Source organism: Eubalaena glacialis, chromosome 7 (genome assembly GCF_028564815.1).
Source record: "Eubalaena glacialis isolate mEubGla1 chromosome 7, mEubGla1.1.hap2.+ XY, whole genome shotgun sequence".
Taxonomy (NCBI): domain Eukaryota; kingdom Metazoa; phylum Chordata; class Mammalia; order Artiodactyla; family Balaenidae; genus Eubalaena; species Eubalaena glacialis.
Genome location: NC_083722.1, coordinates 10,246,977 through 10,349,427, shown reverse-complemented (window position 1 = coordinate 10,349,427; position 102,451 = coordinate 10,246,977). Strand labels below are relative to the sequence as shown.

The following is a 102,451-nucleotide window of genomic DNA, read 5'->3' as shown; positions in this document are numbered from 1 at the left end:
GTGGGGCGGGGAACGAGCCGGGCGTGTTCTGGGCCCGGGCGCAGCGCGCACCCCGAGCCCGCGGCGGCGGGGGCGGGGGCGGCGCGCGGCGGCCAATGGCGCGCGGCGCTGCGGCGGGGGCGGGGCAGGAACCCCCGGCCGCTGACAGCCAAACTCGCCAACTCCGCCCTCCCGCGGGATCCCGGAGCCCTAGCCTGCACCCGGGCCCAGGCCGCCCGAGCCGCGCGGCGAGCGAACATGGCAGCAGAATGAGAAGGCTGGCCCCAGGTCGTGGCCGCCGCCGCCGCGCTGCAGCTCCAGACCCACGCCCGGCGCCCTCCGAGCCTCCAGCTTAGCCGGCCTCCTGCTGGCCGCCGGTGCATTTCATTCGGAGCAGCGGGCGGGGAGGAAGGGGACCCCCGCAGCCCGGCCGGTCCGGGTTCTGGCAGTGTGTCGAGGCTCCTGCGTGCGACTCGCAGGCTGCGGAAACGACGCGGGGGAGAGCCGGTCCCGGCTGCGGCGGCGCGGGCGCGGGGATGAGCCGGCCATGGAGCGACCTCGGCGGGGCGCACGCAGCCGGCCCGCGCTGCGGCGGGGACGCCGCCTGAGCCCGGGCTCCGCGGGGCTTCGGGGCCTCGGGCGCTCCGGGGGGGGTCCCTGCCGCCGCCTCCGGGAAGGACGGGAACCCCGCGTGGCGGACACTGCAGTAGTCACCGTACTGAGGCGCCCGAGCCTGCTCCGCCTGCGGCTCGGTGCGCTCTGGGCACCCGGGCTCCTGGCTCGGTGCACGGCGGCTGGCGCGCCGCGGCGAGCCGGCTGCGGGACTGGCTAGAGGGCTGTGCGTGCGCGTGTTCGACCGGAGATCCGAGCTAAAGCAGAACCAGGCGGGCCGGAGCAGCCATGCTTCCCGGGGTGGGCGTGTTCGGCACCAGCCTCACGGCCCGTGTCATCATCCCGCTGCTGAAAGACGAGGGCTTCGCGGTGAAGGCGCTCTGGGGCCGCACGCAGGAGGAAGCGGAGGAGCTGGCCAAGGAGATGAGCGTCCCCTTCTACACCAGCCGCATTGACGAGGTGCTGCTGCATCAGGACGTGGACTTGGTGTGCATCAACCTGCCGCCACCCCTCACCAGGCAGATCGCAGTCAAGACCCTGGGTGAGCGACCCCTCCCCCTCCCCCACCCCATCCCCAGCCTCGCTCCTTTCATCCCCTGCTGCTTTTCTCCTCTCGCCCTCTCTTCATGCCGGAAGCTTACATGGCATCTACGCCGACCCGGGCACCTGAGATCCCACATCCCACTCGGAGCTTTCTCCTTCCTCATCCCTGGCCTTCCCCACACCTACGCTTCCCCACCACCTGGGCGCGCTTTCACACGCGCGTGGCGCCCAGGCTGCAGGAGGCGGCGTGTGTTCCGGGGAAGTAGACCAGGCTGAGGAAAGTCTTAAGATTGGGGACGGGCTGCTCTGAAGGAGACAAAACTAAGTCGCCGGCTGAGTGTGCAGTGCCCGAGTGTGTGCGTGCGTGCGTGCGCGCCTGCGAGAGGCGAGTGCGCGCCCAGGAACGCCGGAATAAAGGGCCCACACGTGTCTCGGGTTTTCCTGGGGACGATCGACTGCCTGACCGTAAGCAGCTGTGGCGCCCTGCTAGGATAGTTTCTTTCTTCCTGCTGGGAGTTAGTTTAGTGGGAGATTATAGAGATGTGACAATTAGCTGGAATTATTTCCTCTTCGCTGAAAGCAAGGATGGTGAGAGTGGTTGGATGGGGGCGGGGGATCTATTAGGACGTCTTCGTGGCGGGCGGGATGGTGGTCATAGGATAGTAAAGACTAATTTGATAAAAGCAGAGGGAGTTAACTTTCGAGTGCGGCAGCCCAAGAATTGTCTTCCGCGCAGATTTGGAGTAGGATCTTAGAATTTTAGGGGATGAGAGCAGTAGTTCCAGAGGCACGGATGCTTTGTGTGGGGAAAGGCCCCATGCTGCCAGTTTCACGTGGAAGCATGCAATAGTCCCACCTTAATTCCCCGCAGGAATAGTTCCTAGGCCTGGTGACAGGCAGGTTGGGGGTGAGCTTACCAGCCTTCACCGTCGGGTTCCCCCACCTAACCCAGGCCGACTGGACCATCTCAGAGCAGAGTATCAGAGTCCCTGCCGTGCCCAGAGGAAGAAGTGCATGTTTTGTCCATCAGCGGTCCTCACACGAACCAGGAAGGCTGCTCACTCCTTAGGTCCCCAGAAAATGTTATTGCCCACCCTTGAAAGTTGGAATTTTTTGTTGGCCAGGAAAGAGACAAAGCTTAGAAGGCAAAAGAGTTAGAAGGCAAGAACTGGGAAGGAACAGAAACCAAGGGTAATTTATGCAATCTTGGAAAGAATGTTTTATTTTTAAGGACAGGCATGGATTTAGGGTAGGTGACATGTACATATATTTTAATTCTATCTTCCGAGAACTATGACCAGGATGTAGAACTCTTTCCCCCTAGAAAACCACTTGCATCAGGCCATTCTGTTGTTGACTCGGATGGGACATCGGACAGATTCCTAAGGAGACCGTCCAAGGCTGTCCGTTTTCATGTTAATTTTATTAAGCTTCTGACCTTTGTTGCCTGTTTTCTTTGGCCTTGAATGGAATGTCATTAGGTTCTGGCCAATATTTCTCTTCTGTTTGATCGAATATATACGTTGGGTAGCTTACCTCTGTGCTCACAGTGGATCTGTGCATATTCAGTAGATGATCACCATCTTATAGCATAAATCTGTGAGGGCAATTCATGTAAGACGGGTCCATCTTGAGCCCCGTCTCTGCTAGAGGGCTTACGACCTATCACATCAGAAAGACCTTGTTGTCACATTCACCCCCCCACCCCAGCACAGCCCTCCAGGTCAGACCCGCAGAGCAGCCCTAGAGCATGTCTCCTGGAGGGTGGCAATTTGGGAAACAAGGATGTTCCTGTTTTCTGACCATCTCTGGTACTTGAACCATGAAAGCATTTGGGGGCTCTGGCTTTGGGGGAGGTGGCACAAATTATACATTTCTGGATACTTCTTCTGTTCCTATTTTCAGAAACCCCTATGATTTTTTTTTTTTCCTTGACAAGACTGAGGTGGGTTACCGTTTCAAAACCAAGTGTCAGAGGCGTAAGAAATAGCCTTGGTTTAATCATCATGACTGAGGAATAGGGGTTTGTTCATATTTTCATGCTAAGTCTTGGGCTTTGTAATTTTTTTTTAATTCCTGATTTCACAGGTGATCAGACTACCTGATTCTGAGGTAGTCTCTGCTTGTAGGAAATGTGGAGGCTTTGGATTTAGATGTGGCTGGACCGTAGGCTGTTCCAGGCTTCATCTTCAGTGGAAAATCCCCAAACATGGCTCTTCTTCCCATTGTACCTGCGAGTACCCGGTGGGGCGGTCATCTTGGTGTGCTGTGCTGTCACAGTTAGAGGTTCAACACATACGACACAGGAAGTGAAAAACCCCAAACAGTTATTGGGCCGGTCTGGCCGTTGGAGGTTTGTAGATATTAGTGGTTGCCTGGAATTGAAACAAGCCAACCTTGACTAGTCCTGGCCTCATCGTCTTGTCCTTCTTTGAGTTGCTTGCCCAGCAGTGGTGAGAGATCTGTGGCCCTGGATCCATACTGGTCATGGGCCTGTCGAGGTGAGAGGCTGTGACCAGTATGGAGGCATAAAACTTGCAGTCAATTGAATCACAACACCCTCCTTTGATTTCTAAAAATTTCCTTGAAATCCCTTCCTAAGCGAACTAGGCATTTCTCTGTTGGAGAGACTTTTCTGCAATGTATAATTTCTACATCCAGGGCTGCCTCTTGTTATGTACCTACTGTGTGCAACGTGGTAAGTGCTCTATATGAAATGTTTCATTTCTTTTTTTTTTCTTTTTTTATAAATTTATTTATTTATTTATTTTTGCTGCGTTGGGTCTTTGTTTCTGTGCGAGGGCTTTCTCTAGTTGCGGCGAGCGGGAGCCACTCTTCATCGCGGTGCGCGGGCCTCTCACTATCGCGGCCTCTCTTGTTGCGGAGCACAGGCTCCAGACGCGCAGGCTCAGTAGTTGTGGCTCACGGGCCTAGTTGCTCCGCGGCATGTGGGATCTTCCCAGACCAGGGCTCGAACCCGTGTCCCCTGCATTGACAGGCAGATTCTCAGCCACTGCGCCACCAGGGAAGCCCAAATGTTTCATTTCTTGACTAAAATAATCCTCTAAGGTAGCTGTTTGCCCCATCTTACAGATGAGGCTGGAGTTGAATTGCTCAAGGACGTGTGTCTCCCCCCAAGTCATTGCTTCCTCTCCCATCCCCTAAACTTGCTCCTTTGCCTCACTTCCTTCTCTCAGAGAGTGGCAGCCTAGGTGAGATGGTTGGAGGGATCCTTTGTTTGTGTCTACTTCACTCATGGAATCAGTTCCCAAATCTGGTTGATGCCAACCCCTCATCCCTCTTGTATCTGTTCCCTCTTCTGCATCATTGCTTCCTCCATAGAAGGAGCTAGGCCCTGACTGCATCTGAATTAGGCTTCAGTCTGCCCCTCGCCACCCTTGCCTCTATCCACCTTCCACTCTGCTGCCAGAATTACTTTGAAGGACTGCAAACCTGATCACATTACTGCTCCCCCATTTCATCATTTCTAGGAAAAGCCCCAGCTTCTTGGCATGACCGGCAAGACCTGGCCTCTGACGAGCCTGCCCAGCCTCATGTCCTGCTGGTGGTTCTGGAACCCTATGCACTTCAGCTAAACCAAACTGCAGGTGTTTCCTGGAAAGGCCCTTGTTCCTTCATGTGTCCATGCCTCTGTCAGGAATACCCTTCTGCCTCGTGTGTGTGATAGATGCCTGTTCATCCAGCCTCAGCCCCAGTGGTACCTCCTCCCGGAATCCTTCCCCTTCCTCAATCCCGCCCCCCCCATACCCTTCTTTGGTCTCAGCACTGCGTGCCTCCATCTTTTCTTGCACTTACTTTAATGCATTTGCTTAAAAAGTAGATTTTATTTAGTTATTATAAATAGGTTATAGATTCACGTGGTACAAGTTTCAAGTGCTCTAACACACTTGAAATAGTACACAGTGAAGAGGAAGTGTTCCCCAGCCCCATACTTCAACTGGAGGCAATCACGGTTATAAGGTTTTTGTCTCCTTTTGATGACTTTTCTAAGTATGGACTGGTGAATATGTGTGTTGAGAATTTGAAAAATATTTTTCACACAATTAGTAACATCTTATACTTACTGTTATATACTTTGCTTTCATCATGCAACAATATGATCTTGAAAATTTGTGTATATATACACATAGATGTATATTCAAAACTCAGAATGTAGAAGTGTCCTTGCTCCTATTTTTGGCTGCGTAGTATTTCACTGTATGGGATAAACCAAAATTTACTTAAACAGTTCCCTATTATTCAACATTTAGGTTGTTTCCAACCTTTTGTTTTTGTTTTATTTTACTTTTTTATACAACAGGTTCTTATTAGTTATCTATTTTTACATATTAGTGTATATATGTCAATCCCAATCTCCCAGTTCATCCCACCACGTCCCCTCCCCCTTTCCCCGCTTGGTGTCCATACATTTGTTCTCTACATCCGTGTCTCTATTTCTGCCTTGCAAACCGGTTCATCTGTACCATTTTTCTAGATTCCACATATATGCGTTAATATACGGTATTTGTTTCTCTCTTTCTGACTTACTTCACTCTGTATGACAGCCTCTAGGTCCATCCACGTCTCTACAGATGACCTGATTTTGTTCCTTTTTGTGGCTGAGTAATATTCCATTGTATATATGTACCACATCTTCTTTATCCATTCGTCTGTCGATGGGCATTTAGGTTGCTTCCATGACCTGGCTATTGTAAATAGTGCTGCAATGAACATTGGGGTGCATGTGTCTTTTTGAATTATGGTTTTCTCTGGGTATATGCTCAGTAGGGGGATTGCTGAGTCATATGGTAATTCTGTTTTTAGTTTTTTAAGGAACCTCCAGACTGTTCTCCATAGGGGCTGTATCAATTTACATTCCCACCAACAGTGCAAGAGGGTTCCCTTTTCCCCACGCCCCCTCCAGCATTTATTGTTTGTAGATTTTCTGATGATGGCCATTCTAACTGTGTGAGGTGATACCTCATTGTAATTTTGATATGCATTTCTCTAATAATTACCGACGTTGAGCAGCTTTTCATTTGCCTCTTGGCCATCTGTATGTCTTCTTTGAAGAAATGTCTATTTAGGTCTTCTGCCCATTTTTTGACTGGGTTGTTTTTTTTTTTAATATTGAGCTGCATGAGCTGTTTATATATTTTGGAGATTAATCCTTTGTCCATTGATTCGTTTGCAAATATTTTCTCCTGTTTCCAACCTTTTGCTTATACAAACTTGTAATGAATAATCATTTTGCACACACGCTAGTGTGGTTGTAGAATGACTGCGTGAACTCTTTATCACAGTTGGTGATAATCTCTTTCATTTGTTTGCTTGTTCTTCTCTTTGTTATTTGTCTCCCCAGTTAGAATGTAAGTTCTTTGAGGGGGTAGAGCCTTTGTCTGCTTGGCTCACCCAGTTGCCTTATCTCCCCTAGACAGTGCCAGGCACTGAGTCACCTCATAGGCACACTATAAATATTTCTTTTTTTTTTTCTTTTTTTTTTTTTAATAAATACATTTATTTTATTTTTGACTGCATTGGGTCTTCGTTGCTGCACGTGGGCTTTCTCTAGTTGCGGCGAGTGGGGGCTACTCTTCATTGCAGTGCGCAGGCTTCTCATTGCGGTGGCTTCTCGTTGCGGAGCATGGTCTCTAGGCGCGCGGGCTTCAGTAGTTGTGGCACGTGGGCTCAGTATTGTGGCTCGTGGGCTCTAGAGCACGGGCTCAGTAGTTGTGGCACATGGGCTTAGTTGCTCCGCGGCATGTGGGATCTTCCCGGACCAGGGCTCGAACCCGTGTCCCCTGCATTGGCAGGCAGATTCTTAACCACTGTGCCACCAGGGAAGCCCTATAAATATTTCTTGAATGCCAAATGAATGCTTTTCATAGAATGAATGAATGCTTGGCTTATCAAGAGGATGTGTCAATCAATACAGAACATTTTTGTCCTGCATGCAATAGCACGGTACCTCTCGAACTTTAATTTGCAGTTGCATTACCTGGGGATCTTGTCAAAATGCAGATTCCAGGGTGGGACCCGAGATTCAGAATTTCCATCCAGCTCCCGGGTGGTTTAGATGCTGCCGCAGCCAGACACAGAGACGTGATGGCTCTCTGCCTTTGGGAAAAGAAGACATCCACGGCCTTGAGTCGTTCACCTGGCAGGGGAGCTGTGTTAAAATACCTGTTGCCTTTGTGTGTCATGTGGCGACATCTGTTTTCTTGGTCCCTGCCCTGGTTTTTGGAGATGGTAGTGCAGGCTCCCTTGGGAGAGTCTCTCTGGGGGACGGATGGCGCTTTGGGGATAGTGAATAAGGCTGCAGAGTTTCAGTGAGCCTTGACCTTGCTGCACACTGATCTTGCCCCAGCTTATTTGGCATCATTAGCTGCAGACCGGGAGTGCTATGTCCTTTTCTGCCCTACTTCACAGTGTCAGCAAATTGCTCAAGGTTGAGGAGGGCTGCTGGGACAGGCCTGAGAGAGCGGGAAGGAAACGGGGCCGCACTGGTCATGGTTGCCACACTAGCAGAGATAGGGCTGCAGATAACGAAATGGTGTATTTGGACTTGACAGTCACCCTCTGAAACTCCAGCAAACCCTGCATTTCCTGTTCTTCCTTCAAGTCTGTTCTCGATCTATGCCTGTCTGAAGACTGTAGTAAATGTGATTGCATTTTTCTCCGAGTTTCCGCCCCTGAACGTGGAGAGAAATGATTTCGGTCTACTGATTTGGTTTAGAGTTGAGGAAGCTCTGGGGCATTATGTAAATGAAAGAAATGACTCTATTTACTGTTAGGAAAAGTCAAGCATCACCAGCCTCATTTTATCTAATTGAAATTAGGCTCGGGTGAGTGATTATTTTGTTGATGGTATCTGGTTTTGCAAACGTACAATTCTGCAGAAGTTTATATTGGAGAAGGGAGAAGCCAAATGAAGAAGTTGGACATTTTGATACCTGACACTGGGAAAGAACAACACAAAAAGTGAAAGTAAATAGCAATGGTTTAAGGGTTTCATTGAGAAAGTCATGTACAAGCAATTAGTTCTATATTTTGATTCAGGGAAATCATGGTCCAGCAAAGACAATCATGATTTAAGATGTGGTGATACACAAAACTAACTGGGAAAATTTGGCAGTTTACAACTGTATGGCTTTGGGAGAGGTAATGTCCTTCCTGAGCCTCATTTTTTTTCATCAATAAAATGGAGCTAAAGATACTATCATATAGAGTTGATATGACAGTTAAAATGAGGGGGATACATAAAGACCTAGTCCATGGCCCCCCTTTAGTTGTCTGCATAGACTCAATAAAGGTTAGTTCAGCTTCTTTGCACTGTGGTCAGTTATTTAGCCTATTCCAAATGGTGCTTCTGAAGATTTATTTTCCCTCATTTTTCTGATGAGACGATTCCTTTCTGCTAGACTCAGAAAATACAGTTAAAAGTTTTTTTTTATTTTAAAAAGGGAATATGCATAAGCCAAGCTTCAGGTGCTGTCTTGGCTGAAAATCTAGTACTTGCTTCCCAGATACGTGATCTAGAAAGCGCTGATGGTGTTACCAGGAACTCACTGTCCTCCTGTGAAGCTTTATCATCACCGTGGGAAGGATGCAGGGCTGTCACATGGAACTCGGGGCCGGGATGTAGCTGGGTCTCAGTAGTACCTGGAAACCATGAGCTCCTGGAATGTTACCATTTTGCGTTCTGCTCCTGTCCATGTGTCGCCCTCGTCACCCATCCCTCTTCAGAGCAGCCTCCTCTGCTTCCTGGGCTCGTGTGATGGGCAGAACACTGTCCGCATGTAGCTCCCAAACAGAAATATTACTGGTTCAGCCACCTGAAAAGTGCAGTCCTCGCCTTGCTCCCCACCCCAGGTGTCCCTGCTTGTGCCTGATGCCATCTCCCGGCTCAGTCTTTTTGGAGATTCTCTCGCAATGTGGGGGACCACTCTCCTGGAGGGCAGTGGGGGTGGAGGGGTTGAGTGGTCATTCTGAGCTGGGCCACACTCCACAAAGGTGCTGATTATGAGAACATAGACGTGGGTGAAGACTTTACAGATGTAGACATTTCTTGATTATGTAGGTTCCTTGTCTACTTTGTGAAATACACATTTGGCATTTTGCTGCTCTTCTAATGACCGTAGTAAAACAGCAGAGAGAAAAATATATGTCATGATGAGATGATGCCAACCTTGTTAGGATTATTAAATTTAGGGTGTGCATATGTTGAAAGTCGGTGATGGGAGAGCAGATAAACGTGACCGACTCCATGGAGTTTAATGGCCGTCTGTAGGTTTGCAAGCCTTATTGAGTGCCACCTCCTGTGTGGCATGTGCCAGCAGAGGACCACCCGGAGACAGAGACTCTTTGAGTTCAAGTATTAGCTTAGGACCTCTAAGGAGCCAGGAAAGACTGAGGTCCCGGCGGAAGAAGGATTTCTGCTTTCAGGCTGCTTTCCTGCTGGAAACTGCCACGTCAGCTCTTCCCGGGTCTCCAGCCTGCTGGCCTGTCCTGCAAATTGCCAGTCCCCATCATGGCATGAGCCCCATCATGGCATGAGCCAATTCCTTAAAAATAAACCCCACCCCCCCTCTCTATGTATACATATCCTATTGGTTCTATTTCTCTGGAGAATCCTGACGAGTACAGATTTTGGCTGGATCAAGGCCACCTGGCCAGGCAAGCTGGGCCGTGAGACACCTGGCAGACGTGTCACACAGACGTGGGCTTGGAGAGACTTGTTGGTGGAGAAGCAGCTCTGGGGAGCTCAGCTGATGGGTGTGGGCCCCTAGGAGAGCACTCACTGAACATTGTTCTCTAAGCCAGGAGACCTGGGGGGTGGGGGGTTCTTTTTATTTCAGACTCAAGCCAAAGGGAATGTTGGGAAGAGACTTAGCCACATTCACCGCTGAGAGCCACGCTGACCCCTCGCCCTGATGGTTCTACACCTGTCAACAGGGCTTTGGGGGAGCTCGTCTCTCAGGTTTGGGCCAGTCTGGGATGCCTTGGGGTTTAGACTTTCCTTGAGAATTGTTAATGAGTATGAAAGAACTTGGAAAAATGACTTTACATTAAAATGACATGAATTGTTTTTTAAATTTCCAATTTCCAACTATAATAGCCCTTAGGGTATTGAGATGCTCTTGTAGTTAGCATAATATCCATAAACTGAAACTGTAGTTTTGAAGCCCAAAATTAAGTTGGTTTGCAGCTTTAGCATTGCTTTTTAAAAAAACAAAAAAAACAAAAAAAACAGCTTAATTGAGATATGCTTTATATATCGTAAATTCACCCACTGTAAGTGATTTCATGATTTTTAGTAAACTTATATGATTGTGAAAGTATCACCACAAAAAGTTTTAGAATACTTCCAACATCTCTGAAAGTTTCCTCATGCTTGTTTTTGGCCAATCCCTGTTCTCCTAGCCCCAGGCAACCACTGACCTGCTTTTTGTTTCTAACATTTTGCCTTTCCTAGCAATTTCATATAAATGGAGTCATAGAATATGTAGTCTTTTAAGTCTGGCTTCTTTCACCTAGCCTGTTTTCGATGTTCGTCTGTGTTGTTGCATGTATCAGAAGTTTATTCTTTTTTTATTGCCAAGTGATATTCCATTGTATGGATAGAACACATTTTGTTTATCCATTCACCATTCAATGGGTATTTGTATTGTTTCCAGTTTTTAGCTATTGTGAATAATGCTGCTGTGAACATTTGCATACAAGTCTTTTGTAGACCCATGTTTTCATTTCTTTTGAACAGATATCTAGGAGTGAAATTGATGGGTTATATAGTATATATATTTAATTTTTTAAGAAACTGCCAAACTTTTCCAAAGCAGCTGTACCACTTTATATTCCTACTGGCTAGGTAGGGAATTCTAATTTCTCTACATCATCACCCACACTTGATATTGTCAGTCTTCCTGCTTATAGCCATTATAGATAGTGCATAGGGGTATCTCATTATGATTTTGATTTGCGTTTCCTAATGACTAATAATGTCGGGCACCTTTTCATGTGCTTATTAGCCAGTCATATATCTTCCTTGGTGAAATGTCTATTCAAATCTCTTGACCATTTTTAAATTGGGTTGTTTGTCATCTTGTTACTGAGTTAGAAGCAATGGTTTTACGATTTTGTTATGTTGTTAAGTTAGGGGTAGGTTTTTGGTGGGTTTTAAAGACTTCTATTTTTGATTTTGGAACTAGATACAGCTGAACTAATTCCCCAACCCAAGTGAAATTAGCTTTGCCAAATAGTCATTGAAATGGTTCACTATTTAAAAGAGCGAGACAATCATGTGAGTGGATGTTGACGACTAGCGCTCTCGCGTTGCCCTGGGCCCTGATGAGATACAGAACACCCTTTGAGGGACATTCCCAATTTGAAGATTTTTCAGAAGTGCTCTAGGACCTTTCACTTACTTATTTTGTCCAGTGTCTGGAGAGTATTTCTCTCTCTCTTTTTTTTTTTTTCTTCATTTATTTTTCTTTAATGGCCTTTAAAGATATGGCCTTTGTTCTTGAGAGAAAATAAGCGTACGCAAGCACACAGCAATGCAACAAAACATATGATTAAGTACAGTATGAGTCGTTATACTGCAATGGCAGGAAGTGTTTGCTTAAGGCAGTTGAGTAACCCCAAAATATCAGTATTAGATTAAGGGTTGGCTACCCGGGTAGCTTGACAGTGCCAGTCTGTAAAAGGGTGCTAGAACAAAGGGGAAAAGTAGAGAAAATGTTTGAACAGAATTCTCTTCATAAAAAGTGCTGTGTGGATGGAATGGGAGATGCAACAGAGTGAGACTTGGAAGGGGCTTCCTCTAATAGGGGGTGAAGTATTGCCATGTTGTCCTCTAGAAGGGCTGGCCCAGGTTCACTGATGAGCTTTTGGTTTGATGAGGGAGGAGCTTGAGTTTGAGGTTAGAGCTAAAATGCACAGCGCCTGTGAGAAAAGGCCACACTGGTCCCCAGCGCCCGTCCCCTCAGGCAGCCTGGGTCCCTGAGGAGGTGGCCTTGCAGATAATGGATGTTGCCTGAGAGCTGAGGACAGAGGAATTCCTGAGGGCTGAAGGGTTTGGGAAGAACCTTTGGAGGAGGTGGGGCCCAAGAAGCGGGGGTGGGGGGGGGGGCCGGGGAGGGGTCGGATTTAAATAACTGAAAGGGAGTTGTAGGAGCCTCTGTGATGTAAAATCCTCTTCAGGGAACCACCTGGCCCTGTAGCAGCACTCTGAGGAAAAATTATGTTTCCTGTAGTCGACCACTATAGGTCGTGCTCAGGTTCTGGTTTTGTGCTGTGTCGGATGGTGGGTGTCTTTCTGTTACAGGGTCGAGGCCCCCGTGGTCCAAGGGGCAAGGCGGGCTGGGGCTGGGAGTCACTGTGTGAGAAGGGATGAAGGACTCTCCTTGGAGAAGGACACTCAGTGCATGAGAGGTGGACGTGCTTGGCAGCATTAGGAGGCGAGAGCTCGTGGAGATGATGACTGGGAAGCTTCGGCAGAGGAATCTGTTGCGTGGGAGATGGTTTTAGGGAGCGGCCCCGGTGGTGGGATGTATAGTTAGTTCTTGACTTGGGACCCAGAGTCAGTTAACAGGGCCTTGCTAGGTGAGTGCGCTGGCTAGGCTCTCAAAAGATCCCCACCCGTGACACTCTGCGTATTCATTGCTGTATTTCATAAGGAAAAGTTCTTTCCTTTTCCAGGTTTCCAAAAAAAAGTTGAATTTGGTGTCATCTGTAGAGAGTAAAGTGAGGTATCCAGATGCTTTTGTCATCAGGGGAAAAGTTGACTAGTTTTAAGAGGCTGCCCCGTCCTATGGCCTGGCGTTGAGTCTTGGCCTTGCCACATTCTACGTGGCTGGGAGTCCTCCACTTAACTCTCCTGAGCCTCTGTTTCTTTATGTGTAAAACAGAGATAATAAACATGCCTAACTCAGAAGGTTGTAGACATAAACAGGGATTTGTTTAAAGTGAGTGCTCAAAAAACATGGGAATCCTGCTTAATCACGACTTATTATGGTGAGCTACCGTCCATTCATTCTTCCCTTGAACAGATCTTCATTGAGCACCAGCTGTATACCAGGCACTCTCTAGATCTATGCTTTGCAATACAGTAGTGACTAACCATACATGGCTCTATGAATTTACATAAATTAAAACTAAATAAAAGAAAGAATCCGGGTCCTCAGTTGCCCTAGCCACATTTCAAGTGCTCGAAAACCACATGTGGCTGGCTGGAGGCTACCATATTGGACACTGCAGCATAGAACGTTTCCATCATTGTAGAAACTTCTATTGGACAGCCCTCATCCCTAGGCTGGGGGTTCGGCTGTGAACAAAGCAGCCATTTATGCTTGATGTAAACAGGGAGTTTTGAGAAATCCAAACTTTTGGGTGTGTTTCCTTTTTTTCCAGGATTGGGATGCTAGGGAGTCCATAGTGTGGGTTATTGGAGTCTCATAAGTAATTAGTGGATGTTTAATGACGTGTAGGTACCACTTTCCCTATTTATTAGTAAGGACTCTTATTAATAAGAAGGAGAAGTGCTGTGGAAAGCCTCCTAAAATCCCCTTTAAATGTCGGGAATGCACAACCAGATAAGTGACACTATGCCCCACCTTGGGGTCCTCCCAGGGGCTTTGGGTAGCAGGTGGCACAGATGAGGCTGAGTGATGCCAGGTCAGGAATGCAGCTTCTCTCGCTGGAGATGCTTCCTTAGCCTCTCAGCAACCCCCTGAGGTTTTCCTTGCTTTTGGCCAATGTAGAGCCCAAAGCGCGGAGAAGCCAAAGGACTTAGAGTCTGCACCTGGGGGTAGTGGGGGAAGGGACTAGATCCAGGCCCCTTAATCCCGAGAGAACCCAAGAGGACACTTCCTGCCGGTTCTGGGGCCTGGGCATGGGGGAGAATACCGCCTGCCTCCCCTCTCCACGGCCAACACTCTGCAGCTCTGGGGGAAATGAACGTTCTGACTCAATTCCTCCTCTCCCCGCTCCCTCCGTCCTCCCTTCCTGTGAGGGGAAAGGCTACACGGGCACTCAAGCATGAAGCCTCAGCGAATAGGTAATTACTATTTTGGTAATTATTATTGCTTTTTTTCCCCTTCAAGTCCCATTAACTTTGTGAAAGCAATACCCATCTGTGTGAGTGTTCCTTAGGGAATCGGGTCTGTGAAATTCCAGCTAATTGGAGCTTGGAGGGAGCGGTGAGTGCCTTTGTGAGGGTGTGAGCACACACATGCCTCCCACAGAATGTATCTTGACTGAAGGCAAGGGCAACATCAGGATTTTAGAAGACTTGTCATTTAAATTTGTCACTGGCAGCGCTCTCATCTCCTACAAGACTATGAATAATCGAAAGTGGGTGGTGGAAAGTGAGATTTTTTTTCTCTGCTCTGTCTCTCCTCCTTTTCCAATAGAGCTGGGGCACCAGAGGAGAAAAAAGCAGCAGGTGTAAACATTTTGGGGAAAAAGAAACCAATGCCACACGATTCTGCTTGTTTGAACTTTTGTTCCTTCCAGCACCACCCACATGGGACATTTGTGTACACGGCACAGTGTTGCTCTCAGGGAGTCCTGGGGACAGGTTTAGAGCCCCTGGGGACATAGCCTGTGTGACTTAGTATGCACAGCCGTTCACATCGAGGGCACAGAGGCAGCCCGGCTTTCCCCGCGAGGCCTGTGGGTACCACAATGCCGCGTTTGTCTGTGGACCTGAGACGTAGCCACGGGTGCTGACCCCAGTGCAGTGGGCCGCCGTCCACAGCCTGCCCATGGGGGAGTTCCACGGGGATTGTGCACCCAAGCACCTGGCATTTGCTTTTCTCCTTTCCAGCCCCTGTGACCCAGGATGACACGGCCAGGTGTGCTCATCACCTCCAGGTGCTGGGGGAGCCAGTGGGATTGCAGGGGTCACACCCTCCAACAGGGGTTCCCTGAGTGGGTATTTATCAGTTTTCAAACTAGTTCAACACTTGTATTCACAATCCATTTATTAAGTGCCTACAATGTGTGTGGCATTATTCTTGGTCATTGGGGGTGAGAAGAGGTCAAAGACACATAAGATATGATAACTATTCTGAAAAGAGCTTATAATCTATCTAGAACCTACCCATCCCTTTTGGAATGAGAAGAGGAACTGACATTCTACTGAGTACTTCATACCAGGTCCGGAGTCAGGCACACGTGTCACCTCATTCCCACCTCACAACCAAGCTTCATGGTGGGCATTTAGCATCTCCATCTTACAAGTGAGAAGTTTAATTGGAGAGAGGTTAAATGTCACAGTCATTGATTCTAGGACACATTTTTGTTTTCACACTTCAACATCTAAAATAGGGACCTGACTTATAATCGATGTCAGGTCGTAGTTTAATTGGCAGTGGCTTTTCTTTCTTGGTAGTAAGTCAAATCATCATAGGTCTTGGCAGTGGTGGCTTAGATTCTGTGAAACAGGGTATTTTGTCAGGTTCACCCAGCTAAGGAGAAGTGGAATCAGAGTTCGACGTAGGACTGCCTGACTCCAAAGCTTGTGTTTTTTCCAGCACAATATGCTGCAAAATCCGTGCGCCATATGCACAAAGTCCGTGGGGCTTTCGCAGACGTAGTATGAAAAGGGGGAAATGGTGACTAAATTGGAGCTCACGTCATCTATTCCATCACTGTGGGGACAGTAGCTGGGGAACTGCACGTGTCAAACAGGATGTTGAGAGATTGAGAAAATGTCTCATTGTCTTCCCTTCTCTACTGATTATAACTCATTGTTGAAAGAGGCCAAAAATAAATGGCAAACTCTTGTGTGGACAAGGTGGAAACAGGAGCGAGGTAGTCCTACCTCGGTTCCGTGTGTTCTGGGCTGAGGGCCATGTTTTCACCTGCAGGGACCCATGGGGGATGTGACTAATGGTCGCAGGCACAGCGGCCTCTTTAGTGTCCTGGAGAACCCTGATAGGAGACTCAGGCCAGCTCCCTCCCCTGCATGGGAAGTCCCCAAGCGCGGGCCTGGGCGTGTGTATTGTTGTCACACTGCCCTCTGGTCAGCTCACTCAGGTATGAAGGGAGGGCTGTGGAATTCCACAGCTGACCTGGATTCAGCAAGCAGTGCCAAGGACCGGGGCAGGGGGAGAAACAGCCAATGCGGCTGCCGCAGTTTGCAAGTCGTAGGCTTGGCCTGCGTGGCCCCGTCTGCTTAAACGAGTCTGGTCTCACGATGGGCTTCGACCAAGTCATTCTCCTGAGCAGCTGGTGTGAAAAGCAGGCAGATAGAAGGGAGATGGGCCGGTGATTTGGTGTCTCATGGGAGGCTGTGTGGAATGGGGGACAGAGACCCCCATGTGACATGCCTTGGAGGGACCGATCCCCTAACACCCAAGGGAAACTGAGTCTCAGAGGAGTTGACTGGCAGCTTGGTGTCCACACAGCTAATCGTTGACAGCTGAGTCAGGACGGAAGCCGGGTCCCTAGAGCCTGTTCTTTTCACCTTCTCAGACATTTAATCACTCGGCCTGTGTTTCCCCAACAGTGAAAAAAATGGGAGGTTGACTTCTGGGAAGCTCTCCTGAGGAAATAACCTCGAATAATAACGATGAAAACACGTGCACACACAATAGTGTTCAGTGAAGTCTTATTTACGTTATGAAACACTAGAAACAAACATAAATGTTCCACAGTAGGGAAGCAGTTAGGTAAATATGGTAAATATAGCTGATTAAATACTAAATAGCCATTGGAATCATGTGTAGGAAAACTGTAGCAATATGGGGAATTTTTATGATGTAAATGGTAGGTAAAGAAAAAGGATACAGAAGTATTTGTATATGATGATGATAGCCTTGTTTAAAACACACAGGCCCAGAAAATTAAAGCCTGGTAGGTAATCAGCCAAAATCCTAACGATGGTTATCTTGGGGCTGTGGGATTATGGATTTTTATTTCTTCTCTAGATTTTCAGTTTTCAAAAATATAGTCTTAATGGAAAAAATACATTGATTTCTTTTTTTTTTCAATAGAAAGAGACAGTAGCATGGGAAAAAATGTTTGGTTGGAATGACCCTCCAGTTCTTATATTCTGAGATCCCTTGAATCTGGGACAGCTGTCTCCAGGCACGTGCAGACGTTTGTGATGTGTAAAAATTAGTCCAGCATTGGCTGAAGGGGAAAGGCAGTCTTCCAGGGAGTGGAAGTGGATGTATGAAGGTATAGAAGCTCTGCTGTTGTTGATAATTGGAAGTGACAACCTGGGGAGAAGCCATAGGCTGTTGGTTCTAGGGTGATTTATTTGTAATTCTAACCTTGTGCAGCCAAAGGCCAAACGCTGCTGGAAAGAGCTGGGGCAGCCCCATCCTTTTCTGCTGCCTCCTGACTTTGCCCCGGGGTGGGAAGTGAAGCTCTTCTTGGCTTCAGCCCTCCAAAGAAATACAGGGATGGTGCAGTGGAAATATTTCCAGTTTTCACTTACCCTTTTCTCTGCAGGAAATTTTCGCTTTAGCCAAACCGGTGCTGGTGTAGCCGGTGAGCAGCTTCAGAACCATTGTTCAGGGAAACGCGTCACCGTCTTCTGGAACTCCTTCCTGGGCTTTGGTGGGGATGTGGTGCAGCCAGAGGGTGTTGGCCTGGGGGCCTGGACAGGCCATTCTTATCCAGACAGCACAATTAATTAGCTGTGACCTTGGGTGAGTGACCTCACCTCTCTAGACTTTTCATTACCTTCACTGTAAAATGCAGACGACGGAGTCAAGTTTATAAGAGTTCCCACCTGGTAGATCTATTTCAACAACTCGCTTTAAAAGCATGGCACTGATTGGGCAAAGTGATTTGGTTTGGTAAATATTTTTAAGTGCTGTTTCATTACTACCACTGTCATGGTTGATTACTCTGACCTGTTGTTTTTTAATCTGTTACACAAATTCACACAGCTCTCCTTTATACCAGGAAGATAAAGTTTCCCTTTATCTGCAAGAGAGATGTGTTCTGGGGGCAAAGTGGCCCGACTGGTGTGGCTTGGTGAGAAGGCTGTTAGCCTAAGTTGTGTGCGCACCTCTGTGTGTGTGTGTGTGTGTGTGCGCACGCACACCCGCCTGTGTGCATTGTGCCCTCGATGGTGTGGGTTTCTTTTTTTTCCTTTAGTATCACTGCTGAGAGCACATCTGTAGGGGTAGCTGCTACTGCCAGCTGTCAAGCTAGTAATTCAGCGGGTTTGGTGTGATTTCTGGGCACAAGTGTATCAGCGCACTAGGTTGGGTTAGCTTTGTCTGCAGGTGCCTCGTGAAGCAGATCGTCCTCCACGGCACTGAGGGAAGATGTAGTTTTGCCCAAGAAGAACTACTGCGTTGTCAGCAGCAGATCAAAGGCATATTCCCTCCAAGCAACTCCAGGCCAGAGCTTGTTCTGGGGACAGTTTATAGCAGGCGGTTATAGAGAATGTCCCCCTGTCATTAGTGAGCAATCGTCTGGGTGCAGCCACTTGTCACGCTGGTGTCCGCCCTAGACGGGTGCCCTCTGCACCTTAGTCACCCTTCCTAAAAGGTAGAGCACGTGATGGGAATAAACTGAGTGGAAAACCTGGTGTTACTGATCATAACCCTGGCAGAGGAATTAGTGGGCTTCCCCTGGTCGGCGTAAAGATAAGCACAGAGAGGGTTTGAAAGGAAAATAACTCTGTTTACTCCTCCCATCTTTTCTTCCTGTTATCTCCCAACTCAGATGAAAAATCTGTGCCATATGGGAACACTAAGCAGTGCAATAATATCGTCTTGTACCTTCCACAGGAATTATGTAAGCAAAGAATCAGGGGCCGGGGGAAGATAAAGGCGCCAGTAGAGGCAGGATCTGTGTCTACGTAGGACATTTTTGGGTCACCCTAGACCAGGGTGACTCCATCTTTCCCAGCATTGATTTTACACTTGGTTTCAATGTTTGACAGTCATTAAAAATGGGAAGGGTTCCTGAGATCCAGCCTAAACTGAGTGGTTCTTTGTGTTCATAGAGGATCCCGCTGGTTCCTCTTTACAGAGGAGCTGCTTGGCATCATGACACTGTCTCGCGTCCGCTGGGCGTTGGATGATCCAGGTTTCGTTTTAAATTTGCTGACAGTGCATATGGATCTTTTTCTCTTTCCTTTACGTTTTTAGGGAGACAGGAAACCTTGCAGGGGGGCCGGTTCCTGATGCTAACTCACTTTGCAGCCTGACTGTCTCTTGACTTTTCCGGTCTCAATTCCTCTTATAAAATGAGGGGTTTGATGAAAAGATGCTCAACGTCACTAATTATTAGAGAAATGCAAATCAAAACTACAATGAGGTATCACCTCACACCAGTTAGAATGGGCATCATCAGAAAATCTACAAACAACAAATGCTGGAGAGGGTGTGGAGAAAAGGGAACCCTCTTACACTGTTGGTGAGAATGTAAATTGATACAGCCACTATGAAGAACAATATGGAGGTTCCTTAAAAAACTAAAAATAGAATTACCATATGACTCAGCAATCCCACTACTGGGCATATACCCAGAGAACACCGTAATTCAAAAAGACACATGCACCCCAATGTTCATTGCAGCACTATTTACAATAGCCAGGTAATGGAAGCAACCTAAATGCCCATTGACAGACGAATGGATAAAGAAGTTGTGGTACATATATACAATGGAATATTACTCAGCCATAAAAAGGAACGAAATTGAGTCATTTGTTGAGACGTGGATGGATCTAGAGACTGTCATACAGAGTGAAGTAAGTCAGAAAGAGAAAAACAAATATCGTACATTAACACATGTATGTGGAACCTAGAAAAATGGTACAAATGAACCGGTTTGTAGGGCAGAAGTTGAGACACAGATGTAGAGAACAAACGTATGGACACCAAGGGGGGAAAACCGCGGTGGGGTGGGGATGGTGGTGTGCTGAATTGGGCGATTGGGATTGACATGTATACACTGATGTGTATAAAATTGATGACTGATTAAAAAAAAAAAAGAAATGTAAAAAAAAAAAAAAATGAGGGGTTTGTTTTATATGATGGTTCTCAAGCTTGGCTACACAGTAGGAACCCCTGGGAAGGTTTTCAGCATCCTGGGTGCCCAGCCTGCATCCCAGACCAATTACATCAGAGCCTCTGATGGTAGCAATTGATATTTTTAAAAGCTCCTCAAAGTTATGGAGCTTTGTTTAAAACAGGGCTTCTCGAACTTTAATGTGATATGAACCACCTGAGCATCTTGTTAAAATGGCAGATTCTGGTTCCCTAGGTCTGGGATGGGGATTCTGCATTTCTGACAAGTTTCCAGGGGATGCTGATGCCGCTGGTTCATGGACCAAGCTTTGAATAACAGGATTTAGATTCTAAATCTTAACGATGGTACAAGGCTAGTTAAGAATTATGTTTGCAAAAATGTGCATAAGGAGCGTACTACAGAAATGAGCACAGAAGCAGCAGCAATTATGTTGGCAGAGGAAATCAGGGGTTGCTGCACAGAGGAGGTGGCATTTGAGAGAATGCCTTGAACAATGAGGAGGGTTTTTTCTTTGGGGCAGAATATTGAGTGTGTATTAGTTCGGGAAACTTCTCTTTCTCCAGAGAAACAGACCAACAGGATGTGTGTTCGTGTGTTTGTGTGTTTGTATGCGGTTGCCCCTTGAACAACGTGAGGGTTAGGGGTGCCAACTCTCCGCAGAGTTGAAAATCTGCATGTAACATATAGTCGGCCCCCCATCTCCACGGTTCCTCTGTATCTGCAGCCTGCATGGATTCAACCAACCGTGGATTGTGTAGGACTGTAGTATTTACTATTGAAAAAAATCTGCATGTAAGTGCACCCACGCAGTTCAAACCTGTATTGATCAAGGGTCAACTGTATGTGTGTATATATATGTGTGTGTGTGTGTGTGTGTGTGTGTGTGTATGTACGTATATGAATGAGAGAGAGAGAAAGATTTAAGAAATTGGTTTATGCAATTGTAGACACTGGCAAGTCTGAAACCTGCAGGGCAGGACAGCAGACTGGAGACCCAGAGAAGAGCCAGTTTTGCAGTTCAAATCTGAAGGCCATCTGCTGGCAAAATTCCCTCTTCTTAAGGGGAGATCAGTCTTTTTCTAGGAAGGGTCTTCAACTGATTAGATGAGGCCCACCCACGTTATGGAGAATAATGCACTTAGAGTCTGCTGATTTAAATGTTAATCTCATCTAAAAAATACTTTTCACAGAAACATCTAGAATAATGTTTGCTCAAATATCTGGGTATCCTTTCCTAGCCAAGTTGATGCATAAAATTAACCACCTCAACGAGGGAAAGGGTATTCTAGTTTCTTTTGGCCTCTGTGAACAACAGAACTACAGCTGGAGTGGGAGGACTGTGTGGTCCAAGGGAGCAAGAATGATTTCTGGGCATTTCTTAATCTTTGCTGTTGATGATCTGACAGTTCTTTGTTCGGCTGTAAATGTAGCAGAGCCGGACTTCACAAGCCACAGAACCGGCGTCGGCTTGGCTGTGGGTCTGTCTGCCCACCCTGCCCTCTGCCCCTGCCCGTGTGTGGGCCCTGGAGCCCAGACAAGTGCCTGGGCCTTTCAACGTCTTGGCTCAGTGCCCAGGGGAAATGGATTAATAGGGAAGAGCACACAGGGTAAATCAGGTCTGGAGGAAAACTCATGTGTGACGCTCTGGAGCAGACACTCGACCTCACTCTCTCGTGATTTGAGTCATCCAGAAAAGGGGAAGGTGAGTGGGGATAAAAGCACCCAAATATCTACGAACAAGGAGCATGCTCTGGTGCAGAGGGTCTAACTTTTTCTGACACTGACCACAGGAAGAAATATATTTTACATCGTGGCCCAGTAGATATAAAACTATAAATATATTGATATGCAGAACATACATGTGCTTGTGTGTGTATGTAAATAAAATGGAATCAAATTGAAAAAATTTTATCACCTGGCACTTCCCCTTGTGTCATTAGCACATGATATTGACATGATATTTTCTATTCTCTGCTCTTGCATTAAGAAGAAAAGCTGGTCTGTCCCACTGACCCAGTTTCACAGTGCTTAATGGATGCATACCTGCGGTGAAAGTGAGACCCAAACCCTGGTGGAGTGGAAAGAACTTGGGGAGTCTCGTGATCGGAAGGGGTGCTGTCCAGTAGAACTTTCTGTGCTGACGGAAACATTCAGTTCTGCGCTGTCCAATGCGGAAGCCACTGGCCCCATGTGGCTATTGTGTACATGAGATGCAGCCAGTGCAAACGAGGAACTGAATTTTACATTTTATTCCATTTTAATAAATTGAAAAAGTCTCCGCCAGTGGCTGGTGGCTCCAGTGGTGGACAGCCCAGATCTGGGGGACTGCCCTGCCCCTGCTTCTAACTAGCTCTATGGCAGTGAGCGCCTACCCTTACCACACCCCTGGGACACCCACACCCACAGGCTGGCCAGCTCCACCTCTCTGGAGTCCTGGTGGTCAGGAAAGCCAGGCTAGATGCTGACTTGGGGCACGTAGTTAATTAAGTGCCCTGCCGGGTGTTACAGATAACGTGCTTTGCATTTTTAAATGGTCCTTAAGAAACCTTTCCCTTCTTCCCTTTCAGTTGCTTAATTGCTCACCTGTGTGACTTGGCAGTTTGAAAAGAGAGATGCTTTCTGCTTAATGAAATCTTAGCAGCCCATCTTCACCGACTTGCTGGGCTCCGGGTGGCATTTGCGACCTGAACACGAGGTGCTTTTCTTCCATTGGTTGGTTGCTTGGCTTTCTTCTCGAGTGGAGGAAACCTCTCCCCGGACAGGTGTAACGGCCCAAAGCAAGACGACTGTGGGAATTGGGGTGCAGAGCTTAACCATCAGGCTGCGTTCTTTTTTGTTGTATGTGGTTTGCAAAGCTAGTGATTACAGTTGAGGTTTGGTGGACAGAATTTGTTTAAATTCAAGCAGCTGGGATTGGAAAAGACCCTTTACTTCACTGACCTCAGGGCACTGCTAGAAAAGATTAAGGGACCTGGGAAAGGATGGGAGGATGTCTTCCTCACTCTCCAAAAAGTTCCCGTAATTAGGAGTCAACCTTGACTGAGGTGGGGCTTGGCAGGGCACCTAAGTCAGCTTATTTTACTTTGCAGAAAGCAGTTTCTTCTCCCAGGCAGGTTCCCCCACAGTTGACCAGACTGAAGGTGAGCTGAGCGAGCAGCTCAAGCCTGTTGCTCTGTGTTGAGCCCGGATTTGAGCTGAGATGTTCTGCCAGTGCATTTCGGCTCCGATGGGAGGGTCAAAAGAGGGACAGAAATTCTAGGAAGAGCCCTAACTCGTGACATTCAGAAACTGGGATCAAAAGAACCAGCCCCTGATTGGAATTACATGGTGCAGGCTGCTAGGAGCGTTCGTCTTGTTTACTTGTTGTTTTCTCTGTGGATAAGGTAATGAGAGGAGTTTTAAAAGGGTGCAGTGATAGCAGTGAAGATGAGCTATATCAAATGCCACTACACATAAATGCATCCCTTTTTGTTAAAAGTACAATATTTGTCGTGTGCCAGGCATCTCACTTAATTCTTACCACCACATTCTGAGGAAGTGACGGTCTTCATTTATAGATGGAGAAACAGAGAGGTTAAGTAACTTGCCCAAGGTTACACAGCTAGGAATTGGCAGACTCAGAACCCAGATCTGCTGCTGGGGCTTTAAGCTTCAGGCCTGACGGGCGGAAGGTGGCCTGCTGTGCCCTAGAACATTGATGACTCACTGCACCGTGCATGATACACGCAGATGGTGCATGAGGCACACGATGGCGTCCTTGGTGACCAGCACGCCGGGAGCTGGGAATGCCAGTCCTCCACTTGTTGGCTTTCTTGGTGGAGACCGAGCCTGGCTCGTGTGTTCTCTGGGAAGAGCTGAGTCTGGGGCGAGGTGGAGCGATGGAGCAGGAGCCTTCTTTCTCTCTGAAGGCGGAGGGAGGGCTCATGGTGAAGGAGAGAGTGTACCTCATGCATACCAGATAAAGGGGGAAACAGCAGCACACCCCTGGCAGATTCAGCCGACAGGAAGCAGCTGCCGAAGGACGAATGGCAGCGCGAGGGCAGAGTGGCACCGCCCTGCCCTGGAGGGTGGAAGGTGTGAGCTGACAGTGGATGGAGAAACACGAGGGGGATGCGGCTTTGGGTCATTAGCCCACCGAGGATGCGCTGGAGGAATCACAGCTGTTGTGGCTGACTCAGGAGACCCGGGACGTTTCAGATGGCATCGTGGTGAGGGTCTGTGCAGGGCTGGGCCTGTGGGTCCAGATGCTTCCTGCCCCCTCTGAACTGGGGCACCCTCCCTCCTCCCAGCTGCTCCGGCTTAGTGACACTAAGAGATGCCAGCCAGGGGGGCAGGGGACTGCCCGTCATCATCGCCACGGGAGCAGCATTGATGGGCTGGGGGGGCCCACCATGTACAAGACACTCGGCCAGTGGCTGCAGGGGAGACCCAGAACGTGATGAGATGGAGACCCTGCTAACAAAGAATCAAGTTGGGAGATCAAAAATAGACATTATACAGCAACAGAACAGAAGAAACCAGAACAAAACAGAAACTGTCAGAGTCGAAATTTGAACCTGCCATTTGGCCTCTTAGGTTGCTCTGCTGAGCTGTCTGTCAACTTTAAGCATGACAAGTTCAAGGTGACCCGCTGTGCCTCAGGTATTTGTGACTCACTGTATACCTTTGGCATCCCTGGAACCCGTAGACATGGGCGTCGCTGGTGCCCACCACCCAGAGGTGGGAAACAGAAACCTAAGGCAGATTCTGGGGCCGGCCAGAGGAGTGATGGAATTCTCTTTTTCTCTCCAAAAACTCTCCATCCAATACCGGCCATCTGTGGCCTCGGGGGAGGCCCACTGGAATTACTCAAGTTGGGCTCAGCAACGACTCAGCGATGGTTTATTTCGAATCTGTTGGAAGCAGAGTGAGTTGGGGTCCCTGCCCCCAAAGAACTCTCAGTCCCTCGGCTTGTAGGATGGGATAGGCTGCTGGGAAGGAGTGAAATCATCCCTTTGAACCACTGACCCCAGTGTGACCTCCAGGAATCGTGTCTGGAACCTCTGCTGTTGCCTGGATAGAAAATGCTTCTTGCTTTCCACTGAAGGTCGTCATGGAAGGAGCCCAAGCGAACGATGTAAGAGCACTGAGGACAGAGCCAGTGAAAGCTCTGTGTTCATTTTTCTCACGAGAACAGGCCAGCGGCCACTTCCAAAGAACATAAGTTATGGAGTGCAGTTTAGAACTATGTTGAGGTTGTCTTGCTTACTCTGAATCACATCCAGCTGCAGGCATTTGTTACAGATGGTTGCTAACACTTAGTGGGAAATACCTGCTCTCCATCAATAATCAATAATGTTCTTGGCATAGGAGAAGTATCAAGTGTAATGTTATCGAGATACAGGCTCTAGTCCCAGCTCTGTCATTCCCCGGGCATGTGACTTTTTTTTTTCTGCATCAGTTTCTCAAAGTGTTTCTGAGGATCCTGGGTTGGGGGTGGACGAGGGGCTTGTGAGAAATGGAGACCCTTGGCCCCTACCCTGCTGTAATGGGGACTGGCGGATGGGAGGGCCGAGTTCCTTGGTTGGCTCTTTGCTGGTGGCAGGTTCTTAATCACCATCTCCGAACATTGACTGAGCACCTGCTACCTGTCGGGCATAGTTTTACATGCGGTAGAACTTTCTAGAGACCGTTCTCCATTTTAGGCTCGGGAAAATTACGGGAATTCCAGGTCACCTCTCACATCCCTAGTAGGTGCCCATTTGCTTCTGGCAAGTCTGACTCAGGATCCATGGGAGGGAGCATGTTGTGGGAAGTGAAGCCCCCCTTGGTCTTTCCCACTTTACCATTCGGGCAGCTGTGTGTTTGGTCTGCACAGCTGTGTGCTGTAGGCGGTGTTGCCCCTCTGCCTCGTGGTTGTGTTGGAAAGACCCATCTTTGATTTTGCCATGTGGGTCACTGAAGTCACCTATTAGTCATGGGAACAGGGAGGAGTGGGAAGGTTCCCCCATGTGTCAGCAGGCCGAGTACCCTGCACGGTGCTCCCCAAACTCCTTGGCTCGGGTCCCCCAGGGGAGGGGGAGGGGCAGAGCTCAGCACCTTCTGCTGGGACAGTCAAGTCTCTTTGAGGTCTCTTGTCCTTAAAATTCATGGGAACTTTTCATTCTATTCAGTAGTGTCCTGGTGATTGTCTGAATATGAAAGCTTTTATTCCCAGGAGGCCACCATATGCCTGTGGTGTGTGTGGGGGGAGGGGTAGGGGAGGGATGCAGGCACGGGACCTCACATTCTGTTCAGGATTCATCATGGGCAGCAAGAGAGCCATTGCGCTCTTTCTACATATTTATTTCGAGTCTTGCTTATTCTAGAAAGGATGAGAGGTGGCTGCAGTATGTCGTTTAAAAGTTACCGTGTATTTAAATGGGCAAAAGAACGTGGAATCAGCCTCCTCTGTTATGGCACTATTCATTACAGTTTTTTAAAAGCTAAAGCATCCTATAAGAAGCCTCGCTTCCTCTTGACCCTTTGGGATCTTGCTGCGAGGCAGGGTGGTTGCACTTTGGGCCACCCCTGACACCCCTGTCTGTTGTGGCATGAGGGCCTCCCCGGGCTGAGCCAGGGGAGTCCCCAGCCTTCAGTCCTGCTGTGCCCAGATCTCGCCTGACATTGCTTTAGGAGTAAGCAGTAGTCAGGCTAGAAGAACGGTCCTACGGGACTCGCGTGGAGTTTGTTTGGCAATGCCGTCCGCAGAGGGCTGATCGGGCAGACGTTACACCCTGACCAACCGGGGGATCAGGTGAGGGTGCTTGGGGTAGTCAGCCTTCCTTCCCCCTTAGGGCAGGTTCCAGCGGGAGGGTGTACAGACACAGATGCGCAGGAAGGCTGTGGGGCACTTTGACCTTCTGTGTTCTTCCTGATCTAATGTGGCTCTTTGTGGGGGTATCTGTGCTGAGTGTGGCCGAGACGTTTCTCTTCTGCACGGGCTTCCTTGGTTCAAACAGGAGGCGAGGCGGCCCGCGCAGGGCACTGCTGATGGGCAGTTAGCAGGGCCTCTGGTTTGCTCCTGTTTTGGCTTAAGGATAGCCCTTTGCCTGCAATTTCAGAAGTTTCCACGTCAATCTGTGGTGCGGTGTCCTGAGGGTTTTCCCTTTAGAAATAACACGTGTTTGCATCTCGGGCGTTTCTACAACCAAATTCAGACCAGAGACAAGGTTGCTTTCCCACACACGGCAGCCCCCCGGCCTGGGACGATGCCCCACGGCTTCTGTGAGCTGGGCCTGGCTTCCTGCTCAGGAAACAAAACCCCGATGGGCGTCTGGAATTACCAAGGTGATTTAACGATAGGAACTTCTGAAAGAACTAACCCTCAGCGTAAAACTCAGTCCAGATGAGGTCAGAAACCTGACCCCCTGGGTACCTCTCGGGGTGTACCCGCTCACTACCAAGCTTCCAGAATGCCTAAGGAGGCACGTGCTTCAGCTTGGATGCTGGCAGGGGCCTGGGGGGAAAGCGGGGGGGATGTGTGTGTGCGGAACCCCTGTGTGACGGGCACACGTGCACAGAGATTCAGATCAGAGGGCCTCAGATGACTAAACCATAAACTCTAGCGGGAGCCACAGTATCAGATGGTATAAAATCTCACCCAAGTGCATTTATGATCTACTTGAGGTTTTTCATATCGGGGCAGCCGATAGGAGGTTTACTGTGAGTGACAGCCAGAGGATGAAGCCAGGTCCTGAGGTCTGAGGTACCCCTCTCGCTCTTCCCCAGCACTGCTCTGGTGTCCTATGTCGGGGGCCACCTCTGTCTCCCTGCAGCCCCCAGAGGGCCTGGGAGGCATTGGCATCCGTCCCCAGCTGTCAGCTGTCACCTCTGAATCACCACAGGCTGCAGTCTGTGGGAGGTGGAGAGCTCAGCAGTGGCCTTGCACAGCGGAGAGGGAAGTGCTGCTTTGCGGGGGTGATGTGGGTGTGACAGCACGTGTGCTCCTGGAAGGGGGCACGTGTGCTACTACTCATTCCAGGGAGCCAGTGGGTAGCATGGAAATATCTTCTCTTGGTTTCTTTTTGGTTGGTTTTATTTTTATTTATTTATTTTTTGAATTAGGATTTTTATTTTTATTTTTTTAACATCTTTATTGGAGTATAATTGCTTTACAATGGTGTGTTAGTTTCTGCTTTATAACAAAGTGAATCAGTTATACATATACATATGTTCCCATATCTCTTCCCTCTTGCATCTCCCTCCCTCCCACCCTCCCTATCCCACCCCTCTAGGGGGTCACAAAGCACCGAGCTGATCTCCCTGTGCTATGTGGCTGCTTCCCACTAGTTATCTATTTTACATTTGGTAGTGTATATATGTCCATGACACTCTCTCACCCTGTCACATCTCACCCCTCCCCCTCCCCATATCCTCAAGTCCATTCTCTAGTAGGTCTGTGTCTTCATTCCCGTCTTGCCTCTAGGTTCTTCATGACCTTTTTTTTTCCTTAGATTCCATATATATGTGTTAGCATACTGTATTTCTTTTTCTCTTTCTGACTTACTTCACTCTGTATGACAGACTCTAGGTCCATCCACCTCACTGCAAATAACTCAATTTCATTTCTTTTTATGGCTGAATGATATTCCATTGTATATATGTGCCACATCTTCTTTATCCATTCATCTGTCGATGGACACTTAGGTTGCTTCCATGTCCTGGCTATTGTAAATAGAGCTGCAATGAACATTGTGGTACATGACTCTTTTTGAATTATGGTTTTCTCAGGGTATATGTCCAGTAGTGGGAATGCTGGGTCGTATGGTAGTTCTATTTTTAGTTTTTTAAGGAACCTCCATACTGTTCTCCATAGTGGCTGTATCAATTTACATTCCCACCAACAGTGCAAGAGGGTTCCCTTTTCTCCACACCCTCTCCAGCATCTATTGTTTGTAGATTTTTTGATGATGGCCATTCTGACTGGTGTGAGGTGATACCTCATTGTGGTTTTGATTTGCATTTCTCTAATGATTAGTGATGTTGAGCGTCCTTTCATGTGTTTGTTGGCAATCTGTATATCTTCTTTGGAGAAATGTCTATTTAGGTCTTCTGCCCATTTTTGGATTGGGTTGTTTGTTTTTTTAAAACTGAAAGGCCAGGAAGTAGGATTAGGGGATGTGCCCGTGAGCAAGAAGCCCTGCTAGCATCCAGCGTCTCTCGCTCTCCGGTCCCACAATCATGAGTCACTGTGTCAGTCACTTTGTTACCGCAGGACTATCCCTGAGAAGGAGACGTCAGCCTTGCTGACTCCAGCCTCCTCCTTTTATTAGCTTGATGGGCTTCTATTAGTTTCCTGAGCCTGCCCTAACACGGTACCACCAACTGGGCGTCTTAAACAACAGCAATTAATTTTCTCACAGTCCTGGAGGCGGGAACGCTGAGACTAAGGTGTTGGCAGGGCTGGTTCCTTCTGGGGCCCCGGGAGGGAGGATCCATTCCAGGCCTCTCCCCCAGCTTCTGGGGGGTTGCTGGCCATCCTTGTCATTCCTTGGCTTGTAGAGCATCCCACGTTCAATGGTGTTCTCCCTGCATGTGTGTCTCTGTGTCTAAATGTCCCCCGTTTTACCAGGACACTAGTCATGTTGGACTAGGGCCCATTCAATTACCCCATTTTAACCTGATGGTCTGCGAAGACCTCCTTTTCCAATAAAGTCACCTTCACAGGTACAGGGGGTTGGGACTTCAACATCTTTTGCTGGGGAGGGGGAACACAGTTCAACCCATAAGAGGGGCAGAAGGGGTTTTGTGCTCACCTTACACGAGAGGCCACGGGAGTGTGAGTTATGGGGTCTGATGGCCTGGGATTGAAAGCTGCCACTAAGTAGCTGTGTGTCTTTGGGCAAGTTGTTGCCTTGTTTCCATACAGTAAATTGGGCAAATTAGAAAAAGATGGTTGACGGATCAAATAAGTTAATACACATAAAGTTCTTTAAACAACACATGGCACATTTAGCTCTCACTTATGTAAGTCGCTTCTGCTATTACCTCTACTATTCACTTGCTTGTTTAAAGTTATGAGCCTTTTGTGTTACTGAAGATGCTTTCAAAAGGGTGAATTGAAAGAGTTACGGATGTTAGCACCTGAATTTCTAGATTCATACATCTTCAAATGACGAAGTAATTGTCCCCTCCAGGGAATTTGCTAGGATCCATTGTGCTTTGAATACTGAAAAAAATTTGTCTTTGAAACTAGGTTTATTCACTTAACAAACATTTATTCAAGCCTTGCTATGCACAGAATACTTTGCTATGTGCTAAGGTGGATTTAAAAAAAAAAAATGACTAAGGTGCTGTCTCTGGGTTTTCAGGAGCTTGCAGCCGGTGAGAGAGACATAAAGCAAGGCATTCAGGCAGCAACGGACGTCCTGCCTGGAGCTGCACCCGGATTAACCCGTGTAATCTGTACAGTGATCTGATGAAGTGGATACAGGGCTACGGTCCCCAATTCTCCATTCTGGGGGAAAAAGAACAAAACCAAAACCCTCAACTCTGAAAATTGAATTTTTTCCTTGCTTTGGTGCAAACTCATTCGATTACAGTACCTGAGCTGAGCTGCTGTGAGGCAATTTGTTGTTTAATTATTTTCCCACATCACGTGAACATTCACACATTTCTCTACAGGAAAGCATGGGGGTGATATGTAACATCCAGCAGACGCACCGTATTACCTTTTTAAAACCTGGAATCTGGGGCCAGAGATTTTGGAAAAGGGCTGGTGGGCCTGTACAACTAGACATGTTACGGACAAGGAACGCTGCGGTTAAACTGTGTGGTCAGGGCTCAAGCTTCGAAGGGATGGAGTCGGCCTTGAGAGCCACACGGCCTGGCTCCAGGGCCCTGAGCTGGGTCACGCGTGATGCTGAGGTGGAGGGTCAGGACTGGGGAAGTGCTGAGGGCTAACGTCTGACCCGATGGGCCCTGCCGTCCCCGGCCCCCATCTCTAGACTCCTTTCGTCTGGAACATTCCCACAGGCTTTCTTTATCATAGTGAAGAAGTGAACTCTGCAAGCTTGGGTCAGCTGTTGCTGCCCATATTCCTTCAGCCTGCGTTGCTTGCAGGTCCCAGAAGCAGCTCCGGGAGCAGGCCTGCAGGGGCCAGGCTGGGTGGGGTGTGCTTCGGGTACACAGTGTCTCCCGGAGCCCCAGACGGAGCTGTGGCTCAGCCTTGGGGAGGGGTCCAACCAGGGGCCTAGGAACCAGGGAGCTTGCTTGTTTCCCATCGGAGCTGCTTTCTGTACCGTTGACTTTTCCTGTTTCCCAATCTGCACGTTAGAAAGCAGCTGCCGCCACCCAAACCTGCCTTTATTCCTCGTCCATTTAAGACAGTAGGCAGGCAGAGCTAGTCTCTTCAATCCTACTCACATCCCGATGTGTCTGCTTCCCTTCTGTGTGTGAGAATGAAGAATGGGGGAGGTGGGGTCTGTTTAAGAAAACACAGCACGTAGGCGCCCTCCCTCCAGGTGGATTTGATCTGGGATTATTATCAACGACGTTGGGGGACCATCTCCCTGACCTTGGTCCTTACTGCTCGGGTCTGATGCCGTCTGTTCTGTTGCTGATTTCTGCTGCTTTGGGATGACAGTCCCACCCGTTCACTTGAGGCCAAGGGGAGCTGCTTGGCCTTGGCCACCCTTGACCCCCAAGCTCCTGGCTTCAAATTGAGCGGCCTCTGGAGCTGTCACACCACCACTGCTTGGAGGGCTTTGCTGATGAAGTTTCGAGACACCTGCCGGCGGGCCCCATGTTGGTGTGGGTGCCCTGGGCTTGAGCTGCGTGCTCCGTGGCCTCTTGTTCACCAGGACTGAACTGCTAGGCACCCCTCCCAGACCTCACCAGGCCTGGTCACACAACCAGGCCGCTCCCTGGGCTCAGGCCTCCACATTGCCCATCTGTTTCTCGCCTTGTAGGCCCATGGGTCATGGCTGAGGGCCATGGATCAGGGCCGGCTCAGTGTCAGAGGCCGGGAGAGTCTGGCAGAGGAAGAAAGGCTTTCAAATGCAGACTTATTCTGGGCAAGTCACTTACCCTCCCTAAGGGTCTCTCTCCTCATCTGTATCCTGAGGGGAATGAACCAATGTTCTTTCAGGGCCCTTCTTGTTCTGAGAAATTCTGTGATGTCCATCAGGGACTCTGGCAGGAGTTGCCAAGGCTGCACAAAGAACGGACATGACAGCTGATGGAGAGAAAGGCATGCACGTGGAAGCGGGCTAGCCCTCAGGTGAGAGCCACGCTAACGCCAAGGCTGGCAGGAGGAGCCCAGGCAGCTGTGGTCTGGGATTCACGTACCTCGGCCTGAGTCTCAGTTTACTCGCTACGCAGGCCTGAGTCTGCTCGGCTTAGAAAGGCCGGCTCGCAAGGCTGACCCTTGGCCGGTGTCTGGGAGCTTGACTGGTAAACAGTTCCCTACGCTGATATAAAACTTTCCCTAAGGAATAATCGTGGTGCACTCTGCCTGTTTGTGCAAACAGTATGGTTTGTACTGAACACCAGCTTTCCTTCTGGGAGTCTGGAATGTTGGCACGTGCCAGGTAGAGGGTGCCTCTGTGGCCAGCCCCCAATAAAACCCTGGACACTGAGCCTCTGATGGGTTTCCCTGCCTGTGGTCACCGTTCGCTGCTGGAGGAATTAAGTGCATCCTGTGACACTCCACAGGGAGAGGACTTTTGGAAACTTGTGCCCGGTTCCCCCAGACTTCACCCCATGTGCCTTTTCTTTTTGCTGGTTTTGCATCGTATTCGTTCACTGTAGATGTGGGTATAACTATATGCTGAGTTCTGGGAATCTTCCTACCAATTCACCTCTTTCCAAGCCTGGGGGCGGCCTTGGGGACTCCCATACTCATGGACTTTAAAGTGACTGAAAACAAGTAAAGACAAGCCCGACACTGCAGTGTAGCCCCCAGTGCTAACTCATGGCACACCGGTTCCGGGTTCCTCTACCTGCTCTAAGAGGAGCTACAGCTTAGTTAAAATCTGTAAATATTGCCTCCTTAGCACTAAGGTCCCCTCCAGCCACATGGAGAATCCAGATGTTGCACTGTCCATTGAGAGGCCAGATCATGCGTGGTCCAGGTGTAAAACATCAGCCAGGACCTCTTGGCTCAGCTTGACATTCCAGGATAAGGAGGGAATTTTCTGAAACAGGATTTGGCTGGCATGCCGGCTTATCAGGGCAACTCTGGCAGCAAGATTCTTCATCAAATGAGGTTATAGATTCTCTAGAGCCAAGTCAGGAAAGCCAGTTAGTCTGATACGTTAGGGAAAATTCATGGATGGGGGAAAGATCATTGGAGAGGAAATGCAAGGTCTTAACCTTAGCATATTTAGACTGTTTGTGTGAACTTTGAGTAGAAACCACATTGCTTTTCCTGAATGCTTTAGGAAAGCATTCTGTTTAGAATAGAGTTCTGTTCTGGGGAAGTCAAGTCTTGCACTCTTAATGGCAAGAACTGTGAGTCTGTAAGCAAATGGAGGAGAGTATGAACTCTTGTGTTTGGCTGTCATATCTTTCATGGACCTTGAGAACCCAAATCACGGATTTTATTCTCTAAGCAGCTCTCTTTTCTGCTTGCAGGTAGCCTGGGTTGCCTGGGTGGTTGAGTATTTGGCTCTCTAAGGGCAGAAGATCACTCTACCACATTTCATATTCCAGCATTTAAAATTAGCCCCTGCTTCAGAGATGCTTTTGGCCTGGTCTCTAGAGGCAGAGTTGGAAGTCAGCAGCTGTAGGAACAGAGCATCTCAGGAGGCGCTCCAGGCCTCCACCCACTGGAGCGTGGTGGCTAGAAGCATGGCTGTCGGAAGCAGTACTTAGAGTCTGTAAATCCCCTGGCAGTTCAGTGGGGTGAGACACTGACTTTACCCGCATGTGGCATAAGCACATTTCTCCTTATCCTTAGAAGAGCGGATTCAAGGCATTGAATCATGCAAAAAGCTGCTGCCAATGACATGCGAGGAGTAGGCAGATCTTCTGCTTCTCTTGGCTTTGATGAGGAAGTCTGAGTGTTGCTATGGCATTTGGAAACTTTCATTTTCTTTTCAAAATTGTTCACATGATCCCTATTTGGTGGAAGACCAACAACAACACCCTTTCCTTGGGGCTAAAATGACAAAATGACAAAAAAGGCAACTGTTGGCCAGTGCTTTTATTGAGCATCTCCTTTGAGCAGAGAACACGCTATGCCACGTGCCTGACAGGGCTGGGGATGGGCACCGGGAAGACCAGCCTTCTCCTCTCCCTTCCAGGGCTTCCCTTTGGGCTGGGTAAGGGGGTAGCCCTGCAGCTCCTACCATTACCTGGGAGGAATGATTGATGGGCACTTGCAAAGCAGAAGTATAAATGAATGGAAAATACGTGTGTACATGAGCACATTCCCTTACATAGGATGGCTTGTAGCCAGAGTCAGGCGTGGCCAACTAGAGATGTTATTAAGAAAGAGGTTTTCGAAGGAATCGTTAAAGCCAGACATTTATTCAGAACCATCTCCTTTTTCCTGCCAGGCCAGCTGCCTCTAATCCCTTCCCTGGCTCTGTTCAGGGCACCACGAGGCCCCCCAGGCTCACACACCTGAGGCTTGGAAGTCATTCTAGCTATCCCTCTCCCCCATCCCCACAAATCCTACCGATCACCCCAGATTTTACCCCCTCTCCTCCTCATTGCTGCCTGTGCTGCCCCAGTTCAGGCCCTCAGCATCATCTTGTTCCCCGAGTTTTTATTTGGAATTCATTTCAAGCTTACAGAAAGGTTGTGAGAATAATAGTGCAAAGAAGAGCATCGACCCTTCACCCAGATTCACCGACTGTTAACATTTATCCCTTTTGTGTTCTCTTGCTTGAGCTCTCTTTCTCTCTGCACAGACACCCACCCCTCTCATCTTTTTTTTAACCATTTAAGGATAAGTTGCATACATCATGGCCCTTAACTTCCTAAATACTTCAGTGTGTATTTCCTAAGAACTGGGGTGTTCTCTTACGTAACCACAATACATTTATCAACTTCAGTGACTTTAATTATTGATACCATGCTTTAATCTACCTTCCATATTCCAGTTCTGCCAGCTGACCTGATAATGTCTTCTATGGCATTTCCTCCTCTACACAGGATCCAGTCTAGGGTCAGGCACTGTATTGGGTGGTCATGTCTCTTTAGCCAATGTCAATGCCAATGTCTGGAACATGGTCAGGCCTTTCTTTTATGATATGATATTTCAGAAGAATACGGTTTTTTCTTCTTCTTTTTTTTTTTTTTAAATAGAATGTCCCTCATTTGAGGTTTATCTGGGTCTCCTCATGGTTAAATTCAGGTTACACATTCTCAGCAGGATCACGTCTGGAGACGCATGATGCCCGTCTGCCCAGCGCTGGCGGTGTTAGTTTTGATCACCTGGTAAAGGCATGCCCGATTTCTCTTCTGTGTGTGACTACTTTTTCCCACTGCAACTGAGAAGTGATCCGGGGGAGACTCTTGAAGACCATTTGGCTCACCATCAGCATTTCTCCCGGGATCCCACATCCATCAATGGTGTGGACCTCATCCAGTCTGTGTTATGATGGCGGCAAAATGATGATTTTCTGACTCCAGCATTACTGTCATCTTTTGCCTGGATCAATGAAATAGACAGACGCCCTCCTGACGGGCAGCCCTGCCTTTATTCTCACTCATTCACCCCTTGTCTGCTCTGGTTCCATCACTCCCATGTGTAAGTGCTTCCAATGGCTTCTCTGACCCTCAGGGTAATCCTCAAGCCCTCCTTAGCCCTCTGTACCGCTTCCTCTTCACCTCCTCCTCACTCGCCTTGTCCTTTATCATCTAGGAGTACTCGGCTTGTGATGTTGCCTCAAATGTGTGCTGGGTTATTACTGTTATTTGCTTTCTTGACCAGAATGCCTTTTTCCTGATGACTTTGACTGGCAAACCCCTATGCACTCTTCAAAACCCAGCTGGGTTTCCCCTCTGGGAGGCCTTCTCTTACACCTTCCCCTTCTCCTCCAAGGCTCAGGTAAGTTTCTCTCCTCTGGGCTCTGTCATAGCACTTATCACAGTGCTCTCCCATCCACTCTCCATCACCTCCCAAACCTGATTCCTCAGGTCTTATTTATTTTTGGAGTCTCAGAGCCATAGTCAGTACCTGACATGGAGGAGGCACTTCATAAATGTGTCTTGTAATAACGAATCTTTAGGATAGGGTTGGAGCATTTCTCAAACATACTGGACCAGAGGATTCATCCTTTCTCTTTTTAATATACATATATATATACACACACACACATATACATATATATATCTCCACATATATTAAATATATTTTGTCTTTTATTTTTTAAAGCACTTCATTGACTTATGACTAACATGTAAAAATCTGTAATATTAATGTATACAACTCGATGAGTTTGGGGATAACTATATACCTGTGGAAGGATTCTCTTTTTGCAGAACATTTTTAAAAGCTGGTGTTCCATAAAACCCCCAATACTTCAGAATGTGACCTTATTTGGAAATAGGGTCACCCAGTTAAAATGAGGTCATTCAGTGGCCCCTAATCTAGTATGACTGGTGTCCTTATAAAAAGAGGAACTTTGGAAACACGTACACAGGGAGAGCATCATGTGAGATAAAGGCAGAGATCGGGGGGATATATCTGTAAGCCGAGGAAGGCCAGCAGTTGCCCACAAACCCCCAGAAGCCCAGGGAGACGCAGGGGACAGATCCTCCGTCACGGCCCTCGGAAGGAACCAGCTTCGTTAATATCTTGGTCTCTGACTTCCAGCCTCCAGAACCGTGAGACAGTACATTTCTGTCATTTGAGTCACCCCAGTGTGTAGTACTTTGTGGTGGCAACCCTAGCAAACGCATACACCCTCCAACCTGAATCTTTGATCTTTTGTAGTGATGGTGAAAGAGTGGTTTGTTTACTTTTAACATCCAGGAAGGCATAGAGGTTCCAAAAGCATCCCTTAAACACTCCCTTTCTGATTAGCAAATTTTTGCCAAAAAATTTTGACACCTAGTGTGGATGGACCCAGAATTTGGGATGCCACCTCTGCTTTGGGCCCCTAGGAGTAGGGGTCTGGTGAGGAAAAGGGCTGGTCAAAAGAGGAAAAGCTCAAATGTGTACCTCCAGCCTCTAAAAGCCCTTTTCACCATCAGCAGACCAGTTAGTGGGATCACGTTGGCCTCTTCCTCTTTCTTAGGACCCCCAATCCTTGCAAGGCTTGCTGTAACTGGCTGCCACCTGCATAGCTGTGTTTGGGGGAGTGGATGCAGCCTGCACATGTGATTCACGGCCAATCTCAGGGGCGTGTCTGCTGACACTGCTTGAGAACATCACTCTGGGATTAACAAGTGGCCACAACAGGCCTGGTTTGATCGTTGCCTGTCATTCACACTCTCCCAGCTTCGTCCTCCTCCTCTCCTGGGGCTGCGCACCCAGACTCTTCTTTTTGAGTGGTTTTTCCAGAAGGAAGGTCCTCCCCACACTGTTGCCCCCAGTTTAGAGATCAAGGCTACCAGGTGATACAACTAATCACCCTACCAGTGGTCCTCAGAGTTCTAACAAATACAGCCTCTATTTTGATGCTTTAGCCTCCTTCTCCTGGGGCGGCCTGGGAGTGCTGGTTTTTAGGATTCAATTTTGGGAGTCATAGGTGAACAGATCTCTGTTTGGAGGTTTTAAAGATGATTTGACATAAATCCTGTTTAATGATATGGATACTTCAAAAGCCTGTCCCCTGCTGTGTCACAGTCCCCAGAGCTGTGGCTTCGTTAACTTTCCGTTCTTGGCCTCATCATTATGCTAGGAATGGGGCTGTGCTTGGTAGCAAAGTGGGCAAAGTGGGAGGTTCAAACTCCAGCATGGTGGCTTGTGGTCCCCTCTCCCTCTGCTAGTCTTTTTTGGTCTGCCAGCAATTGAACAGACATTCTCCAACCTTCCCTCTGCCACCCTGTACATTTCTTTTAGTCAAGGCTGCCATACTTGGCTGGGTCCTTGGCGTGATGCTGTATTAAGAGATCAGACCTCACTGTGGTGTCCAGCCCGAGAGGCTTAGGATGGCCACAGGTGGGACGTGTGGACCGTGCAACCCAGCAGGACGGGCTGTGCCACGCGTGGCCTAAGGCTACTGGCCTCTTAAAGATGAGATGTGTACTTTATTACGTTGGTGCATCCTCTGAGCTGCGGCATTAGGATGTCTCGTATTGAGTACATCTCTTGATTTCCAAGGAATAAGGGAGAAAGCTTTCTTTTGAAAGCAAGCTTGTTAGGAAGAACAGAGATGCCGGACCCAGCTGTCATTCCTGCTGGTTCTGTGGGCGGAGGAATCTTCTCTCCGCTTCAGACTGTGGTTTTGAGAGGATAGAATCCAGGCATTGCCAAAGGACAAGATCTGCTTGTCTTTGCCTTTGAAAAATGTCAAGCAAGTGTTTGTTTTCCTAAATCATTTGCATTCTATGGTTAATCTGATAGGAAAGGTGGGTTTGGAGCTGCTCCTTTTAGATTACTATGATCAAATAGGAGATTATGATCAGGCGGTCTTGGATCTCATTGAAATGCATATTAGCTCCTCAATATTCACATATGAATATAAGAAGTGGTGCTCCATGAACATCAGGAAATCTGGCCCTTTATAGAGACAGGAGTTATGAAGGATCCGCAGGCTTGGATGGCTGCCAGCCGTCGCCTTTACCAGAATTCTGCTTCCCTCCCCGATCTTCCTCCACTTCACCTTCTGCCAGAGGCTGAACTGCTTCTTTGCCTGTTTAGTGCCCTCGCTGTGTGCGTAAGACAGGATGTCACTGCATTACTGGTGATAAACGTGCTGTTCTAGGAGGACTGTTACTTGTATTATTAATTTAGTTACCTTTTGGGGGGTTCACTCAATAATCAGAGTGATTTTTATAGTGGAGCTGAGAAGATTCAAAGATAAATTCTTTGCACAAAGTATGAAATTGAAGAGAACTCTAAATTCAAGTATTTGCCCCTTTGCCCTTGGGTTAAGTGTGTGTCTGTGGGATGTGTCCGTGATGAGGGCTGCATTTCATTTGAAAGAGACCTATCGTTTGCAGTCGTCTCAGATTTGTGGTTTTCCAGGAAGCTTTTCACCAAAAGTCCCACCAGTTCAGAAACAAGGGAGGTCAAAACACGTAGGGGTGTGGTGGCAGCACGCCTGTGAGCGGACACAGGAGGAGAGGAGATGCCCGCGCTGGCGCCTGTGGACCTGCAGAGCTGGCGGGGGTCTCAGTACATAAGGAAATGAGGGCCCCGAGAGTCCTTAGGTCTTAGGTCGCTTGCCTGAGGTCACAGCTGGTTAAAAACCACAATGGTCGTGAGATAAGCCTCCTGGCTTCTCAGCCCAGTAGAGTCTGTGACACCGTGGACTTGGCCAGTTCTCCATGAACAGGGCACAGCATGTGAACCCAGGGATGGGCAGTATTGGTCTGGGCTACAGACGCATGCCCGCTCACCTGTCTGTCCTAGGAGCTGACATCAAACGTGTTGCTCTGTAATGTTGAGGGCGCCACTGTGGGCACATCGCTGCCCTCGCCTCTGTAGGGAGGGCTCTGGGAGGAGAACTTAATGCTAAATGCTTATCATGCAATGATATCAACATTGGCTGTCGTGGATCGCAATGGTCTGATTACTTTCTGATTAGCTGATGCAGTAATCAGTGTCCTGGGCCAAACCGTATTCTTTTTATTCCTGTCCATCTGAAAACCCAAAGGTTTGCAGGGGTTCCCGTCTGTCACATGGGGAGGAGCCGTAGAGAGGAGAAAAGAGGAGAGAGTGTTTCAAGAGCAGGGCAGACATACACCCGGGCCATTTCGACAAAGCTGAAGCTTTTTTGGAAGATAACAGCATAAGCACTTATTTTAAAGTATTTAAAGGGCTCTTTATTTCTTAAAACGAACCAGGGCTGTTTGGGTAATAACCCAAGGACTATTTACATAGAACGCTGTTCTCTGATTTAATAGGAAACAGGTCTGGTTTTGATTTTTGAAAACATTTGTTGGTAAAATTGCTGCCAGGAGACCAAGCCAGTCCGGGGATGGGAGGAAGTCTGAAGTCTTGGTTTTCTAGAAATGAGGAGAGCTGCCCAGGGGCAGCTCTGAGAGCAGACGTCGAAGACTGATTGAATACAGTCCAGGAGGTGGGCACGGTTCACAGAGAACTTGTGCTAACCCTTCAATTGAAAGACCTGAAACGGCATGGAAGACCTGGACAGCCTGGAATGGTGGAGTTGGTCTTGTTTGGATTTCCTGTAACAATTATTACTGATTGCTAGCACCTAATGGTCTTCATTTCACCATGGAGCGTCGTCTAGGTAAGCAGTTAGGATTGCAGGCTCTGGAATTGGAGAGACTTGGGTTCGTATCCTGCCTCCTCTGCTTACTCACCCTGGTGCTGTGGTTCTCAATCTTGACTGCACGTTCAAATCGCCCAGGGAGCTCTTAAAACTCTGGATGCCCAGGCTGCATCCTAGAGCAGGTGTATAAGCATCTCTGGGAGTGGAAAACAGGCGTGGGTATTTTTTAAAGTATTCGCCCTCTCCCCCCCATCATGGATAACTGTGTTGAGAACCACGGCTCAAGTAAGACCGTGGAGAAGTTTACTAGCTCAGTAGCTGTGTTTCCTTGCCTGTGAAGTGGGGATAACGTTATCTAACATATATGGTTCCTGGGAAGATAAAAAGAGAGAACACACGCAAGCCAGGTGCTGAGCCCAGCGCCCAGGACGTAGTCAGAGCTCAGTAAAGGACAGCCTACATCACTAGCTCAGCTGTTCTCCTTGCAAAGAGAACTCTTGAAATGCAGATGTGACACTTCTCACATCCACAAAGGAAGGCTCGGATGACAGGTCTTGCACTTATTTGAGACAGACAGACAGGCGTGCTCTAAGTTGCGCGTCGGAGCCCCTCCGGGTTAGGTCTGCACGGGGTGGCCGTGCTGCTGTGGTCTCACTTTCTCAGACCTGCAGGCACACCAAGTCCATTGGAAATCACAGAAACACACGCTCTTCTTTTATCCTCAGTTGTTTATGCTCTCCTCTCCTCTGCCTCGGCATTGCGATGGCTGCTTAAAAACCAATCCTGCGATGTGCTTGACCAGCAGCAGTCTCCAGAAAGCCAAATGTGCGGAAAGTTTGGGTCCTATATCTCAAATCTTCTGCCTGGCACATCTGGAACAGTTAATTCCCAAGTACTAGGACTGCAGGGATGGATGTCTCTAGAAGTCAAGAATCCAAATCAGCCTCTGTTTCTGTGATGTTGTTCTCACTCACTGATAGAAAATCACATCTACTTGTGTGATGTACTTATTTCTACTTAAGTAGAAATTCCATGTACTTATGGAATAAGTACTTATTTCTACTTAAGTAGAAATTCCATCTACTTATGGAATATTAATCTGGGTCTTTATCACCTCCATAAGTATTAATTATAAAATCAATACATCATGTCTGGGTTAATTCTGCTCTCAGAACATGACCAGCTCCTGCCTTCACCTTAGTACTGGCTCTGACACAGATTCACTGGTTCAGGGGGTTTGACTGGCACCTGCGTGGTGCTGGGGTGTGTATGGGATGCTGCAGAGCCGAGGGCTCCCTCCTCAAGTGAAATAGAGTGGACAACACGTCAGTGAGGCCATGAGGAGTGTGGAGAGCGTGGGCTTCAGGCCTCAGGAAGTCTGGGTAAGGATCCTAGGTCAGAACTGAGCCACCGAGACTCAGTTTCTTCATCTGTAAAATGGTGACCGTGGTGCCCATATTGCAGGACGGCAGGTGATACAGATTAGAAACTATATGAATTATATATGTCAGGTCCATAATAAATGCTCAGTAGTGTAGGCAAATCTATTAATATTATATATAATAAATATATATTTCATATATTTTGTTCTAATATATTATAATATATATTACTCATTGCAACAAGTCATACATGTTTTTACATTTAAATTTATTATTTCCTATTCATTTTTGAGAAGATGTAATTTTATATTCATAGGTGGCACTGAATTTTCTCAGAGGCTTGTGAGCTGGTCTCGGGTGGTTACAAGATATAGTAAAAGTCCACGTGTGATTGCAAGCGGTTTTCCTTGGGAAGAAGGTTATTGCATCCTAGTTCCTCAACATTTTCGCTGCCTCGCCTTCATGTTGAAATGAACTTTCTTTTCTGCCCCTCCTTATGGAAACACTATGTGCGCAGTTTCTTTATCCTGGGCTTTAATGGAACGGGCACAATGTTGGGCAGGGGTGGGGAGTTGCAGGGGTGTCCGGCACTGGGAGGTCAGTACTGCATCTACAAAATTCCACTTTGGATGGAGGTGAAAGCTCAACTCATGCCCTTTGAGTTGATAGCCCATCAATATTTTCCTGATTTACAGATGGAGAAAATAAAGCCACAGAATGGTGATGTGCCCAGCAATTCAGCAATGGTAATCAAAGTTAAAAACATGCCCACCCTTCACCCCTACCATTCCACTTCTGGGGATTTATTTAGCTATATTAGCATAATTATTTATTGCAGCATTATAATATTGAATAACTAGAAACACCCTAGAAAGTTACTTTAAGGAACTTTTTTTGTACCTGCTAATAACTCAAGAAGTGAGGGGTGGGGGGGAGGGGTAGCGACCAGCATTCCAGGCAGAGGGAACAGCATGTGCAAAGGTAACTTTCTCATGATGCAAGGAGAAGATTTATAGCACCCTTAGCACAACCATCGTTTTACAAATCAAAATTACATTCTCCAAGGGCCATCTGTTCCTCTACGTTCAAGTTTAGTCCTTGGTTTTCTTTACCAGCACCGTCCTCCCAGGTAGGTAAATAGAGATTGTAGCCCAAGGCTGCAGGCCCCCAGCCCCTTAGATGAACAGGGAGGGTGGTCATGAGTGTAGCGCAGCACGTGCTTGGAGGTGCCCCAGAGGGAAAGCCCTAGAAAGGGGCAGCTCTGAGGTTGCCCTGGGGGGTGTTTGGTTGGAGACGTGTGCCCCTCCCTCAGGATGTGTGTGTTTATACAGTGACCTTTTGCTGTTACGAGGGGCCTGTTGAAGTGAATCAGATGCTGGTGAACGTGCGGCAAATCCTCCAGGCCTCTGGATTTCCGGCCACACTTTGCCTTGTTTGTTTGCTTCTGGTACTTCTGCTGCGCACTGGCCTCCAGCTCGCTCTTCCGAGAACCCACTGCACTTCCCTCCGCCCCGTCTTAAGGAATCCCGTCCCGCTCCATCTGCCTAGCTGATTCCCACTGGTCTTTTAAGGTTTGGCTTGAACATCGCCTCTCTGGGGGATGCTGACTCCTCCCTTTTCTCCCCCAAGCTGAGTTGGGCATTGGACTCCTGTGTTTCCATGGTGCCCTGCACTTGCCCTGCACGATTCTGTGAGGCCGGCTGCCTGTGACTTCCATGCTCTCCCAGGACGTGGTACTTCTCAGGGCTGCACATGCTTCCTCTTGGCGTTCAAGGCCTGGAGTGGCCATACAAGAAGGCTCCAAGGATGCTTGTGAGTGAATGGTCTGCAGACAAGCAGCTTTAGGAACCAGAGCAGCTGATGCTCTGCGGACTGGAGGGACCCGTACGACTCTAAGGGAGGCATCTCTTCTCTGCTGACCCTCGAGGGAGGGTGAGAAGGAAGCCACAGGCACCTGGGTGAAGGCGGTGGAAATGCACTGAAGACAGAGAGAAGGTGATGTGCGGTGGAGCTGGGGGGAGAGAAGTGTAGGCACGGTGTGAAAACTCCCCTGTGGGCTTCCCCCCGTGGAGGCCCTCCAGTAGGTCAGCCCAGGTCTCCGACTGGGGGAGATTTCATCCCCAGGGAACATTTGGCAGTGTCTGGGGACAGTTTTGGTTGTCCCAGCTGAGGAGGTTGACTAGTTAAGTGGACCGTGGCTTAGCCACATGTTGATTATGTGGACTCGGGCCAGGTGAGTAAGTGTTAAATGTTTCTAGTTAACTTGTCCATCTGACCAATGCTGTTGTACAGGGAGTGTTTTATGACCAGAGATCCTGAGAGGAAGTGGGTTTGGGGGCACATGGCTGCTTTGTTCATTGAAGCTTTCTGCCTCTCTCATTATGAGGACCCAGGTTTGGTGGGATAAATGGTTAGAGGGTGGGATGAGGGAGATGCATAGGAGGCACAGCCTGCAAATCCTCTGTGCTGCCCACTCCCGAAACAACCATGGCGGCTCGGTCCCATCGTGAACAGGCCTTTGACAGGAGTGGATGCACAAGGGGGACTGTGTAGGAGGGTGTCCTGATAAGAGGAAGGTGCTATGGTTGTGCCCCACCAGAATTCTTATGTTGAAGCCCTAACCGCCATTGTGATGGTATTTGGAGATGGGCCCTTTGGGAGGTAATCAGGTTGAGATAGGCCATTAAGGTGGGGCCCCACGATGGGATTAGTGCCCTTCAAAGAAGAGACAGGAGAGGGATGATCTCTCTCCCCTATGTGAGGATGTAGGGAGAAGGCAGCCATCTGCAAACCAGGAAGAGGGGCCTCACCAGGAACCCGACCATGCTGGCACCCTAATCTCAGACTTTCAGCCTCCAGAACTGTGAGAAAATAAATGTTTGTCATTTAAGCTACCCAGTGTATGGTTTCTTATAGTAGCAGCCCAAACTGACAGAAGGTGAAAGGACTGGATGGGGACACTTTATGACCCTGCCTTCCCTGAGTTCCCCTTTGGCAGAAGTGTCATTGTGGACATGGAAATAGGAGTTCTGCCTTGTCTCCCTCATCTGTTTTCTTCCCAAGATTCTTATTTCTTTTGGACAACATTCAGCCAGGATGAAACCTGGTTACCCGTTGTGTGGCGCTGGCTGTCTTCTGTTTCTGGACTGATCATTGTGGTTGCATCTGTAGCTTGCTGTTTTGACACTGGCTGCTCAGGGTGGGTTCTGAAGCCATCGGGTGTGCAGGGGGGCTTGGCTGGGGCTGAGTCAGTGAGGGGTGAGGAGCCTCTCTTCCTTGAGCTACGTTAAGGGAGCAGAGAGAGGATGCTACTGGGGGAAACAACTTTTGTCTTGGTGATTGTGAATATTGAGTGTGGAGAGAGCTGCTCTTTCCATGAAATCTGCTATTGGAAGCACAGATTCTGAATGATCAACTGTTTCTGGCAAGCTCTGGGTTTTGAAGGCAGGCAAAAGGGAGGTGGAACCTGGGGGAAAGGAGTTTAATTAGAGGTTCTTAGCTGGCAACGTTCCATACTTGGTGGCAACCTCGGAACGAAATATAAATGGTCATTCAAGTTTGTATTGAGATGCTGGGTTATTGCTTGGGGATGTTCCCCATTATTAATGATATGCTTTATTCTTAAGATGCAGTTTGCATATTGCTACTTAGAGTAGGGTCGTATGGAGAAAAGAGTGACTGCAGGGTCTTCTGGTACCACAAGAAAAGTGCCACCAAGCTTTGTGGTTAAAAGGCATGTGGCCCTATTGGTGTGGGTGGGAATCGCCTGGAAGGAGGGCTCTTTCTGCGTAGGACTGGGATTCGGGAAGTCTGGAGTTGAGGCTGGGCAGGTCCATTCACCATGTGGTTTAGAGGTCTGGCAGCCCACGAGAAGGCAGGAGATGAGGTTAGGACATGTGACTTTAAAGAAAGAGTACAGAGGACGTGAAGGTCTGAACAAGCAACGTGAAAGTGCAGCTGTTCAAGGTGGGGTCGGACCGTGCTCTTCTTGAGTCGTAGGAGGATGTGAGCAGAAATGTGGAAAGAAAAGGAGGTCTGGCCAAGGGAACTTGGAAAAACTGCTTCAAGTTTCTGAGCCTCAGTTTCCTCTTCCTTGGCTAGACTGGTGAAGATTGGAAACCATGACCAAATAGCCTCACCACAGAGTTTGGTCCTCCCACCATTGTCACCACCGTCACCACCCCTGGGAACTGAAGGTGTCAGTTCCCTTCTCCAGCTCACTTTCCTTCGTGGAGTAGTTTTTCACACAGTGATTCAAAACAAGCAGTGCAAAACCCAACTGCCCCAGTTCAGTCCCAACTCCATCACTTAGTGGTTTGACCTTAGGCGAATGTCTTAGCCTCTTTCTCTATGCTTCAGCTTCCTTAAGTATATAAGTTGGGTTGTGAATATCAAACAGGTAAAGCGTATACAAGGTTTTAGCACAATGACCAGAAGTTAAGGTTTGAAAACGTTGGAAATTGAGACTCCTTAGGGTGGGGGTATCCTGATGGGAGGGAGGGGTCCTGCTGGAGAGGCAGGAGAAGGTGGGAGGGTGGCGTTTGGTAGCCATCCTGGAAGGAGGAGGTGGAGGTGGGGCGAGCACTCCTGAGACTGGCAAGTGCCCCTGGTTTCTGCCGTCTGGAGGTTGTGCTGGAGGCTGCAAGGCTGATGGGCACAAGGACCACTCCTTCCCCACCTGCTGCCCCATCAATCCTGCAGCAGGTGGGCTCCAAGAGCTCCTTTCATTTCCTTTCATTACTGGTGTCCTCTCTATTGTTCACCGTTTGCCAGTCTCCCTGGGAGCCCTGTATAGGAGCATTGGGAATACGGATAACAATGCAGATAACAACTTGGCAAATCCCTTCCCTATGCTTGTTCTTGAAGGTCACCATCCCATACTGTGGTTCCCATTCCTTTCAGAATAAACTTATTTTGGTCTGTTACTAAATCCCAGACAGGGCTGTTGGAGTGTGGTGGGCTGGAAAGAGGACCAGGCTGCTGACTGGGGTATTGGGATTTTGGTCCCAACTTGGCTATGTATTAGCTCCGTAAATTTGTGTTTTCTGGAATCCGATTTCTCATCTGTAGAAGGAGGGTTTGGGTTGGATGATTTTTCAAGCCAACTCTAAACTCTAATAAGCTGTATGGGTTCTTGAAAGCTTGCCTTTTATGACAGAGCTTCTCCAGGAAGCAGCCTTCTCTGTTGCATCTCCCCATGGAAAGGTCAGCTCTTCTTCCTCGTCTCCCCTTGCCTTACTGTTGCCCTGAGCAGGATTGAGAATTCATCTGTTGTCTGGGGTCAGGGGCCTCACTTGTTCTCTCTCTGTTCAATAGGAATGATAATGAGGTGGGCTCTGCCAGGGTTGCTGGGAAGACTGAATGAATAGCATGTAATATGTCCAGCATCGTACCAGGCTTCGTAAATATTTGTAGAGTAAATAAGTGAATGAATGAATATAAAGTGAGTGATGGTCTAGTTCAGTGTTTCCCAAACTTTTTTGATGTGAGATAGATGTAGGAGCTACATTTTATATTGCAACTCAATGATTCTGCTTCTCTGTTGCTGCATAATGAGTCACCCCAAAATCTAGCAGCTTGAAACAATAGCAGTCATATATTTAGCTCTTGAATCTGTAATTTGGGCAGGGTTGGTAGGGAAGCTCATCTCTGCTCTACACTGATCATCTGGGTGGCTCTAAAGATGGCGAGAGGCTAGAGTCGGCTGAAGGCTCATTTACTCATTTGTCTGGTAACTGACATGGCTCTTCACTGGGATCTCAGCTGGGCTGTTGGCACAAACACCTGTGTGCGGCTTGGGCTTCCTCACAGCATGGTGGCTGAATTCCAAAAGTGAGCATCCAGAGAGAGCGTGAGTCATCTGGAAGCCGTATCGCCTTTTATAATCGACCCTTGGAAGTCACATAGCATCACTTCCACTGCATTTTTTTTTTTCTCATTGCGCCAGTTACAAAAACTAACCCAAATCTAAGGGAAGGGTCATAGATTCTACCGCTGCATCAGGAAGTGACAAGATTCTAGAGGAATATGTGAGATCATAAATACTGCAATCACGTTTGAAAAATACAATTTGCCACACCAATATATACATGGCTATGTATATCTAATATAGGTATAATAGCATATTCATATAGTAACATGTATATTACATACATATAATACGTGAATATATAAAATGAACTTATTACACAGGATAGCACTCTATTTTCTGTTCTATTCGTTTAAGAAAGATGCTCTTTACCAACCCACTCAGTCAATTTCACGACACACTATTGTGTTGTGCCCTGGTCTGGTTCTTCCAGAAACTCCTGGGCAGAGAGCTGTTTCTAAGAAGCCCAGTGTCTGAATTATGCCCAGGGTCCCCAGGTACCACCAAAGTTTCTGGCCAAGCTTTTTGTATCAGCAGTACCTGAGTGACTCCAAGATCTTGACCAGCAGGAAACACATACTTTTCTGCCTGTGAGGATCATGGAACTCACCCCTCATAGTCTCTGAAATCTTCCTCCTTTGAATCAAATAGGCAATGGGGCAGTTTTTGAAACAGCAACAACTGGCGGAATGTCCTGGCTGATGGTATGTGAAGGAACCAGCTCCCGAATGTAGCCACCCTTTCGTGTTGGGGCCACTCAGCCCTTTGACAGTGCCGTGCGTGGTGCGCGGGGACCAGCTCTGCCCTGCAGCCTGTTGTGTCGCTTCCCAGCCCAGGCAGCCAAGGCCGGTGACTGGGAGGTGGGGTGTGTCTGGCCAGAGCCTTGCATCCTGCGTGGAGGTACCTCTGCCTTTCTCTCTTTCCTGGAATGAACAGATCCCCCACCCGCCTTGATTTCTTCTGGGTCTTTCTCTGCGTTTCATTTGTGAGGCACCCTGGAGCACACCTTTGTAGGTTCATGGCTGGGCTCATGTTGTTAGGATCTTGCCTGGGTTTCTAGCGAGCTAGCATCCCATGTTCAGGCACTTTGGTACTAATTAAGAGACTTATTTCCACTTTCTGGATGATCAAAAAGATGGATGTCTCACAAGGTACTTGTGAACCAGGTCAAAGACAAAGCAGGCAGTAAGCTGGACATGGTGGGGCCCCTGGTGGACCTTCTTTAGTAACTGAGTAATCGGAAAGTCCTCTGCTCCCGATGGGAGATGGCGGGCACACTGTCAGCTTAGAGCTGGGCTGTGGTGTCACAAGAGGCAAGCATCAAAGAGCAGGTAATGGAGAGTAGGAGGAGGCCTGGGGATTCCGTCACAGAAGGTTCTCGGTGCTTCAGTTGGACGCAAAGAGAGAACTCTCTTCTCAGCTTCATGATTTAAACACTTGAGCCTTTATTTTTTTTCTTTTCTTTTTCTTGAAGCCGTCTTTAACGTGCCGGGTGTGACAGGCAGGGGGAAGTAAAAAGCCGGCGCCGTCTCCCTGGGTGCTGGAGATGAGAAGGTGACAGGAAAATGACAACGTCAAGTTTGTGTCTCCACTGCTGGCCATGGGCTTCTGCGGCACCTCCTCCCCCTCTGCTTTCGCACGCTCCCCACTTCCTCCCCAGCCCCCGGTTTTCACACCGCTCAGTGACGAGTGTCACCCTGGACCAGGGCTCACGTTGTGTCACAAGAGGCACCAAGACCAGCGCAAGGACGTTCAGCCCGGCTTGCGAGCCAGAGGAGGGACCAGCCGTCTACAGACGCCGGAAGTGGGCTGCTTTCCTTTTTCTAACGCCAAGAAGAAAAGGGAGTTCAGCGCTGACACGTGGTTGACAGAAGGGGCATTTTGTTTCCACCTGGATCTCCTGTCGGTATGGTGCCCGGGATTCCCAGGCCCGCATGTGTCTGAATGTTGATCGTGTTGCTGTAGGTTTGTACGCTGCCAGGCTTCCGTGATCTGGCCGGCCGGGAGCTGTCATCAGCTTCCCATCAGGGACTGGTCATTGCTCTCTTTGGGCGGAGTTGACCTCAGAGTTTAGTGGTCCCTTCCCATGCTTAGGGGCTGCAGTGTCCTGAGGCTCATCTGGTGTCCAGTGACCTGCCAAAGACGGAGAGGTGCCCATTGGAGCCCCCGGCATGCCCGAGGTGCACCATCCAAGGGCACTCCCGGCCCAGCACAGGTGGTGGCATCAACCCTCCTTTATTATCGAACATGATGGTGGTGTCTGTGAAAGGCAGGAGCTCAGACCTGTGTCAATTGATGTCCCAAAGACATCAGAGGAGTTGGCTAAGAAACAGTACTTTTAAAAATTGTGTTTTTAACTCTTGCTAGTTCCCTCAGGTCTGTTCTCTCCCTTGAGTCTCCCAGTTGGTAATTTGGATTTTTGCACAGTTATTGGATCTTCTGACGGCCAAGGGCCCTCCCCGCCCTGCCCCCGGCACGCAGGCCCATTTTCTCTTCCAAGGCTTGAGGTGAAGACCCACGGCCTGGGTCCTGGGCAGACTCTGCAAAATGTAGTGTCAAGATGATTAAGGCAAACTGGAAAAACTCACTGTGCTGTGAGTTCTGTGGGTTCCCACAACACACGACGTCAGGGCCATTTCCAGCTTGCTTGTGGTTTCAAACACTGCTTTCCCAGGGTTTTGCTCACCACAAGCGCACAAAGTAAATATTGTTCTTGTCCTGCTTTGCAGAGGAGAAACCTGAGGCCCAGAGACAGTAAATAACCTGCCCCAAGACACAGGGAATGAAAGAAATTGCTGAACTTGAACCCCAGCCTCTGGCTCCAGAGCCATGTTCTCTCCCAGCGGACTCGGCTGCCATCCCCAGAGCAGGAGAAAGCTGCCGAGAACTTGCCGCCTTTGGTAGGGGGCTCTCTGCCCTCTGCTCTAGCTTAGTTCCGGTCCCCACCTGGCTTGTAAGGTGCTGAGTTGTCCCTTGCCCGGGGTCTGCCGTGTCCATCTACCCAGAGTTCTGGGGAGCTGCTCTCCTGCCTGCTCCAGGCTCTCATGACGTGCCCTCCTTGGGTGCCTGTAGGACACCAGCAAGGTGCTCATTCAGCATCCCAGGGGCAGAAGGCAACTTCCCAAGCTTTGAAGGAGCAGGCAGTGCCCCTGGGACCTTGGCAGCTTCAGGAGGCCGCAGGAGGGGTGGCAGTCATTTTACTGGGAGTTGGCAGGTCTGTGTCTCACCCCCAGTTAGAGCTCCCACCCCACCTTGTCACCCAGAGGACACAGTAAGGGCTGGGGGAGGATGGACCCGAGGTTGTTTGTGGGACATCGAGCCCCATCCTTGGCTGTTTCTGTGGCTTCCTGCTGCTTGTGTCTTCTGCCTTGTAGGAGCAGGCAGGCTGGACCTGAGGCCTGTCTTGTTGTATGTGGCCTTCTCGGCCCAGAACCCTCACGTAGGAGGCGCAGTGGAGGCAGGTAGGAGGGAGAGAGCTGGAGACCCAGCCTCAGCCTGACTCACCTGCTTCCCCCATCGGATGGCACCCATCAAACTTGGTGACAGGTACCTGTGCCCACAGCTATGTGAGCGGGACGGCTCAGACCCTTTTCCTCTTTTCTGGGAAGAAGTGGTGAACATGGCTGTCATTTTCGGCTTAATTTCTAGAAGAATCACATGGAGCCTACTTCTGGTTGGCTTTGTCTTGGCAGAGGCCAGGGTGGGAGCGCTCAGGCCATGTGTACTGGTCAGGAAGATGCATGGAGTGGAGACCTGGAAGCTTTCAGACCTGAATGAGGACTGTGACCCCAGTTTCTGTCTCTGAGTAGCCCCACAAGCTCACAATCTTCAGATGGTTTTTATTCATTTTGAACTTTTCTCCCAGAATTTTTTTGTGGTAAAATATACATAACATGAAAGTTACCATCTCAACCATTTTAAGTGTACAGTTCAGTGGTATGTATGTATGTATTTATTTATTTATTTTTGGCTGTGTTGGGTCTTCGTTGCTGCGCGCGGGCTTTCTCTAGTTGCGGCGAGCGGGGGCTACTCTTCGTTGTGGTGTGCGGGCTTCTCATTGCGGTGGCTTCTCTTGTTGCAGAGCATGGGCTCTAGGTGCGTGGGCATCAGTAGTTGCAGCACGCAGGCTCAGTAGTTGTGGCTTGCAGGCTCAGTAGTTGTGGCGCACGGGCTTAGTTGCTCCGCGGCACGTGGGATCTTCCCGGACCTGGGCTCGAACCCGTGTCCCCTGCATTGGCAGGCGGATTCTTAACCACTGTACCACCAGGGAAGTCCTCAGTGGTATGTAATACGTTCATAATGTTGTGCAACCATCACCACCATCCGTCTCCAGAACTTCATCTTGTAAAACTGAAACTCTGCCCCTATTAAACAAAAACTCTCCATTTCCCTCTCCCTCCAGCCCCTGGCAACTACCAGTCTACTTTATGATTTGGACTACTCTAAGTACCACATGTAAGTGGAATTATATAATGTTTGTCCTTTTGTGACTGGCTTATTTCACTTAGCATGATGCCCTCCAGGTTCCTCCATGAGGATAACTCATATTGTAGCATGTGTCAGAATTCCATCTCTTTTTAAGGCTGAATAATATTTTATTGTGTGTGTGTGTGTGTGTGTGTATGTATCACATTTTCTTTATCCATTCATCCGTTAATGGGTATTTAGGTTGCTTGCACCTCTTGGCTATTGTGAACAATGCTGCAATGAACATGGGTATGCAGATATCTCTTCAAGATCTGGTTTTCAGTAATTTGGGATATATACCCAGGAGTGGATCAGGTGGGTTTTTGAGCCATTTTCTGCTCCTCTGAATCCTATCTTAGCTCAGGTCTGGTAGAACATGGGCCTTAGAGTCGTGGCCAAGAGCCACGCCCCTGGGGTCAGACTGCCTGCATTTAAAGCCTGACTCTACCTCTTACTAGTTCTGGGGCCTTTGGCAAGTGACTTAATCTTTCCGACCTCAGTTTTCTCATCTGTAAAACGGTGACAATGGTAGTATCTAACTCAGAGGGTTGTGATGAGGATTAAATGTGTTAATATGTATGAAGTCCCAAGAATGCTGCTTGGTTTGGGGTAAATAACGTAAGTTTTAGAGCTGCTACAGCTATTATTATAATTACTACTGTTATTAATATTATAATCTTTATATGAATGCGCTCACAGGTAGTTCCCTAGATTGGATGGTTAGGTCCAAAACATTTAAGAAAGAAAAGAAGACCTTTGTAAAATTTCAAAATGATGCAGAAATATGAAAGGAAGACATTTTTTAAAGCCCTCTGCATTAATCAAGGGTGATCACAATTTTTTTTTGTATTTCCTTCTATACATTTTTATGTTTTCAGTTTTATTTTTGTTTGTTTTTTACAAAATTGTGATTATACTGCTTTTATAATGTTCTCATTAACCATATGTGGTGGGCATTTTCTTATGGTTGGGAGTGTCCTTTGAAACCTGATTTTAATGGTACTATGATATTCCACCATTCAGATGACATAATGTATTAAGTTTTCTCTTTTGTTCACATCCAAATATATCCCGTATGTACTGGATAGGGTGTTAGGTTTGAAAGGGAAGCCCTTGACATCTGGCTTCTCTGGGTAATGAGGATTTAAGATGAACATTGATGCCATCGTTGTCATCATCATTGTCAACATCATCTTCCTGATGTTTGCAAAATCTGTTACAGAATTGAGCACACTCAGGACCCATGGATCCAAGTTATGTGAGGGCAGCTTTCAGCCCAGTGTAGAGACAGAACTTTTGACAGTTGGTTCACAACTCAGCCATGGAGGGGCAACTCTCTGAGCCCATTGCCACTGTAATTATTTAAGCAAAGGGTGAATGACCGTCTGCTGGGGACATTCCTGCTTTGGGTGGGAGGTAGGTCGTAAAGGATCTCCGAGGAAGGAGCCATCTCTGAGATACTTACAGAAGGTCCTTCACGTGAGGCAGTGGAACGGAGCGGGAAGAGAACGCATCCTGGACCCAAGTGGCTCCAGTCCCAGCTCTGCTGTTTACTTATTGAATAACATTGGCACCTTCAGCATCCTCCTCTGTATGGTAAAGTGGGTCTGGCTGCCTTGTCAGGGAGACATGCGACGCTTACAAGAAGCAACTGGACTAGTGCTTTGCACACAACAGGTTCTCAGTAAAGGAACCTGGCCTCTTAGGAGTGTCACTGTCACCGTGTGTGAATTTCAGGTGTTGACGGGAATATGTTCTCAATGAAACACTGAGATTTATGTCACTTTCTGTCTGCCAGGTACTATGCTGGGCTCTTTAGATTTACTCTCAGATATAATGCTGTCTGGGGTTTCCTTCCATTATTTTCTTTTGGAAGTGAAACAGACTTTCAAAGGCGTTCTCTTGGTTGGTTTTCAAGTCTGTTTTCAGTAGATCAGCTGTGACGGGTATCGTGGCCCCTCAGACACCACTTCTGTGTGAGAATCACATCTGTTCCCACGCATGTGCTTCATCTGGGAGGATCTGCATTTAAAAGGGCATTAGATGTAGAGGAAATAGCCAGCTAAAGCAAACTGGATGTAAACTAGTTCCCTGGGTAAAACCGCTAGTCACACACATTCACACAATTTACCCGGCTAGCTGAATGTCCAGAATTGTCAAACGGGGGGGAGGCGTTCCCACTAAGAGAAAAATTCTTGCTAAGAATCCTCGGACTCTGGTTCCCTGTAGCTTTCAGGAAAGCCTTTGTTTAAACAAAGGAACCAGCCCACTGGTATCTGGGTGAACACATGCTTCCTACTGAGATGGAAATGATCTGCATCAAAAGGAAGGTGGGTTTCTTTATTCTGTCTTTTTCTGTGTTCACATCCACCTGAAACAGCTAGTGACTTACTTGCGAAGGGTCACAGTGTAGGTGTGGAAGCACGTCTGCTTTTTGGGAAGTGTCTTCTTCTGTCCCGTGGGGGCATTATTTAAACCAAGTCCCGAGCAAGTGGGGAAGCGGGAGGATGAAGGAGGGGATGTATTGGGTGGGGGACTGGGGTTGGAGCTGTGGAGGGCATGGCATGGGGACGCTAAGCATCACTTGGTGATCTTCAGCATCCTCCTCTGTGGGCGGCGGGGGGGGGGGATCTCTTAAGTCCCCTCCAGCCGTGGCCTTCTCCGCACCTGCTGTCTTTTACTCTTCGGAGCATCTAGCTGGGTGGTATGAGTTCCATGGGCCTCTGGTTCCACCTGGGGTTTTCACAGCATCACAAACCATAAAAGTGAACTTCCTGTTCTTTTTGTTGTCATTAGAACCTAAGGACTGAATCGCAGCCTTAACTGCAGAAGGGTATGATTAGAGGAAAGGGAGATCATGTGCGTGTGTATATGTGTGCATATGTGTGCATTGTGTATTCACATGTCTGTGTGTGTATGTTTGCAAGTGTGTGATTGTCACGTAGGTGAGTAGGTCTGTGTGTGTGAGTGTGTATGTTCCTGTATTGTGTATATAGAGAGGTGAAGGAGAGGGGTCCCAACCAGTCCCTAGTTTCCTGAAAGCCTACTGAGTTGTGTTCTTCCTTCCTTAGAACTATTTCTCCTCGAAGGAAGTATAGCTTATCATTTCAGATTTTGCCCCTTGGTGCTCCCCAGAGGAAGAAACCAGTCATTGATGTATCCATCACAGGTTGCTGTGTCTGTTTGATTGATGGCCCTGGAGAAAGGCTGTACTTGCCCAGCAAACCTTCTGGACTCTCACTGGGGAACCTCCTTAGACAGGAAGGGCTTCTGACCCAATAACCTACATAGTCCCTCCTGTGACATTCATCTCAGTGAAAGCACAAAACGTGATAGATGCTAAAAATGCTGATTGAATTACAGAATGGTGGTTTTTTTTTTTCCCCCACCTGCCTCTCAGAGGGAAAGCTGAAAAAGACTGATAAAGCAGCAGTTCAGGTAGAAGGAACAGAGCTTGTGGGTGGCATAGCCTTTTGTGCAGTTGTCAAATACAGGGCTTGGGGTGGTAGGAAAAGATAGATGGGGCTTTTCTGAAAATACAGGTGGATAGACAGTCTCCTGCTGAAGGGTAATTGTCTATTTTTCTTTTCCTTAGATTTTTATAGGCATGTGACTATACAACAGGGGGAAAAAAGCTTAAAAAAGTATCCATCCTACAGTGTACCACACTTTCTTTAATTACTCAAAATAGAATGTTATATCTACTCCTTACGGAGCACTCACTGTGTGACAGGCACTGGGCTAAGAATTTTTGTTTTGTTTTTATGGTTTTTAAAAAAATTTTTATTTTATATTGGAGTATCATTGATTAACAATGTTGTGTTAGTTTCAGGTACAGCAAAGTAGTTCAGTTGTACATAAACATGTATCTATTCTTTTTAAAATTCTTTTCCCATTAGGTTATTACAGAATATTGAGCAGAGTTTCCTGTTGGGCTAAGAATTTTACATGCATTATCAGTCTTATTTTGAGATATTTAGGTTGTTTCCAGCTTTTTCCTATTATCGTGCTGAGATGAATATCTTTGCAAGGAACTTTTTGCCTGATTTGTGACATCCTGTTTAGAGTGAATTCTTCTAAACACCATTACTGAGCATGGAATTTAAAACAACCACTCTTAAAACACATTGCAGCATAGCTTTAGTGCCATGTCACGCTCCCACACAGAGGAGGGCGGCCCCTGCCTACTTCTTCCTAGACTTGGAAAATCACTCCTTTGTTGAAGTAGAGGCATCAGCCAGCTGCATAAATAGAAGCCCCAGAAGTTAAGATAGACACCTGACCAAGTTTATTCCAGAGACTTAGAAAAAAAGACAGCAGCTCTTTTATTGCGTTTCCATGTGATACAAATTAGAGGCATCGTATCGGAAAGAGAAAACACATACCTTTGTCCTCACAGAGTTGGGATGTTTGCAGGAGGGCTCTGGGGTCGTCTTGGTTTATGGCAGCTTCTGGCTGTCCTCTGCTTTTCTCTGCTTCTCTTAACTTCCTCTGCTTTCCGCACATAAGTTAGCTGTGTCTCAGAACGAGATGGGATGGGATCTTCCGCAGAGAGATGCCTCAGAGTCGGGGCTGTGCTTGAGATCTGAGCCCCGGGTGGCCCTCTCCCTCTGGGAAGTCGTCGGCTGACCCCGCTCCCTCAGCCTCTCTGCCAGGCCTCCCTGCAGCGTGCCCTGAGGCTTGGTTGTCACTCTTCAAAAGCAGGGCTACGTGGACAGATGGAAGGGTATATATTCAGAAACAAATCTATACGTACAAAGAAACCAGAGAGTCCAACTGGCCTTGGGTTTTCCAGCGGAAGTGGTGTTTTCTCCATCCAGACCAAGTTTAAAGGCGTGGGTTCAGTTCCACGCAAAGCAACAAGTATGTATTAAGTTCCTTCTGTGTGCCTGCTGTTGACCCAGACAGGAAAGCAAACAGACAGACCGAGTCCTGCCCACATGGTGCTCAGAGCTTCCAGTGCAGGGAAGAGAAACACCGAAGGAGTGACTGCAGCCCCGCAGCTGGGGTGAGTGCATTGTCCAGGAGCAGAGTCGGGAGGGGACAGAGAGGGATGGGGCAGGTAGGGATGCGGGAGGAGCTGGCTCCCCTCAGGTGGCCAGAGAAGGGTCCTCTGACGTTTGAGTAGAGATGTTTAGGAAGCGAGACGGGTGACTATCTGGGGACATTCACAGGTTGGATGCCCCGGGTGGAGGGGCAGCCAGCTCAAAGGGGCTGGAGCGAGTTTGACGTGTTCTGTGACGGGGGAGGCCAGGGGACCATGAGGAGGTGAGCAGGGGGAGAGTCGGGGGGGCAGGCACCGTGGACGCTCGGGAAGCCACAGCGAGGACTCAGATTCTGTGTTAGATGTACTGCAAAGCCACCGGAGTGTTGGTAGCAGGATGACGATGTGACCTGATGTTCTGCTTCCCACGGCTGGCTCTGGCTCTGGCTCTGGCTCTGGCTCTGGCTCTGGTTTAGCAGAAGGCAGGGGCAGGAAGGAAGGAGAGCAGCAGCTCCTGCCGCAGTCCAGGGGGCAGGAGATGGTGGCAGAGTGGGGCGTGAGGAGTGGTCCCCAGGAGCACGCAGTGTAGGGAGTTCAGACATCATTTGCCTTCATTGCATTCCTTGGAGTAGGGCTCTGAAAGCTTTCCCTCCCCCGGGGAAGAGCAGGAACTTCTAAAACAGGCTGTTCCTCTTTGAAATCGTGCTCTCCAAGCCTCAATCACATCCATCTCTTTTTGGAAAGATGCTTTCCTCTCAAATGGGCACGAATCTTTCTTTCCAAGTTTTCTTCAACAGGAAATGCAGTAGAAGTCCAACATGGCAGCCCACACTTGAGCCAGAGCCATCTGTTTCTTTCCATCCATGCCAAGCCTTCTGCTGGATGGGAACTTAAGAAAAAACCCCACAAAACCAGGAACCACCTGCCAGAGCTCTGCAACTATACAATCCAGCCAGGAAACACTGAACAGACAGTCATCAGGATGCATTTTGAATGTCCCATCAGCTTCAGCACCTGTTGGACTTCCTTCTAGAGCTTTGCATTATTGATAAGTTTAGTAAAAAAGGCTGAGAAACATTTCCCAGTATAACAGGAAGGCACTCACTAGACCAGGGCTCAGGAGACCTTACTTTTCCTTCTAGCTCTACTAGATGTGTGCCTGCGAGCACATCCTTGCTACTAGGTCTGTTGCTTAATCTTTTTTTTTTTTTTTTTTTTGGCTACATTGGGTCGTTGTTGTGGCGAGCGGGGGCTACTCTTCGTTGCGGTGCGTGGTCTTCTCATTGCGGTGGCTTCTCTTCTTGCGGACCATGGGCTCTAGGTGTACAGGCTTCAATAGTTGCAGCACGCGGGCTTGGTAGTTGTGGCTCGCGGGCTCCAGAGAGCAGGCTCAGTAGTTGTGGCGCACGGGCTTAGTTGCTCCGTGGCATGTGGGATCTTCCCGGACCAGGGCTCGAACCTGTGTCCCCTGCACTGGCAGGCAGATTCTTAACCACTGTGCCACCGGGGAAGTCCCCTGTTGCTTAATCTTGAACGTGAGCCCTAGACAGCTTGGTTTCTAAGATGCCTTTCAGCTTTAACATCTTACAGTTCCAAGGAAGAGTTGACTAAGAAATAAGGAGCAGCAGTGACTGATGTAACCAATACTCTGGGCTTCTACAGAGAAATTCCACGTGGTGGTCTGGGTTTGAATTTAGGGCAGACTTCTCTGTGCCACTTTTTATGGCCTCCACGTTCATAATTTTCCGGATGTCAGGGGCTGCATGACTTGCCTTGTTCTGTTAAAGGAAGGATGAACAAACTGAAGGCTGGAATAAAAAAATAAAACTTCTTCTATGCAAGGGGAATCATCCAGAGGGCTGCATGTTCTGCAGCAGACTCTAGTTTGATCAGCTGTGTGTCAATCAGACTCTGCGTCTGGGTTGGACTTTTGCATCTCAGAAGAGAGATTAACAAGGGAGGGACAGTTACCCACCCAAGAGATGACTGTTTGCTGCAATTCCAGCCTTCATGTTTTGGAAGGCGCAGTCCCTATTTTGTTATGATTTATAGTCTTGCCTGTCCCCTGCAGTGGCTTTGGTTTAGACTTTAGAGTAGGGGAGTGGCTGCCTTCTAACAATGACAGCCTTAGTCCAGGTGGGGGGTGGAAGCCAGGTCAGGTAAGCCTGATTGATGCCTTTCTCTCTCCTTACCTACAAGTTAACCCATCCTCCCAGGCTCGGGCATTCACCCAAGGCATTCACCTTTAGAAAGTCCCTTTCTCTTCTCACTTTGTTTTCGTTTCCTCAGTACACCCGCTGCATGTTGTGGTGTAATTCATCTGTACATTGATGAACGTGGTCCACGTCTTCCCAAATGCAGTCTTACTAAAATGAATGTGTGTGATCCCCACTGCAGGTGGATTATACTCTTTCATCTTAAGCATTTCCCAGCAGGTTCCCAATCCAGACATGCATTATTGTTTCAGTGATGATGTAGCTACTGATGGCGTTATTCATGCTGTGGTTGAAAGAACCCCGTGTCCCAGCGATTCTTTACTGCTGCCTTTTTGAGAAGCTGTCCCTGGGCTGAGGGCTTTGTTGCTGTTTTGAGCTGACATCGTTCCGGGTCTTTGTCTGACAGGCTGCTTGACGCAATAAGAAGCCTTTCACGCTAAGTGACGCCATCTGTACTAGCGGCACCGTTGCATTGGTAACAGCACTGGTACTTTGTGTCTTTAGGTTTGTCCCCTGGCTTTGCTCTTGGAGCTGACTTAAATTAACTGGACCATTGAGCAGTTGTCAGGTTGTTTTGGAAATTATTTCTAGACTCAGCCATTGGCAGTAAGTAAAGCACAGAGTACTAGAGTACGCTAGAGTGCAGGGTAACCTAGCACGTGCTTCTTAGTGAACACACTGTCCTTCAAAGTGCCATGTTTATAGTTGGTGCTCTATAAATAAGTTGACTGAGTTGATCTTGTCCTTTGGTTAAATGATAATTGTGCCTGGGAGATCATAATGATGATGATGCCGTAGTTGGAGAAGCCAGTGGCCATGTCTGAGCTAGTTTCTTCCCTGAGCCCCATTCATTCTACCAGCAAAGCCTAACTGCTCTTTGCTCTTATGTACATCTCACATCTGTCCACTTCTCTGTCCCTGTCTCCATCACCCTAGTACCCATCACTGTTACGTTGCTTAGATAACGCAAGTAAAATTCTTATCACAGAGGCTGGCACATACTGAGTGCTCAATAATGGACAGATATAAATGTTTGCTGTGAATAAGTGAAGAAAGTGTGATACATCTATTAAAACCTTTCAGAGACTCCCAATCCCTTAGGATAGAAATCAGACGTCCTTCCGAGGCCGACAGCTCTAGCCCCTGCCCAGCTCTCCCACCTCACCCAGTGACACTTTCCCTTGTGATGGCATGCCAGCCATACTGACTTTCTGCCATTTTTTGGACCTGCCAAGCTTCCGCCCACCCCAGGGCCATCATGTGTGCTATTCCCTCCACTCAGAGTACTCAGTCTCTCCTCTCTTGCTTTTTCTCATCCTTAAGATTTTAGCTTAAATGTCACTTCCTTGAGGCCTTCCCTGGTGACACTATCGACAGTAAGTTCCCTCTTGTTATTGTCTGTCACAAACTCCATTTGATTCCTTCCTAGCCCTTCCACGACCTGAAATGATGTCTCTCTCTGTTTACTTGTTTATTGGCTGTCTCCCCAACTAGATTCTAAATTCCAGGAGCGCTGGGACCATGTGTGCCTGGCACATGGTTGATGTTAAAAAAAACATGGTCAATGTTTGTTGAATGAATGAATAGAAAACTGAACACTAATCATAATAAACATACAGATAATAACGCTAATGATCGGGTAGGCGAGTGGCCACCGTGTGCCAAACGCTAAACTGCGTGCTTTGTGTTCATTATCTCATTTAGCCCTTTCCATGGTCCAAAACAGATCTTCGTGAGCCCTCAGATAAGTCAACTTGCCCAGATATTGAAGCCAAACCCACACAGGTTCCGGTCTGTTACTTTATGCCCTGCAGAGGTGAAGCCAGGTCCTCACCACCCCCCCTCCGCCCTGGTCCAGGACTTGGACAGATGCCTCACCTTGAGGAAACATGAGGGTAGGAAGGCATCCCAGGTCTATAGCTACCTTCGGGGCTGGACCACGCCCAGTAGCATCCACGTTCTGAGGGCTATGATTTGTGTTCTGAGCCTGGGTGGCCAAGACAAGGTGGGGAGGGGGGAGGGGGTGACTCAGCCGTACTGCGTTCATTTCAGGAGAGAGACTGCCCTCCCTCGGCGGGGATGTCAGTGTTGAAGGGGCTCAGTAGGCGGAAGGGCAGGGCAGACGGGCTGGCAAAGGAAGGTCATGTTTCCTGTGATCGGGCATGTTCTAGAATGATCTCATGAGGAGGTTTGTATGTTCAAGTTCTGGAAAAGGTGGAGAGGGGAGGGGACTGACTTTTAAGAGGACATGAGAAAGGGACGGTGTCTGGGTCTAGCCTCTGAGGAACATTCTATGTGTTCTCACCGAGAAGGGTGACAGCACTGGGGAGAGGCCTGAATCCAGGCAGTGAAGAGTGAGTCCTTGCAGCAGGCAGTTGGGCTCGTTCCCTGCCGCTAGGTGTTCTGGGACATCGTCGTGATGCCCCTTGCCTTCAGGGTTGACTTCAGTTCCCTGCTTGGGCGCTGCAGCAGCTGGTCACCCGCGGGAACAGCAGGCAGCCTTCTGTTCCTAACCACATGGGCTGGGGTGACAGTGGCCTTCACTCTGACTTACAGCCTCTTCTGATTAACGCCATATTCATGACACTCTAGGGCCTCTCCCTCCCCCTTTTTTTTTTTTCATTGAAGTATAGTTGACTTACGATATTATGTTAGTTTCAGGTGTACAGCAAAGTGATTCAGTTATATATATACATATATATATGTGTGCATTTTTAAAAATTCTTTTCCGTTGTAGGTTATTATAAGAGACTGAATATGGTTCCCTGTGCTCTACAGTAAATCCTTGTTGTTTATTTTCTACATAGTGGTGTGTATCTGTTAATCCCAAGCTCCTAATTTATCCGTCCCCCACTCCCTTTCCCCTTCGGTAACCATAGTTTATTTTCTTGTCTTGGTTTTCTGTGACTGAGTCTGTTTCTGTTTTGAAAATAATCTCCCTCCCTTGTCTTGTTTAAAATTAAAATCGCTTTCTGTTACCGAATCTGTCTTTTGCCTTAGACTGAATATCCTGATTCCTGCCATTAGCTGGAGGGAAGCCCGTTACAAGTCCAGACCCATGGTAGTGACAGCTGACACTTATCAGGTACTTCCTGTGTGCCAGGCACTGTGCAGAAGCTCTTTCTACGACAACCCAGTGATGTGAGTGCTGTTTATCAGTCTCCACTTACAGCTGGAGCTGTGGAGGCCCAGGGGGATCCTGTGAGGGGCCCAAGATCACGCACGCAGCAAGTGGTGGTCCCAGAAGTTGCCCTCAGACTCACTCTCTCCAACTGTGTGCTGGGCAGCGTGTCCGGCCAGAGACAGCCCTGACGACCCTGAGCCACCAAATACACCACCTGCCCCATTTCAGACCAGCAGCTCGGCTCTTCGGCCTCTCCGGTCTTTGCTGACTAGTTTTGTTTAGTTGGTTGGATGTGCAGTAGGGCTGGGTGACTCTGGCGCTCTCCAGATTCTTAAGCACTGATACCTGTGTCACGCGATCTGGCCCTCCATCCTGTGTGACCACACTGCCATCTCCAGTCATTTCCAAATATGCACATCTTTTCTCCCCATCCAGATGGCAAGATGCTAACGAACAGGGGCCGTGCTTTGTTTGTCTCCCGTGGTCTCCCCAGAGCACCTGGCATATCAGTGGGTGCTTAGAAGTGGTTTAATAACACTTAGCCTGACTAGGAGACAGAGTAACCTCCTCTTAAGTGGCAGCCTTCTACAGGTGGACAAAACTTGCACTGGACTGGTATTAACAAGCCCTTCTCTGTATAACAAACATGGTTTGCTTTGGCAACTGTAAAGCAGAGGAAAACATCAACTGTAAACTCCAGAACCTGATTTCTGTGATGGTTTTAGGGGCTTAGCCATCTCATGCATTTTCTATTGGCCTCTTTACAGCGAACATCTTTGTGTATAATTCCCGAAGGCGTTGCTGTTCTCAGTAATCTGTTCAAGAGACAGAACCAAACTGAACTATGGGATTGGACCTGGTTCGCTCAGCAGAGTCTTGGGGGCTGATCTGCCAGGTTGTTTGTTTGCTTTTGCTGTGGGTTGGTTCACATACGTGCTAGTTTGAGGGGAGCACAGGCTGCTTGACGTGCCAGGCAGTGGTAGCTGGTGTGGCCCTGGTGGGAGGGGGCAATGCATGCTTCAAAGCGGTGCTTCCTCCCACTCCCAATTTGGCCAAAGAATGCTCAGACATTCTTTTCAGGTTTCCTCACCCTTGGCTTACTTTAGATGTGGAGAATAAAGAGCTAAATTCCAGCCACGTGGGAGCTCCCTGCCCTTCTGGACTGAATGCCCCTGTGGGTACCTTCTATTAGAAGAAGATTGTATTAGTTTTTCTTGGACCAGACCTCTTCTTTTGATTACCTTGGCTGAGGAATGCATGCTCGTTACTCCTCGTCGTCCTTGCCGACTCCGGCTGGGCTCACGTACCGTGGTGGCAGGAGAGAGTGGAGACCAGTAACAGCTAAACAATCCCTAGCCAGTGGTGACCCACTCCCCACGCTGCCTATCCCCAGGCAGATTTGTGAGACTGAAAGTTCACCTCTGCTCCTTTCTCCTGCTGCCCGAGAGAGCGTGAAAGGGTCAGGGCACTGTGGGCAAATGCTCCACCAAATTGTGTGGCCAGCAACCTTACAAGAGAAGGAGAATGCCAGGTGACAGCAGAACATAGTCTCAGGGGCAGACCTTCTGGGGGACGTGATGGCCAAGGCTAACTTGATGACAGAGCAAGGGGGGCCATCAGCCTGGGTGTACGCAGTGCTCTGGTACAACTTCTTTCCCAGTTCAGATTTCCCCAGGCTTCTTGCGTGTACAGTGGGTGGCACCGAGACTGCCTGGAAGACTGTGAACGGTGCTGAGCAAACAGCGTGCATGCTTGTTGTCATAGCAACCCTGTCACATCCCTCAGACGCTACACTCTCTGAAGCAGGCAGGAACCCAAGGGCTCCTCAGATGAGGATTTGGTGATGGCCTTGCTCAGAGGAGCCCCCTTCACCCCTTCACTGTTGCAACTTTCATGCTTCGAAGAAGGGAGGCAGAGATGCTCAGAGGATGCAGGGCCCTGGACTGTGTGAGCCCAGAAGGGGAGGCAAGATGAGGGAGGGTAGAAAGCAGACCCATTCTCACTGATTCTGTAGCAAAAGGCTGATTCTCTCACACAAAGGTGAGCACCACTGCGATAAGACTAACAAGAAGTGGGGCAGATGTTAAAACTATTTTATAACTGATATCACCAATCAGATGCGACACTGGCTTTACTTCCGCATGGGTTCACACTGGCTGAATGTCAGTTCTGCTAAAATAATAGTCAACCTGTATGTGTTTTAGTTTGCTGGGGATGCCATAACAAAGTACCGTAGACCGGGTGGCTTCAACAACAAAATTTATTTCCTCACGTTCTGGAGGCTAGAAGTCTGAGATCAAGGTGTTGGCAGGGTTGGTTTCTTCTGAGGCCTCTCCCTTGGCTTGTAGACGGCCGCCTTTTCCCTGTGTCTTCACGTGGTCTTCCTTCTATACACATCTGTGTCCTAATTTCTCCTTCTTATAAGGACACCAGTCATACTGGATTAGGGCCCACCCTCATGGCTTCCTTTACCTTAATGACCTCTTGAAAGACCCTCTCTCCAAGTACAGTCACATTCTGAGGTACTGGGGGTAAGGACTTCAACATATGAATTTCCAGGGGCACAATTTAGCCCCTAACACTTATTAAGGGCTCAGTGGTAGTAAAGGTCCTCACGGCCCTTCCTGTGTCCTGGAACTGTGCTCGGGGCTCTGTGTGGGCCAACTCCTCTAATCCCTGCAGTAGCTCTAAGGTAGCTATGAATATTCCTCCCATTTTACAGATGAGGAAACAGAGGCACAAAGAACTTGAGAAAGCAGCAGAACCAGAACTGGGCATCCTGGTTCCAAAGCCCATGCGCTGAGCCTCTGTACGCAGCCTTGGAAGCAAAGGCTTAGCCCAGGTCTCTCCCCGGAGACTGTGCTAGTGTCAGATGAGGAGACGTCTAATCTCAATTCATTGAGAGAAGAAAATGCCGGTGTGCTCTTTCACCCTCAGGCCTGGTTCCTGTCACAGGCTGGGAGGACAGGCCTTCATCTTGGGGGCCCACCGCTGACCTCTGTGTGGGGGGCAGGATGTCTCCCAGGTGACACTCTGTCCCTGCATCTGAGGAGAACAGGCCGCCCGTTGCAGCTGGATAAGAACGGACAGCTGGAGTCTCTCTGGGTCTTCCCCTCGTAGTGGAGGAGGCTGGCCAACAGCCAGAGGTTTGATTCCTTCAGGGCCTGGAGCCACTGGCATTTTCACAGCTGGCGTCTCTGACTTAAGGTGTCCCCTTGCCTGGAACCTTCCTTCTGTTCCTCCTCCTTCCTTCTGGCAGTGCTGGGGGGCAAGGACAATGGCCGACAGGGCTACACGTGAACTTGGCTCTTTGTAGGGCCCTGGCTCTTCCTGAGCTTGAGGCTTTATCATACACCTGGGTACGAGGCCCTGGTTACTTTGAAAGCATTTCCCACTGTCTCTTTGAGGTTAAACTGCTTCGCTGTGTGAATAATGATGTGCCCGCCCTCAACTGCCCAGACAGAGCATAAGGGGTGGGGTTAGGGGTAGATAAGGTTTTGGTTTTCAGCGTCAGGGTTGCCAGATGTGTCTTTTTCTCCCACCCCCCTCTTCCTCCCTCACTCTTTCTCTTCTCTTTTTCATCTTTCATCCAAACTGGTCAGACCTCCGTTGGTCTATCCTGGGAGTCCCCTGATAACGAATTCTGAGCTTTCACATTGTTCCCTGCTTTTCTCCTGCCAGCATACTCAGTGGCTAGCAACCTCCTTTCCACCTTCATTGTGACTGTCAGAATTTACCAGCACTAGGTAGATGCTCCCTTCTGAAGAGGTCAGCTAATCTACGCAAATGCAGGGTGAGCCAGCTGCGGTGTTAAAGCCAGGCCCTGGGCTTCCAGAAAACTGAGTCCAGAGCAGGCCACCCTATCTCAACTGATGGCATCTCTCCAGAGGGCCAAGGAAAACAGTTCAAATCTCTTAGGGCTTGGGGTTTTATTTCCCCGTGCTACCTGCCTTTCTGACGTCATTTACCTCAGTTGGCCTTGGACGTTCACCCTGCCTTCAGAATCCTGCCAGGCTTGAAATCTGTATCTTTTCAGAAATTCAGGAGATTCTGTTTCATTTCAGTTTCTTTCTTATCTGTCAAGTTCAAATACTGAAAGGATAGTGTGTGGTAAAGTCCCTTTTAAATTATTTCTTACCTATAAATCTACCCATCTTCCTAACCGTACATGTACATAAAGATATAACTGGATCGCGGTCACCTAACTTAAGTATGGTTGCTTGATGGCTGTGGGATTTAGAAGTTACATTTTCCTTTTCAGAGTTTTCTGAGTTAAGTAAAAAAGCAAAAAAAGGAATATGTGTCATTTCTCCAAAACGCAATAAAGTCACCCCAAAATAAATGAATATTTAAATAAACAAGTGTATCATCCCAACTGAGATGGCTATTGAGCACCGATGGCCAGGAACACACTGAAAGTAGGGGGCCCAAGGCCTGTGCCAGCACCACACTGTCTCCTGCTTATTAAATCTTTTGCTTGCTTGTGGCAGGATTTTATTTCAACCCACTGGCCTACTTTTCTTCAGGTCCTAAGTTGTTCACCTGAGCTCCTTTTCATGGTTGCTTTCTATTTTCTCCCTGCCAGGTCACATGGGGAGGTTCTCACAGGCAAATGTACATTTTTACTGGAGGAAAAAGTACTTTCTTCTCACAATTAACAGTGTTTTTTTGTTTTTTTTTTAAAGTGAAATGTGCCCCTTATCAAACTTCTACTTCAAACCATAGGGAGGAACCAGGGGAAGCTTTGGCCTAGCTGCCTGCTGCCCGAGATAAGGTGCATGCTGTATTGTGCAGAAAATGTAATTAGGCACAAGAAGACAATCAGCACTGGGTCCTGCCCGAGGAGGAAAGGAAATGAACCTCTGCCTGCCACAGCTGGGGCCCAAGGTCAGGTTCAATTGTGTTCTGACCAGGCAGCTATTTCCTGAGCTGGAGAGTGAATGTGTCAGTTCATAAACATTCTCCACATGGAGACAAACAGTCCCGTGACAGGCTCCGGGCCACTCTCCCTTCTGCAGTGTCGCGTAGGGAAGGGCATGCATCTCACATACCTTCACCCGATCACGGTTTTCCTGGGAGCAAAGGCAAGTGCTCCCATCTTCTGGGAGCTGACCCAAGAAGGGAGATTCTTTGAACTTCTGCTGTTTGTTTGGGCAATCTCGGAAAGTCGGTTGGAAGGGTGTGAGGAGGGGAGGGGGTCGAGTTGGAGTCACCCTATTTATTTCATCACCAGCTATGTTAAACAAAGGGTTTGTGTTTGCAGTTCTCTCCTGATGAAATTCAGTGACTCAGGAAAAGCCATCTGACTAAATCCGGTTGCAACAGTTTATTCTCTGAGCCCCATTTGATCTTAATTTCCCCCCAAATTAATTTCCCCCCAATTTTCCACTTTCATTTCACTACATAGAACATCATGGCTACACAGAAGGTGTTTATACAAAAACCCAGTGTCTGCTTTGAAGAAGGTTTTGATGCTAAGATAAGCCGTTTGAACTTGGCCATCTTGGACAGTTTTCTTGGCCATTGTAACAGGGTGTTTCGAAAGCACTCCAAAGAGACAAGACAAAGGGCTTTGTTTTCTTTTTTTTTTTTAAATTAATTAATTAGTTTATTTTTGGCTGCATTGTGTCTTCATTGCTGCGCGCGGGCTTTCTCTAGTTGCGGCAAGCGGGGGCTACTCTTCGTTGCGGTGCGCGGGCTTCTCATTGCGGTGGCTTCTCTTGTTGTGGAGCACGGGCTCTAGGCACACAGGCTTCAGTAGTTGTGGCACGTGGGTTCAGTAGTTGTGGCTCACGGGCTCTAGAGCGCAGGCTCAGTAGTTGTGGCTCACGGGCTTCGTTGCTCCGCGGCATGTGGAATCTTCCCGGACCAGGGCTCGAACCCGTGTCCCCTGCATTGGCAGGCAGATTCTTAACCACTGCGCCACCAGGGAAGTCCCCAAGGGCTTTGTTTTTAATATCATCCTTTATTCAAGTGTCTGGTCGTGGAGTGCTGCTCTGTTCCAGGCTAGAGTAGGCAGCATATAGAGGGAGGTGGAGACAAAAGAAGGTGATGAGAAAGATGAATCTCTGTAGCCCAGGAGCATGTAATCTAGTCAGGGATGTAAGATTCTTCATCAGTAAGAGAGGTAGGAAGAACCAGAGGCTGGCTCTCCAGAAGGAGAGCCAAAGAGTGAGTGTATTAGTTCAGGGCTCTCTGGAGAAACAAAACCAATTGGAGATATATCTAGATCTATGTCTATATCTATCTATCTGTCTATAGCTCACAGTATGGTGTAATTAGACAACGCCTTGTCTGTCTCCCCATTGACCGCTGGCAGGATCGCATCTTATACACCACTTTACCTCCAGCGCCTAGCACGGGTCTCGGCAAATTATAGATGTAGCACAGACCCCCGGCTGCCCCTCTCCTCCCCCAAATCAGCTCTCCCCTTCTCTAGTAACAGAACCATTAACTTTCAGCTGAGCCCATGTTTGCCAAGAATAAAGAAAGAGATTTATCATAAGGGAATAGGTCATACAGTGATGGAGGCCGAGAAGCCCCAAGGCTGTGGTCGGTGAGCTGGAAACCCACTGGAGCCAATGGTGTATGCAGTTCCAGAACAAGTCCAAAGGCCTGAGAACCAGGGAAGCCAATGGTAAGTTCTAGTCTGAAAGCCAACAGCCTTGAGACTCAAGAAGAGCTGATGTTTCAGTTTTAGCTCAAAGGCAGGAAAAGACTGATAGCTCAGACAGCTGGGCAGCAGGAGGTCCCTCTTACTCAGCCTTCAGACCGAGGTCTTCAGTTAATCGGATGAGGCCCACCCACATTAGGGAGGGCAATCTGCTTACTCCGTCTACCAGTTCAAATGTTAATCTCATCCAGAAACACCCTTCCAGATACTGCAGAATAAAGTTTGACCTAATGTCTGGGCGCCCTGTGGCCCAGTCACATAAAATAACCATCACAGTGGGGTTTTCTGTTATAGGGGTATCATCCTTTCTTTTCTTCAGCAAATAAATCCTAAGCATGTAATTTCAGCTACCATAACCCAGTTCCAAAATAAGTTTCGTTCTCACACAGCAGCCCCTCCAAGAGCAGTCTGACACTCCACACTGTCTAGGCTCCAGGAACCTGTCTTATCACACCACCATCCCTAGGGTGTTGTCCTTGACTACATGGCCCAAGATGACCTCACCCTGGTCAGTATTCACACAGGAAGAAGGGAGATGGAGAATTGTACCATGGGAACTTTATATTATATATATTATATATATTATATATATAAAATCACTTCTACTCATATCCTATTAGCTAGAACTTAGTCACATGGCCACACTTAACTGCAAGGGAGACTGGGAAATGTAGTTTTTATTCTTAGCAACTGTGGGTCCAGCTAAAAATGAATGGTTCTGTTACTAGCATCTTTGGGGAGAGGGGAGGGACGGCCAGGGCTCTGAGCTACACCTGTGCTTTGCCGAGACCCATGCTCGGTGTTGAAGATAGAGGGGTGTGTAAGATGCTGTCCTGCCAACGGTCAGTGAGGAGACAGACCATGTTGTGTAATAAGTCCTACCACAGGGGTAAACACAGGCAGCCCAGCTACAACAGGACTGTCAAAGATGGCTTCCCAGTGAGCTGCCGTAAATCATTTTAAAGGGCAACTGTGTTAGGTCCAGTGGGTTGAGAGTCCATTTGCTTAAACCCCAATTTCAGCTGGACTTGTATTTTTCCCTTCTTTGGCAGTCAGAAGTCTGAATTCAGAAGTTGGGGTTCAGATCTTGGTACTTCATGTCAAATAAAGAGATCCAAAATATCCCAGGAAGCATGAATTAAAAGCAAGTAGGATTCCTTCCCTTTTCTCTCTCTCTCCTTTCTGCCTCCCCCAACACCCCACATTTGTTTAGTCTAGGATTAGGGAGTTCTGCAGCCCTAGCAGGAACGCAGGCGTCCTTTCTGTGCATGTGAGGCTCCTGCCAACTTTGCGCAAGATGCCCTTTCGAGGGTTTCAGGCTGGGGGCGGGGGGAGGAGTGGTGGGAGCGAGAGCTCTTACGAAACGAGGTAAACAAACAGCAAGAGGGCGTTCCGTCTCCCATTAGCCGGAGAGGCATTTTATTTCCACTAGAAATGGGAGCAGATGTGAAAGCAATTAGTGTTAGTGGGTTTACAGTGATGTCCCTGGAGCCAGCAAAATCCTGAGGCCAGGTGTCTGTACTTTCCTGGTTTCTTGTTCAGAGAACATTCGTGAGTTATTTCCACCCCTGCCCATCCCACCTCCTGCCAAAAAGACCCAAAATATCACAGTTGGGAGAACATAATATTCCTTGAAGAGCAGAGGCAGAGCGCCTGTTCTTTGGAGATAGAGAAGCTGCCTCAGAAGCTGGGGAGGGGAGGTCAGGAGTAGCTGGAAAATCCTCGCCCCAGGACCCTTCGGGCCACCGCTGAGTGGGGGCCTGAGCTTGAAGCAGATTTAAATATTAGGAGTGGTGCTCTCTCAACCCCACCTACTCTTCTTTGCTTTTTCTTCAGCCCTGTCCTATCCCACCCCCAGTATGCCTGGAGTAGGGAGGATGGAAGTAGAAACCACAGCAGAAAAGGAAGCCCTGAATATCCTCTCCTCTCACTCCTGCACTGGAATCACATGATTTCAGTTTCACTCCATCTCAAACTTCAACATGACCATTGTCACCACCGTGACCGCCAAAGCCCCAGAATCTGCCACTTAAATAGCTTCTAATGTCAATGTTCTTTTCCTGTAGACCCCCACCTCTTCCTCTAAGGTCTTACAGCGCATGGTTTGTCATTGGTTTTCTATATCTGTGCCATCCAGTTCGCAAGCTGCTGGCCAACCGTGGCTATTGAGCGCTTGAAATGTAGCCGTTCCAAATTGAGATGTACTCTAAATGTAAAATACCGGATTTCAAGCACTTAGTTTGAAAGAAGAATATAAAATGTTTTTTTTTTACTTTTTTCATGTGACTATTAGAAAATTTAAAATTACGCAAGTGACTTGCATTTGTAGCTTGCGTGATACTTCCGTTGGGACAGTGATGGTCTATGTTACCTTTTAAAATATTTTAGCGCCATATTTTTTAAGTTATTGAAAATATTAAAAAGAACCTTAAAACCTTCCGAAATTTTAAGTCTTTTTTAAGAAAAAAAAAAAAAAAAAAGAAGAGGTTCTCCAAACATTTGTAAGAAGAAAGTTGGATAGCCAACAAAGATTTCACAGCATTTGAGATAGAGGGTAGAAACAGTCATCTTCAGGAACCAGACTATGATGTAAACAAGTGAGATATGCCTGAGGTTATACAATAAGGAATGGTTGGGCTTGTGGTTCACTGGAAGGAGGTGCCCCATGTAAAGGCATCCAGATTCAAAAATTTTAAATGCTGGTTTCTCCATAAGCAATGGCTTCAGGTGGAATTTGACCCAGAGGACTCCAGCATGCTACTCTTGGGACCTTTGAAACAAACTGTTTTACACTACAGATCCCATGAAAATTACCCATTGTAGAGAATTCACACCAAGCTTTGTAAATTGGAATTTCTTTTTTAAATCTGGAAATGGCATTTTACATTTTGCACCCAAGTCCATACATAGGCTTCACTCTGTAGCTTACATGTTCTTTTACTAAGAACATGGCTAACAATGAACTCGCATAGACTGAGTTCATGTTCTGGGAGATGCCAGTGTTGCCTCATATAGTTCTTGTAACAGCCTCATGAGGCTGATTGTATCTTCATTTTCGCTGAAACTAAGTGAAATTAAGCCGCCCACTTGGCCATAACAAGGAAGTGGCAGACTGAGGTTCAAGTCCATGGAGTTTGGATGCCATGGTCGTAACCTACTAACACAAGGTCTTAAAGTTTTACTCCTATGTTTTCTTCTAAAAGTTTTATAATTTTAGCTTTTACACTTAGGGCTTTGATTCATTTTGAGTTAATTTTTGCATATGGCATGAAGTAAAGGTCCAACTTCATTCTTTTGCATATGGATATCCAGTTTCAGACATCACTTGTTGAAAAGACTATTCTTTCCCCATTGAATGGTCTTGGCACCATTGTTGAAAACCAATTAGCCATAAGTGTGAGGGTTTATTTCTGAATTCTCAGTTATAAATATTTCATTGATCTATTTGTCTATCCTCATGCCAGTACCACACCATCTTGATTACTGTAGCCTTAAGTTTGAAATCATGAGGTGTTCGTCTTCTAACTTTGTTTTCTTTCAAGATTGTTTTTGCTATTCTGGGTGCATTTCCATATGAATTTTAGGAGCTTATCAATTTGTAAAAAAAAAAAAAGGGGGTGGGCAGCTGGAATTTTGATAGAAATTGTGTTGAATCTGTAGATCAACAGATTGGGTAGTATCACATCTTAACAATATTAGATCTTCTGATCCATGAACATAGGATATCTTTCCAATTATGTAAGTCTTCTCTAATTTCTTTCAGCAATTTTTTTGAGTTTTCAGAGTACAAGTTTTGCATTTCTTAAATATATATTCTAAGTATCGGGTTGGCCAAAAAGTCCGTTCAGGTTTTCCCATAAGCTCTTACGAAAAACCCGAACGACTTTCTGGCCAACCCAATATTTTATCCTTTTTGATGCTGTTATTAATGGACTTGTTTTCCTAATTTAATTTTTAGATCATTCATTTTTCTGCAAAACTTTAAATATTTAAATACCATCCAAAATACTGATATGACATTCCACATGTAGTAAATACCTAAGTTAGCATGTGTTAGTTCCCTTCCTTTCTCCCTTCCTTCCTCCCTCCCTCTCTTTCCAATTAGCCACCAGGCCACTATTGGACCCAAAACAATTAACAAGAATTCCTTGCTCTCATTCACTACACAACCCAGATTCACATCTCTTTGATTGTCTCTAGAGTGTCTTCTCATGGTTGGCCTTCTCAAATCAGGATCCAAACAAGCCCTCCCCTTAAACCTGGCAATGATATCTTTCAAGTCCCCTTCATTTTCTAATGGCTCCTCTTTTCTCTTTTTCTTGCACTGAGGATTTAAATTTATATAATTCAGGCACAGTGAGTCTCTGACCTCATACAAAGCTAACATCTACAGTCAGTTAATCCTCATTAACTGGAATCAGAATCCTCCTGCTTCATTTCAGATAAAAAAACTTGAAACATAGAATTATTTCCTCTGGCAGTAGGTCCATTGGTCTACACAGTGTATGATGCTGTTGTTAACTCTCCAAGCACCTGCGGAGGAGAAATAATCTCTGCTGAAGATACTGGACACAACACCATTGTTTCCTATCCCCACCCCCCATACTTGAGCAACAAAGGCTGATTGTTCTAAGGAGTGACAAAGAAGGCTCTCACTCTTCTCAGTTTATTTAATAGGGTAGAGAGCTGGATTCCCCCAGCCCTGCGGAAGAGTTTCTCACTCAGGGCCCCTTGTGTTCCCATTTCTCATCCCTGGCCTCCAGTCATCAGATGTGGTTTTCTCTCTGTTCTTCCAAGATTCTTCCCTCTTCTCATCATTTAAAATGTTTATCTGGAAGCGAGACACGAGTCTGCAATTAGGGTCAAAGCCGGGCTTACAAGTGGAAAAACCCCTTAAAAGTTTTTACATGGCGTGTGCCTAAAAAAAAAAAATCCCACTTGTGTGTTTTTTCCATTGGCAGCAATTCATTCTGACAAAGTGTGCTCTTTTAATCACTATATGCTTGTGGATTACTCTTAACTCATATTGTTCTTGCAGGGGAGGCATTAAAAATATTTCCCCTCCAGGGTGCCCAGGCACCAGCCCATCAGCCCAGAAGCCACCTTACAACTGGAATAGGGTCTTGTCTGTGTAGCTGCCAACCTTCAAGTTGCTGGACCTTGGGGAGGTGGGAAGGCGTCCTGGATGATGGGGAGATGCTCAGAAATCTCAGGGCAGAGGCTATTGACCAACTGATAAATACGTGTTTTAATTTTTTTCCACCTCTAATTGGTTGTGTACTGGCTAAATCTTGGCCCCAGCATTGTGCACGTTTCTGCGTAATAGCCTGTGCTGTGTCCATTCTAGAGCTTCCGCCTTCCATTAAATCTTTACTCTCTCCCCAATATATCAGAAGACCAGAGGTCTCTCCTTTTAAAAACAAAAATCAGCATTCTCATGGTTTCATAGATAATAATCCCTTTAGGGTGAAACTCAGCTTCTTAGTGATTACGTGATTTACTGTGGAGGATTTTAGGAGAAAGAGAAACAATGCATTGGCCTCCTCGAAAGGGAACATGCCATCAAAGACATCAGACACCTCTCTCTCTCTTTCTCTTTCTCTCTCTCTCTCTCTTTGTCCCTTTCTGTTTCTCTCTTTACTTCATGGAGGTATACTTTATATACAATAAAATGCATTCGTTTTACGTGTATAGTTTGATGAGTTTTAATAAATGTATATACCTATGTAACACCACCCCCGTCTTAGGATGTAGAATATTTCCATCATTTCAGAAAGTTTCCTGAGTTTACCTTGGGGTCCATACTCTACCCTCCCAGCCTCAGCCCCGGTACCCACTGCTGTGCTTTCTGTCATGATAGCTTACTTTGCCTGTTGAACAAATCTCAGAAATAGAGTCATGGAGTATAGGCCTTTTTCCATCTGGCTTCTTGCACTCAGTGTAGCATGTCTCAGATTTCTCCACATTGCTGCATGTCTCAGCAGCTCATTTGTTTTTCTTGCTGAGTAGATTCCATTTTATGGATGTACCACAATTCCTTTATCCATTCAGCTGCTAATGGACATTTGGGTTGTTTCCAGTTTGGGGCTTTCATAAATAAAACTGCTATGAACGTTCATGTTCAGGTTTTTTATGTTGACAAATGTTTTTATTTCTCTTCAGTACATTTCTAGGAATGGAGTTGCTGGGCTTTAGGGTCGATATATGTGTTGTTTTTTTTTAATGTATATTTTAAAAATTTATTTTATTTATATTTATTATTTTTGGCTGCGTTGAGTCTTCGTTGCTGCACGCGGGCTTTCTCTAGTTGCAGCGAGCGGGAGCCACTCTTTGCTGCGGTGCGCAGGCTTCTCATTGTGGCGGCTTCTCCCATTGCAGAGCGCGGGCTCAGTAGTTGTGGCACGCGGGCTCAGTAGTTGTGGCACGCAGCCTCAGTAGCTGTGGCGCACGGGCTTAGTTGCTCCGCGGCATGTGGGATCCTCCCGGACCAGGGCTCGAACCCATGTACCGTGCACTGGCAGGTGGATTCTTAACCACTCTGCCACCAGGGAAGCCCTCGATATATGTTTTACATTCTTAAAAATCTGCCTGTTTGCCAAAGTGCCTGTATAGCCCTTTTCTTCTAAATGCCCAACATTATTATTAACTAGCTCGTGTTTTGTGCTAGAAGAAATAAAGAGAATGAGCAGAGTCAACTGGTGTCCGTAGCGTTTTTGTCAGTAGAGAGGCTTTTTAAAAAGCCCCTGAGCCCCTGAATGGCCCTCGATGGTTCCTGTTCTGGGGTGCTGCTCTGAACCCTGGCTGGCCTGAACCCTGGCTGGCAGGAAAGAGAGAAGGCGCCATTGATTGAGAAGCGCAGGAGGGCTAAGTTTTATATACACATAGATAGATAGATATATTTGTGTGTGTATATATATGTATATGTATATATGTGTATATATATACACATACATACACACATAACATTATATAATATATAATAGTATATAACATATATTACATATACTGTATATTATATATAATACATAATATTATATAACATGTTATATACACTGTATATGATATATGGTGTTATATAACATCATATATGTTATATATACTATATATAATATGTATAATAAATATTATATCACATAATTTATCACAGTACAGTAACTAACATGATACAGCTAGTGGCTAGCTGTGCCAGGAGTCAAACACAGCTATGAAGGCTCCAGTGTTGGCACTTTTCCCTAAACCCAGCTTCTCAGACTTTCTTCTGAGATATTTGTTAAGAAAAGGGAGTTCAGACTTAAGGAGACAGAGTATCTGGGGACATGGCCTATAGTCGGAAATTTCTTCTTCTGAAAATTAATGCAGAATTTGTATTTGGTTCCACATGTGTCTGTGTTTATTTTAATATAAAATATACTTAATATAAAAATGTTCACCCCTTGGGACTTCCCTGGTGGCGCAGCGGTTAGGAGTCCACCTGCCAATGCAGGGGATGCGGGTTCGAGCCCTGGTCCGGAAAGATCCCACATGCTGCGGAGCAACTAAGCCCGTGCGCCACAACTACTGAGCCTGCACTCTAGAACCTGTGAGCCACAACTACTGAGCCCGTGCGCCACAACTACTGAAGCCCACACGCCTAGAGCCCATGCTCTGCAACAAGAGAAGCCACCGCAATGAGAAGCCCGCGCACCACAAAGAAGAGTAGCTCCCGCTCTGCTCACCGCAACTAGGGAAAGCCCGTGCACAGCAACGAAGACCCAACACAGCCAAAAATAAAATAAATAAATAAATTTTAAAAAGATTCCCTGTATTAAAAAAAAAAAAAATGTTCACCATCCCCCCCCCCCCCCCACCAATGGTCAAGTCAAAACACTCCAGGGAGATGCACGTGGGCCGGTGAGTCCTGACACGCCCACTGCAGGACACCACTGTCTTCTCACGACTGCTAGGGCTGAATTGCTATCTGGCCAAGTATATTTCCTGTTCCCCACCTGCTCTCCTGTTTTGCATTGGCTTCTGACGTGGCGGATGGAGGCGAACGTTTGTTTGCCCTGCCAGGTGCTGTCGGGGCCCTCGGTCTCTCCCGTGGTCCCCCTCTGGGTTTTATGATATGTTCTGTCTCCCATCCTTCTGGGTATGGCAGGGGCTGCCCCCGAGATGAGGGAGGGCCTGGGAAGTGAGGAAGTGAAAGCAGGTAGTGACAGTGCAGATGAATTTCTCACAGCAGGCTGGCTGTCCTCCGATGGAGAGCAGAGGGGGACCTGAAGCCAGACACCCCTTTTCCCTTTGAGGCCAGCTTCCGCGGGGCTCCACAGCCCCCAGTCACTGCTGGATTCTCCCCTGAGGAATTCTCCCCGGTCACTGCTGCGAGCTCGCGAAGTGACGGTCATGGGTGCCCTTGCCCTTCCCTGAGCACTTTCCTCACCAGGCCTCTCTGTGCTCTGAAGGTGTGGGTCTTCCAGTGGATCACTGCACACCTGTGATCACTGCCACTCCAGAACTTTTACCCTCCTTCTGGGAGGTAAATATCCCTCCCTCTGACATGAAACATCTGGTGTGTGAGTTTCCTATGGCTGCTGTAATAAATGATGACAGTCCTAGTGGCTTAAAATAATACAGAGTTATTCTCAGAGGTGAGAAATCTGAATTCAAGGTGCTGGCAGGGTTGCGTTCCTTCTAGAAGCTTCAGGGGAGAATCCATTTCCTTATGTTTTCCGGCTTCTAGAAGCTTCCTTGGCTGTGTTTCTTGATGATGATGTTCTCACATCACTCCAACCTCTTGCTTTTGTGACACGTCCCCTACCACCCATTCTGATCTCTTTCCTCCTTCTAATAAGGACCCTGTGATTACATCAGGCCCACCTGGATAATCCAAGCTAATCTCCTTAACTTCGTCATATCTGCCAAGTCCCTTTTGCCATCATATAAGAGAACGTTCACAGATTCTGGGGTTTGGGATGTTGACCTTCAACCTACCACCACGGGGGACATGGAATCGTTAGCACCCACTCTTGGGAAAGGCCACCTGTCCTGTAGGGGACAGTGCTGCTGGTACAGCTAGCAGACACTCAGCGTGGCACTCACGTTCAGAGGCGCATTTGAAAGAGTGGTGGCCACTCAGACCAGAGTTCAAATTCTGACCCTCTTGTTGGTGTAGTGAAGTTGTGACCTCTGGCAGGTGAAATATACTACCTCTGAGGCTCCGTTTCCTCATCTGTAAAATGCAGGCGGTAACCTAACTTTGCAGGAGAGATCAAAGATAAAGCATCTAGCACTGTGGCTGCAAAGAGTAGGCATCATCAATAAATGATGCCTATAATTATTTGGAGAATTTCTAGTGAACTACCTAGAAGTGGAACTGATACAGTTCCCCAGCTTAGTTTGCATGTCGGGTGGTTTCATAGATACGTCTATGGTTGTGAAAAACCTAGTAAACATACAAATGCTGTTCCCCAGGCTCCCAAATTCTAAATCCTCTTCTGCAAGTTTGAAAAGGGCAGGCAATGGTGACCTCCTAGGATTACCTTCCTGCGTTCCCCTCTGCCTGCCCTTCTCACCTCAGGCTCAGTGACCGGCACGTTTAGTCCCAGGATCAGATCTTTTTGGAATGAATGAACCCCAAGCTGGGCCTGGAATTGTCCCAGCCCCCCAGACCAGGGATAACACAAGCCAGAGTGGGCCCTCCCAAGGGAAGGCCCCCAGCTTCCCCTGCTCATGGCTGAGGACTCACTCAGGTGGGAGTGATGCTGGCTGGTGTTTATGCCCAAGAGGTTTCTTTTTAGTGGGGAGCAAAGACCAGGGAGCTCAGGAAGGCTGTCCCAGTGACAGTGGCTTCTGGGCCCTTTATTGCTCACTTATGAGTGAGGGCTGGCAGCTGGGCACTTTCCATAAGTTATCTTACTTACTTACTTACTTACTTACTTACTTACTTACTTATTTATTTATATATATATATATATATATATATATATAGCTGCGTTGGGTCTTCGTTTCTGTGCGAGGGCCTTCTCCAGTTGTGGCAAGCGGGGGCCACTCCTCATCGCGGTGCGCGGGCCTCTCACCATCGCGGCCTCTCTTGTTGCGGAGCGCAGGCTCAGTAGTTGTGGCTCATGGGCCCAGTTGCTCCGCGGCATGTGGGATCCTCCCAGACCAGGGCTCGAACCCGTGTCCCCTGCACCGGCAGGCAGATTCTCAACCACTGCGCCACCAGGGAAGCCCCATAAGTTATCTTTATTTGCTCCTCAGGATATCACTGCCTGCATTTTGCTGATGAGGAAGCTAAACCCCTGAGAGGCTAACGCTCTCATCTGAGTTCGCACAGCGACTAAAGGGCAGGCCTGGCTTCTGCCCAACTTCTAAGCCGACCAGCCCGTGACACTGCAATCTCTGAATTTCTGGATAACTCATGAATCTCTTGTATTACAGGAAAGGAAAAACAAGATTCCCCTTTCAGAGGCCAGCCATGATATGAGAGTTCTTTCGAGTGATTTATAGGCTCGTTATCGTGTACCCAGTGCCTCTTGGTAGAGGGCCCTGTCCAAGGCCCAGCTGTCACACTGCTGGATGTGCCCATGACCCTCCCTCCCGAAGCTTAGGCCCCTACCTCCATCCAAAGGACATTGTAAGGGTTTTTTTTTTTTCCCTTTCAAACAAAAATTGTAATTTTATCTATTCATTTTAAAATTTATAATGCACTCACTGGGTTTAAAATTCAAAGAGAACAAAAGCAGACATGCTGAAAAGCCCCCCTCCCATTTCTTGCTCTGAGCCACCCATTTCCTACCCAGAGGCACCCAGCGTTACTGGTTATCAGTGTTCCCTTCCAGAGATATTTTACATAAATACAAGCAAATATACATTTATTCTTTGCTTTCTATACAGATGGTAATATAGCAGGCACGTTTTTCTGCCCCTTGCCCTTTTTGTATAACTTTCCATATCATATATGAAGAGCTTTCTCATTTTTATGTGAAATACAAAATTTACATAGAATCATGAAAAAGATCATGTTTAATGATAAAGTAAATCTTTTAAAAACAGTTTATATACTTATCAGTTAGCTAGCTAGCAAAATACCTATACATTATTCCCTTAAGAAACTGTCCAAGGAAAATAATGTACTATCTTGTAGAGTCTAAATTAATTGAATAAGTAATGATGCCTACACACACAAAAAAGTTGTTTTGAATCAATTTTAAAAAAAATTTTGAAACTCAAGCAGCACGAGTTGGCATTATTAAAAAGAAATGCTTCAGTAAGTTTTGGTGTCACCAGATTCCAGAGAAATGAGAGAGGGTTGTGTTTTGGGGGAGCCCCATTGCTCCACCTGGATGGAGAGCCTTGATGCCACTGTGTTCCTGCAGGGCTGCATGGGACTGGTCCATGGGGGCCTTTCGGCAAAGATGGTGAGCCAGGGAGTATGGCCACAGAAAGCCCATGTCACTTCTTTTCTTCCCTGGAAAGCTCCCTGACTTCATTGCTCCTATCTATCCACCTCATCTACTTACCCTGTCTCCCCCAATATGAAATGAGTCAATTATCTGAGAGGACCCAGGGGCAAAACACACTGACCAGAAGCAATTTTTTTTTTTAATTGAAGTGTAATTGATTTACAATGTTGTGTTAGTTTCAGGTGTACAGCACAGTGATTCGGTTATACACACACACACACACACACACACACACACACGCACATATACATACATATATCCTTTTTCATATTCTTTTCCATCATAATTTATTACAAGATATTGAATACAGTTCCTTGTCCTATATAGTAGGACCTTGTGTTTATCTATTTTATATATAGTAGTTTGTGTCAGCTAATCCCAAGCTCCTAATTTATGCCCCCCTCCCTCCCCTTTGGTAACCATAAATTTGTTCTCTATGTCTGTGAGCCTGTTTCTCTTTTGTAAATAAGTTCATTTGGGCCATATTTTAGATTCCGCATATAAGTGATATCATATGATATTTGTCTTTCTCTGTCTGACTTCGTATGATGATCTCTAGGTCCATCCATGTTGCTGCACATGGCATTATTTCATTCTTTTTGAGTAGTATTCCGTTGTGAATATATATACCACATCTTCTTTATCCATTCATCTGTCGATGGACATTCAGGTTGCTTCCATGTCAGAAGAAGCAATTTGTAATGAGGATGGAAGTACGCTGCATACCTTGTCAGTAGAGTTGTTTTGCCTCCCACCCCCGCCAGCCTCCCACCCCTGCCAGCCTCCCACCCCCGCCAGCCTCCCACCCCAGAGTTGTTTCTGGTCTAACAAATTTCAGAACCTCAAGTAGTTATCTACAAGACATGAGCAATGGGCCAGCCTGTTCCCCAGCTATCTACTAAAAGTAACTGTTTATAACCATTTTAAAGAAACTCCACAACATCCCTTGGTACAATAACAACATGATCATCATTACTATTTATTGAGCACTTACTATGTTCCAGACCCTGTGCTAGTTTTTAAGATGATTCTTAAAACTCTCCAATGAAGCTGATACTCTTTTCAGCCCCATTTTACAGATGAAGGAGTTGAGGCTTACAGGCGTAAAGTTACTTGTCCAAATAAGTGGTAGAGCTCTGAGGTCAGACTCAGTCCTTGGTCTGGCTCCCCTACATGTGACCTTCATCAGTATTCTTTACTGCAGCTTCACTGGTGTCATCAGGAAGTTTCAGCCAAGATTACTGAAATTTAAGTCCAATTGTCATCTTTTGCCTTCAAGGAGACAAACAAAAAGAAAATCTAATGTTCATCATCCTTTGTAAAAATAACCCTTTATATCCTTGAAAACCATAATTAAGTATCCTTTCAAACTTCCTTCCTCTGAATTCTTTCCTCCTTCCCCCTTGGGTTAATTTCAAGGAATAAGGATTTATTGAAGATGGTCATTGTTCTAGGCCATTGGAGGACACCAGGAAATAGAGATGGTTCCTGGTTGTTCCAAAGGTTTCACTGGTTGGTTAATAATAGCATTTATTAAGCACTTACTGTGCCAGGCACTGTGTGAAGTAGCTTACATGCATTATCTCGTTTAATCCTCATAACAATCTTTTAAGGTAGATACTATTGTTACCCACATTTTATATAATCTGAAGCCCAGAAGGTTTGGGGGAATCTTGCTTACAGTTATAGAATTCACAGATGGTTGGCAGCTTCAATATTACACGTGAAAATATGGCTAAGAATCCCAGATGTTATATAATGAAGGTTCAGAAAGTTATACCTGATGCAGGCAGCAAATTAGAGATGGAGAGATACCTGAGGCTTGGAGTCCTCAGGAAAGATGTCTCAGAGGAGACAGCACTTAAGTTGGACCTTGGAGGGGGTGTTGGCACAGTGGAGACTGGAGAGGAAGGGAGCAAAGGTCTGAGGGTGGGAAAGTGTCCAGTGAGGCTGAACCTGTTTGCACTTGAGGACTTAGCAGAGGGGAAGTAGAGAATCCCTTTAGAGGGATAAATCGTGGCCAAGGCATGGGAAGTCTCAAAGGCCATACGATGGGCGATGGCAAAGATTAAGTTTCTAAACAGGAGGGGTGTGTGTGTGTGTGTGTGTGTGTGTGTGTGTGGTATGTGTATCATTGTTTGGAAAAGACTAATAGTGAGATAGATTGGAAAAGGGATGTTAAACATTTTTTAAAGCCACTGTATTGACACAGTATGGACCTTTAAAAAATTGATTGCATATCAGCAGTTGGCAAAAACTCCTCTATTTGAATTTTGCAGTGAGTTGTTTAGATGTCCAGTTGCTGAGAATTTTTCTAAACAGTTTACCAAACCTCTTTCTTTTCAACTCATTCAACTTAAAGGTGTGTGTGCAATGGAGGTTGGGCAGCATGTGCTCCGCAACGTGTCCTTAAGTGCTTTCGCACCCCTGAATTGTAGCTTCTAGAAGGACTAAAGTGCTCTCCTCCCTTGAGGCCGTGTGGAGGGCCAGCTGCAGCACCACAGGTAGCCCTGACTTAGCACCAGAGCCCCTCTGGCCCCCCATCTTCTCTCTATGCCCCCCAAATAAATGCAGATTTGTGATTCACTTAGCAAGGCACCATATGAAGAATATAAATCGTGGATGTTATACTTGGAGCCCCCCTACGGAACATCTAGTCCAAACACTAGCTGTCTCTCTTCTCTCCAACATGCTTTACTATAAAGGGGAAAGGTTGTATCACTGGGGGATTGTTCCAGTGTCGTTGCATCCTTGGAGATTCGCGCAATCATTAATGGCTCAAAGAAGTACTATATTAGAGAAACCTTTTGCTGACGGAGAAGAATGCTTGCAACTTGTATTTATTGTGTGTGTGCCTGTGTAACAGGGTGCTTAACATTGCTTTAAAAACCATCAAGACGGAAACACACAGAAGCATACGGGGCGAGGGTGGTGATTGGCAAGTCGAATCTCTGCTGGGGCAGTAAGGAATGAGATCTAGGCTGGGGCTGGGGATGGAAAACAGAATTGCAGCTATTTTGCATTTTTAACAAGCACTTCCCAGACTTCTTAACCCTAGAAGCCTTTTCTCGTGCATGGCAGGGCGGTGAACACCCTGGGGGGGGCGAGTGTTCCTCGGAAGAGGGGCTTCAGCCCCGCCCGTCACTTCGTGGATGAGGAAATGCACAGGGGCAGAGTTGGGGCCGGGGCATGGGAACAGGATCCGCGTGAAGTCTCCACCCCCATCCCCGGCCTCGTGCCCACAGATACTGACTACTCAGCCTCTGATAGCCAGGTGTGTGTGGAGCGGGACACTCCCTGTTAAAAACCACCAGGCAGAGCAGCAAGATAAAGGGTGTTTGGAGAGAAGAGCTTTGTGCCACTGAGGCAGTGGTGGGGGAGTGGGTGACGGCCCTCGAGAGCAGGTTCTGCCGGGTGAATGACGCTTCTGCTGGCGCTGGATAGCAGGGGACAGCCCCGTGTCCCCCAAGCAGAACAAGGTTCCTCCTCAGTGTGGGCGGAGCCACTGCCTCGAGTCAGCTTTCCAGGCAGTGGCCCTAGAACTGCTGATTCATTGGCGTGTGTCCAGCATAAACACAGTGCAGGTTTGTTTGCCTGGATTTAACAAGGGGGATTGGGGTGAGCTGGAGACTCTCTGGGACATCAATGTCGTGACCCTTTAGGGCCTGGGAATAAAAGGAGAACAGAGGTCCATAAACACAAAGCTGTTGTTTGAAAAAATAAGGATTAATTGCCCGAACTCACTACCCTAAGGTAACCGACAAGGATAGCGAGTCTTATAAACTGGTGTTTGATGTAAAAGAGGTATGAAAAGAAATCTAAAGGAGAAGTGAGCTGCATAGACAGAGCAGACATGACTGAGGAGGGAATAGTTCATGACTTTATTCTTATATATTATTATTTATTGTTATATTATTATTATTCTGCTCTATGAGTGCTTTAACTTTCACAGAGAACATTCTTTAGGCTTTACACCCGAAAAAAGGGTGAATGGCTCTGTTTCAGGCACGGTGCTTTACCTGCCCCTCACCCATACTACCCCGCTTAACACTTACCTCTCTTCTCTCACCCTCCCACCCCCTCAACAGAAATTGCCCTGTGTAAAAAAGGCACTCAGCTCTTCAGTGAGCTAATAGCATAAGTTATACTCATAAACCCCTTGATGACTGCTTAACCTTAATGCACCGAAAGAAAAGAAAAATGATTCTGTTCTTTCCTTTCCCAGCCTGGCAGGAATGCACGAGAGGAATCTTATCTAGGTCCCAGACCCCTATCTTCCTCTCCCCAGCCCCAAGCAGGACAGCAACCCTTCCTTGTTGCAGAACGATTGGTTTTTACAGAAGGTTCCCACCATCATCACTTGCCCGTTTTAAAGACCGTTTAAAGACCGTTGCATGAGCTCCATCGGCATTTTTAGCTTGCTGATGTCATCTCTCGTTGGTTGGGACCAGAGCCCTGTGGGAGCAGGTGCCTGGGTGGGTCCTCTCCTGCCAGTCCTGTCTGGGGATGCTGACACAGGCCTGAGATGAGAACGTCAGCCTCCTGGTGGACCTCCTCTGCTCTCCCCCAACCCCCGCCAGGGAAGTGGCTGCAGCTGTTGCTAAGCAACCAGTTTACTCTGTGCTCTCCTGGTCAGCAGATACAGAAGCAGCCCTGTAACTCCTGCTGGAGAGTTCCAGCTGGGAGATACCCAAGGGCTGGACTTGAACTCTGCTGCTGCCCACCACCTCTGACCCTCCCCTCTGTGCTGAGGGGCCCGTCTTCCTAGAGGTGTGGGTTTGCCTTTTGAGACTAGAAAAAAATCATCTAGATCATTGACATGATCATAGATTCAGCTTAAATTAAACAGAATCTCAGAAGTTTAAAGTGATGTATACCTAAAGTTTATATCTCCATGTGTCTTTAAAACCCTTAAGAGACAGTTGATTGTGTTACTTTGCATCAGAAAGCTCAGAAAGTTTTATTTATTCTCTAAGGTCAGGAAGGTGCCCTACACGTCTCTGCTCCCTAGCTGGTGGGACCTGTGAGCTTGGAGTATCAGTAGCCCCTGTATCACTCACACCTCGCTGGACCTCTGTGGATCTTTAAGAGCTTCTGCAGGCCAGGTTCAGACTTTTTTTTCAGGTTCAGACTTCTATTGTAAATTGTGAACAGGTACTACAAAGTATCTACAGCAAGCCAAGAACTATGCCAAGGGGAAACCAAAGTATTGACCAGTATCAGATGGCTCCTGCCTTTAAATAACTTCTAATCATGGGTTAGGGGAGAGAGTACATAGAATGTTCTAGAACAAAGGTTCCCAAACGTTCTTCATTCATGGTGCTCTTAATGTCTCAGTAATTTTTTCATGGTGCTCCTAGGCCAAAAGAAAGACCTGGCAATTCCATTTAGTAAGTCCAAATAATAAGATCCAAATAGTATGCAATAGACATATATAGTATGTCTCAACAACATACCAGATACTTGAAAAAATAACACACAAATTGAAGGAATAAAAATATTTGTATTGCATTCTGAAATGATCAGTATGAGTTACACTGGGATATGTGTGCCCATTGGGCACCGCACAGCTTCTCATACCACAGAATCAGGTGGAACACACCACCCTCATTTCCCGTCCTGCCTTGATTAGTTTATTTGCTTTTCATCACAGCAACTGCCGAAAACCGAGCTTCACAGAGATGGCATGTTATCGAAAGGAATGTAGTACAAGTCAGTATTGAAACTGTGAACCTTTTAGAGCGAGTATCTCCCGTGGAATCCGATAGACGTCGAGTACCACTATGTTTTCCTCAAAAATTAAAGATACACTGCAGTGCTCTGTTTACAATAGCCAGGACATGGAAGCAACCTAGGTGTCCATCATCGGATGAATGGATAAAGAAGATGTGGCACGTATATACAATGGAATATTACTCAGCCATAAAAAGAAATGAAATGGAGGTATTTGTAATGAGGTGGATGGAGTTAGAGTCTGTCATACAGAGTGAAGTAAGTCAGAAAGAGAAAAAGAAATACAGTATGCTAACACATATATATGGAATCTAAGGGAAAAAAAATTTAAAAAAAGGTCATGAAGAACCTAGTGGCAAGATGGGAATAAAGACACAGACCTACTAGAGAATGGACTTGAGGATATGGGGAGGGGGAGGGGTGAGATGTGACAGGGTGAGAGAGTGTCATGGACATATATACACTACCAAATGTAAAATAGATAGCTAGTGGGAAGCAGCCGCATAGCACAGGGAGATCAGCTCGGTGCTTTGTGACCCCCTAGAGGGGTGGGATAGGGAGGGTGGGAGGGAGGGAGATGCAAGAGGGAAGAGATATGGGAACATATGTATATGTATAACTGATTCACTTTGTTATAAAGCAGAAGCTAACACACCATTGCAAAGCAATTATACTTCAATAAAGATGTTTAAAAAAAAAAAAAAAAAAACAAAACAAAACAAAAAATACACTGCAGTGCCCCTGCGAGTTCGGTATGGGGTCCCTGGATGCCTTGGGTGCCGAGACGTTCAGGCTGGGAACTGTGGTTCTAAAGCACAGAAACTAGTAGTGGAAAATACAAGACCAGGTAGAGCCTGGGCACCGCCCTCCCATTGCTTCCCCGGGCGGCCCTTACTAAGTGTTTGTGGGATGAGTGAATAATTACATGAAAATCCATGATACAACTGGCTTCCTCGTCAGTCATGTTTTACTGCCTGTCCAGTTGTATTTAGAATCGTGATGTACTTTTCAAGATGAGTCACGGGTATGCGGAGGGAACCAGAATATGTGGGTTTGAATCCCGGCTCTACCACTTACTAGGATGTGAATTTGGGCATCGACTCTCGAGGGTTTGGCTTCATGGTTCGTGAAATGGGGATGACAGTGACTCTTCAGGGTGTTGGGAGGATCTGATGAGCGCAGCTGCGCCTTGCCGGGTGCTTTGTACCTAGTGCACTCATCCGTCACTACATGGTGGTTGTTTCCATAACCCTTCCTCCTGGGGTGGACATTTAGACTTCCTGCAATTGAGCACGACAAGCTTTTCTCAGGAGGAGGGGTTAATGAGAGGTGGGTGGGTGAGGGCTGTCGTGGAGGAGGGACGGGGACAAGCCACACCTGCCTGCTCTCCAGGGCCCTGAACGACACCCGCCCCACTGTGGAACAGAGCAAACCAAGCCTGGGTCTCTGTCCTTGTTCTCTGTTTCTGGCACACCTTTAGGGCTCTGCTGTGTCTAAGATATCTGGACATCTCCCCACCGTTCTGTGCAAGTCTGATGTGTGGCCAGGTGTTCACGAGCCCCAGGCCAGGCTTATTCCAGCGCTGTGCCCATGTAGAGCCCTCCTCTGGGAGTCAGAGAGAGCCCCTTCCATGAAGCAGCATCCTCCGGATGTATAAAGAGCCGTTATCACCTTTATGCCTGTATCCCGCCTCCTTCAGGCCCTCACAGTAGTACTGTGTGGAAGAGAAAGCATTAAGACTTGACTCAGCCCGTCTCCTCATCTGCAGAATGGGGCTGCTTCCCCCTGACATCACCGGGCAGCCCACGAGCTTTCTCGCTTTTCAGGCTTTCAGCTAGCATTGCTCAGGCAAACACAGACCCAGGTACGCCCAGTTTTCTGGGAGTTCCTGCCAGCTAGGTTTTTGCCTTTACAAAGAACCTGCATTGTTTGCAAATTGTTGCCCAAACAGAAGAACAACAACAAAACCGCCAAAGCTCTAAGACTCACCCTAGCCAGCGCCTGGGCCTTTCAGCCACGGTTGACTAAATTTGCTGAGTCTTCATCTGCTCAGTGCAGGGGATTGTCATCTGGTCGAGAGATGAAAAACTGAACACTGTCTCTTTAAGAGAAAACGTTGGTGGAGGGAGGATGTGGCTGGCTTGTGGGCTGCTCCAGGGAGGACTGGATCTCTGTGTTCAGTTAGGGGCTTTGTAAAGTCCCCCTGCCAACCCCACGCTTCCCGAGTCTTGCCCATTTCTGAGGTTCTGAGTTCTGTGGACAGGGCCCTCATCCTGGTGATGACGGTAGCACAGATCCGTGCAGACATCAGCTGCAACCAAGGGTGAGGGGTGGTTCTCAGAAAAGGGATTCCAATCTGCAGCCTTGGTCACTAGCTGAGCTTCAGTTATTTGCAGGAACAGCTGATAAGGTGCTCAGCCAAATGTCTCATGCTGCCTTTGCCTTTCCATCTGCCTGGCCTCCCCTCCCGGGCCACCCCACATAGCCAGGGATGCCAACGGAAGTCCCTGCCGGGGTGTGCCCCGTGTCAAGTGAATCAGCACCCCAGCCGGTGCCTGTCGGCTTTGTGTTTTGTTTTCATTCATGAGAGCATCTAACATCCAGCCCGGGGATTCCAGGCAGAGCACGCTGCAGCAGATTTGTTTTTTCGGGGGACTTTTTTGCTACTGCATCTCAGCAGTAACTTCATTCTTGCAATAGGCTTATTCCTTCCAGCAGACTTTCCTAAAAACTATTCATTTCGTACTCTCAGCAGTCCTATCAACCTGGCAGGGCCAGGTATCAATCAGCCCCATTTCACAGATGGCTTTTGCACATCACATCAGTGGCAAAGCCAGACTTAGGACCCATTTCGAGTTCAAGTCTTGGTACCTTAACCACTGCCAAAACCACACACCACCACGCCCACCCCTTGTTGTGATGCACTTACCTCCCTGCCTCTGATCTCTTTTGAATTTTTGTCTCTCTCAGAGCTGACATGAGCTGTTTTTATTTGGATGTGTTATGGAATTCAGCAGACATTCGTGAGCACTTTTCATGTGTCAGGACAGCACCTGTTGTCATTTCATCCTCAAGGCAGCCTTTTGAAGAAGCCGTTATTCTTCCAATTTTATAATAAGGGAACTGAGCTCCCTCAACATCAAATGGCTTGGGTCACACTGTTCCAAATGCCAGAATCAGAACTTCAATCCACGTCCCCCGACCCCCATTCCACTTCCCTTTCCAATAAATCATGCCGGATCTTGGGCTGCTTTATTTATAGGCCCTCAGTGGTTCCTCTGTGCCCAAATCAATCTTTTCAGAAAGGGGTCCAGAAAGCTTGTAAACCTGTTGTACTAGAGAAGCATTTTAACTTCCAACAACAGAAATTGCCTGGCCGATTTTAGCAGAATGGAATTTTTTGAAAGGACTTTAATTCGTCACAGAAATGTTCAGGCGCCTGGGGAAGCAGGCTTGGAAAACAAGAAGAACAAAGAAAGGCTTGGCAGCTGGAATCGGTCCAGATCACACGGAGAAACCCAACCAATGTCGACGGGGACCCTGTTGCTTGCGATGATGCTGGCCCTGGGCCGCAGGTGCCATCATTGGCATCACTGCCACCGCAGCCCTTGGAGACCGATGTTGCTATCCCCACTGCCAGCCTGGACTCCCCGCCTTTCTGCTTCCTCGGGTTCCAGGCCCAGGCAGTGTCCCTGGTTGGCCAAACCCAGGTGTGCCTGTGTCTTCACTGCAAAGGCTGCTGGGAAAGCAACCCCTGGCTTGGCTTCCATATGGAAAGAAGCTCTGCTTCCCACCAAGATGCCCACACTGGAAATTCCCACATGGAGCAGGGAGATGCGGGTGCTGGGCGGCCCCTGAACGTTACAAATCTCCAGCACACCCCGCCCAAACATACACAAACACCTAGTTAATTCTAGGTTACTTCTCTGTTTCTAATCATCACCACCTTCCCACCGCTCCCTCCCCGCCCCTCGTCACATATTTGGTCTAACACGCGGAGATGCTGTAGGTGAAGGTGCTTTGGGAAGTGGTTTGTTAATGATGATCCCGACCTGATAATCCACAGCCCTGGATCCGGTTTGCCTCCTGGCTGTGGGAGAGGTTTGTTACTGTTGTCTGGTCACATCAGCAGAAATGCTGAACTTCTGTTCCCTCTGCTTCTGGCTGGGGGCAAGATCCCTTGTTTCTACGTGAGGAAGCTTAGAGCATCAGGCTGCTTTCCTTTCCTAGGCAGGTTTCTGGCCACACCGAGGTACTTATTCCCCCAAGGATCATGGTGGGGTAGGAGTGTGGCCCCGCTGTCGTTTTCCTGCTGCCACACTGTTTCTTAGGGGTGAAGTATGAGGCAAGGCCATTGCTACCTAGTTCCTTCTGCCAAGGTAGCAGGTGCCTGCGTGCAGAAGGCCGGACCCTTAAGGGCTTCCTTTATTCAATGTGGGAACGCAGTCACCACCGTGGTTCCACGGCCACTCTCCTTCCTGATAATATTCTTTCAGTTGCTCTGGCCAGTTCACTGCCACAGGTGTAGAGCAATGACGTCTACCTGTCAAGGACAGCAGTGGCTGTGGTTCTCCCATGTGGAGCCTCCAACCCTTCTTGGTTTTCAGCTCTTCCCCCTCCAAGCAGTAACTGGCCTCCGCCCTCCCTCCATCCCCTTCCTGAATCACTTCTCAACTCAGTGCTGGGGTCCAGTGGGGCCCAAAGGGTTTGGGCTTCTTTTATTAACCCTCCTGGTGCTCTGAGGCTTAGTCACCTAACGCTACTCCCACCCTCCCACTGGTAGCAATTCCCTACACGGAAAATGGAAAACATAGAGCTTTGGGATCACAGAACTGAATTTGCAGCTGGACCTGTGCATGTCTATGATCTTGGGCAATCGTGGTCTCTCTCGGCCTCCATTCGCTATTCTGGACAAATGGGGATAACGATGCCTGTATGATGCTTAACTGAGCCAACGGGAAGCCAGGGCACCTAGTGGGTTCATAACAATTTCAGCTCCCCTTCCCTTCCTTGTGTTCATTCTAGCACCCAGAGGCCAAGTCTGCCACCGTCCTGGCCCTGTTCCTATTACCACTGCCTACAGGGAGCCCTGAATTGGGGACACAATCTCCGTGGTAATGAGGAGACTAATAATAGGTTTTAAAAAGCCTAGAGTACCTCACCAAGTCCTGTTTGATGGAGTAAAAACTACTGCAAGAACACAGAAGCAAAGGGAGGTCTGGAAGGGATGTTGACACGTGTCTGAAGCGCTTTACTTGGGAGAATACTCGAGAATCTTCCTCTTGGCAGAGCTTTCTAGGGCTCACAGGCAAATGAAGGGACTGGGCTGGAGTAATTTTAAGATGACCTTCGCCCCCTGCTGTCACTCCTGTGATTAGTTATATGGCCAAAGGGTGATTATCTGGGTGGACCTAATCTAATCACAGGAGCCCTTTAAGGACAGAGTTCTCTCTAGCTGCTGGCCAAGGGGGAAGTCAGAGACATTCCAAGCGTGGGAAGGACTGCCTTCCGCATGATGCTGATACTGGCCTGAAGATGGTGCCACTCCTGAGGGATGCAAGTGCCTCTAGAGGTTGCACAGCCAGCAAGGAAAGCAGCAGGGGACCTCAGGCCTGCAGCCCTAAGGAACTGAATTCTGCAGACAACCTTATGAGCTGGGAAGCACATTCTTTCTGGCGGGAGCCTTGTGGAACCCTGAGCAGAGATCCAGCTGTGCCCGCCTGGATTTCTGATCTAGAAAAGTGGAAGATAATGGGTGTTGCGTTAAGCTGCCACATTCATGGTGGTTTGTTAGGGTAGCAGTAGAAAACTGATATAGGCAAGCAATAGGGATTGGTGGGGACTGTGGTCTACAGAGGCCACTATTCAGCTCCAGCTGATAGTCGTCGTGCGGGAGGCTCTGGAGGAAGAAACCCAATACTTCTGGATCTTTCTCTTTTTTAAAAGAGGCTAGACTGTGTGAAATATAGTGATTAAAAAAAAAAACAAACACCTGCTCGGTGAATATACCTATGATCCCTTCACTGAAGCATTACCCCTCTTGAATGGAAAGAGTTTCCTACTTTTTTTTTTTTTTTTGAGAAGTTGCCTAGTTTTAAGTCTTGTCTTACATTCATATTATGTGTACAGTGAGGACAGCGCTTCTCTGAAGCGTGTTAACTTGCCATTGACAGGGACTGGGGTTTTGTCGGGGACTCTGGGGAGGCTTTGGGAGCTACTGCGAGTCTCCCACCCTTTGGGATGTGTGATGAGAATTCCCACTATAAATAAGAAGAAGAAGTACAGATTTCTTTATTTCTCTGTAGCCATCCTGATCTCCGTTCTAAGCTCCATCTTTAGGGGGTAGGTAGGAAATGGAGTCGTAGTGCAATCCGGTCATCTCACCAACCCAGTCGCTTACATTTTCTTTTAAGCAGCTCGGCCTCTTTTTGATGAGTCTGGTGGCCCAGTTGTTCAGTACTCTACCCTTTGCCCGCCTCTGCTGTAGAAGGTGGCGGCTTCTAAGGGGAAAGTGAGGCTTGCGTCACTGGCTGTGTTCCCTGGATCCAGGTGGTGCCTCTGGCTCTGGCTTGTCCAGGTGTGCGGTGGCAGTGCAGGCCACTCCCCAAAATAAAGACCACTAAGGTGCGGTAGGTGTCATTTGGCTATTTGGGACCAACATAGAGGGACTGATGGTCCTCTGTCCCCAGTCCTGATCATTGCAGCCACTGCATCCAACCCCAGACCTCTGTCCTCCAAGGGGCCCTCTCACCACCTCCCTGCCCCGCTCAACACTTGGCTCTGTATGGGCCACCTCTAGGCAGGGAGGTTGGGAAGCTGGCTCCCACATACCCATTGCTGTTTCTAAACCTCTCCTCTTGGTTTCCCTGGGCTAGAAGTGGCGAGCTTTTCTTTTCTCTCCTGGGGATGCCTAGGCTGGAAGGAGCTGGTTAGAAACTTCCCAACATTATATCCTCAACCTCAACCTGTATGAGACACAGCGGTGGAGATGTGTGCGATCGACCAATAAGGAAACCGCAAATGAAAAGTGTTTCAGGAGTGCCGTCCCTGTTATGGGTGTTACAGCCTCAATGATTAGATGATACTACTATACATGAAACCATATTAAAAATCTAGCTACTGACAGGGATTCCTGTGCAAAAGGAGGGCTCTGATGACAGGCCCGAGTAGTGGAGGAAAGTCCATAAAAAGGGTTGGTGGAATGGGGGCTGGCCTTTAAGGGCGGGTTGTATACAGAAAAGCACTTGAACATCTCAGTCAGTTCAAGATCAAGTCCTGTCCATGTTAGCCATGCTGACTTCCTTTCTTTGGCTGTCCCCCTCTTTCAGAGCCCACAGAGGGCATCCTTGACAAAAGGAGCTGAATATGGGTCACATTGACCCATTTCCATCTCAGGTTTGAAATTAGAAGTTGCTGTGGGACTGCGGGCAGTCATTCAGCTGAGCGTTGGGCACACCCGCCCACCACTGCCCCGGTTTCTGGTGCTCACCCCAGCCCGTTACACCACCTCCTGGGAGCCCTCCTGTGGTGCCGTGGGCATTGCACATGTGTGCATTGACATGTGGGGCTGGCCAGAATGGGAGCATGTGTCTGGGTTCAAATCCCAGCTGTCCTGGTCATTGAGTTTTGTGGCGCCATGGGCAAATAGCTTCCCCTCTCAGAGGCTCGGTTTCCGTGTCTGCCTTGGTTAGTACCTGCCTTGGGGGGTTGTGTACACACAAAAAAATGGAAGGGAATGTAAAATATGCAGCCTCTTCTGGCACAGAGTCGGTGCTCCGTGAGTGGTGGCGATTGCTATTTTAAATTATGTCAGGATTATAGTGAACACATCAGATTAGGGCTGTGAGTCACGAAGTTGTTTGTCAGGAACTGTCATGGGGATTGAAGATGAGGGATTTAATCTCTCCAAAGGGGCTCTCCTCCCAACTTATATGGAAGAAGGGCCAGAGGGCAGAGAGCAGGGTTTAGACAGGTCCTTTCTGCTGATGCTTTTCTCAGCTGAAAGCAAACACGTGTGTGTGTGTTGGGGCCAGGGGGGCAGGGAGCAGGGGAAGGAGATAACAGGGGTGGGATGGGAAGAAAGGAAGGAAGGGACTGAGCTGGACTGAGTGGAGTGTTGCAGTGAGGGGGTGAAACTGACCACATGTCCCATGTCTCCGGGAGCACAGAAGGAACGATTACAAACAGCCCTGTCTGTTCAGATGCTTAGTTCTGTTGAAACCAGAGATCTATCTTGGCCTTTAAAATGTTTTTTTCTTCACTCTCAACTGTAGTTCTGCATGATTTCCTTTGAATTAGAGACACTTTTAAGACTCTAATGATCTTCTTCCTCAGAAAATGAACATCAGGTTTCACACAATTTTTTTTAAATAGTCCAATTTTAGTGGTTTCTCAGACCCAGGTTAAACACCCATGTTTTATTTTATTTTTTGAACAGTGCAAATCTTTTAAAACTCAAATTGCATTTCAAATAAAGGAATTTTTAAAAATCACCCTCGTTTTAGACCATTTTCTAAATGGGACCCAAAGCTTCTGAATGAAGAGGTGAACTCTTACACATGCTTCAGAACCCTGCCCAAATGTCACCTCTTCAGCAGAGCTCCCTACCACGCCCAAGTCAGTTGGGCAGCCCCTCCTTTGCGCTCTCATTGTTTATCTTTCTATTAGATCCTGTATCTATTAGATCCCATAATCACTCATTTCCTGGTTGGTTTCTTCTACTAAACTGTGAGCTCCTTTTCATCCTTCTTACTCATTTTTTGGGTCCCAGTGCCTAGCACAGAAATGTTGCAGGAATGGAATATAAAGGAAGATAATGAGTTCCCTGCTTGAAATGCAGGGAAAGCCCTCTCTGCCTTGGGTGAATGGGGTGGTGGTGGGGGAACTAGGAAGCTGTACCCGATGGGACTTCTTGTGAGGCTCGGCCAACCTGCCGGGACAGCGCAAGCCAGCCTCCAGGGCCAGCATCCGTTTTGGCTTTCAGAAGATAAGGGGCTGTCAACACAAGTGGAATGATTGGGAAGAACTGGTGGGAAAGTAGCATCGGCCTCACAGATTGCCGCTGTCGATTAGATGAGGGAGTGTGTAATTGTAATTGTGCTGGCAGGGGGGGATGCTTTGAAGTTCCAGGCTGATCATGCTAAAGAATGACTCTGGGTGGCTGGGTGGCATCCATATTTCCAGGTACCACCTACCTGATCAAGGGCAGGAGGGGACAGCAGCTCTTTGGGACAGCAGAGAGCATGTGTCTTTCCCCGGAGGTGTCAGTGGGAAGCCCCTTGCCCTGCTCCTGGGGTCCCTGGGATGGGGTATCAGCCCTCATAAAAGCTCCGGTCTCTGGAAAGAGAGATGGGTGGGTTCTCAGCCACAGCTTGGAGACCCTGAGCTTGGCGGGCGTGAGGGGCGCAGCTGCCTGAAAGCGACTTTGGGGTCTGTTGGTCGGAAACTCCTTCCCTGTGGCACTGAGTCCTCCGAGGGCCGTGGATATTTGGACTCAGATAGAGAGCACACACTCAGCAGGCTCTGGAGGAAGCAAATTCTCCATCTCCCTATGAGGGATCTCAGGAGGGCAGTAAAACTCCTTCTGAAATGATTTCATGTAAAAACTCCTGACAAAGAACAGGCATACTGCCTTGCACGTGGCACTTTCACCTTCCAGAAATTTCCCATGATCTCATTTTCTCCCCAACTTCAGCTCCGTGACATGGGTGAGAAGGCATTAATCCCACCATCCTACGGACAGAAAGCTCTCACTTTATTTGCTGACAAGGAGTTCTTGTCTTGATAAAGTAAGTTGGTTCCAGCCCAAAGGCTCCCCAAAGACCCAACTTACGTTCTTTGTCCTCACGCAAATGGGCAGACGGTGTGCATGGAGGTGGGTTAGGAAGACTCCCCAGGACACGCAGACCAGTCTCCACATGGCCTCTGCCACCCACCAGAGTCACGTTGTACCCCCTTGACAAATGCAGCAAGGTCCCAAGACAGCCATTTCTGGTGCAGCCACAGGCCCCTGGGTGGAGCCAGCTGAGCGTGGGGGCAGTGGCGTCCCCGGGGGGAGCAGCAGGGTGGCCACCGGCTGCCATAGCCCAGAGAACCAAGAAAGCTGCTGCTGTTCTTCTGCATCACTGTGAGAGCCAGTGGGCTTTGCTGACACTCTCCAGCTGCTCGGGAAATGTTTGGGGTTTGGCAGAGCCTCCAGCTTTTCCTCGGGCACTCGGGATTTTCCCCTGGTCCATTTCGCACTGCCTGTGGATTTGGAGTGCAATCAGGTCCGTATGTTTCAAGTCCCTTTGCTTGATTCTCTGCCACACGATTTTCTCTCAAGTTTTGGATCTCTTGCCTTAGAAGGAAGACACATCTCGCCACAAGACGATATGAACCCCCAACTTAAAGGGAGTGTGTGTGTGTGTGTGTGTGTGTGTGTGTGTGTGTGTGTGTGTGTGTGTGTCTCTCTCAGAGACGTGTGGATGCAGGGCAGCGGAGATGGCACTGCTGTACTTTTGGCAAAGTTGTACACCCAGGAGTGACAGGGCGTAGGCTGTCCTCTTAGGGTTTGCAGCGCAGAGACCAGGGTGGTAATTTTCCTGTTAGGGATCAGCCATGGCTGCTTTGAGGGCGGACTCTGCCTCTCCCTGAGCTCTTCAGTTCCTGTCTCCTTGGGAGAATCGACTTACCTTCATAGCAAAGGAATGTCAGAGCCATGGGCTTGGGGAGGATGCCGCTACTTATTATTTCCTTTCCAGCACAAAATGGAGAGGGCTTTTCTCTGAAGAGCCCATTCCAGCACTTTCTCTGGAGGTGGCAAGAAAGGCATGGTGCTAAGACATATGAAAATCATGAAGACACCAAAGACCTATGATATTTCTGGAGAACCAGACCCAAAGCCCAGGCTGACAGGGGCGATTTAGAAGGCAGGGATCTGTCTGCTTTCTTCGGGAAAAATCCCCGCATGTATTCAGTGGCATCTGACACACCCGGATTGTGGGCTGTGTGACCCCTCTGCGCAGACAACACAAGCTCCCTTTATATGGCATGTGATTTTAGGGGTGAGGGGAATGCTCCGTGCCACGCTGATGCACCAGCACACACACACACACACACACACAGTATCTGATGAATGAAAGTCCACAATTAGAATGGTATTCTTTAGCCTAAGCCCTTGATTCTTGTTAAACTGCTAAGAACATTGGAGTTTCAGGTTCTGGGCATTTTGGAAGGGCAGATTTTGGTGGGAAAAAGCAGGCCAAGAGAACCTAAGGATCTTGGTGGTTGGGGGATGGTCCCAGAGAGGGCTTTGCAGAAGCCCTACCAAGAGGTAGGGTTGAGGGAAGATTGCGTAAAACAGAGAAAACAAACTCTGCTCTATAAATCTGCGAGCAGTCTGCTAGCTCTCCATTTTGGGTTCCTTTGAAGCTGGAGGCATTATCTTATTTTTAACAATACGTTATATGGGCTTCTAGGAGTTATCTTACAACTTACAATGGAGTTGCCTGTTCTGCAGAACCCCAGGGGGCCATGCACAAGCTGGGGATGTGTGGGTAAAGTTTTATGTATACGTGTGAATTGATCTTCTGAAGAGAGTCCATAGCCTTCACCAGAATCATGAAGAAGTCCTGTGGAATTGGAACGGGAAGATCTGAGACTTGGAAGCATCACAAGTTCAGGGTCAGAGGGGCTTTCATCAGATCCCTGGGCACAGGAACTGGGGCAGGTCCGTGAGCTCTGGAACCTGCCTGCCCGCCCGTGGCTTTGGAGGGCCCTTCTGCCATCATGTTAAGTCTTCGTGTCTCCTTTGGACCTAAAAAAAGAAAAACAAATGTTTTTCTGACTGTAAAAGTTAAAACTCATAAAATATGGAAAAAGGTAGTGAAGAAAATAAAAATCAGTCTTAATCCTACTAATCAATTAATCACTGTAAACAGTTTGAGGTATTCCCTTCCAGGTTTTTTCTTTTGTTCTTTTAAGAGAGAGTTGAGATCATAGGATGTCTATGAATAGAGCCCTTTTCACTTAACATGACCTCATAATCATCTTGCTTGCCATTAAAAAGTCTTTATAAACATCATTTTCAATGGCTGCACAATACTCCATTATATGGATGTATTACAGCCTACTTACCCATTCTTCTATTGGGCATTTGCATTGTTCTTAGCTTTTTGCTTTAATAAATCACGCAGTGATGGCATCTTTGGGCGAGAAGCTGTGCTTACATTTTAGAGGATTTCTTTATGATAGGTTCCTAGAAGTCTCTTTTGACTTTTGAAGATGTTGTGTGTTAAGACGTTGCCAAGGCCCATCTGTAAAGTGTGAATGGTGCAGAGGACTGTGGGCAGAGAGGTGGGGTCAGGCAGCAACGATCTCCGGCTTCCTGCACACACATCGCATGCCTCTAGGTGCCGTGGGCATAGAGGAGACTTAAGAAAGCAGAAGGCCCAGCCTTGATCCTTGAGGAAGCTGCTGTCTAGTGTGGGACCACAACATACGTAAATAGCCCAAAGGAAGAGATGCCTGTATCTCAGAATCTTGGGGGAGGCAGGCCTGCATTTTTTCTGGAAAGGGAGTCTATAGCTTTCACCAGTATCTTTTCATCTACAGAGCTTCAAAGAATTACCCATGCGATGATTGCTTTGGGTATGTGGAGGGGAGTGAATTATTTTTCTCAATTTATTTATTTATTTTTTTACTGTTTTATCTGATAGTTCTTGGAATAGAAAAAACAAGATAAACTTGTTTTTTCATGTGTCGTTAATATGACAATAGCGTGTACTCAGAAGATGGCCATCAGGGGTCTTGGTTTTGTGGACCCTGAGATAGGGTACAGGAGAGGCCACAGCCTATACCCAACAGGTGTGAGGCAGATTTTGGCAACATTTGTCACCTGTACCTGCAGTGACCTACCCATCTGTTTACATAGAAATCTGCTCCTGCCAGCATGATCCCGTGTTACATGAGCCTAATGCCGAAAGGACCATATTATCAGAACACGATGTCACACAGGTGCGCGGCACTTTTGGTAACACAAACCAATGTTTCCTCACCCCTCTTCCAGAGCCTCAGTCCTCACCTCGTTACTCAGAGGTAAAGAAGCTTCTTACTGTTCATTCAGGGTCGTCAGGAAAGCCAGCCCAGCTCTGCCAACGTGGAGGAGGCCAGGAGATGGGGTCATTGCGTGGCTCCAGGCCTTTCACTCGGGTCTGGAATTCGATGTGCACCTGGAAACTGACAGCCATCGATTGTATTTATTTTCTCCAGTCTGTTCTGGCCACTTCTACTGCTCGGCGAGCTCTTCCAATAGGAAAATGAGAGCACCACGTGCCTGTGGCCTTGCCCAGGCATCTCCACTGGACAGACGCCCACAGTTGTAGGACTTCCACGGGACCCTCTTAGCTGGGCTTGCTGGGAGTGTTCATGGATTTTGTCAAGTCTGGTGCCTGTGGTCAGGACAACTGGGATGGGTGCGTGTCTCGTCACCCCATCCCCCTTGTGGCATGTCCCTTGTCTGTGGCTGGAGTGTTCAGCTCTCCATAGGAGGGTCTACGTGCAGAACATGACCGGACAGCAGAGAACTCATAGGCAGGCATGTGCTTTGACTCCGAAGCTCCCCAATCTGGCATCCTTCAATCTGGCTTGCTAACAAATCGGTATACTTTTTTAAAAATTATTACTTTATTTTTTTGAGTTCCAACTGGCTGTTTCTCCAGGTTCAGCTGAGTCGTTTTTCTTCCCTGACTCTTGGCTTTATCTTGGAATAAATCCTTTTCTTATTCCCTGTCACTCTCCTATCCTTGGATCTTTGGTTTTCTCCTGACCCAGAACCACTTAGTTTCCTAAAGGGCTTCCGCCTACCTATGAACTTAGGCACTCGGTAGAGTCATCGCATAAGCTTAATTCTTATTTGGCCTCAGCTCCATTGCCAAATGCACCAACGTCCCCACCCTCCCAGGCCGTGAGACAGATGAGGGTCGAATCACTGCCCATCCCTCAGATATAAGGACTATCCGCTCTTCCCGTAAGGAACAGGAAAACATTAAACGAAGACATCTGTGAGCACAGCCAGCTCTAATCCATAATGCAAAATAAACAAGCAGGAAAACACTCAAAACATAATCCTTGGTGTTTTCTTGCTTGATTATTGCAAGCAATAAACAAGCTTGCAGTAAACAAGCTTGCTGGTTGTGGGAGAGACAGCTAAAAGCTTAGACTTTTGAAGTATATGGTTAAGAAATTCTTCCTTATCCTTAATCAGGCTCGCATTGCCGTGATTTCAGCTTATGTATTCAGGTTCTGTCCAGATAAAGACACTGTTCTCTTCTCTACCTATGATATTTTTAATAAAAATTATATTTTACAAATAAAATAAAACATATAAAACATTTCATATGTAAGATAGCTTTTAATAAAATACACGTAGAACGTGATATTGTATGCTTTAATAGAACTTACATTTTGTATTTAAATATTTTAACTTTCCAAGTAAAATATATTTGTATATAAAATGTTATAGATTCATATAAATAAAACATTAAATGAAGCATTTGATATTATATTGGCAAACATTTTAAAAATTTCTGAAATATAGACTTGAAATGTATGGAAATAAATCTTAATATTTAAATCAATGTGATGGTTTAAGACTAAAGTAATTCGACTTAAATATTTAAAGTAACACTGAAATGTATAGAATATGTTATTTTTGTATAAGTAAAAGGTGTTGTAAGATGTTTTAAAAGTGTAGTAAGGGTAGCTGGTCGGGTCTGGTTCCCGGTCCATAACTTACGATTTGGGGGCCACAGCGCCCCCTGTCGCTCGCTCGGCGCCAGCGCCCTGACGTGCTGTTTGTCCTCCCGCCCGCAGGCATCGGCAAGAACGTCATCTGCGACCGCACGGCCACGCCGCTGGACGCCTTCCGCATGATGTCGGCCGCCCACTACTACCCCAAGCTCATGAGCATCATGGGCAACGTGCTGCGCTTCCTGCCGGCCTTCGTGCGCATGAAGCAGCTCATCGAGGAGGGCTACGTGGGCGAGCTGCTGGTGTGCGAGGTGCAGGTGCACGGCGGCAGCCTGCTGGGCAAGAAGTACAACTGGAGCTGCGACGACCTGATGGGCGGCGGCGGCCTGCACTCGGTGGGCACCTACATCATCGACCTGCTCACCTTCCTCACCGGCCAGAAGGCTGTCAAGGTCCACGGGCTGCTCAAGACCTTCGTGAAGCAGACCGACCACATCAAGGGCATCCGCCAGATCACCAGCGACGACTTCTGCACCTTCCAGATGGTGCTGGAGGGCGGCGTGTGCTGCACCGTCACCCTCAACTTCAACGTGCCCGGCGAGTTCAAGCAGGACGTGACCGTGGTGGGCTCAGCCGGGCGCCTGCTGGCGGCGGGCACCGACCTGTACGGGCAGCGCAACAGCGCCTCGGCGCGGGAGCTGCTGGTGCAGGACTCCACGCCCGTCAGCAACTCCCTGCTGCCCGAGAAGGCCTTCAGCGACATCCCCTCGCCCTACCTGCGCGGCACCATCAAAATGATGCAGGCCGTGCGCCAGGCCTTCCAGGACCAGGACGACCGGCGCACGTGGGACGGGCGACCGCTCACCATGGCCGCCACCTTCGACGACTGCCTGTACGCCCTGTGCGTGGTGGACACCATCAAGCGGTCCAGCCAGACGGGCGAGTGGCAGAACATCGCGGTGATGACGGAGGAGCCCGAGCTGAGCCCCGCCTACCTGATCAGCGAGGCCATGCGCCGGAGCCGGATGTCCCTGTACTGTTAGCCCAGACTGGGGACCCAGCGCGACCGAGGGCTCCCGCCTGGGGCCCAGAGAGGGGGAAAGGCTGGGGGAGAGGTGGCCTCGAGGAGTGTAGGGGCGGGGACGTGGAAAGGCAGGGTGAGAAAATGGCATCTGGGAGGCTGAGCCCCTGTCCGGGTGAGGGGCCCCGAACGAGACTGTTGGCACGGTGACCCGCGGTCCCTGAGGTCGTCCCTGCTGGCGTCGGCTGAGACGTAGGCGGTCAGCCGCCTCTGCTGCCCTTTACTGTGAGAAGCTGGGAGGGGTTGCCGGCCTCCGCCCCTCATCCATTGCCCCCCACACCTTGGCCT

General features: G+C 47.9%; 1 protein-coding gene across 3 annotated transcripts; it reads left to right on the top strand.

Moving 5' to 3' along the window:
* The first annotated feature begins 483 nt into the window (after positions 1-483).
* On the top strand, positions 484-102,196 carry GFOD1 (Gfo/Idh/MocA-like oxidoreductase domain containing 1). Of its 3 annotated transcripts, none has more exons than XM_061194835.1 (2): positions 484-1,132; positions 101,206-102,196. In XM_061194835.1, exons 1-2 carry the CDS (start codon positions 880-882, stop codon positions 102,123-102,125), a joined length of 1,173 nt encoding a protein of 390 aa, XP_061050818.1. In that variant the 5' UTR covers positions 484-879; the 3' UTR covers positions 102,126-102,196. The 3 variants fall into 3 exon arrangements, with proteins under 3 accessions (XP_061050818.1, XP_061050820.1, XP_061050819.1); XM_061194837.1 differs by lacking the exon at positions 484-1,132 and adding an exon at positions 1,562-1,599; XM_061194836.1 differs by lacking the exon at positions 484-1,132 and adding an exon at positions 49,586-49,617.
* The last annotated feature ends 255 nt before the right edge of the window (positions 102,197-102,451 follow it).

Coding starts and splice junctions, on each gene's coding strand:
- GFOD1 (XM_061194835.1), top strand. CDS start 880: ATGCTTCCCGGGGTGGGCGTGTTCGGCACCAGCCTCACGGCCCGTGTC. Junction 1,133..101,205: donor GATCGCAGTCAAGACCCTGG/GTGAGCGACCCC, acceptor TCCCGCCCGCAG/GCATCGGCAAGAACGTCATC.